The following is a 144,179-nucleotide window of genomic DNA, read 5'->3' as shown; positions in this document are numbered from 1 at the left end:
CAGTGAACAGTGCTATAAATATGCATTGATTACTGTATAAATGTGACTGGCAGGGAAGGGGTTAACCACTAGGGGGCGGGGAAGGGGTTAAATGTGTAGCCTAGTCAGTGTTCTAACTGTGGGGGGAGGGGGGTGACTGGGGGAGGTGACCGATCTGTGTCCCTATGTACAAGGGACACAGATCGGTCTCCTCTCTCCCTGACAGGACGTGGAGCTCTGTGTTTACACACAGAGCTCCACGTCCCTGCTCAGTTACTGGGCAATCGCGGGTGCCCAGCGGCCATCGCGGCCGCCGGGCACGCGCACTGTGTTCCCAGTAACGCGATGGGTGCGCGCGCGCGCCTTAGCAGCTTCTAATGACAGGACGTCATATGACGTCCTTTCAGAACAACAGGGGATTCCGCCCGCCGTCATTTGACGGCGTGCGGTTGTAAGGAGGTTAAAGGAGAAGTGTACATAAAAATAAGATTGGTTAAATCCCCAAGTGCTTTTTTACCACTACTATTCCTTTATATTGGTTTTTGGAATTTACAAATGCAGCGATTTAGAAACCAGATGAAAGGTTTAGCACTGGGAAATGCTTTTTGATAGATAAAAAGTGCATTTTATATACATCTATATAGATCAGACCAAAATGAGGGACAAAGGGACATTTCTCCAAATCAGGGACAGTCCCTTGAAATCAGGGACAGTTGGGAGCTATGCACAAGCAGATTGGACTGGCTGACTCCTCAACTTCTGGAGGCCTGAACTGCAACGGGTGGGGCGTCCATATGATGACAAGATCTGACAGATATAAATGTGGCACCCATGCCTGTATATACAGAGGACAAATTATTTCTTAAATCAGATGCCAAAGGATGCCTAATATCAGATACCTTATATTATTCTATGAAGAAAAGAGAAGACATGTGCACACTGAAATATTTTGTTTCGGAATTTTGTTTTCGTCTGAAAAATAAATGTATTTTGTTACTCCAGAAATTCGTTTTTATTTATTTTGTTTCGTTAGAAAATGCATTCGTTCGAAAATCCGAATTAATTAAAGGAGTTGTAATGGAAACATTATTTTTTTTGCTGAAATTACTGTTTACAGGGTATAGAGACATAGGGCTAGATCCACGAAGCAGTTACGCTGGCGTATCTATTGATACGCCGTGTAACTGCTAGGTTGCTCCGGCGTATCTTTGTTTTGTATCCACAAAACAAGATACACCTGAAGCTGGGCTAGATCCGACTGGCGTACGTCTTAGTACGCCGTCGGATCTTAGGTGCATATTTACGCTGGCCACTAGGTGGCGCTTCCGTCGATTTCCGTGTCAAGTATGCAAATTAGCTAGATACGCGAATCCACAAACGTACGTCCGGCCGGCGCATTTTTTTCCATAGTTTCCGTAAGGCTTTTTTCGGCGTAACGTTACCCCTGCTATATGAGGCGTAGCCAATGTTAAGTATGGACATCGGGCCAGCGTCGAATTTTCCGTTGTGTACGTCATTTGCGTAAAACGTTCGCGAATAGGGCTTTGCGTAAAATGACGTTCACGTCAAAAGCATTGGCTTGTTGCGGGTTAATTTGGAGCATGCGCACTGGGATATCCCCACGGACGGCCCCTTCCCCCCTACAGAAAAAACGTCATTTACGTTGGGTCAAGACGTATTAACATAAAACACGCCCCCATCTCATCCATTTGAATTGCGCGCCCTTACGCCGACACAGTTACACTTCGCCGCCGTAACTTACGGCGCAAATTCTTTGTGGATACGGGAAATACGCTGTAAGTTACGGCGGCGTAGTGTATCTCAGATACACTACGCCGGACGTAAAGAAGCGCCGAGGTACGTGGATCTGGCCCATAATAGTTAACTGATTCCTTTTAAAATGATTAAAAATAGATCAAAATCAATCATATAATGTACCTACAGTTTAGTTTCGTTTTTGCCTGTTGCTTCCTGTCTCTCTGATGTACAGAGCCAGAGAGCCAATAGAGGGCAGTGATGGTTTGTAAAACAAAACTGGATTGGTGCTGAGGGGTTTTAGACACACAGTAATCACACCTCCTTGATTAGTGACCACAGAGAGAAAGCTCCCAGTACTGTGGTTATCAGGAAACAGACAACCAGGAAGTGTCCAGAACAGAGAGGAATTACAGCAACATCAAAGCAAAAACGAACAATGGGGACATGAAACAAGTACTACAGTAAGGTAAAGGAAGCTATTTAGCTAAAAAAAAAAAATCCTTTAGTGACCCTTTAAGGTCGAATCTTTCATTGAAGGCTTATCTTGTCCATCAAATGTTCTAAGAAGATTTGATGAAGCAGCTAAACTGTACGAGGCCGCAATCATACATTTCCGGTCAAATGCTCCGCCCACAAGCTAGAGTAGAATTCTAATGTTGTATGACTAGTAATAGTTATATTTATTACGGTAATTATTATTACTAGTCAACCAACATTAGAATTCTTCTCTAGCCTATGGGCGGGCCATTTGACCATAAATGTCCATTTGTGGTGATCGTATGTTTTCAGCTGCTTCGTCGAATCTTCATGTCTCTATAATGTCGAATCTTTTCTCTCTGTCGAATAATCTTGGTCTAATAGAGTTAAGGTTGGGCACATTCGACCACAGATTCGATAGACACAAATTGCTGTTGTCACCGTTATGTCGAATCTTCTATCTATATCGAACTGTTGTCACAACGAAACGAAAATAAAGCATTTTTTATGTCGGATCTTTCGGATTTCGCATTCTGCACGTTCGTCATCGTTTGTTAAAACAAATGTGAAAATCCCAGAAATTCGGGCGAAAATGCATTTGGATGAAAACGAATGCACGTGTCTAGAAAAGAGTGAGGTCTCTCAACCATTGTAGATTTTACACAGTTCTGTAAGAAATAACTAACACTTGGGACAGACATACACTTGTCATTACATTCAAGCAGTGTTGGCAGCTCTGCACATGCTCAGTTTTCAGTGTATTTTCTACCCTGTGTATTTACCCCTTATCACATCTGAGCAGCCCATGTGACTGTAGAGTTACACAAATACATGTGCAAGGTGGTTGCAGGCTGGTCGGTAAGTTGAACTGGGAATTTCGTTGATTTTGTTTTGCATGCGTTGCCCTTCCATGTGCTCCTTGCTGCAAAGGCCACTTATAGGTGAGGGCAGGGGCCATTTGTTTGTACTGTTGAAATATTGATGAGTGGGCGCACTGGATAACTTTGCTGCCATGCTGCTATATGCTGGGTGTGCAGTGCGCCCCTGTGCCTTTAATACCACTTAAGCCCCGAGCCTGTTTTTCAGATTCGGTGTTTACGAGACTAAAACATTTTTTTTTGCTATAAAATTACTTAAAACCCCCAAACATTATATATTTATTTTTTTCTAACACCCTAGAGAATAAAATGGCAGTCATTGCAATACTTTTTGTCACACCGTATTTGCGCAGCGGTCTTACAAGCGCACTTTTTTTGGAAAAAAAAACACTTTTTTTAAAAAATAAGACAACAATAAATTTGGCCCAATTTTTTTACATATTGTGAAAGATAATGTTACGCCGAGTAAAATGATACCCAACATGTCACGCTTAAAAATTGCGCCCGCTCGTGGCATGGCGTCAAACTTTTACCCTTAAAAAATTCTACAGGTTGCATTTTTTGAGCTACAGAGTAGGCCTAGGGCTAGAATTATTGCTCTCACTCTAACGTAAACATCCCTTGTAATAGAAAAAAGCATGACAGGTCCTCTTAAATATGAGATCTGGGGTCAAAAAGACCTCAGATCTCATATTTAGGCTTAAATGCAAAAAAAAATTTAAACTGTCATTTTTTTAAATGACAAAAAAAAATATGTGCCTTTAAGACGCTGGGCGGGACTGACGTTTTGACGTCACTTCCGCCCAGCAGAGCTATGGGGACGGGTGAAGGAGATTTTTCCTTTACTCGCAACCCCACACAGCTGCCGAACAGTCCCGATCGCCTCCGCCGCTACCGACGGCTACGGTAAGCGGCGGAGGGCGCGGTAGAGCGGCGGGAGGGGGGGCCATCTCCCACCACCGATAACGGCGAATCCGCCGCAGAGACCGCCGTTATCGCTGACAGGACCGTCCACTGAAGAGATGAATATCTCGGTTGTGGCAGCAGCTGCTGCCGTTACCGAGATATCCATCTTCAAAGTGATGACGTATAACGACGGTGAGCGGTCGGTAACTAGTTAAAGTGGAGTTCCACCCATAAATATAACATTACATCAGTAGTTTAAAAAAAATGTCATTAGTCCTTTACGAATTATTTTTTTTTTTTTTACATGCCTTCAAAGTGTTGTTAATCTTCCCACTTCCTGCACCTAGGTGCTTAATGCTTCCTAACCTACACCGCACAGACTCCTGGGAATGTAGTAGGTGTAACTTTCCAGGAGTCTGTGCACTCCCCAGTCTCAAAGAATCATGTGACTTGGACAGCACAGGTGCTGAAACCTGATCTCACACTGCTTGTGCAGCACTGAGCATGTGCGAGATTTGCAAGGCTGAAATCCAGGAAGTCATACAGTCTGGCTTCATGATGCCCACACTTAAGATGGCCCCAGTCAATTTCTATTTTATAAAGTGTCTAAATGCTGTAACAACCTAACAAAACGGACCTTAGTTTACAGAATAACTTTACTAGAATACATTAAGCTTGTGTATTACAGGGGTATTTATATTTAAAAAGTGAAATTGTGGCCGGAACTCCGCTTTAAGGAGGAGTGGGCTGCCTCCAGGCTCACCTGCCCTCTGCCTATCCATTACAATGCATATGTTTCCACTGTGGAGGCTCTCAAAATGTAGAGTTAGGACTAGATAAAGTAATGAGGTGCCGTGACGGGGCTCTGCAGCTTACACATGTATTTGCAAATGTGTGCACACTTAACCCCTGTTTTAACACATTCTGTTAGACAGGTTAATTTGGTTGGTTGCAGGCTGATCGGTAAGTTGAGCTGGGAATTTCTTTGGTTTCGTTTTGCAGGCATAGGTCTATGATAATAAATAAAAAAGTGGAGGGGATTGGGGTTTGTAAAAAAAATGAAGAACATTTTTAGGAAGTAGTGGGTGAGGAAGTTGTGCAGCACTGGCTTCAGGATGTACTCTCCCACTGGATTACACAGAATTCAAATGAAAGGAAATTGAATTAACTTTCTGATAACTTTCGAGCAATAGTATTAGGAGTTCACTGATAGGATTGAGCCGAACACCAACCCTATTACATCGCAAAAGTTCAGACCCGAACCGCGAACCCTATTAAAGTCTATAGGACCCGAACATGAAAAATCAAAAGTGCCCATTTTAAGGCTTATATGTAAGTTATTGCCAATAATACAGGGTATGGGGGCCCGGGTACTGTCCCGGGGGACATGTATCAATGCAAATCTTTGTCCGATTATCTACTACTCTACTAGCTTTTAGACAAACTCTGAAAGCCCTCCTCTTCAGAAAAGCCTATCCTACCCATACCTAACAACTGTTTTTTATATTTTCTCCATCAGCTCATCCCCCCACAGTTATTACCTTTTGTATCACTTGACCCTCCTTCTTAAGCCTTGTACACACGATCGGATTTTCTGCAGACAAAGCGTAAGACTTTTGTCCGAAAGGCGTTGGCCATGAACTTGTATTGCATACAAACGGCAAAGAATTGTTGGCCAACAAACACAAAACAACATGTTTTTTCAGCTCTTTAGCGTCACCCTTCGGGCAACTTCTGCTAATGTTGTGTTATGGTTAGCATTGCTTCTCAGCATGCGTGTTTGTACTTTGGATTTTTTTCCGATGGACTTGTGTACACATGATCGGATAATCCAACATCACACATTTGTTGTCGGAAAATTTTAAAGCATGCTATACCACATTTGATGTCAGAAATTCCGACAACAATTGTCCGATGGAACATACAATCGGTCGGATAGTCCGACAACATCCTGTCATCACACAATTCCCGTTGGAAAATCCGAGGCTTTAGATTGTAAGCTCTAACGAGCAGGGCCCTCTGATTCCTCCTGTATTGAATTGTATTGTAACTGTACTGTCTGCCATCATGTTGTAAAGCACTGCACAAACTGTTGGCGCTATAGAAATCCTGTATAATAATAATAATAATAATAATTATACCCCCTGCTAGCAACAATAGACCCCCACACAAAAACAAATCCCCACCAGAGAAAATAGATAGATTTTTGCTTATATGCCATTACAGACTTTCACACTTTTCTTGCTATAGTTTCATTAAAAAAGTACCGTATTTATCGCGGTATAACGCGCTCCCGCGTATACCGCGCACCCCCAAAGTTGACCCGAATCCTGTGGAAAAAAGTTTTTTTGTACTTACAGTTTTGGTGTCTTGCGCGGCGTCCATCGGCGGCCTCGTCGGGTCCGGCGTTCGTCTGTGGCTTTGGGTGTCCTCTTCGGCGGGTCCGGCGTCCTTCTGCGGCTTCAGGTGTCCTTCTGCGGCTTCGGGTGTCCTTCTGCGGCGGGTCCGGTGTCCTCTTCGGCGGGTCCGGTGTCCTTCTGCGGCGTCTTCGCGTCCTCCCCGCTCGTTTCCCGCGCTGAGTTTGAATACTGCACCGACATATACAGAGCGCAGTACACTCGTGTATTGTCGGCAATGCTCGGCTACCCGCGCTGAAGTCCTGTACGTCCAGGACGTGAGCGCGGAAGGTGCCGAGACAGCCCGACTATACCCGAGTGTACTGCGCTCGGTATATGTCGGCGCAGTATTCAAAACTCAGCGCGGGAAAGCGGGGTATCGGCGTATACCGCGCACCCACGATTTTGCCCTGATTTTCAGGGCAAAAAAGTGCGCGGTATACGCTGATAAATACGGTAGTTCATGGAACACAGATCTGTATTTTTTTTTTGTAAGGAGAACTCCAGCTTTCTCCAACTCTTCTGCCGCGTACACACGGTCATTTTTCGGCATGAAAAAAAACGTTGTTTTTAAAAACGTCATTTAAAATTCGAACATGCTGCATTTTTTTCACATCGTTTTTTAAAATGACGTTTTTCGTGTTGTAAAAAATGATCGTGTGTGGGCAAAAACGACGTTTTAAACCCGCGCATGTCCAGAAGCAAGTTATGAGATGGCAGCGCTCGTTCTGGTATAATGGAGTAAGCACATTCATCACGCTGTAACAGACAAAAAAGCGCGAACCGTCTTTTACTAACACGGAATCAGCTAAAAGCAGCCCAAAGGCGAATAGAACTTCCCCTTTAGAGTGCCGTCGTACGTGGTGTACGTCACCGCGCTTTGTTCATCATTTTTCAAAAATGATGGTGTGTGGGCAACATCGTTTTTAATGTTGAAGTTGGAAAAACGTTGTTTTTTTTTTCATGTTGAAAAAACGATCGTGTGTACGCGGCATTCCTGTTTTATTTTTGTGTCAGTTTGTCTTAGTTGTCCATTATCAATATAGTACTTTATTGTATAGTATGCAACCATGCACAAACTATCTTCATAGTGTTTGCTATTATTATAGCTGTATTATTGGAAGATGCATACTTGTGTTTGCATACAATTTGCATGACGGGTAAATTATGGTTGGTTGGTAGAGAGATTATTGGTAAGTATACTATGACTTTGTCATTGTAAAGTCTCGTATCGCTTTTCCTATAGGACACAACACAGCATCCTCTTGTCCCCAAGTATGCAAACCATGCTGAGAGCTAGAGGCAGAAGAGAGGAAGGGGGAGGAGGGTAACATATGTTGGGCAACAATGGTGACTTTGTGCTATGGATAAAATGCTCAGGATTTCGTCATTACAAGAGGCAGTTTACCAAAGAAACCATCATCAAAGACACGCATTCAAATGTTCTTTTGTTTCTTGTTTCCAATTCTAAGCAACGGTTGCATACATTTGCACTAAGCTGTTTTTTTTTTTTCATCCTTTAAAGGAATACTCCAGTTTGACAAAAATAAATGCTACAATGACCTTTGTATAGCAAGCTGTCGCTGTCCGTGATTTTCCATAACAGACAAAAATTGAAAGTGTAATTTCTTGGCCAACATGGCAACTAGAGGAAATCTGTACAATTTGTGAATGGATAGCTATTTCACCTCCTTAGGTTTTTGGTTTATTACTGCAGAGCTTGAAGTCAAATTACAGACAGCTTCCGCAATGGGAATAGGAGCTAATTTTAAGTGCCAAGCCACATGTTTTAGTGATAAATAAGGCTTTCTTAATATTATGCTGACCCCTAATAATTATGGTTTCAATATCTTCAAAACAGTGAAAGCAAGAATCTGCTAAGTTCTCTGAGATCCATGTAATATTGAAGTAGAATTCCAGCCTAACTAGCCTTTACATTTTCACTTCCCTCTCCTGCTACCTATGCTCCCTAATCTATGTAAAAAAGACCTGTATACTCACCTATTTTAGGTCCGCTCCAGTCCGTTCATGTGATTCCCCTTTGTTAGTGAGCAGCAGCTGCAGGGGAGAGGAGGGAGAACTTACAATGGCTGGGAATTCCAGGAGCCATTATATCACAGGCCTAAATGTTCTCTCCAAGATAATGGAGAAAGTAGTGGTACAACAGCTGCAACAGCATCTAGATACCCACAATCTACTAGATCCATTACAATCAGGCTTCCGTCCCGGACACGGGACAGAAACGGCCTTACTTAAAATATGGGACGATGCCCTCGAGGCCGCAGACGAAGGAGAATCTTGTCTCCTGGTTCTGCTGGACCTAAGCGCAGCCTTTGACACGGTAGACCACAAACTGTTACTAATGCGACTAGCCAAGGTAGCAGAAGTCGCAGAAGGTGACTTACCATGGTTTTCTTCCTTTCTTGAAAACCGATCACAAACAGTTAAATTGGGTTGTTTCACGTCGGAAAAGCGCACGGTGTCATGTGGAGTCCCCCAAGGATCCCCCCTGTCACCGGTGCTTTTCAACATCTATCTTCGCCCTCTCTTTGATATTATCAGTAGCCAAGAACTACTCTATCACTCTTATGCAGACGATACGCAACTGTATTTTCGCATCTGCAACAAAAAGGATCATCATCTCAGTTTAGAGAAATGTCTCTCTGATAGAAAACTGGATGACTAAGAGTTATCTTAAACTCAACAGTTCAAAAACAGAACTCCTTATGTTTCACGCCAGCCGAAAGAGTCAACTGGCAACAACCTGGACACCCCCGCCCATTCTGGGCCAAATCATCACCCCTAGCTCCAAAGTCAAAAGTCTCGGGGTCATCTTCGACACCTTCATGACAATGGACGCACAAATAGGGTCAGTAGTCAGCGGAGCGCACCATCTGTTGCGCCTACTACGCAGACTTATTCCATTTATCCCCAAAGAAGACGTAGCAGTCGTGGTGGGAACAATCGTGAATTCCAGACTGGACTATGCTAACGCCCTGTACCTCGGACTCCCAAAGTACCAAATCTCCCGTCTGCAAGTCGTTCAGAATACGGCCGCCAGACTGGTGACTGGGAAAAAAAAATGGGAATCAATCTCACCTTCGTTGAGAACCCTTCACTGGCTGCCAGTAAAAGACAGAATTGCATTTAAAGCACTCTGCCTGACACATAAGTGCATCCATGGGAAGGCTCCGCAATATCTTTGCGACAAGATAGAACCTCACAATTCGAATCGCGTTCTGCGATCCACCGACCAAAATCTGGTCAGGGTACCAAAAACCAAATACAAGTCCAAAGGAGAAAGAAGGTTTGCTTTTCAGGGTCCTAGACTATGGAACGCTTTACCAACCAGCATTCGGTTGGAGGAAAACCACCTGACTTTCAGAAGACAGATCAAAACTCTGCTCTTTTGATGTCATGAGACACGAACAACTAGCGCCCAGAAGCGATTCAGTTCGCATGCGCCGCGCTTTATAAGTTTTTCATTCATTCATCACCTATAGGCTTCCATGTCTGAGCCATTGCTGCAGGGCTGGACTGGGACAAAAATTTGGCCCTGGACTTCGTCCAGACTGGCCCACTTTGACAGGTCTCTCCCATGGCTGCCGGACAACTCCCGCACCCCCCCCCCCCCTGCCCGGCCAGCCAAGCCCTCTCTCCCCCTTAACTAGCCGTTCTACTTTATAAGAGTAGAACGGCTGGTACTGGTACTCTTATAGGCAGTACCAGTGGGGAAGGTAGACATTATTTCACCCGAGGCAAAGAATCAGTTTGGTGCCCCCCCTTATGGGACAAGATTAGGCAGAAGTGAGAAACTCCCAGGCCATAGCTGTTGAGTCAGCTGTCTGTCCCCTCCCCCATGCTCCTCTGTCGTCGTCCCTGCTCCTCTGGTCCTCCCCCTGCTTCTTTGTTCCCCCCAGGTGAGCGCTGCGGAGAGGAAGGGGAGGTGAGCGCTGCGGGAAGGAAGAGACAGAGGGGCATCGGTCCACTGTCACTGAAGCCGGCAAATAGGATGTGCAGTTTGTTTTGCAGAATGGCACGATCCTCGTCTTCTGGGGTCCCTCGGCTTCTGTCTCGGCTCCTCCCTGCAAGAGCTAACCCCCCTCTGGGAAGCGATCTCCCAAGGGGGTTAGCTTGCGGGCGTGCTCCCGTGTGATACAGTCGGCGGCCAATTGTATCACTAGGCCCCGCCCCCCCAGTGCGCCGCGTCATTGATTTGATTGACAGCAGCGGGGGCCAATGGCTGCGCTGCTATCAATCATCCAACGAAGAGCTGAATAGAGCTTAGTGCGGGATCGAGTACAAGAAGATTCGGGTCTCAGGTAAGTAAAACGGGGGCTCGGGCGGTGACTGAAAGTTTTTTTTTTTACCTTAATGCGTAGGATGCAAAGCTTTACAACCACTTTAATAATATCATTCACTTAAAGCACCTGAAAGCAATCATTTGGATGTGTTCACATACTTTTGAACATATTTACACTTTGCAATGTGGTGAAAATTCACTTTGCAAAGAACACCTAATTATGCACAAAGGAAAATAATGCATTTTTGCTTGCATGTGATTGGATAATGGAAGTTAGCAGAGCTTGATCCCATTCACTAGGTTGAGGTAAAATTTGAACATCCTATTTGCCTTTATGTAATAAACATAAAAGTGCTTATACAGTGCCTTGCGAAAGTATTCGGCCCCCTTGAACTTTGCGACCTTTTGCCACATTTCAGGCTTCAAACATAAAGATATAAAACTTTTTATTTTTTTTGAAGAATCAACAAGTGGGACACAATCATGAAGTGGAACGAAATTTATTGGATATTTCAAACTTTTTTAACAAATAAAAAACTGGGCGTGCAAAATTATTCAGCCCCCTTAAGTTAATACTTTGTAACGCCACCTTTTGCTGCGATTACAGCTGTAAGTCGCTTGGGGTATGTCTCTATCAGTTTTGCACATCGAGAGACTGAAATTTTTGCACATTCCTCCTTGCAAAACAGCTCGAGCTCAGTGAGGTTGGATGGAGAGCATTTGTGAACAGCAGTTTTCAGTTCTTTCCACAGATTCTCGATTGGATTCAGGTCTGGACTTTGACTTGGCCATTCTAACACCTGGATATGTTTATTTATGAACCATTCCATTGTAGATTTTGCTTTATGTTTTGGATCATTGTCTTGTTGGAAGACAAATCTCCGTCCCAGTCTCGGGTCTTCTGCAGACTCCATCAGGTTTTCTTCCAGAATGGTCCTGTATTTGGCTCCATCCATCTTCCCATCAATTTTACCATCTTAAAGGGGCTGAATATATTTGCACGCCCAATTTTTCAGTTTTTTATTTGTTACAAAAGTTTGAAATATCCAATAAATTTCATTCCACTTCATGATTGTGTCCCACTTGTTGTTGATTCTTCAAAAAAAAAATACAGTTTTATATCTTTATGTTTGAAGCCTGAAATGTGGCAAAAGGGGGCCGAATACATTCGCAAGGCACTGTAGTTTTTTCTTTCGAGTGTTTACTTTTAAGGATTTATTCATGTTATAGTTTATAGCTTATTTCTCTTAGAATTCATTTTATGGTAAGTGGATTTAAAACAGCATATGTAGAAGTAGACACCAATATAGTTACGTCAATAAAAATGTTCACAAAGAGTTTTTGGCTAAAGACTGCTTGATTCTTATTATACTTTTTCCTATAAGAAAATAAACAAATACATGCTACATCGTCATAACTTTAAAATTGTGTTCCAATAAAATGGATCAAAATGGATGTGTTAAACTATAATTAGGCAATCCAGCATCAAAACAAATGTTCAAAGAAGATCATTTTATTGGTGTAATGTATGCACATGAGCCATTCTACTACTAAAATAAATAACAATTCTGCTGAATCAGTAAATGTCTGGATTAATGTTACAATGGAATCTTAGGTTCATCCTGGGGACAGACATTTTGAATGCTTAACTGCCGTTTCCAGGTTTGGAATGGTTTTGAGATTTCCCAACTCCAATGTTCTACCATACAGATGGAGATATAAAAATAGGTTGTTAAGCTGCATATTTTTCACTATCAGTGTGAATTTAAGAAGTAAAGTTAATTTTATGCCTTTCACCAGTCTCAGATTCTACAGGATTTCAGTACAATCCCGGGTCCCCTTGTCTAGCATATTCTGCTGCTGGAACACGTGTATATAAAGCAACCCACTGAACACCGATGTCCCCTCTATCCCCCGTTGAGCATTAGTGGCCCTTTTCTACTTTGTTTGAGTATTGTTTTTTTTAATTTCTGGTGTTAGCATAGAAAAAGGTATTAATTTTATTTTTTATGACACTAAAATTACATATCTGGTTCAAAGGAATTGCAAAGCTAGTTACAAATGAAAGCAAGACTTAATTTTATTATAGTTATTTTATTATCGTAGAAAGTACAGTCAACAAACACCACAAATAGCAGTAATACATGTAAAAAATCAGACAGCATAAACATACATGGTCATAAAGTAAAATTAGAGAGAAAAAGCAAGCAGTCCGGCCCTGTACAGCGAGAAGATAAATGAGCAAAGACTCAATGCCTAGGCAATAACAATGTGCACAGCCGTAGGGGCATCCTGACCATTTTTCAACAGACCTAGAGCTAACTGCAGCGCATGAAAACTATGCAAACGACAACATTTTACAGTTTTGTAGGTAATTGGGAAGCAAAGCGACCCAGCAGCCAAGTAGGCCCAAACATGGGACATGAAAAAGGAATGTGCAACAAGATATTCTCAGCATCTAACCAATTCGCCCATGTTCAGGCAGGGGTGTAGGGAAGGGAGGAGAGTGGCAGGGGGTAAGGATCGGGAGAAAGGAGAAGGGGAGGGGAGGAATAAAAAGAGAGCAAGAACATAGTGCAGAAGTAGGAAGGTGTGGAGAGTAGGGTAGTACACTCCGACCGGGAAATGGAATACGCCCATCAGATTCAGACGGACTGTGCCATTTCTTGGAGATAGGCGTCTGTGTATATAAAGTGAAGACTTAATTTTTTAATGCAACACATACAAATATTAATAAACAAAAGGATGACAATGGAAAAATATTAAAGGTTAAAAGAATTCCAAGGTAGAAAATGGTACTTTTTGGTGCTAAATATATCAGGAATATAAGGCATTGATGTATGCTGGGAGTAAATAACCAATTGGATATACAGTATCTCACAAAAGTGAGCACTGGGGTGCTACAGTTCATTGATGGAACCATGGATGCCAACATGTACTGTGACATACTGAAGCAGAACATGATCCCCCTCCCTTCAGAGACTGGGCCGCAGGGCAGTATTCCAACATAACGACCCCAAACGCACCTCCAAGATGGCCACTTACTTGCTAAAGAAGCTGAGGGTAAAGGTGATGGACTGGCCAAGCATGTCTCCAGACCTAAACCCTATTGAGCATCTGTGGGGCATCCTCAAATGGAAGGTGGAGGAGCGCAAGGTCTATAACATCCACCATCTCTGTGATGTCGTCATGGAGGAGTGGAAGAGGACTCCAGTGGCAACCTGTGAAGCTCTGGAGAACTCCATGCCAAAGAGGGTTAAGGCAGTGCTTGAAAATAAAGATGGTCACACAAAATATTGACACTTTGGGCCCAATTTGGACATTTTCACTTAGGGGAGTACTCACTTTTGTTGCTAGCGGTTTAGACATTAATGGCTGTGTGTTGAGTTATTTTGAGGGGACAGGAAATTTACACTGTTATACAATCTGTATACTTACTACTTTACATTGTAACAAAGTGTAATTTCTTCAGTGCTTTCACATGAAAAGATATCATAAAATATTTACAAAAATGTGAGGGGTGTACTCACTTTTGTGAGATACTGTATGTACTTTTATTGCATTTGATTTTTGGATGGTTCTATGATACATTTGTTTTGTAATACACTTTGCTGTGTAAAGTGGGTTTAGGGTGGTAATGTGTTTGGCATCTGATATTGTTTTTAGTCATGTTGGGCTACAACCATGTGCCCTGGTTTTATACTGTTATTTGTAATAATAAAAGATCTTTTTTAACCATTTACTACTGCTTTATGTTCATTCCTGAGATATTTATCACCTCAAAGTCCCATTTTCTGTCTTGGAATTATTTTATAGCTTTATAGGGATGTGGTGCTTTACTTGCCCATTAGCGCCCTCATTTCCATAATTAATGGTAAAAAAATAAATAAAAAATCTGCAGAAAATGTATAGCTAAACTAAGGAATAAGTTAACTACTTTAATTAACTTATTCCTTAGTTTAGCTATACATTTTCTGCAGATTTCTGCAGATGGTTGTAAAGCTTGTAAAGTTGTAAAGGTTTTTTACCTTAAAGGGGTTGTAAAGGAAAATGTTTTTTTTTTTCATAATAAGCATCCTTTACCTGCAGACATTCCTCTTTTCACTTCCTCATTGTTCGTTTTTGCTCAGAAGTTGCTCTATTTCTTCTCTGTTCTGTTCACTTTCTGCTTGTCTGATTGTAACTCACCATTGTGAAGGGAGGCCTTACTGCGGTGGTGAGTAACGTGCTCACCCCCTCCTGGGAACTACATCTGTGTGGCAGGACGCTCTCTACGTGTTAGAGACTTCAAGGAGGTGTGAATTACTGGGCGTGCCGCAATTCATACTGGAAAATGTAGTTCTTACATGAACAAGCGCCGCAAACCAGGAAGTGAATGAGAGAACAGAAACTCGAATGCCGGAGGTGATATAGATGAAGGAATTTAATAGGTATTTACTCGTTTTTTAACAGAATCATTACACTATTCTGTCTGTCTACCTTGCAGACATTAATTTTAGGCAAAAAATGTATTACCTGCATTAGGGTAAAAACTTCCACTAGATGTTCACCCATCCCTAACTAAACACTTTCCTGAGTCCTCGATCCAGCGCTCAGAGGTGGCTCCAGGCTTTGTGAGGCCTTAGGCAAAACTTTGACATGAGGCTCCACTCATGCCCATAATGGGAAAAATAGTTCAATCAATCCATTTGTCAGGTACGCAGCAGGTGTTCCCTTAACAACGGATGAGTCATCAGCTGTCAGCGAGGTTCCCTGCTGACAGCTGAACGTAAAGAAAAAACATTGGCAGCAATTTAAAAAAAAAATGGTGTGGGGTCCTGCGAATTAATATTAGACCCTTTCGGTCCAGTATGGATTTAAAGGGGCAATCCACTAAAAAAAAAAAAAATGGCATTGGTTCACCCCCAAAATCCATACCAGACCCTAATTTGGGGATGCAGCGTGGCAGGCCAGGAAACCCAGATGACAGCTAATGACTTATCCATTGTTAACCACTTAAGACCCGGACCAAGATGCAGGTAAAAGACCAGGCCCCTTTTTGCGATTCGGCACTGCGTCGCTTTAACTGACAATTGCGCGGTCGTGCGACGTGACTCCCAAACAAAATTGGCGTCCTTTTTTCCCACAAATAGAGCTTTCTTTTGGTGGTATTTGATCACCTCTGCGGTTTTTATTTTTTGCGCTATAAACAAAAATAGAGCGACAATTTTGAAAATAAAACAATATTTTTTACTTTTTGCCATAATAAATATCCCCCAAAAATATATAAAACATTATTTTTTTCCTCAGTTTAGGCCGATACGTATTCTTCTACCTATTTTTGGTAAAAAAAAATCGCAATAAGCGTTTAACGGTTGGTTTGCGCAAAATTTATAGCGTTTACAAAATAGGGGATAGTTGCATTTTTTTTTTTACTACTAATGGCGGCGATCAGCGATTTTTTTTTCGTGACATTATGGCGGACACTTCGGACAATTTTGACACATTTTTGGGACCATTGTCATTTTCACAGCAAAAAATGCATTTAAAATGCATTGTTTATTGTGAAAATGACAATTGCAGTTTGGGAGTTAACCACAGGGGGCGCTGATGGGGTTATGTGTGACCTGAAGTGTGTTTACAACTGTAGGGGGGTGTGGCTGTAGGTGTGACGTCATTGATTGTGTCCCCCTATAAAAGGGATCACACGATCGATGCTGCCGCTACAGTGAAGAACAGGGAAGCTGTGTTTACACACAGCTCTCCCCGTTCTTCAGCTCCGGGGACCGATCGCGGGACACCAGCGGCGATCGTGTCCGCTGGTCCCGCGGTCCCGGTCACGGAGCTTCGGACCGGGTGGCGGGCCCGCGACCCATGGCTGGGTACTAGTACAGGACGTACGTGGATGTGCCCAGCCGTGCCATTCTGCCGACGTATATGTGCAGGAGGCGGTCCTTAAGTGGTTAAGGACACCGCGGCCAGCTTCCTGGCCCTCTCCTTAACAACCAGCTATTGTTAAGGATGCCAGCGGCCCCGCTCCTGAGTATGACAAGGCTCTTAGCGTTGCCTGAGCACAGCAGCGTTAAGGTCCCCTGTCCCTCAAAACTGGGGTAATGTGTTCAGCCCTTTCTCATCCCTTTCCCCATCATCAACAGCAGACATGTTTTCCTCCCACTAATCAATGACAATGTGAGCGTTTCACAGTGTGCATTAGAAACTGCAGCAAGTCAGGTGGTGCCCTCTTCACTTCCTGGCTGGAGGGCATACAACATCATCTAAGTAATTTCCTCCCCAGCCTGACTGCTCTGTCTCACCCATTTGACTAATTGGAGTTCTTTCAATCATTGAGGTTCAGCACAGGCCTATGAATATCTGACCAGTGGGCAGGGTGATAATGCAGAAGTAGCAGAGTGATCTGTGACAAAGAGACAGAGATTGCCGCTCCAGGCAGGTCTTGTTGGGTGCAAATCTTCTTCTCAGGAACTGAGGGTGCTAGCAATGCACATGGCAATTAAGAACAAAAGATGATCAGGACAGCCGCACTCCAATCCAACGTGTCTTTAATGTAAAAAACTGGAAACGGGCACTACAAGTCACAGCAACGGAACCTAGGACAGCTGACGCGTTTCACACTAACTTTAGTGTTTACTCATAGCTTCACTTCCTAATAGACATGTGCAATTCGTTTAGTTTCTAATTAGTTTTTTACCGAAAATTCGGAAATACGTTAATTTCGAATTTTCGTTTTCACAAATTTTTTATTTTCGGATTTCCGAAATTTCGAATTTTTTAATTTCCGAATTTCGGAATTTTTAATTTCAGAATTTTCGTATTTCCGAATTTTTCAATTTACGAATTTTCGGAAATTTCGGAAATTCGGAAATACGAACATTTTTCGTTTTTTTTTTATTATAAAAATCCAAAATTTTTGAAATTTCGAATTTTTCATTTTTTTATTTTCGATTTTTTCAATTTTTGAAATTTCGAATTTTTCATTTTTTTTTAATTTTTGAATTTTTCATTTTCGATTTTCACAATTTCGTATTTTTCATTTTCAAATTTCGAATTTTTCAATTTTCGAAATTTCGAATATTCGAATTTTTCAATTTCAAATTATCGAATTTTTCAATTTCGAATTTTTTGAATTTTTCAATTTCGTATTTCAGAATTTTTCAACTTCCGAATTTTTTATTTTTAATTTTCGAATTTTTGAATTTTTAAATTTCGTATTTCCGAATATTTAAATTTCAGAATTTTCGTATTTCCGAATTTCGGAAATTCGGATTTTCGGAAATTTCTAATTTTGTAATTTTTCATTTTCGAAATTTCGAATTTTTCATTTTCGAATTTTTCATTTTCGAAATTTCGAATTTTGGCATTTTTCATTTTCGCATTTTCGAAAATGAAAAATTAGAAAATGAAAAAAATAAAAAATTGTAAAATTCGAAAATGAAAAAAATTTGAATTTTCGATTTTTCGACATTGTGGAATTTTCGATTTTTATCATTTTCGAATTTTAGAAATTCCGAAATCCCGAATTTTCGAATTAAAAAAATGTTCGTACTTCCGAATTTTTTCATTTCGTAATTTTCCGAAATTTTCCGATTTTTTTGAATTTCCGAAAAAAAAATTTTTTATTTTCGTTTCATTTTTTTTTTTCAAAGATTTAGTTTTTTCCGTTTTATTATTTTTTTGCTTTTTCGGAAATCCTAAAATTCGGAATTCTGAATTTTCGAATTTGCGAATTTTTGAATTTCCAGAATTTACGAAAAAAGCAAAAAAAACTAATAAAACGGAAAAAAATTTTTTTTTCGATTTTCCAGAATTTACGAAAAAAAAAAAAAAAAACGAATGAAACAAACGATTTTTTTTTCCGATTTTCCCGAAAAAAATAAAAAAAACGAAAATAACAAACGAAAAATTTTTTTTTTTGTCAGTGCTTCCTAATTCCCTCACCGAGGATGGCGGCGGGGGCAGTTGAGAGACGAGCGATTTCTAGGTCTCGGCTGCCGACATCGCTGTCGCGCTGGACTGGTAAGTGTCCATTTTTTTAAAAGTCAGCAGTATTTGCAGCTTGCTGGCTTTTAAAAAAAAAATAAAAAAACTTGGGTGGACCTCCGCTTTAACTTGTAAATGCGACAGTTCGTTCTGCATTCCACTTTACAGAAGGAGAGCGTGATAGGTGAAGACACTTTTAAGAGTTTGGCAGATGTTAACTGTATAAACATATAGCAGATTGTTATAAAACACGGGCACTTAGATAAAAAAAAATCTCTTCCTGCACAGAAAATGGGGTGAATCATATAAAAAAGACACCAATAAAAATAATTGGCGACATGCTCTGGATTGCTGTTTTATTATTTCGTTAAATCAAAAATATACACTGAGACATTTTCTGTAGCAAATACAATTTTTTACTATACACTGCAGAGTCAATCCCTCAGCCCTATCCCCCAGCCCTGAAGACAGTGGATTATGTTACCCCACAATGATTTGGATTTTCAAGCAAGACAATCATGCATGCCTAACCATCTCATCAATTCGTCCTTTTCTTCTATACCTCTACTCTTCACCCAACGGCCCTCTCCAAACTTTTTGGGTTAAATATCTTTTTATTTGAAGTTTTGAGAATTTTGTAAAAAGGCATAATGTAACAACTGAAAACAACAAACAGAAACATGCCTTGTTCTATGCCTGCTACTCCTCAACCTTTTTAATATTGAGGAAACCTTAACCACTTCAGCACCGGAAGATTGGGCTGCGGAATGACCAGGCCATTTTTTGCGATTTGGCACTGCGTCGCTTTAACTGAGAATTGCGACGTTGCACCCAAACAAAAAAAATTTCCCCCACAAATAGAGCTTTCTTTTGGTGGTATTTGATCACCTCTGAGGTTTTTATTTTTTGTACTATAAACAAAAATAGAGCGACAATTTTGAAAAAAAAAACACAATATTTTACGTTTTGCTATAAAAAATATCTAAAAATTTTTGTATTCTTCTACATATTTGTGGTTTGCGCAAAAGTTATAGCATCTAAAAAATAGGGGATAGGATTATGGCATTTTTATTATTGTTTTTTTTTACTAGTAATGGCGGTGATCTGTGATTTTTATCGGGACTGCGACATTATGGCGGACAGATCTGACACTTTTGACACATTTTTGGGACCATTGACAATTTTACAGCGAACAGTGCTATTAAAATGCACGGATTACTGAGTTTCTTTCTTTTCTAGCAGCCATCCGTCCTCCCCCCCCCCCATGCCTCCCTCCGGCTGGCTCTATCTTCCTCTGCTGCCAATCCACTCCTGAGGTGACAGGGTTAATAAAGAGAACCTGTCACCTCCAATTGCTATCACACAGGGAATTATTTTCTCCTGTGTGATAGCAATAAAGTTATGTGTAAAAAAAAAAATAAGAAATAATAATTAAATTAATAAAATAAGTAATTAAAAAGTAAAGAATAAGAAAAATATTAAAAATAAGAAAATTATACAAAAAAAAAAAAGTTAAAAGACAAGCTGCAAAAAAATAAGTGATAAAGTAATAATAAAAAAAAAGAAACAAAAGGCCGCAATTGGGGGCACAGTGAGGCGGCAATTGGGGGCACAGTGAGGCGGCAATTGGGGGCACAGTGAGGCGGCAATTGGGGGCACAGTGAGTGTATGTTTTAACATACAATTATAGAAAAAGAAAAAGAAAAGTCATTTTCGGTTTCGGCCTGATATTTTTTTTTTATTTCGGTTTCATTTCGGTTCTGAAATTTCCTTTTTCGGTGCACCTCTAATTTTCACGTATATATGTTTGGTGTTCCTCTGTTGCTAGCCACACAGTTCTGGTCACACCTGGTACATGACAGACAAGTGGGCCATTTTTTCAATAACTACCGTGTAATAAGACTTAGCGCTATTTTCCAGGAGGGTTGCAATATAAGCCCTACCCCGAAAATTAGCCCTAGTTTAAAATGCTTGTATAATCCTATAAGTACAGTACTCTAGTAGAGTAATATATCATGTACAATGTGTTTGTTTCAAAAGCGGGTCACAAAAGCGCAGAACAGCGCTATAACGAAGGTATTTGGCACAATTATATAACAGAAACACACATTGTATATTATATACTACTGTAATAGAGTGGATTATAGGATTTTACAAGCATTTTTACTTTGTTCACACTGGGGATTCCTGTCAGGCAGGGGGAGAGAAGACATCACATTACATGGTAAGACCTACCCTGAAAATAAGCCCTACTGTGTCTTTTGTTGCCAAAATTAATATAAGACCCAGGCTTATTTTCAGGGAAACACGGTAGACACTGAATGGTACAAAAAATTCTCAAAAAAAGTAAAACACTGATTAAAAAAATAGTAATTTATGGCCAGCTCTGCAATAATCTTATTCTATATGTAGTTCTTTTACCTAAATATTCATCATAATTGCTCGCCTGATTTGTAAAAAAAACGTATCTTATGTCTGCAATAGAAACATGTTTTGAAAGAAAAATAGATTTCACTAGATTACCTTCACCTCTGATGATGGTGAGTGCAAATAAGGAAATAAATCTCCCCAGAGTGCGATTTTCTGTTTCTAGTCCTTTGATCACCTGATTTTGTACAGAAAACAAGTAAAGTCCTTTCACTGCACACACAAAACAAGTTAGAAGTGATGTCACTCCCAGGAGTGGCAGATCTTGAAGTCCCCTTTGGGATTTGCCAGCCTTTGGGCATCCTAGGGGGCCCCTTGTTTATCTAGGACACCTGGGAGCTGAAATCTATGGTCTTTTTAATCCGGGTTCCATTTATAAGTCTAATGATGGGCTACAAGTTTTGGTTAGCTCAGGGCAAAAGCCTCCTGATTATAAGATCAGTGCACCTGCATACAGCTACCTGCACCAGCCCTTATAATTAGATATACTCTTATCATGTAAATGTGTAATTGCTTTTTTTCTCTTAAACAGTCATTTGTTACACGACTACGAGTGACTCATCACATGAGTAATAGCAGTTTTATCAGTGATCATTGATGTATCTGTGACATGCAACAAGATGATTAATGCAGCAAGTTACTTCCTACAGGGTTTGTCACTGACAGCTCTTACATAACGTCTGAGTTATTACGAATTCCAGCTACAGTAAAACCTTGGATTGCGAGCATTGTTCCAGAAACATGCTTGTAATCCAAAGCACTAGTATATCAAAGCACATTTTCCCATAAGAAATAATGGAAACTCAAATGATTTGTTCCACAACCATTTATTCATAAGTCTTTCAGTTTATAGTCCATATAAAAAGATTATAGCAATGTGATAGGTTGTGTAACCATAAAACGTCCATCCACAAATGGAAGCCTCCACAAGGGGATTAGAAGCAAAATCCAGCAGGAGCTACAGAGTATAAAAGAGAAGAGAAGCGCCTCTAAGTGTAGCAATATGTTGCTAAATGTTGTACCTTCATTAACTGCTTAACGACCGCCGCATGTACATAAAAGTCGGCAAAATGGCACGGACAGGCAGAACGACGTGCCCGCACGTCGCTGCTTTTCCGCGGATCGGGGGTCCAATCGGGACCCCCCCCCCCCGGTACATGCAGCGGTCGGTAAGCCTCGGGGAGCGATCTGGGATGAGGGCGCGGCTATTCGTTTCTAGCCGCCCCCTGGCGATCGCTCCCCGGAGCTGAAGAACAGGGAGAGCCGCATGTAAACACCGCTTCCCCGTGCTTCACTGTAGCGGCTGCATCGATCGTGTGATCCCTTTTATAGGGAGACACGATCGATGACGTCAGACCCTCAGCCACACCACCCTACAGTTGTAAACACACACTAGGTGAAACATAACTCCTTCAGCGCCCCCTGTGGTGAACTCCCAAACTGCAACTGTCATTTTCACAATAAACAATGCAATTTAAATGCATTTTTTGCTGTGAAAATTACAATGGTCCCAAAAATGTGTCAAAATTGTCCGAAGTGTCGGCCATAATGTCGCAGTCACAAAAAAAATCGATGATCGCCGCCATTAGTAGTAAATACGGCTTCCCCATGCTTCACTGTGGCGGCTGCATCGATCGAGTGATCCCTTTTATAGGGGGACACGATCGATGACGTCAGACCTACAGCCACACCCCCCTACAGTTGTAAACACACACTAGGTGAAACATAACTCCTTCAGCGCCCCCTGAGGTTAACTCCCAAACTGCAACTGTCATTTTCACAATAAACAATGCAATTTAAATGCATTTTTTGCTGTGAAAATTACAATGGTCCCAAAAATGTGTAAAAATTGTCCGAAGTGTCCGCCATAATGTCGCAGTCACGAAAAAAAATCGCTGATCGTCGCCATTAGTAGTAAAAAAAAAAAAAAATTAAAAATGCAATAAAACTATCCCCTATTTTGTAAATGCTATAACTTTTGCGCAAACCAACCGATAAACGCTTATTGCGATTTTTTTTACCAAAAATAGGTAGAAGAATACGTATCGGCCTAAACTGAGGAAAACATTTTTTTTATATATATTTTTGGGGGATATTTATTATAGCAAAAAGTAAAAAATATTGCATTTTTTTCAAAATTGTCGCTCTATTTTTGTTTATAGCGCAAAAAATAAAAACCGCAGAGGTGATCAAATACCACCAAAAGAAAGCTCTATTTGTGAAAAAAAAAGGATGGCAATTTTGTTTGGGAACCACGTCGCACGACCTCGCAATTGTCAGTTAAAGCGACGCAGTGCCGAATCGCAAAAACTGGCCTGGTCCTTAAGCTGCCTAAAGGTCCGGGTCTTAAGTGGTAAACTCCCTTCCACAAAAAAGTTTTATCCCTATTGTGGGGTCACCAGTACGGTATTTGTAAATTTAAATCATCTCCCCTCTCAAGCGTCTCTTTTTCAGAGAGAATAAGTTCAGTGCTCGCAACCTTTCCTCATAACTAATGTCCTCCAGACCCTTTATTAGCTTTTTTGCCCTTCTTTGTACTCTCTCCACTTCCAGTACATCGTTCCTAAGGACTGGTGCCCAGAACTGGACAGCATACTCCAGTGTGCGGCCGGACCAGAGTCTTGTAGAGTGGGAGAATTATCATTTTATCTCTGGAGTTGATTCCCTTTTTAATGCATGCCAATATTCTGTTTGCTTTGTTAGCAGAAGCTTGGCATTGCATGCCATTGCTGAGCCTATCATCTACTAGGACCCCCAAGTCCTTTTCCATCCTAGATCCAGCTGCACTACATCCTGGAACTCACTTGTGCCGGCTTCAGATGCCCACACCTAAGATGGCCACCGCCAGCATTTCATCAGGGGCAACTTACCCAGACATTTGGCAATTTATTTACAATACTGACAATATCCACATTTTAAAACGGTGTTTAAGGATCATGGGGATGTTTTATTTCATTTTGGAGTAGGAGACTGTAGCTCTTTTTTAATACTAGCAATGGAGAGACCTCCTACTGTTTTATGGCAGGAAACCATCTATTATAGGGTATGTCAGATAGCAGATCTTATCTATTCAATTTGCTAAATATTGTTAAGGGTTGAAATACTAAATTTAGCAGAATGGCTCGGTGCATGAGTGGTTGGTTGGGTGAATCATGTCAGCTGCATCATGCATCAGGCTTTGATGTATAGATCCCTCTTCTTACAGCATACATGCATGTCCACTTCTCATTCACAAGATTGGTACCAGTTTGTTGAGTAGTGGAAATTGAAAACATTAATACCAGGTGTGCTGTGCCCGCAGAACTCATGTGGATGAGCCTTAAAGCTCAAAATCCAAGAACTCTTAACATTTTTGATTAGAGTGATGGAGGGTAAAACCCCTTTAGGGCCCTTTCACACTGAGGCGGTAGCAGTAAAGCACCGCTAGTTTTAGTGGTGCTTTAGTACTGTTATAGCGCTGCTATTCGGGCAGGAGCGGGGTGCTTTTAACCCCCTAAAAGGGGTTAAAAGCACCCGTGTAGCAGTGCACATTCATTTCAATGGGCAGTGGTGTATGCACCCCTCCTAAACCGCTCAAAGAGATGCTGCTTGCAGGACTTTTTCTAACGTCCTGAAAGCGCACCACTCCGACTGCAGAGGAGGCGTTTTCAGGCGCTTTACAGGCACAATTTTAGCCCTTTAGCGCCTAAAAATGCCTCAGTGTGAAAGGGGTCTTAAAGAGGAGTTCCACCTAAAAATGGAACTTCCTCTTAACCCACTCCCTGACCCCTTACATGCCACATTTGGCATGTAATTTTTTTGGGGGGGGAGTGGGGGCTTCAGGAGAAGGAGACTTCCTGTTCCACTTCCTCCTTCCGACGAGGGGCTGGAAAGGCGATTAGCTTAATCGCCTTTTCACAGCCCCTGCCTGTAGGCGAGCGCCTGTCCAATCGGACGGCTCCGCACCGCTCGCGCATGCGCAGTGGGTGCCCAGCCATGAAGCTGAAAGCTGTCACTGCCGGGTGCCCACACCAAGAATGAAGACGCCAGCCGGCGAGGGGGGGCGAGGAGCGGAGCCCCGGCCGGCGCGTCGCTGGAGCCGTGGAGCAGGTAAGTGTCAGTTTATTAAAAGCCAGCAGCTACACTTTTTGTAGCTGCTGACTTTTAATAAACTTAAAAAAAAGGTGGAAAACCCCTTTAAGGTTTTTATTATTGTCCTTGAACACGCTAGAGAGATTCACCTTCTCTGCTTGTCTGGACAGGAAATGAGGAGAAACCCAAAATATTGAGGAAACAAATAGAGGGAACATCTCCCAAAGGGGACAGTTGTCCCCTTTAACAACTGTCTGGGAATGGATTTCCCTCACTTCAGGGAGATTCCTTATCACATCCTATGAAGTCATACACTGGACATACTCTAGAAAAATTTTGTTTGAAAACTTTCATTTCATACTGTAAAGCCTCGTACACAGGGTTCGATTGTTAGAAGGGGATTGTCTGTTGACAAAGAAAAGACAAGGATGCGCCAATCTAAGTGCAGTATGAAAAAGGATGCTTAATAAAATAGGAGAAAACAAACAGCCGAATGGCTACCCACAATTGGTATGAGATTACAGGCATATCAAATAGCTGATAGCTAGGGTCCGTTGTCACTTGGTGTCAGAAGAGTCCTGGTCCCCAGCGAGGTCTGTAAAACGGAGGAGCTGTAGGTATGGTGCCTGAGCAACCTTATTTAATTATTTATACCATTTCCTTATCAAGAATCATCCAATTTATATTCATGGGCCACTGTTGTCTGTACCCTGCCTAATCTTGCGCTATCTGACAATTCTTGCCGATTGTCTGTTGACAGACTGTTGTCTTAAATCCGTACCGTTAGTATGCTCCTTTTTTTTTTTAAGTGTATTTTGTGCGTGTACTCGAGAGAGGAGCCAGACTGCAGGAGTTGGGAGTCTGCCACCTTTCTCCATGCCCTGGGTGGCAATGGCGGGTGTGTGAGGGGGTCCTCCCACACAGCCCGCCCTACCTGCTCCGCTTTGAAGCCCAACGGGGCAGAGGGACTCCCTATAAGGGAGTGAGAGGATTTGCCCGCTCAACCAGCCCCGTTGGTCCTTCGTCTCTCTTTTTTAGAGACCGCGTGGTCAAAGTGCGTGCATGTTAACCCAATTTCGAGTGCGTGTAAGTGTGGTGGTTTTTGTGGGAGGGGGGTGGGTGTACTAAGCGCAGGCTTACCTCGCATAGCACACCCACCGGGAGCCGGGCTGAGACCACCAAACTCAATTCACATGTAGCCGAGACCGGGATCCGAACCCCTAGCTGCAGAGGTGAATGGCTTATCAGCGCAGTGCCAATCGCGTTGAGCCACCGCAGCTCCCTCCCTCCCTAGTATGCTCCTTTTTGACAACTGTTGTCCAATTTTCGGCCAACAAATGTTGGATGACATGCTAGGAAATTTTCGGTGAACAAGGGCTCCACGTCTCATTTTCTTATGGTCAGTACACAAATCCGTTATACAAAAGTTGAAAGTACAAACACGCATGCTTGGAATCAATGCTCACCAAACACGAAATTCGCAAAAGGTGCCCAAAGGGTGGCGCTCAAGAGCTGAAATGCCTCAAAGTCCGTCACTAAGTTTGTGTTGCAGGACAATTGTGTAGCATTGGTATGCAAGAAAAGATGCTGGCACACGCCCTTTTGATAAAAAAAAAATCAGACGCTCAGTTGGCCAACAATCGTACCGTGTGTACAAGGCTTATGTCTACAAACACATTTCTACCAGTGAATGTGGATTCATTCATGAAATTACATTCATTCCAAAATCGAATGTTAAAAGTCATTGAGTGTACCGAGGAGAATTTCTGTACGAATGCTTGAAAGAAAGTGCATTGCCAGCTTAAAGCGGAGTTCCGGCCACAATTTCACTTTTTAAATATAAATACCCCTGTAATTCACAAGCTTAATGTATTCTAGTAAAGTTAGTCTGTAAACTAAGGTCCGTTTTGTTAGGTTGTTACAGCATTTAGACACTTTATAAAATAGAAATTGACTGGGGCCATCTTAAGTGTGGGCATCATGAAGCTAGACTGTATGACTTCCTGGATTTTAGCCTTGCAGATCTCGCACAAGCAGTGTAATAGGTTTCAGATCAGGTTTCAGCCCCTGTACTGTCCAAGTCACATGATTCTTCGAGACTGGGGAGTGCACAGACTCCTGGAAAGTTACACCCACTACATTCCCAGGAGACTGTGCGGTGTAGGTTAGGAAGTGTAAAGATTAACTATTCTGCCTAGCAACAACACTTTAAAGGCATCTAAAAAAAAAAAATGTTTTCTTAAAGGACTAATGACATTTTTTTAAAACTACTCATGTAATGTTATATTTATGGGTGGAACTCCACTTTAAAGGACAGGAACAGAGGAATTTCTCTACTGGGACACAGACAAACAAAAGAAAATACCCGACAGGGGTTTGTTGATGACATCTTATAGGTGGACATTTTATAGGTGCTTGTAATCCATTAGTATTTTTTACAATTTTAATGGAAGGTAATTATTTGCTGTATCGATCCTGTTCTGTTTCCTTGGGCTAAATGTGCACAAGTTTATCCAGTCTGTCCAGACAAGAGATACTAATGATAATACAGATACCTCTAGGACAGCTCAGTGATACTATGTAAACTAAGAGTAGTAGGATAAGGCCCCTTTCAGACGGACGGATAGAATGGTGCTTTTAGCTGCGGATTTTCTATTTTTCTACCGCAGCTAAAAAGCACACAATGTTTTTCTATGGCCCCATTCACACACAGCGTTTACGTGCGATTTCGTTACATGGTGCGAATAGAAAAAATTTAATTGAATGCGTCCAGGTGCGATGTAGCAGTTGACAAAAAAGACTGCGATTACCTGCGGTTATGTGCATATAGCACATAACCGCAGGTAATCGCAGTCTTTTTTGTCAACTGCGGATAGCAGCGTTGAAAAAAAAAAAAAGAAAAAAAAAAAAAAAAAAGAACAGGAAGCACATCATAATCCCAAAAAATAAAAAGGGTTGCTATGGAAATGAATACCGCAGCTAAACGCGGCCGCAATTAAACGCACGTAAACGCATGTAATCGCAATGTGCAAATGCAGCTAATCGCACTGCCTGGAGCCTTGAATTTCACAAAACATTGGTAGTGCTTTTTACTTCGGCAAAACAGCCGTCCGTCTGAAAGGGGCCTAAGAGTAGCTCAGAGGTGCATGTAGACTGACACCTTTCATTTATATAAGGGACCAATATATCCAGAAGGTATAAGAATATTTGAAAATATAGCTAAAACTGCTTCAGCAGCATTTAAAAGAAAATTGAATTAAAATGGACACAAAGGCCAATTCCACCTTATGCAAAAAAAAAAGCCTGAAAAGTGTCCCAGTGTGAAAGGGGTCTTATTATTTTTTTGCATTGGAGTCTGCAAAGCAGTGCAGCTATGCTCAGACCCTTGCAGACTCTTCTTCTAGCTTTGTATTGATGTACAGGCCTTCAATTTCAGAGGTGGAGGAAACTTTTTTTTTTACTTTTTTTGATCTAAGATCAGGCCACCTTTTTCCATTGTTTCAGCCTCATACACAATAAATTGCAAAGCGCTGTCTTCCAACACCTTTCTATTGAAATCAGCATTACGTTTTTTTTAGCAATTTAACCACTTAAGGACTGAGCATCTTTTTCAGATATGTTGTTTACAAGTTAAAAACACATTGTTTTTTACTAGAAAATTACTTGGAACCCCCAAACATTATAATTTTTTTTCTAACACCTTAGAGCAGGGGTCTCCAAACTTTTTAAACAAAGGGCCAGTTTATTGTCCTTTAGACTTTAAGAGGGCCGGATTGTGAGCAGCAGGGGCAAAAAAAATGTCGGCATTAGTGAGAATAAACATGGCCTCAGGATTGGTGGTCAATAGGAGGGGTAGGGCACCTATTAGTAGGAGGAATAGTATCTCATCATTGGTATCAGTGAAAGAAAGAGTGCCCCATTGTTGGCGTCAGTAGAAGGAATAGTGCCCCAAGGGCCAGATAGAAGCTAGCAAAGGGCCACATCTGGCCCTCGGGCCGCAGTTTGGAGACCCCTGCCCTAGAGAATAAATGCCTTTTCAATACTTTGTCACTTTATGTCACACTGTATATGCGCAGCGGTCTTGTGTAGTGCCCTGCTCCTGTTGAGTAGAATTTTTGTAAATTTAGTTATTTGAGCTGTAGCTTGGCTCCGAATTGTATACCAAATTCTGTTTTTTTTTTTTTTATTTGAGAACCAGCTCTCAATCTTTTGTTGGCAGAAATTCCGACAGCAAAAGTCCAATGGAGCATACACACGGTCGGAATTTCCGTTCAAAATCTCACATCGGACTTTTTCCATCGGAATTTCCAATCGCGTGTACGGGGCATTACTGCTCACCCCCACATTCACAGGAGCAAGCTCTTTCTCTGATTCAGACTCCCTCACATGCTTTTTTCTCTCCCCTGATGCAGTAGCTCTAAGCTCAGCACATGAGAGCTCACTTCTGTGATGGTGGAGGTGAGCAGTAAGGCTCCATGCACACTGAAGCTGAAAAACTGCAGTTTATTGGCGTTTTGGCTTTTTTTTTTTTTAAAGCCCATAAACTGAACTCTATGTTAGCCTATGTGCCCATGCACACCTGGGCGTTTTTTAGTGTTAATGAGCTTTGGAGTTTATTGGCTTTTTTCTGAACGCCCAAAATTTGCGTTCAAAGTGCCGTTTTTTGGCGAAAAAAAAAACGCAAAACGCTGAAAAACGCTTAAAAACGCTCAAAAACGCAGGTGCCAGTGTTTTTAATCGTTTTTTAATCCATTGGAAAAGAAAAAAGTAAAAAAAAAAAAAAAGCTACACTGAAAAATGCTGATTAAAGCTATTGCAAAAACGCTAAAAAACGTTGAAAGGCTCCCTGCAAAGCTACTGGCGTTTTTTTAAAGCTTTTATCAGCTTCAGTGTGCATGGAGCCTAATAACTAGGCCTCACTTAGCAATGTCCTGGGCGTAGCCCACTCAGGTTTCAGGAGGTACATAATTGGCCTACACCTATAGCAAGGGCATTATTCAACTTTAGTCAAAGCTGCTCGGTTTGTTTATATCTACAGACACCTCTTATCTACACAGGCAGTTTTTTTTTTAGTAAAGATGAACTAAGCCTTTAATACTTTTGAACTCAATGACCTGTAACAAGTAATGAAGGAGGTGTAATTCACTTGCTGCAAACTTCTTGATCTCGAAGACACAACTGAAGCAATTGGATCCACATTTCAGATTCGTAAGTTGAACATAACTCACAACTGTCCCTGATTTCGAGGGACTGTCCCTGATTTGGAGCAATGTCCCTCACTTTGGTCTGATCTATATAAAATGCACCTTTTTATCTATCAAAAAGTGTTTTCCAGTGCCAAACCTTTCATCTGATTTCTAAATTGCTGCATTTGTAAATTCCAAAAGCCAATATAAAGGAATAGTAGTGTTAAAAAAAAAAAGCACTTATGGGTTTACCCAATTTTGTTTTTTATACATTTCTCCTTTAACCACTCAGCTACCAGCCGCCGTCAATTGACGGCGTCAAGGTAGCTCAATTGTTCTGACAGGACGTGAAACGTCCTCGTCTTTTAAAGCCGCTAGGGGGCACGCGCACCCGCATCGTTACTGGGAACACAATGCGCGTGCCCGGCGGCCGCGCACCCGCGATTGCCTAGTAACTGAGCAGGACCGTGGATCTCTGTGTGTAAACACAGAGATCCACATCCTGTCAGGGAGAGGAGACCGATGCTGTGTCCCTTGTACATAGGGACACAGATCGATCACCTCCCCCAGTCACCCCCCTACAGTAAGAACACTCATTAGGCTACATATTTAACCCTTTCCCCGCCCCCTAGTGGTTAACCCCTTTCCCTGCCAGTCACATTTATACAGTAATCAATGCATATTTATAGCACTGTTCACTGTATAAAATGTGAATGGTCCCAAAAATGTGTCAAAAGTGTCCGATGTGTCCGCTATAATGTCGCAGTCCCAATAAAAATTGCAGATTGCCGCCATTCCTAGAAAAAAAAACACAATAATAATTATGTCCCCTATTTTGTAGGCACTATAACTTTTGCGCAAACCAGTCACTATACGCTTATTGATTTTTATTTTATTTATTTTTTTAACAAGAATACGTCTAAACTGAGAAAAAAAATTGGATATTTATTATAGCAAAAAGTAAAAAATACTGTGTTTTTTTCAAAATTTACACACTTTTTTTGTTTATAGCACAAAAAATAAAAACCGATAAAAAAAAATAAAAAGGCGATCAAATACCACCAAAAGAAAGCTCTATTTGTGGGAAAGAAAGGACGTCAATTTTGTTTGGGAGCCACGTTGTACGACCGCTCAATTGTCAGTTAAAGGGATGCAGTGCCGGAAGTTGAAATTTCACCTGGGCAGGAAGGGGGTATATGTGCCCAGTAAGCAAGTGGTTAAGGAATGTGTGTCATATGCCTGCATACTTTTGCCGATAGGTGTCCCTCATTCCCATCTCAAAAAGTTGGGAGGTATGCAGTTGAAGGTTATGAATGGCAGTCTGTATTTCAGGCAGCACAAATGTCCTTTAAAGCTGATAAAAACGAATTGCCACATAAGCCATTTTGTAATTTGACATTATTAAACATAAATTCTACAATGTAATCTGCAGTTGCTATGATTTTCTAAAACTGACAAAAATGTTTTATTGAAACTACCTTACAACTATAGAGGCTGGTTTGCACATTGCGTACAGAGTAACCCCAAATATCTCCTCTCCTGCTCATGTGACTGACAAACTGCTTCTCCCCAACGTCTGTAAAGAGCTTGAAGTCAAATTACAGACACCAAGAGATTAATTTTTGGTGAGACACTTTAATCCTAGACTACTTTCTTCCTACTACTACCCTGGAATTGCTCCGTTTGTGCTAATGAAGGTAAATCCTTTGCACTTAGCAGTCATTTTAGGAAGGCCATGGTAAAACTAGGGCTACACTGCCGATTATAGAGCATCTCTAGGCATAACTTTTTTTATTTGGATAAAGTGGGGAAAGATTAGACCCTCTGTCAAGTTATTTTCTGTTTTTGGCCCCCATTGGAAAGATTCACCACTGACACCAAGAAAAAAAAACGAGGGGAAATTCAAAATTTTAGAGAACAAAAGGGTCAGAGGAACTCTTCCATTGAGAACACCTGTTTTCGGTCCCTTCTCTAATGGCCCCTTTCACACTGGGGGGGGAATCGGTCCAAGCTGATTCAACTTCTCAGCAGGGGATCTATCCGCTAATCCCCACTGAGCAGGCAGATGACAAGTCCATGTCTGATGACAGCCTGCCATCCTCTTTGAGGCGGTCGATTGACGAACTTATCCCCATCCCTCGGTTTTTAGCAGATCGGATCAGGTGACAGCAGACACATGCACGCTGACATTCGTCGCCCCATAGTAAGCAATGGTTGTTCGATCGGGTCCACCTTAAAAATGGACAGGTGGACCTGATTGGTCTGATGGTGTGAAAGGGGCCTTAAAGTGGAATACCCCTCATTTTGGGAAATTTCCACCAACTTCCTTGAGTCTGTGGGACAGGAAGAGAAGGGAAATTTCTCAAATAAAACAGACAGCAAAATATAAACCGGCAAGGCTTTTTAGCTTTTCCCCACCCTATCCTAAATTTTAAGAAAGTTTTGGCCATGCAAAATTTTTTAAATCTCAGTGTTATAGGGCCAGGGCCGCCATCAGGAATTATGGGGCCCCTTACACAGCTTCAGGCATGGGCCCCCTGGAGCAGAGAACCGGGGGGGGGGAGGGGTGCTGCCGCCTGAATCGGGGGGCTGCCACGAATAGAGAAGCGGGGGGGGGGGCTTTACAAAAAAGGGCCCTAGGGACCTCTAGGCCCTTTAAATGAAAAGAAAAAAATTAATAAAAAATATATATAAAAAAAAAAAAGCAAGTTAGGCTTACCGGTAACTTGTTTTCCAGAAGTCTTTCAGGACAGCACCTCGAGATAGTGGCTCCTCCCTCTCCAACAGGAAACACCTTCATTCCAAACTTTAAAGGGAGGCTCCTCCCAGCACACTTCAGTTGTTACCGAGAAACCTCCGGCCCCGGCTGGAACATATAAACACATAGGTTAGTCACAGCATGGCACATTTAACAAGTATCTCAAACGGGCGGGTTGCTGCTGTCCTGAAAGACTTCTGGAAAACAAGTTACCGGTAAGCCTAACTTGCTTTTTCCCAGAGCGTCTTTCAGGACAGCACCTCGAGAGGATACCAGAGACTTACCACCTTAGGGCGGGACAACAGCTTGTAGGACCTTTCTGCCAAATGCTTGGTCCTTGGCAGAAATCAGGTCCAATCTATAATGCCGTATAAACGTGTTAAAGCTTGACCACGTCGCCGCCCTGCAGATTTGTTCCGGGGTGGCACCAGCTCTCTCTGCCCATGAGGTCGCAAGCGCTCTTGTAGAGTGGGCACAGATCCCATCTGGTGGGACAATCTTTGCATGCAAATAGGCCTCCCTGACGGCTAGCTTTAACCATCTGGCTATCGTGCCCTTTGAGGCTGGATGGCCCCTTCTTTTGCCCCCAAACAAAACAAATAGTGAATCTGATTGTCTGAAGGACTCTGTTATTTTAAGGTAGCATAACAGAGCCCTTCTCACATCTAACATGTGAAAAAACGATTCTTTTTTCCCCCGAGGGGTTTGAACAAAACGTAGGTAGCACAATCTCTTGAGCTCGATTGGCTGCTGAGGCTACCTTTGGTAAGAATTTTGGGTCTGTTCTAAGCACAACCCTATCCGAAAATAAAGAAAAATACGGTTCCCTTATTGACAGGGCCTGTAGTTCGCTCACCCTACGGGCTGAGGTGATAGCGACCAAAAAAAGAACCTTTAAGGTAGCATCTCTAAGAGAAGCATCACCCAAAGGTTCAAAAGGCTTTCCCGCTAAAGCTTTCAAAACAATTGACAAATCCCACTTCGGGAAACCCCTGACCTGTGGCGGTCTAGCCCTCGAGAGGGCTCTAAAGAACCTTGAAACCAACGGTTCGGAGGCTATTGATCTTTCTAGGAAGACTGCTAAGGCGGATACTTGCACTTTCAGAGTGCTGACCGCTAACCCCATATCTGCTCCGTTCTGCAAAAATTCTAGAATGGCCCTCAAACTGCTAGGTTCCATGTTAGCAGTGTGACACCAGGACGTAAATACTCTCCAAACCTTAGCGTAGATGGCTCTTGTGACCTTCTTCCTGCTATTTAATAGGGTAGACGCTAACCGATCCGAAAACCCCTTATCCTCTAGGATCTTTCTTTCAGAAACCAAGCTGAAAGGGAGAGCCTGGATACGTCCGGATGACACACTGGACCCTGACTCAGAAGATCTGACCTGCAAGGTAGGTGCCAACATGGTCTTGTAGCCATGCTTAGGAGTGTCGAGAACCATGGTCTCTTGGGCCAAAACGGAGCAATCAGGATTACTGGGACTCCCTCCCTCTGAATCTTTCTCAGGACCAGTGGAATCAGTTGGAACGGGGGGAAAGCGAAGGAGAGGCGAAATCGCCAGGGATGCGCCAGGGCATCCACCCCTAAGGAGCCCTCCAGTCTGTTTAGAGAAAAAAACAGAGGTACCTGGGAGTTTTCTCTCGAAGCAAATAAGTCCACCTCTGGTTGACCCCACTTGCTGACTATTTCTGCGAAGACTTCGGGGTTTAGAGACCACTCCGACTCCTGAACCTGACGCCTGCTCAGAAAATCTGCCACCCCATTCAGGGATCCCTTCAGGTGTATTGCCGAGAGGGATCGCAGATTTTTTTCTGCCCATAATAGAGTGCTTTCGGCCAACATCAGCAGGGACTTGCTTCTGGTGCCCCCCTGCCTGTTCAAATACGCTACGGCCGTAGCGTTGTCCGTCAACACCTGGACATGTTGGTCTAGAAGATCCGGCACAAACCTCTCTAGAGCTAAAGAGACTGCTCTCAACTCCCTCCAGTTCGAGGATCGAGCTGATTCCTCCTTTGACCATCGGCCCTGAACAAAGTTCTTTCCCAAATGGGCTCCCCATCCCCAGGCACTGGCATCTGTCGTTATCCTTTCCCCCACCGGAAAGGACCAACTCAGACCTCTCGAGAGCACCCTTTGGTCCTTCCACCAATATAGGGATCTTTTTACCCGAGATGGAATCTTTACTAGACTGTCCAGGGAATTGAGATTGTGATCCCATGACTAACAGAAAACTTTGTAGGCACCGAAAATGCAGTCTTGCCCACTGGATTGCAGGCATGGTTGAGGTTAATAGTCCTAACGCCGCCATTATTTGCCTTATGGATATGGGTTGATAGGACTGAAGTCGAGAGATTGTCTCGTGGACCTTGATCTTTTTTTCTTGGGGCAGAAATATACTTTGGCTCAGAGAGTTCACCTGAAATCCTAGAAACAGAATATCCTGAGCAGGTACCAATGAGGATTTCTGAAGGTTCAGGATCCATCCCAGGGACTCCAGGTGAGTCTGAGCCGTGGCCACGTCTATCAGTAATTTTTCCCTTGACGGGGCAAAAAATAGCAGGTCGTCTAGATATGGGACCACTGCTACTCCCTGTAGCCGCAGCGGGGCCAAGGCTTCCGCCATCACCTTGGTAAACACCCGGGGTGAGGATGAGAGCCCGAAAGGCAGAGCCCCGTACTGCAGATGCTGAACTATCCCCCCTCTCCTTACCGCAAACCTGAGGTATCTTTGGGATTGCGGAGAGATCGGGATGTGCAGGTAGGCGTCCCTTAAATCTATCGACGCCATGAAGCAACCTGGCGTCAATAGATTCCGGACCGAGAAAATAGAGTCCATTTTGAACCTCCTGTACCTGACTGACCTGTTTAAGGGTTTCAGGTTTAAGATCATCCTGAATTTTCCTGTCGGTTTCCTTACCAGGAAAATATGGGAGTAGAAACCCAGGCCTTGTTCTGCCTGAGGTACCTCTATTATTACCCCCTGCTGCCTCAACTCCTTTAAAGAGGATTTCATGGCCAGGGACTTTGCTGGATCCTTCGGGAAATTTGTCACCAGAAATCTTTGGGGTGGAGTTTCTGAAAACTCTATCTCGTAACCCCCGGGACAGGGTGGTCAGAATGTACTGATTGGTGGTTATCTCTGACCATCGCGGAAGAAACCTTTGTAATCTTCCGCCAACCCGGGACGCCGAGTCATTGCGTTTTTTGGGGCTGTGCAGGAGGATTGAAAAGGATTCCCTTCTTTTCTTTGGCTTTCTGTGCCCAACCTCTCCTGTCCCCTTGGGGTTTGTTACCCTTATCTTGTGCCCTTTGCTGACGAAAAAAACGTCTAGGGGGCTGCCTTTTCCTTTTGACCGGGAAAGATTTCTTTCTATCTGCGGTCCTGTCCAGGATACTATCTAAGTCTGGACCAAATAAGAGATCTCCTGAGAAAGGGATACCGCAAAGTTTGTTCTTTGATGCAGCATCCCCTGGCCAGGTTTTTAGCCAAAGCGCCCTCCTGGCCGAATTAGCGAGGGCCGCTGACCTTGCTGACATTTTAATGGCCTCCACTGAGGCATCTGCAATGTAGGCTACTGCCGCGGTCAGAGTAGAAAACGATTCCAGAATCTCCTCCTTCGACGAATCAGCCGAAATATGATTCTTCAGCTGATTTGTCCAGAATTCTAGATTCCGGGCAACACAGGTTGTGGCCATGGCGGGCTTTAAACCATTCATGATTGACTGCCAAGATCTTTTGAGGAGGAGATCCATGCGCTTATCCATGGGGTCCCTTAGAACGCCCATGTCCTCAAAGGCTAGGTCCGTGGACCTAGATACTTGCGAAAAAGCCGCATCGAGTTTTGGAACTTTATTCCAAACTGCTGTTTGATCTTCCTCAAAGGGAAAGCGCCTCTTATGTGCTTTAGGGAAAAAGGGTTTTTTCTCTGGGTCCTGCCATTCTCTAACTATGGTCTCAGAAATCACTGAATGGACCGGAATGACCCGCCCCTTTGACTCACCCAGACCCGCATACATGCGGTCATGCAAGGTTAGATCCCTTTTTTCCTCACTCAGGCCTAGAGTTAAATGAATAGCCCTTATTAAGCCGTCCACTTCCTCCAGGGAGAGTTTAAATTTTGAGGGGTGCCCCACAGACTCCCCTTCTGACTCCTCTGAGTCCTCGCTGTCTGGTACCTGAGAGCCCCCTTCCCCGGGACCTGCGTCAACTGTTCCCAAAATCAGTTCCGGTACTGACACTGAATCCTGAGAGGATTGGGAAGTGGAGGCTAGAGGGGTGGTAGGCGGAACTAATGACTCACGTAAGGACTGAAATGTGGACAGTAGTTCTTTCTTTGCTGAGGAAATCAGTTCATCCCGCATAGCGGCTGACTCCTCCTGTATCAAAGAATCAATGCATGGTTTACAAAGTGCCTTCTTCCAGCTGTCACTCATCTTAGTTTTACATGATGGGCATCTCTTTTTAGAGTCAGACTTAGCCTGCAAGGAAAAAACAACAGGGAAGAGAAGACAGGGAGACCTTAGTGAGAAACCCTGTTCACACTTATGGACCCCCATAATAGGTGCACTAGGAAAGAATAAAGACCAACCAGTGCCCAGACAGGCCCCCAAACCACTGGGGGGGAGAAAAAAGGATTTTGAGACTGACCATCCACCTGACAGAAAAAGGAAAAAAACAGGCAGAACTCATAAGGAAGGAAAAAACACTCACTGTGCTGCTTCCCGCCGAGGTCTTGCTGGTGCCTGTGCCTGTCCCCACCGCTGGATTCTCTGCTGTCTCCATCGCAGAATACCAGCGCTTCACTCGTGGCTTCACTGACCGGCTTCCGGAGACCTATAGCGCCGTTGAGCCGGACCGGAAATCGGCACCAGCTCCCGCTCCGCCCCTTCCTGGCCGGCGCGCCGGAAATGACGCATCGGCCGGCGCCCGCGCTGTAAACAGAATGGCGTGAATCGCGCGCGCGGCCGCCGGACGCCATCCCCTGCTGTTTGTGGCTCCACTGAGCACACCTCGCCTGCCTGTAGCACCCGGACCCGGGTGCATGGAAGGGGAAAGCCCGGCTACTACCGTCGCCGAACGGGTAGCTCGGGGAGCGGAGTCTCCCAGGCTCTTAGCCTGTAAAAGGTATGAAAAAAAACGGGAGTAATCCAGGGCTTCCCTGGCCTCTAAGAACTCCCTTGAAGATGTTCCCTCCGGGTCGGAGGAAACACAAAAACTGAAGTGTGCTGGGAGGAGCCTCCCTTTAAAGTTTGGAATGAAGGTGTTTCCTGTTGGAGAGGGAGGAGCCACTATCTCGAGGTGCTGTCCTGAAAGACGCTCTGGGAAATATATATATATATATATATATATATATATATATATATATATTTTTTTTTAAAGGGGGGTTGCCAGCTGGGGCCCTTTAATATTTTTTTTTATATAAAAAGAAATTACAAAAAAAGGGGGGGTTGCCACCCGGGACCTCTGGGCCCTTTAATAAAAATAAAATAACAAAATATATAAAACAAAAATAAAAAAATAAATAAAAAAAAAGGGGGTTTGCTACATGGGGCCCTGGGGACCATTAATAACAAAAAATTATATATATATATATATATATATATATATATATATATATATATGAAAAAAATATATATTTTTTTTTTAAAAAAGGGGGGTTATCTGGGGCCCTGGGGATCTCCAGGCCCCTGGGGACCTCTAAAAAAATAAAAAATTGTCCTTTTAATAAAAATATATTAAAAATTATATATATTTTTTATTTAAAAATAAATAAAAAAAAGGGGGGTTGCAGTCTGGGGGCCTCTGGGCCCCTTACAGGTGTACTGACTGTACCCCCCTGATTGGGGCCCTGTATAGGGCTATCACTTCAGCCTATGATCTGATATTTTGTGTATTTGAAATGTTCCCCGTTTCCTACTCCTGTTTGTTAACCATCAGCACAGTCTGTAACTAGACATTTACAACCTCACTATGCTGCTTAGCTAGTATTATGTTCCCCCTCAGCAAAGTGAGGCTTGGAATGTCATTGGGGTTGATTTACTAAAGACAAGACGACTGATTTACTAAAGAAAGAAGCCGGACTGCGAGTTGGCTCTATACGGTGCCTGCGCACCGACGTTCAGCTTCTTTCAGCAACTCGTGATGCGCTGTATGCGCCGGTGGGAAGCAGGTCAATCAATTAGCATGTGAATAGGAACGCCCAGTCCGGCAGGATTACATACCCGGAAGCCACGGTGAAAATATAGATAAAACGGTATGTACGGCAAGGTGCTTAAAAAAGGTCAGCATAATGTCATTCTCACAACTCGGCTCAATGTAATGTTAGAATTTTTAGGGTGAACCACCGCTTTAAGTCATGGTTGCAAAGGAGTCAAATACTTAATTTCGCTCATTAAAATGCAAATCGATAACTTTTTTCAAATGAGTTTGTCTTGATTTTCTTTTTTTTATTCTGTTTCTCACTGTAAAATAAACCTACCATTCAAATTATAGACTAATTATTTCTGTCAGTGGGAAAACGTACAAAATCAGGAGGGGATCAAATACCTTTTTTCCCCTCACTGTAGGTCTACTTGGTGTTAAACTGCCTGTGCATTGTGTTAAACCAGCAAGTTGCCATACTATCTACATAGACTGGGTCTTAGGAGGTACCGTATTTTCCGGCGTATAAGACGACTTTCTGGATGCAAAAAAATGCATCCAAAGTCAGGGGTCGTCTTATACGCCGGTGACAGTCTCCTTGCTGCGAGCGTCAGTGATTTAAAAGCCGCTCCTTCTCCTCAGAGTGTCCTGTGATAGGCGGAACACAAATCTTCCCAGCAGCGCCTCTGTTCTGTGTTCCTCCTATCACAGATGCCTTCTCATCCTCGGACGAGATGAGAAGACGTCCGTGATAGGCAGAACACAGAACAGAGGCGCTGCTGGGAAAATTTGTGTTCCGCCTATCACAGGACACTCTGAGGAGAAGGAGCGGCTTTTAAATCATTGACGCTCGCAGCACGGAGACTGTCACGGCCTGGTAGTCGATTCAGAAAAACGTGAGTGATTGCACTGTTGGCACAGTGGGGGGCAAGTTCAGGCACAGTGGGGGGCAAGTGATGGCACAGTGAGGGGCAAGTGATGGCACAGTGAGGGGCAAGTGATGGCACAGTGAGGGCAAGTGATGGCACAGTGAGGGGAAAGTGATGGCACAATGGGGGCATGTAATGTAATGTAATTGCACAGTGAGATTTGAAAAAGCCCCTTTCTGTCAGCAGTTCTGGCTACCCCTCAGCTTCCATAAAGACTAGTAGGAAGGGGGTAGTCTTATATGGCGAGTATATCCCAAAACCAAAATTTTTCCTGGAAAATTAGGGGGTCGTCTTATACGCCGGAAAATACGGTATGTGTTTTACAGGTCCCTACATATCACAGCAATGCAATGTATATCATTTCAATATACTCCATATTTTTTATTGTTATTTTTACACTGAATTCCATAGTAATTGCTAGGGTTGTCCCGATACCACTTTTTTAGGACTGAGTACAAGTACCGATACTTTTTTTCATGTAGTCGCCGATACCGAATACCGATACTTTTTTTAAATGTCATGTGACAGTTTTCAAACCACAATACAGACTAAGGATATTTTCTTTAGAATTATGAAGAACTCTAACTCAAGACATTATAAAAGAATAAAAATGAGTAAAAATGAATAAAAATTTTTTATTTGCTTGTCACGCAGTAGTAAAAAACTCAAAGAATGTTCATAGAACATGTTGATAAATACAAAAAAAGTATTCTATTTAGGTATCGGGAGCATTTGCGCGAGTACGAGTACTCCCGCAAATACTCGGTATCGGTCCCGATACCGATACTAGTATCGGTATCTGGACAACCCTAGTAATTGCATTAAAATGTACTTAATAAAATGTAGAAGATTGCATAAAAAAAAAAAAAAAAGATAAAAAATTGTGAGAAGAAAGAGGAAAGGATAGCAGCAATAGCTGGCTGCATAAGGAATAATCCCAAAGCGATTGAGAGAACAGTAGGTCAGTTATGTAGGTACACACAGGAACTGCTCTTCAGTCGTCTGTTCCATCATTTGCATATGTTCATCAAGCTAACAGAAGAAAGATATTTGTGGTAGAGCCGGTCCTCTCCCAGAGAGCAGACTCGCACAGTAAAGGTTTGTGTTCCCGGCTATGAGTGCAGCATATGAATGTGCTTCCAGGAAACAGACTTCTTTCTTTCCCTTTTTTATTTAAACAAATTCTGTCAACTGCAGAACATTAAAGGAAACCCGTCATTAGGGAAACATTGAGGCTGCCATTGCTGTCTTTGTCAAATGCTGGTTTGACTGGCCTCATGCTGACCCTCCAGCTTTAGTACTGAGATACTGACCGTCGGCAAGTTTGCAAATGAGAACTTGTGACTTTCCTGATCTGCATACTTGTTTTGGGTAAGCAATGCACTACTATGGGGTTGATTTACTAAAGGCAAATAGACTGTACACTTTTCATAACGCTGTTGCAAGTGCAGGTGCTCCAGAGCTTAGTGAGTGAGGTAAATCTTCACTTTGCAAAAAAGACCCAATCACGTGCAAGAAGTCAGAAATAGTAGCCTTGTTCTGAGGAAGGAAAAAAAAAATGGGGCTTACAAATAAAATGCACCACATGACAGCAATACTGGACCACAAAACTGAGTTAAAGGTCCCCTGTGGCATAAGACAGATCAAAAGTCATGGTCTATCTGTGGATTTATCTTAGGCTCACAAGGCTTCTCAGGGAATACAACCAATCCAGAAGCAATACACATACAGTAAAACCTTGGTTTGCGAGTATAATTTGTTCCAGAAACATGCTTGTAATCCAAAGCACTTGTATATCAAAGCATTTTTTTTTACAGGAGTATAAAAGAGAAGAGTCACCTTTAAGTGTAGCAATAAGTTGCTAAATGTTGTACCTTCATTAAATATAACCATATTGCTACAATTAGAGGCTCCTCTTCTTTTTTATACTCAGTTGTGATATGATGCTACTCTTATAGCAAGACATCACTTGTATATCAAGGCACAATTAAAAGATTTTGCTAGTCTTGCAAAACGCTCTCAAACCAAGGTTTTACTGTAATCGAAAAACTCTACTCTCATGGATGCAGTGACTACTGAATTGCTTAAAGCGGAGGTTCACCGGTAAAATGCTGTTTTTACCCTTAGATGGATGCTCATTTAGTCTAGGGGAATCGGCTAGTTTTAAAATCCGAGCATTACTTACCGTTGTAGAGGGCGATCTTCTCCACCACTTCCGGGTATGGGCTGCGGGACTGGGCGTTCCTTCTTGATTGACAGTCTTCCGACAGGCTTCCGACGGTCACATCCATCGTGTCGCGATTTTCCGAAAGTAGCCGAACGTCGGTGCGCAGGCGCAGTATAGAGCCGCACCGATGTTCGGCTTCTTTTGGTTACTCGCGACGCGATGGATGCGACCGTCGGAAGCCTGTCGGAAGACTGTCAATCAAGAAGGAACGCCCGCTCCCGAAGACCCATACCCGGAAGCGGCGGAGAAGATCGCCCTCTACAACGATAAGTAATGCTCGGATTTTAAAACAACTAGCCGATTCCCCCTAGACTAAATGAGCATCCATCTAAGGGTAAAAACAGCATTTATGGGTGAACTCCCGCTTTAACTAAGCAAAGCCCAGCATGTCAACTGCTCCAGCCTCTTTCCAATTCGTACTTTGTGCTTACTTCCCTTCCAGACCAAGCAAGAGATCACTTACTGAGAGCAATATGGAGTCACAAATACCCTCCTCAATAGCCATGTGCAACACCAGTTCCCAAAAAGAAAAAAAAAAAAAAAAGGTTGCTCACCATGGTCAAAAAGCAGCAAATGGTGCGTGGGAATGCACATCTCCATTTTGTGATCATTATTGCCACATACAGGTACAGAAGTATTATACTGTATATACCTGCACTTTGTAGTTTTGAATACTTCCTATGGTGGCATACCTGTGAGCTCGATCCCGAGCAAGGTTGCATCCTCCAGCACTGTGCCTGACTTCAGTTCTTCTGTCCTTCTCCATCCTCTCATTTCATTTGATGGACAGCAGCACGAGCCAATGGCTCCAACTGCTCTCAACCAAGCTGGTGACAGCAGGGAGAGAAGAACTAAAGCCCTGAAGCCAGGCTCAGTGCTGGATCAATTACAGGACTCAAATTTTAGAGACGAGAGCACTGCTGTTGTACGTTTTTTAAACTTAATGCAAGAATGCATTAAGTTAATTAAATGTTTAGGCTTTACAACCACTATAAATTGTGCATTTTAGTCGAGACGGGGGTGTTTGTAAAAGGTTTTCGTTTAACTTGGTGAAGAGTTTATGGATTTGTAATTTGTTTTGTACTCCTGTAGAGCCAGGAATGTACTGGCCATTGGGACTATCGGGAGTTTCCCGGTGGGCAGATGGCTCAGTGGGCCGGTCAGGTGCATTCCTGGAGCCGCTCCTCTCTGACAGTGAATGATCATGATTTCACGCCGGTCAGGGGGAGCAGCTCCCGACTCTTGCTGGACAGAGGATTAGGCTTTCTGATCCCTTTAGGCTGCAGGGGGAGATAGACAGCCGCCAGACCTTCCCTCCTCTCTCCCCTTATCACTTATAACATGACTGGAGAGAGGAACGAGATGCTGGCTTCAGAACTGAGTACACGTGGGAGGGGAGAGGGGGGGGACACTCTGATGTAAGGTGGCTGCTGGAGATGGGGACACACTGATGTAAGGGGGTGCTGTTGGGGGACACAAAATTAAAGTGGGCCGGTCAGGATGAAGTCCAGGGCCAAATTTTTGTCCCAGTCCAGCCCTGTGTAGAGCAAATAGTAGCCCCCAACATCTGACTGAGAAACCTGGTGATCAGGCACATACTGAGAGAAAACACACACCACATTAGGGCTGCACGATTCTGGTCAAAATGAGAATCACGATTCTTTTGCTTAGACTAAAGATCACGATTCTCTCACGATTCTCAAAAACTGAATGCCAGAACACCCCCCCCATATAAATCTGGCGGCGTCATTTGCGTTCCACGCTGGTTACGTGGAACCAGTGCCGGTCCCCCCTTACACCCGGCGTTTCCAGCAGGACCCCCCCTTACACCAGGCATTCCCAGCGGGGACCCCCTTACACCAGGCGTTCCCAGCGGGGTCCTTCCTTACACCAGGCGTTCCCAGCGGGGTCCCCCCTTACACCAGGCGTTCCCAGCGGGGTCCCCCCCTTACACCAGGCGTTCCCAGCGGGGTCCCCCCTTACACCAGGCGTTCCCAGCGGGGTCCCCCCTTACACCAGGCGTTCCCAGCGGGGTCCCCCCCTTACACCAGGCGTTCCCAGCGGGGTCCCCCCCTTACACCAGGCGTTCCCAGCGGGGTCCCCCCTTACACCAGGCATTCCCAGCGGGGAAATTTACCAGAAGACAACAAAACAGTCCCATTCTCCATCCTCCATCCTATCCTTGTGATCAGGAGGGAAGAAGATTCATCATATTATTGATCATCAGGTATGATGCCCCAGCAGCATAGACTCAGTACAGAGTGGACAGGACAGAAGGAGCTGGCCGGGTGGCTTCTAATAGGAATTGAGCTGCAGCTCCGCCCACGTCATTACACTCACAGACAGACATCAGTGGGGCGGGAGGTGGGCGGTGCTGCAGCTCAATTCCTATTAGCAGCCACCCGGCTGGCTCCTCCCGTCCTGTCCACTCTGCACTGAGCAATTCCTATTGCTTGGTCTACAATAAAATGGCGGCCGTTTACAGACATTGTCTCCGCCCGGCCGCGGACCTCTAGCGGCGGCGTCAGCAGCGAATAATCGGGGGCCCTGAATAATGACTCTGCGTGGAACCAGCTGTGACAAAGCAGAATCGCGGGTCATCCTGCGGGGAGAATCGAAATTGCGATTCTCTCCACGATTAATCGTGCAGCTCTACACCACATACTGTCAAAAAAAGAAATGATGACATCATAGTAGTAGCAGCAGCACGTAGACCATTTGCAGGAGATAAATGTAGATTTAGTCTAGGACATTCAGCGCATTTGCAAAAGATTAAGGGAGATGAAGGGCAGCTCTCCTGTATCTACAGTACTTTACTCTTTTAGTATACTGGTGAGGTTCTGAGTTGTACACCTCTAGCAATTATGAAATACACAGACAAATGAAATTTAACATGGAGAGGATTTATTATACAAAACGTATAAAGGCAATCAGCCACCCCCTCCCATCCAATACATTAATTCTTCATTCAGATATTTTTAGACAATAAATAAGAAAAACAATAACAAAATAAAAAAATTCAGACACACTATAGAACATCAATATCACAGTTGCCAGATCCATCACACTAGGTTTCTAGATCTAGAAATGTCAATAGGTTCCAGATTTTCTACACAAGTAATCAGATCATTACATCATAGCACCATCACGGTACTGTACAGTGCTGGATATGGCTCGTTAGTCACGCTGTTGTAAAACCCACACAACAAACTGTGCACAGCAGTTCTTATTGGCACTCCAACAATAAAATTATTTGTATGACTTATCAGAATTTAGACAAATTTATCAGTTTATTATTCTGGGATAGTACAGGTTATTCTGAAAGCGAACTGTATGCTTGCCAAAAATTAGACAGCTCTAAAACTGCCTTTCTGGTAATAACAAAGTACCTACTGATCTGTGATTTGCAGTCTTCAGCGCTGCTGATCTCATTACTGGAAACAGGTAGTTTCTGCTAGCAGAGGACAAGCGATAGAAGCCTGTCTTTAAAGTGGCCAGTGATGTCAAGATTCAGATCCCGATGGACATAGTATGGTGCTAGTTATGGGATCAGTGGCGCTGGAGCCCATAAACAATGCATGCAGTCCAATAGTGTCCTTGCAGAGACCGGTAGGTACTTTGTTATCATTAGCATGGCAGCCCACAAGCCCAATGCTGCCTATCATCCTTTTTGCCCTGACATACAGTTAGGCATATTTTAATTAAATATAATTTTACAATTGAACAGACATGCAGCCCACCTTAATTTCACATTGGCCACCATGCTAACTAAAATCATATAGTAGAAGCAATACTCTGAATAGCCTTTAAATGGGGATTATGAGAAGGCAAGCCTGTGCGATCTCGGGTTCAGAAATCTCGGGTCCAGAAATTGCTGGCTCCCTTTGTCTGCATACACTGAAGCATGTCAGGGAGGTAGCAGCGTTGTACCCTTATGTGACAAAAGGTTGCAGTCCCCTGCAAAAAGCCGTAAAAAAAAAAAAAAAAAAAGGAGAAGTTTACCTCTGTAGGTAAAAAATTAGCATTTTTGAAGGACCCTTGAAAGCATTGCACCCGTAATCAGCAGATCGCGGGTTCAAGGCAGGGCTCCAGCAGACTGTTCGTGTATCTGTCTGCTCGTAGCTGGTATGGGCAGGCAGTTACACAAAGACAGCAAGAATTAATTGCCTACCTAGAGCACTCAACAGCATCCTAGTAATTCATTGAGAACAACAAGCCGTCAGTTACAAAAGGCTGTCCATACTTGTAGATCATTCATTCACAGACTTCCGTTAATGAATAACGTGGCGGTGTGGGTCACGCTCTTTTCAAATAGTGACAACAGGTGTGGGGAGAGGATCCCCGACCCGCTGTGGCAATTAGAAGGGGGATCGGGGGGGGGGGCGGCTGCAAGAGTGGGAACATGTCACATGTTCCATCTTGAAAACGGACTGAACATGTTTTATGTTCCCAAATGTGAACTTATCCTTTAATCTACCCAACTGGGCTTTTATGAAACTCAGACAAGGGAAAGCAGAAGTAGACTTTCTGATTTAAGCACAATGGGAGAGCACAGGTAGTTCACTGACTGACTTCACAACAGTAAAACTTGTCATAAGAGAAAAATGGAGGATGCCATTGCAGGCCTTCTTCTGAAAAGGCTACCTACCTGGCCTGAGCCTGCTTAGCTTTAATGGTTTTCTCATTAACCAGGAACATGTACCCAGGAAAAACAAAATTCTTTATCTGTATACTTGTTCTAGATCAGTGATAGAAAGCATTCAACCAAGATAGTTATCCCAGAAACTATCAATTTCAAAAGTGATAAGCAATGGCAGCATCCATTTTTCTACAGGTTTACTTAAACGTAATAAAATTTACATTTGAAGGGTAGTTGACTCATCTTGTTCAAAAAACAGTTGCAACACTTTCCAGTTGAACATAAATTGGCTTTAGGGGGCTGCCGAACCATGACAGTATCCCACAATAGGTGATCTTGGAGTATACGTTATCGAATTTATGTTTTAAATGTGATACAAAGCCAGATTGAGAACACGCCAATAACAGAGCCATGCATGTCTTTAATGGATTGATATGCTGGAAGTTTTTTCATTGAAATGTATAGATCAAATAGTGCTACAGCACTCCTATTAGACACATCACATCAGACAATAATTTCCTGTCATATGACTGATCAATAACAGAACACCAGGCTAAGAAATCATCAGAATCAAATCCCAAAGCTGTCCCGCACATTTAAATTATGAAACGGTCAATTACAAAAGGAGTAAAAAGGCTAAAAAATTTAGAGTAGAAAATCTTGCTGCCAATAGAGGCCACGTAAAATACAAACAACCCTGGCAGCCATCTAGAGGAAAAAAGGACCACAAGACATGGTCCCACTTTGTCACGCGGCATTTTGCATTTTGTTGAGAACTTCTTGGCTTTTACTTGTTTCTCTCTTAACATTGACCCTTTTGTAGCCAAAAGACTCATTCAAGTTACCAGTTAAATATTCATCCTTGTACAGGACTCCAGCATGGGTGTAGGAACCCTTACAAATCTGGGGGGGACAGCATTTTTACTCGCCAATACCCACCCCTCTCATGTACATACTACCCACCCCTCTCATGTACATACTACCCACCTATACCGTATAGGTGGGTAGTATGTATATGAGAGGGGTGGGTAGTATGTACATGAGAGGGGTGGGTAGTATGTCCACAAGAGGGGTGGGTAAAGGTGGGTAGTATGTACACAAGAGGGGTGGGTATTGGTGGGTAGTATGTACATGAGAGGGGTGGGTAGTATGTACACAAGAGGGGTGGGTATAGGTGGGTAGTATGTACACGAGAGGGGTGGGTATTGGTGGATAGTATGTACATGAGAGGGGTGGGTAGTATGTACACAAGAGGGGTGGGTATAGGTGGGTAGTATGTACACGAGAGGGGTGGGTATAGGTGGGTAGTATGTACATTAGAGGGGTGGGTATTGGTGGGTAGTATGTACATGAGAGGGGTGGGTAGTATGTACACAAGAGGGGTGGGTATAGGTGGGCAGTATGTACATGAGAGGGTGGGTATAGGTGGGTAGTATGTACATGAGAGGGGTGCGTATAGGTGGGTAGTATGTACATGAGAGGGGTGCGTATAGGTGGGTAGTATGTACATGAGAGGGGTGCGTATAGGTGGGTAGTATGTACATGAGAGGGGTGGGTAGTATGTACACGAGAGGGGTGGGTAGTATGTACATGAGAGGGGTGGGTATAGGTGGGTAGTATGTACATGAGAGGGGTGCGTATAGGTGGGTAGTATGTACATGAGAGGGGTGGGTAGTATGTACACGAGAGGGGTGGGTAGTATGTACATGAGAGGGGTGGGTATAGGTGGGTAGTATGTACATGAGAGGGGTGCGTATAGGTGGGTAGTATGTACATGAGAGGGGTGGGTAGTATGTACATGAGAGGGGTGCGTATAGGTGGGTAGTATGTACATGAGAGGGGTGGGTAGTATGTACACGAGAGGGGTGGGTAGTATGTACACGAGAGGGGTGGGTATAGGTGGGTAGTATGTACATGAGAGGGGTGCGTATAGGTGGGTAGTATGTACATGAGAGGGGTGGGTAGTATGTACAAGAGAGGGGTGGGTAGTATGTACAAGAGAGGGGTGGGTAGTATGTACAAGAGAGGGGTGGGTAGTATCGAATACACCACTGATGCATTAGTGACCAGTGCCAGTTATTTAACCCCTTTGTGCTGCATTAGTGGCACTGGTATATGAGTTTATGAACCCTTTGATGCTGCACCATAAATGCAGCACAAGGGGGTTAATTAACTGGTCACTAATGCAATAACCCCTTCCATGCTGCATATTTCAAATACCAATGTAAACCCCCCCCCAAAGAGTTAAACACTTCAGGCAGGTTGACACAGCTAAGCCACTGTGACAACAGTGATTTAGGTTACGTTTTTAGCTTGGAAAACTTACCTGCACTTTTGCAGGGGCTTCACTGGCTCCTCACAGCAGCACTCTCCTCGGCTCTTTCTTCCCGCCTCCCGGTCTGTGAATGACATCACGCCGGGCGGGACTAGGAAGCTCCTGTCGGGCGGAGAACACTCTGCCTGAGTCAGGCAGCCTGACAGGGAAGTGAATGGTCCGTGATTCACTCACAGCACACTCGCACCGCTCTGCTGCAGACAGTGTACCGGCGGCCGGCAAGGCTGTCTTCAGCAGTGCGGAACAAGCGGCATCCTTAGCCTCCCTTACCCCCCTCAGTCGGCTCCTGGCGGGTTCAGCAACTGTCGGCCTGGCCGCTCCGCCTCCACCTCCCCTACAGCGCAGCCCGCTCATGCTGCCAGCTTGTTGGACACTGACTGGACGAGGCTCGGCGGGTGGGGGGGATTTTACCATACCTGTCCCCCCCGCATTATTATCTGGGGGGGATCCGTCCCCCCCGTCCCCCCCGGTTCCTACGCCCATGGACTCCAGCACCACAAAATATTCCTGAGGTAGGCCCACATCTGCTCTATTGCATGGGGCACACCTCATGGTTCTCACTCTGATTGGACACTTTGGCTTCATCTTAACACCTGGTCTTTAGTACTGAGTGATGAGCTCTCAGGTAAAAACTGCTGTTGACCTCAACAACAACAAAAATGCCTAGCAGAGCCTTCCAGATCTCACAGTTAAACCAGTTATCCCTTGGTGCCAGATTTTTAGATATATTGCACCAACCATATGTAAAAATCCACTGTTGTGTGGTGCAAAAGGAATGTTATTCAGTATAGGCACCCGATGTGTTATTGTTAAATGCCACGCGGCAGTTTCAGACTATTGCAGCAGTTGGTACACTGTTCCCATATGAGAAGAACAAAGATGAACATTTTGGTCATATACACATTTTGCTGTTTATTCAGGGACATCATCCCCAAAAAAAAGCATTATTGGTGCAGTGAACCACTGTTTTTTTTCACAAGGCATCACAGTTGACTTGGTCATAACAACTCAAAATGATCTGTTCACTGGCTAGAGGACGAGAGATTTGCAGCTCTTCTGTAACCATCCTCCTTTGTGGAGCTAGAGCATCTTGAGTAGTGATCAAGAACAGAAAATAATGAACCAAAAACACTACTAATTTCTAATAGGAGTCCGTTTTCTCTTTACATGTTCAAGCTCTGTAATTATGCAATTATTTTCTGAGGGATATCTACAGATGCTCGAAGGAATACAGCATTGTCCCGTACATAGTTGCGTTTCCGTATATCCTCATGAGAGATAAATTTGGGGTATCCGAAACCAAGTGTACTTTCATCCAGGGAATTTCGGGAGCCACCTGGTTTTTGGAAGTTTTTCCAGTTAGGGTCAGGGTTGAAAGTTTCGGTAATGTGCTGGGGTTTGGACAGCGAAGGATCACTCTGGTCAAGAAGAGAAAATGTAACACGATAGGAGAAAGGCCATTCCAGTAGGTTGTCATACTCTCCAGGAAGCACCCTAATATAGACTGAAAGGTAGCTTCCTTCGCCACTACCATTCCCGTTCAAAAAGACAGAAACCTGGAGCTTGTAGCCATATCTGTGTGTGTAGAACGGTGGACTAAATGACTCAAAGTTGCCTCGGACTTTGGCTTCCTGCAGTTTGCGGGAGTAGTCGCTGATCTTCCAGATAAGAATCCCTTCGCTGCTCACAGACAACTCTTCCACCTGTTTCCTCAGGTCCTGGATCTCCTGTCTCTGACGGCTTACCAGAGAAGACATCATGCTGAGGTGGGCCCTCATATTCTCTTCCAGGTGTCTGCTCATGCCAAGCTTGGGGCACTAAAATGCAAGTTGAGACACAACAAAATTAACTTACTAAAACTTAAGTTGTCTTTCATACATACAATTATACTAGCAGTCCAGCTCAGTAAATAACATATAAGAATCATTACATATCCTAAATTAAAGTATATGTAAACCCTATACAATAAAACCTTGGTTTGAGTGCGTTTTGCAAGACAAGCAAAATGTTTTAATACATTTTGACTTGATGAACGTAATGCCATGTCCCAACTGAGTGTAAAAGAGAAGGGAGGTGCCTATATGGTTACATTTAATGAAGGTACAACATTTAGAAACTCACATGGTTGTTTGTTTAAAAAAGAGGCACATCTAAGTATGCAGGCATCCGGGGTAAAGCTGTCCACATAGACCAGGGATCTCCAAACTACGCCCCTCCAGCTGTTGCGAAACTACATGTCCCATGAGGCATTGTAAAACTCTGACATTCACATCAATGACTAGGCATGATGGGAATTGTAGTTCCTTAACAACTGGAGGGCCAAAGTTTGGAGACCCCTGACATAGACCATCCTCAGCACCACCATTGATGTCATCCCTTCCACGAGCGGTTCAAGCCTCGCTCTCAGATCGCTCTACTGCAAGGTAGTCTTCCCGGTCACGATTGCAGACTGACAGTGGTGAGAACGACGGTCTATGTGGATCACTTTACCCCGGATGCCTGCATACTTAGATGTGCCTTTTAATCATCAACCATGTGATTTGCTAAATGTTGTACCTTCATTAAATGGAACCATATTGCTGCACTTAGAGGCACCTCTCTTCTCTTTTATACTCTGTAGCTCCTGATAGATTTTGCTTCCAATCCCCTTGTGGAGACTTCCATTTGTGGATGAACATTTTATGGTTACACAACCTATCACATTGCTATAATCTTTTTATATAGACTATAAACTGAAGGACCTATGAATAAATGCTTGTGGAACGAATCATGAGTTTCCATTATTTCTTATGGGAAAATTTGCTTTGATATACAAGTGCTTTGGATTACAAGCATGCTTCCAAAACCAATTATGCTCGCAATCCAAGGTCTTGCTGTACATGGACTTTTGGCCTGTTAAATACACCACTGAAAGTATTTAGATACGTCTGACATGTGTAAAATATAACCTGTTAAGCCCGCCAGAAATCTTATCAATATTCTGTTTTCTCTGCTTATGCTGGATGTTATTAGTTAGTATTGTTCCCAGTTCTCTCTTTGGACTACAAAACACCTCCACCCTATGTTGACGAGAAGAGAGAGGTATTCTGTAGACCTTTCCAAGAGCTTATATGCTATATATTTAATGCAGCAAGTGAGCCTTGTCACACTAGTACAGGAAATATGTGTTGCTGGTTGGATAATCAGGTGACAATAAAAAAATGAAAAAAAAAATACACTTTAATGCAAACATGCAAATTCCTCTGAGAAATGACAGAGTTGGCAAATGTAAAAGATAAATACATAAAAAAAAAATCAGTTATATATTTGCAACGTCCCCCCCCCCCCCCTCGCTCAGTACCAGCAGCTGTAGCTGGCAACACTGATCATTGTATTCTGACAGCAGGAAACTCTCCACGCTGTCAGAATACAATAACTCCACAGGATGGATTCCCCCCCAACACCACCAAGTATGCTGATGGGAGAATCAAGTATTTTTTTTCCCCCCCCTTTTCATTCAACCAGCTGGTTGATCAAAAAAAATGCATCATCTATGGCCTGCCTTAGGCCCCTTTCACACTTGCGGACCGTATGTCCGCTTTTTTATCCATCCGTGTGCGGATGAAAAAGGGACATACATTGGTCCCTATAAGATTGCAGATGAACATCCGCTGGCACCCGATCTCGCCAGCCTCCATATTCCTCCGACTCTGCAGACGGAGGAAAACCCTATTTTTCCTTCTGTCTGCGGATCAGATCGGATGAACGCGGACAGACGGTCCATGTTCATCCGATCCCCCCATAGGGAAGAGCGGCGAAAAGACAGGGCGGTCCCTGCCAATGTGCAGGGACCGACCTGTCATCCGCCGGCTCAGCGGGGATCAACAGAGCGATCCCCGCTGAGCAAGCGGAGGTTCACGGGGTGGATCATTACCGATCCGCCCCGTGTGAAAGGGGCCTTAGTAGTAAATAATCTGAAAATAGCTTCAAATATTTGTGTTAAATTACCTAAATAGTGCCTTATATTAAGGAGTCAGTTCAAAACTGAACATATTTTTAGATATTACAGTATCGGCAACTCCGGCAAAAAGAAGTCCTCCTGCAGAGATCAAGGCTTTGCCCAACCCTTCCACATAATCTCACGCTTCCTTTTGTAGCAGACAAGTCAGCTCATTCCACATCTACACATTCCATATTGTAAAATTAATGTGAAAGAGTGATCATTTCTGTAGAAAGTAGGTAGACATGGAAACTTAGATTTAAAGATTCCTAGGGCTGGACTCACACCGAGATACAACAACCAGTGGGTGATTCAAGCAGCTAGGCAAATCTGCAATATTAGAGACTTCAAGCATTTGTCGAAAATGCATTTAATAACAGCACAAAGAGCGACAGTGAGCATCAAACCACAGAAACCATAAAATCCGTTCAGAAAAATTACTGATTACTCTGAGTTACTAAACACTAAGGGCACTTTTACACTGGGGCATCTGTAGTAAAGCTTTACCGTCGTTTTAGCTGTGCTTTTTGGACTCTAGCGGGGCACTTTTAACTCCCTATCGTCCGAAAAAGGGTTAAACGTGCCCGCAAAGCACCACTGCCAAAGCGCTTTGCAGGCGCTTCAGTGGCGCTACCGATTGATTGCAATGGGCAGGGGCGATTTAGTAGCGGTGTATAGCTTTAGTAGCGGTGACTGATACCGTGTTACTATGTATACCAATGTTCTTTGCCTTGTCTTTGTTTTACCACTACTTTTCAAGATACCTTTTTTCAAAAACAGGAGCCAATGGGCAGACATTCTGCAACTTCATCTCATTCTTAAAATGTGTATGTTGAATTGATCTCTCTTACCCTGTGTTTACATCCAGAATCTTTGAAAGGGCAGAGCACTAATGCAGAACTACAACTGTCCTTTAGGTGCCCACTCAGGTCTTCTCTGGCAACGTTGGCGATGCCACACTGGTTAGGACAGGAAACAGGGTACCGAGGACACTGGAACTGATGACTCTGCAAAAAACAAACATCAGTCATACACAAAGTCCTATTATGCATTGCCATCTGTTGTAGTCATCCTTGTACAAGATTCAATTGCAATGTGGTCCATCGTTTTGAAGGAGTATGAAGAAACATGTATACGACAGAACTACATCTACATTTATTATGATCATAGTGGTGGGTGGGGGGGATAAAGAAATCAAAAAAGAAAGAACAGCTACCAGTGTGCCGGCACTGAGGCCTAGAAGTAGGAGGGGGGCCTTTTTAGTCAACTGTAATGCTGTGTACAGACTATCAAAAATTCTGACAACAGAACCACACATTTTTTAGAACGTCAAGAACCGAGAAAATGAAGTTCAACGATTCCTGGCATGCGTAGGATTTTTGAGCGTTGGAACTGCATACAGACTTTCAGAATCTCCGACAAGAACTTTTGTCGTTGGAAAAATTGAGAGCCAGCTCTCAAAACATTTGTTGTCGGAAATTCCGACAGCAAATGTCCGATGGAGTCTACACGGTCGGAATATCCGACAAAAGGCTCACATCAAAACATTTGTTGTCAGAAATTCCGACCGTGTGTACGCGGCATTAGGCTGTAAAAGGAACAGGCCATTCTACAGTGGCAAGAAAAAGTATGTGAACCCTTTTGGAATTAACTGGCTTTCTGCAGTAAATTGCCATAAATTGTGATCTGATCCTCATCCAAGTAACAATAAGTGACAAACACAAAGGGCCAGATTCTCTACGATCCTGCGGAGGCGTCGCGTAAGCTATTTACACTACGCCGCCCCAACTTACAGGAGCAAGTGCTGTATTCCCCAAACACTTGCTCCGTAGTTTGCAGCGGCGTAGTGTAAAAGGCCCGGCGTATCCCTGCGTAATTCAAAGGGGGCGGCTTGTATTTAAATTAAGCGTGCCCCCGTGCCGAGCGAACTGCACCGGGCTTAAAATAGCCCAGTGCGCATGCTCCAGTTCTCGACGGAAAACGTCAATGACGCCGACGTGTGCGTCATTGACGTAAAGTCGTATTCAAGAACGACTTAGGAAAGCGACGTACCCGACGGAAAAAGACGACGCGGACCCGTCGCCATACTTAACATGGCATACGGCGGACTGGCGTAAGGTTACCCCTCATATAGCAGGGGTAACCTTACACAAACGACGGCTACGCGACGTGAATTCGTTCTGAAATCGGCGTATCAGGCTCATTTGCATAAACAAATGAGACCTGAACGTAAACGCCACCTAGCGGCCGGCGGAGAATTACATTTAAAATCTGACAGTGTAAGTGACTTACACCTGTCGGATCTACAGCGTATCTATGCGAAAAATGATTCTAGGAATCACTTGCATAGATACGCGGGTCAAAAAACAGAGATACGACGGTGTTTCCTGAGATACACCGTCGTAACTGTTCTGAGAATATGGCCCAAAGTGCTTAAGCTGATAACACACAAGCAATTCTAATTTCTTAGGTCTTCATTGAACACATCCATTAAACATTCACAGTGCTGGAGGAAAAAGTAATGGAACCCTTGGATGCAATAGCTGGTCAAACCTCCTTTGGCAGCATTGAGCTCTCTGGGTAGCTCTGGATCAGCTCTGCACAACCTTCAGGAGGAATTTTTGACCATTTCTCTTTATAGCTCAGACACGTTTGTAGGATGTCTGGTGTGAACAGCTCTCTTGAAATCATTTTCTAACAACTCTATGGGGTTAAGGCCTAGACTCCAAAAGTTCTCTAAAGCCAGTCTGTGGTGGATTTACTTCAATGCTTGGTTCATTGTCCTGCTATTGTTGTGACTTAGATGAGGATCACATTTTATGGCAAATTACTGCAGAAAACCAGAAAAAAAAAAAAAAGGCGTTCACATACTTTTACTTGCATATACATTGTATATTCTAGGCACTTGGGGCCTGGCCATCCCTGAAAGAAACCATTTGCTTACACAGTACAAAGCTGAACATCTTTTTTGCATTACTTCATTGATATAATTACTAGGTAACATCCATAAAGACATCGTCTACAGCTGCCCGTAATGACAAGCTGTCAATGTCAACATCTTCCTGTCATAATTAATGTTAGCAAATAGATGCAGCCGTGTAACCTCACATGATTTAGTGAAGAAGTGCATACCTGAAAAAAAATGTTTCTATATAGACAGAAAGATATGTAGCTTTTAAGCTGCCATTTACAAATAGGGCCACATCAAACATTTCATTTTAACAAAAACTTAAAAAAAAAAAAAAAAATCATTGTTAAAAAGGTTATTGGGTTTAGATGACAGATAGCTCGAGGCCTAGTCAGGGAGTTGGTATCCGAAACCCACAAATATTTATTATGACTCACACTACAAACATGTCAAAAGTTCAAAATTATTACAAAACGTAAAAAACGTAGACATTTTAGGCATACCATATGCATATACAAAGAGGAAGAACCAATTCATCCTTTCTAAATCATTGAAGGAGTTTAACATTCCAATCATGTACATATTCTAACATTTTCCTATGGATTTCCCAAAAACGGAGGCAGTGGATAATTTGATACCTATGAAGTCATTAGCATAGGTATGCGCACGTGGTGTGCCAGGTGTGCCCAGGCACACCCTAATCACTCTGTGCAGCACAGATTCGCCTTACTGCCTTGGCTCCCCCTTCCTTTCCCCCGCTGTGCTGCTGGCTTCCCTCCTCTCCCGCCAGCTGTTGCTGCGGGGATGTTTTAGGATGAATGTGGGAAGGGGCCATTAAATATGCAATTTACCAGTCCCTTCCCTTTCTGAATGAACATTGTGATGTGATCGGTAGGGTGTGTTTGAGCTTTTGGGGGCAGACCCTAATGCAGGGGGTCGGGAACCTACGGCTCGCAAGCCAGATGTGGCTCTTTTGATGGCTCTCGCCTCTCAATCCATGGATCGCGTTGTGTGCCGATCCACGGATTGAGCCCATAGGAAAGGCCGCAGATTTGGCCTAGCTCCGGAGTGGCTGCCATCTTGGTACACCCAGTGTCGGCCTAGGTGAGCGGCACGCTGACGTCATCATCGCCCGCCTCAACTGCTCTTGCATCTACCTGCTTGTGTAGTGGTAAGCAAGCAGACAATCGTATACAGTGGGGGAGATGTGGCTATTACAGTGGATATTATAGTTTTAAACATATTGTATGGCTCTCACGGAATTACATTTTAAAATATGTGGCATTCATGGCTCTCTCAGCCAAAAGGGTTCCCGACCCCTGCCCTAATGCAATAAGCCTATGGTCATTATGGATCAGAGATATCACCACCACAGGAAGCATGGTGCCCAATACCCAAATCATGTTGATAGCTGATAAAGAACTGCTAGGGTAGGTTTTGTTTCGCCCACAATATGGCTGTCTTCAGCCTTCTGACACCCTCACTCTTCATCATATTCACCTCCCCCATTATAGGCCTCCATACTATTTATTACCTGAATAGTGTCAAAAACAAACTCCTTGCTGCAGTACGGACATGGTTGAGTGCGCTTCGGGCACTCCGACAGGGAATGCTGGGACAAAACACGCCTCATCATACGAGCGCCACACTTGTTCTCGCAATAAACGCTCTCTTGAGGACAGCAGCCTTGGTGTTCCTACAGGACGAGAGGGTTGGAACGGGTTAAAGCACAGAACCATTTGAGGATTCTCTACTGAGACAAAAACGGGCACGATGTACTCAGCGTGAGAAAGATGAGAGCCATTTAAAGGTTTGACAGTGCTAATACATCAAAGATTATCGCTCCAAATTGTAAATGTGTAAGTCATTAGCTGGAAATGTGAAATATTAGGCCAGGGAAGGAGCTTGGAAAAAGTGGCCTGTATTACAAGGATTTTCTGAGGGAAAGTAAACTGCCTTATATGGTCTCAAACATAGGAAATTAAAGATTAAATAAAATCATTCAAGTGTAAATGTTTAGTGAAACATATGGATATAATCCGATTCTCACCAAGAAATGTACTGACATCTGTTTTTAATTGACAACAAACAATAACACATCTCAAAAGGGAGGGTGGGTACTAAATATAGTAAATAATATTCTAAATGTAAAGTGTTACTAAACCCAGGACCTGCATTCACTATATCTGGTCTCCCGCAGTACACAGAACATTGAAATGCAATAGTTCTAGTAAATATAAACTGCTAAATACCTTTTCTCATCAGCAGTTAGAGCAGTCTTGTGACTTCTATCAGTGTCTGGTTAAAGCTTGTAGGAGGAGTTTTCATTCTCCCCTGATTGGTCCTGTGCTGATTACATGCACTCTCCCAAGAAAAAAAAAAGCTCTCCAGCAATACACACCAAACTGAGCATGTGCAGCTTGTCCCCAAGGTTGTGTTCTACCGGGAGAGGATATGGGGACTATGGAGGAAGGGGAGAATCAGAAGACAGGATCAAACAGCCTTTTTACACAATGCAGAGGATTAACCCCTTAGGTTACACAGTAAGTATAACAAGCATGCTTTACTGCATATACAGACTGATTTTACTGTTGTGGGTTTAGTAGCACTTTAAAGACTGAACAAAGAATGGGCAAACATGATAGAGCATAAGAGCCCTCCTTGCTAGAATCATTTACAGCAAGTGATCAAGCAACAATTGTGCATTCGCCACCTGATCTCCAGAAATGTTACCCCCCTTCAGGACCAGGCCATACCCAAATAAAAATGGTGTCCTTTCTTTCCCACAAAATAGAACTTTCTTTTGGTGGCATTTGATCACCTCTGCGGTTTTTATTTGTTGTGCTTTCTGCTATAAAACATTGCCAATAAAAAATATATTATAATATATATATAATATATAAAAATTGTAGACAGGCGGCAATCTGCCTTGTTCACATAGCCCGCTTGCGCGCCCCCAACCCAGAAGTGCAGGACCACATACTAGGTACATGATCCAGTGCAGTAGAGCCACCTTGCTGGTGTGTGTGTGTGTGTGTGTGTGCGCGCACACGCACGCACGCACATGTGTGTGTGTATATAATCTATATATTTATTTATTTTTTACGGTCGGCAAGCAGTTACACTTTAATAATTGTATTTTTATATGCAACTAGCATCAGGTACTTAAATTATGCAACTTTGAGTCTCTTATAATTTCCTGCACAGAAAAAATCAGAATGGAAGAGGGAGGGGCAGCACTGGGAGCTCAATCAAGTATACTGCATGCAAACATGCACAGGACCAGCTGACAGGAGGAGAGAGCAGTGCAAGAAGGCGTTCAGTTTGTTGCTCTTTTATAGTCTTCTAGATGCACGCTGGAGGGAGGGAGGTGACCTAGCAGTATTGCTTAACTGCTGTACAGTAAATGAAGGTCACCATCCTGGCTGTGCAGTCAGCTGTGTAAACTCTTACGACTAGGCGGATAAAGAGAGGTACATTGTACCATGCCAGCCATATCATCTTATATACCAGACACACAAACAAATCAGTACAGGGGATGTTTGTAGACGTGTTCTCACCTCGTAGGCCTCGCCTGTGAAATCGCTGCCACAGAATTCACATCGGACTTTGCGCTTAGGACAGTCGTGCTGCATGTGCTCTGGCAGGTCTCTGCGGATGAGTTTGGTGCTACAGCGATTGGGGCAAGGGATCACATTAAAGGCACAAACACTGAGATGAGTCTGAGGAGACAACAATTAAGATTTAATGACATGGGATTCATTTTAAAAACAGAATCACAATGTTAATTTGCAACGTGAATCTTTTGGTCAAGATGTTTCTTACCAAAACGGGAAAGGTTCCTGTAATCAAGGGTTCTTAAAGCATTTTTTTTTTTTTTTTTTTTTTTTAACAAAACATGTTATACTTACAGTGCCTTGAAAAAGTATTCATACCCCTTAAATGTTCCACATTTTGTCAGGTTACAACCAAAAACGTAAATGTATTTTATTGGGATTTTATGTGATAGACCATCACAAAAGTGGCACATAATTGTGAAGTAGAAGAAAAAACGATTTTCAATTTTTTATTACAAATAAATATCTGAAAAGTGTGGCGTGCATTTGTATTCAGCCTCCTTTACTCTGATATCCCCAACTAAAATCTAGTGGAACCAATTGACTTCAGAAGTCCCCTAATTAGTAAATAGAGTCCACCTGTGTGTAATTTTAATCTCAGTAACAAATACAGCTGTTCTCTGAAGCCCTCAGGAGGTTTGTTAGAGAACCTTAGTGAACAAATGGCATAATGAAGGCCAAGGAACACGCCACACAGGTCAGGGATACAGTTGTGGAGAAGTTTAAAGAAGAGAGAGATATATATATATATATATATATATATATATATATATATATATATATATATATATATATATATATACACACAAAAATATCCAAGCCCAAAAGACTTGAGACTGGAGTGGAGGTTCACCTTCCAGCAGGACAACAACCCTAAACATACAGCCAGTACTACAATGTAATAGTTTAGATCAAAGCATATTCATGCGTTAGAGCGGTCCAGTCAAAGTCCAGACCTAAATCCAATTGAGAATCGGTGGTAAGACTTGAAAATTGCTGTTCACAGACACTCCCCATCCAATCTGATAGAGCTTGAGCTATTTTGCAAAGAAAAAATTCACTCTAGATGTGCAAAGCTGGTAGAGACATCCCCAAAAAGACTTGCAGCTGTAATTGCAGCAAAATGTGGTTCTACAAAGGGGGGCTGAATACAAATGCACATTTCAGATATTAATTTGCAAAAACATTTATCATTTTCCTTACACTTCACAAATATGCGCCACTTTGTGTTGGTCTATCACATAAACTCCCAATAAAATAAGTTTACATTTTTGGTTGCAACATGACACGATGTGGAAAATGTCAAGGGGTATGAATACTTTGTCATAGCACTGTATCTGCTCTGTGCAGTGGTTTTGCAGCTCTGGCCCTCTTTTCAGGTCCCCGGCTAGCGCTCCTCCCCCTCAAGCTATGCCCCCAGAGAAAGCGGCTTGCTCTAGGGGCACCGCTGCTCTACGAGTCCATAAGACACAGGCTAGGGCCTGCCTCCCGCTCTCTCCTTATTGGCTCACTGACTGTGATTGACAGCAACAGGAGCCAATGGGCTCCCACTGCTGTCTCAGCCGAAGTGGAGGGAGAGTTCCCATACAACCAAGGCTATTGTGAATATTGCTGGATTGGAGGGGGGCTCAGGTAAGGATTGGAGGTGGGGGCACAGACAGAAGGTTATTTACCTTCATGCATGAAGGTAAAAAAAACTTCAGTCTTTAGAACCACTTTAAGCCTCTTTTAATAACTCTTTTTAACATTATACAGTAAAGTCAAAAACAAGCAAAAAGTGTAACTTGTTTGCTGTATTTGTCCAATTTCTACTAATTGTGTACTAAATGAGTGTCATGTTTAAAACATGTGCAAGATATTACGCAGTGAAGAAAATATTCACCACCAACGGTAACTATCTGAATGAAGGTTACAATTTAAAAAGTGTACCCTAACACAAAAAGATGGGTGTAAGAGATGCTTAAAAATATAAAATCCCTTTCTGGAAAAAATAAATGCTAAAAATCAGAATACCCTAAAGCCGGCAATAGATGGGTTCGATCTCTACAGGTTGAGCTGGGGTAGTCAGAGATTCAATACACTTATGGGCAGGCTGGTTGCACCGAGGTCGATCTGTCAACTTTAGTACAACCAGCCGGTTTGATTTTTTTCCCCCCATGCTATTCCAGCTATATTAACACTGACTGTTGATTGGGGGAATCAAGCAAAATTTCTTTCCTTCAACCCATGGTGGAAGGAAGGAAAATTGCATAATCTATGAGCTGCTTAAAATGTTTACACCACAACTGGTCTTAAAGGGGTTGTAAAGGCAGAAGTGTTTTATATTAATGCATTCTAGGCATTAAGATAAAAAAAGGCTTCTGTGTGTAGCACCCCCCTACCCCCCCCACTCCCCCCCACAATATTTACCTGAGCCTCATCTCTATCCAGCGATTTTGCACGAGAGACTCGGCTGCCAGAGACTCTCCCTCATTGGCTCTGTGTCTAAATGGATACACGGAGCTGCAGCTCAGCTCGGGTGCCCCCATTGCAAGCTGCTTGCTTGTGGGGGTACTCAACGGTAGGGAGGGGCCAGGAGCACCTTTAATATCACCGTAAGTACATCATACAAATGGCAAACTACCACACTGCAGCCAGTGAACATCTTTTCAATAAGGTAGCTGGTTGTTCTGCATGCACCAGGTCTCATAGAATAACATTAATACAGAAATATGTGCTTCTTTAACAAGTCATACAGGCTTATCCAATCAGGCAGTACATGACAATGGGAACCTCTCGGTTTTGCTGAATAGACCCCCACAGTAATTACCTCTGGGGGTCTACATATAGCTGCCAATTGCCTCACCTGGAGCTGCTTTAGTTGCCCACTCCATCGACAACCCTCTTCACTATGTATACATCGAATAGACAGACTTAGGACTTGAGTTTCCAGCTCCCGATCTGGGTAGATCTGCAAAACATTCAGAAGAAAAAAAATAAAAATAAAATGCATTGAACTTTTAGAAATCTTTTCTCACCAATAAGGAGACAGAATATTCTGCCAAAAACAAAGACAGCATTATTATCAGGGTGCCACCTGCCATGTACCTAGTGAGTCCACAGCTAAATCCATGCCAACGGTCATTCTCCTAAGAAGTGTGTAGTAAAACGCATGCGACAGCTGCCAGTTCAGCTGTGTCTCAATCATTCAACAGAGCATTTGTCACAGACTGGCACAAGGGGGGGAAAGGTCTTTGTAATATTATGTCAGAACATTCCATCGATGTTCCAGAACACGTGCAGCAGGAAAGGGGTGCAGATATAGAAGGAGGAAGGGTAGAGATAATAGTAAACCATATTCAGACTTGCCATTCATAGCACAGCCCATTACACACCAGCACTGCCTCTCCTGTACGGCTGCGACCACAAAGCCTCTTTCTCTCGTGCATCTCAATACTGTACTGACGTTGCTTTATCTCCAGTCAGCGCTGGGTTTGGCTCGGACACAAGGCACAAAAGCATGGTTTATACTCCTCTAGGAGCTGCATTTAAAAAGGCGCCTGGAACAGAAGGGCATTGTTGTGGGTCAGGGTGTCGCCTGGGCTCAGCTTATAGTGGTTCTGGAGACATTTTCTTTGGCAAGGGCTCCACTGGCTGGGTCTACTTTTTTAGAAAACAGATCCTCAAGTAGAACAAAAAATATCTGTCACCGAACAGCAGAAAACTAATCTGCCGCATACTAACAAACTAATCCTTCCAATGTCTTGGAACACTTCTTCCAAGATGAAACAGTCCTTTTGTTCAGGTATGACATTCATGCATAAGACCATGTTTACCAAAGCTCTGTAAATAACAAGGGAAATATAAAGCGCCTTTCTTTAAGTCATCATTGGAAATCTCCTTCTTGAAAAAACATACTTTATACTTTCAGAGACCAGAGATGGGATTACAACTTCCTGTCATGGTTGGATGGCATTTGAAACAGACAGACTAGGATGTGTAGGAATGAAAGTGTGGTGCTTTACCCTTTTGTTAAAACCGAGCTCCACCCAAAAGGGGAAAGCTCCGCTTGTTTGCTTCCTCCCCCTCCTCTGTCACATTTGGCATTTTTCAGGGGGAAGTGGGCTGTTTTTGAGAGGTACCTGCTCCCACTTCTAGGGGGATTTTGCCATGCAAAGTCCCCCGGAAGTGCCAACCCTTCTCCTTCTTCCCCCGCCACCGGGCCAGTCACACAGCGCACTTCATGCATGCGCAGTAGAGAGATGGCTGTAAAGCCGCAAGGCCTCACTGCTGGTTTCCCTTACAAGAAGTGCCGGCAGCAGCACCCAAGAGCCGATTGAGGGTGAAGTCACTGCTGGATTCCAGGACAGGCAAGTGTCCGAATATTAAAAAAGTCTGCAGCTATAGTATTTGTAGTTGCTGACAATTTTTTTTCTGAAGGAGCCTGGAGCTCCGCTTTATGTGCAAAAACAAACTACCAGTTAATCCTGCCAGAAATCCAGTGAGCTCATAGCTTCCTGTGCAATGTAATTCTCTCTCAAATATAAATAAATATATATATCTCTCAATCACACACACACACACACACACACACACATCTCTCTATCCATCTATACACACACACACACCTATATCTCCCCCTCTCTATACACACACACACACCTATATCTCCGCCTCTCCCCCCCCCCCCATCTATACACACACATACACCTCAAAAAATGAAAAGCCCGTGCAAAAGGAGCCCTGACCAAGTATTGGTATAGTGCACATACTATACCATAGATTTTTTTATTGGTCTTATGCAATATTCTATTATTTTTCTAAAATACAGAATTTGGGGTTTTCACTAGCTGTAATCAATCATCAAAATAAAAAAAAGAATTACAAAAAAAAACATACATATATATACATACATACATACATACATACATACATACATACATACATACATACATACATACATACATACATACATACATACATACACATATACTCTCTCACACACACGCACACAGACTGTTTTCATCAGACGAACCGATCGTGTGTACGCGGCACAAGAAGCCCTACTTTTGTTGCAGATAAACCATGCTTTCTCTTCATATTTTCCTGTTAAATGCCAATTCTCCTGAATATGCATGAGCCATTTGTTCCATCCAGGGAGAATCAACAAATTTAAGAACACCAGCAATCTGTATTTGTGAATGGCTCAGTTCTATGTAGTGCAGTTCTGCTTAAACATATTCAGATAATTGCCCAACTGTGATTTACTTATGCGAATATATCTACAATATGTACAATTAGAGATTGATTAGGAGTGAGGGTCTAATGGCATTCTTTAATAAGCCAGTGCTTAGAGGAATGCCAAGTAAAATCATATTTCCGTTAATGCAGTCAGATCAGTTAAGACATACAGCATTTAAATTGTTGCCACTTCATAGCTCTCGGCACTGCCTTACTAGATACATTTGACTAGAGAGAACACAATCTGTAGCAATGGCTGTAGATTTCTTAGTTATTTGATAGGTCACGGATACTGTCATATTATTATCAGACATATTTAAGAAGATAAATGTGCAATGATGAAGAACAATCCATTAGGAGATCTTGTTATCACACAGGGAGATATTGAAACTTGCGAGCAGGCCTGACCCGCACTCTTCTGTAGAGTGACGGAGATTACGGTAAGTGTGCACTGCAGTCAGCACTGTGCGATGATTGGGTTGGCTCCTGTTGCTCAGGATTGTGCGAAGGCAGACCCATTGTTTAGGGCAGTGATGGTGAACCTTGGCACTAGGGGTGCAACGGATCACAGTTGATCCGTGATCCGAACAGGTCACCCCCTTTGGATCAGAACACACTGTGATCTGCGGATTGCCGCGGTTCTGGAGCTAGGCCGAAGCCGCGGCCTTTCCTAATGTTATGTCCGCGGCTCCGGAGCTAGGCCGAAGCTGCGGCCTTTCCCAATGTTATGTCCGCGGCTCCGGAGCTAGGCCGAAGCCGCGGCCTTTCCTAACCTTATGGCCGCGGCTTCGGCCTACCCCCGGAGCCGCGGCCATAACGCTAGGAAAGGCCACGGCCATCTTGGTACACCCGGCGGCGGCCCTCCTCTGTTTACACCCACAGAGGAGGAGCCCGCACTCGTGGGGAAGAAGCACGCGCTGGGACTTAAATTGCACATAAGCATTCATAACACAATTAAACAAAGGGCAATACCCATCTCTTTACCCTCCACCTCTGCAGTAATGCGCTACCAAATCTTACAGATTAAGCGAATCTATTAAACACAACATTCTTTTCCAACATAAAACAATCTATTCAGGGCCCTGCATGTCTTTACTATGGTTGTTTATTCATTGTTCCTCTGTAAAGCAATGTGGGGTTTTCTGGATTGCTTATGACAGCTTTCCCCTTGTGTGGTTAAAATGTTCCATGCGATTTACAGTATCAGATTCATGAACACTTTTAAAGCCAACCTGTTAGTTTTAAGCTTGTCGGCTCATAAAAATTCGAGAGGGGGGGGGGGTCTCTTGTACTGAGAGGAGGGGGGTGTTTGCACCTAGGGGGTACTATAGTTGGTGGGGGGGGTTAACAGTGGGGGGGGGGGGAGATGTGTATATTACAGTGGGGGGGGAGATGTGTATATTACAGTGGGGGGGGGGGGAGATGTGTATATTACAGTGGGGGGGGGATGTGTATATTACAGTGGGGGAGAATTTTTTTTTTATTTGCCGATCAGAAAAATGATCCGATCCGTGACTCCTGATCCGAGGAACGATCCGAACCGTGAGTTTTTTGATCCGTTGCCCCCCTACTTGGCACCCCAGATGTTTTGGAACTACATTTCCCATGATGCTTATGCACTCAGCAGTGGAGTTGAGCATCATGGGAAATGTAGTTTGAAAACATCTGGGGTGCCAAGGTTCGCCATCACTGGTTTAGGGTATGTAGAAATAGGTGCCCCTTTATAACCAAAGATTCTATTTGTTCAAAAGGACCTTGGGTTATCCACATCAAGAGTTGTCCAACAGTTTTTAGGTTAAAAAGGAAAACAAATGGGGTCTTACCTTTGCGTAGTCTAGTGGAAGTTGATCTTCTGGACATTTAAAAACGCCTTCACTGCAAAACAAAAAAACACAAAGTTTCAATATACTGAAACCTATTAGAAGCTACAATTACTATCAAGCAGAAAACAAAATAATTGCCATGTTCTCTAAACATATGTAACACAGAGTGGAAGATCTTCTAAGCCGCTGTTAATTCATTCAGGTCCGTGTCTAGCACAAACCTCCTGTGATTCAGTGTGTCAGTTTCATTAGTATCGCTTAGAATATGAAAACGTCACGTCGTTGCACTTGGAACTTCCAGAAAAAACTGAGAAAAACAAATGATCAGGGGAAAGAGAAACTGTGCTAGCTTTACTAGCCATGCGTGAGATAAAAACTGCATAACCAAATCACAGATTAGGTTATGTAAGAGACCAAATGTTACCATTGACATCATTTATAGGCAAATATTCATAAACTTAATTAGCAATAAAGATTATTGCGATAAAAAGGGCTAACTGTACTCTCCATCAGAATTACAGATCAGTTATTAATGATAAGGCGCTTCGCCTAAGATCACTCACAACACAGAGCAACTGGATGTAGCTGAAAGATCATTTTCAACATATTTGAATAGGCAAATATTAGGATCACCATCCAATCAATACCTACAGATAAGGTGATATATGCGATATTATAGGTTCACGTTTAAAAAATAAAAAGAAAGAGAAAGAAAAAATGAAAGAAGGAAAGAAGGAAAGAAGGCCTACAAGTCTGGTAAGGGATTCAAAAAGACTGCCACATTTTTTTATATTAATCATTCCACTGTAAGGACAGCAAAAAAGGACAAAAACTTGGTGTCCTAGATTTCAAATGAAAGTTGAACTGGCCAACGTATAAAATCCAGCCCAAGAGCTGACCCCGCTTCTAATGTTTGCTTGCCCAATATGTAAAAAATTAAATTGCACGGATATATGCGGTCATTGTGTAACTCCATAGAGTATAGTTATGTGGAAAAGTGTAAAAAAAAAAAAAAAAAAATGTGGAAAATGTATATATATAATACATTTTCCACAGTTTTTTTTTTTTTTTTTTTTTTACACTTTTTCACATAACTATAGTCTATGGAGTTACACAATGACCGCATATATCCGTGTATATGGTCATCATAACACATTGTCTTTATCACTTGCATGCTTTTGAAGATCAGTAGGTTATTGAAAGTTCAAATAGAGATTTTGCTTTACAATTATAGGCATTTTTTTTTTTTTAATTGGGCAGACCAAGATTAATTACAAGACCTTTAGATGAACAGGCAAAGCAGAAACAAAGATGGTCTCTGGACAGCCGCACTCTGAACAAATTGTAGCCTTTTATTAAAAGAAGGACAGCACTACAAGTCGCAGCAAAATAAAATAAAACCTGACTGCTGACACGTTTCTCACTGAAACTAGTGCTTAGTCATAGCCATTTTAGCTATGACTAAGCACTAGTTTCAGTGCGAAACGCGTCAGCAGTCAGGATTTATTTTATTTTGCTGTGACTTGTAGTGCTGTCCTTTTAATAAAAGGCTACAATTTGTTCAGAGTGCGGCTGTCCAGAGACAATCTTTGTTCCTGCTTTGCGAAGTGCATTGCCTGCACCTGAATTGTCTGCAACGGAGGATATTCATCTGGGTTCCCACCTGGAGCGGCTATTCCCTTTCCCCTAGATCAGTGGTTCTCAACCGTTCTAGTGCCGTGACCCCTTGATAAAGATTCCCAAGTTGTGGGGACACCTAACAGTAAAAATGTTCGTAACGTGGGTTGTCAGCACCCAAGGCAAAACAAGTAATTTGCACCCCTAACTCTTAGGCCCCGTACACACGACCGAGTTTCTCGGCAGAATTCAGCCAGAAACTCGGTTCAGAGCTGAATTCTGCCGAGAAACCCGGCCGTGTGTAAACTTTCGGCCGAGGAAGCCGACGAGGACCTCGGCGAGGAAATAGAGAACATGTTCTCTATTTCCTCGTTGTTCAATGGCAAATTTTGGCTCGCCGAGATCCTCGGCGGCTTCACAAGGAACTCGACGGGCAAAACGATGTGTTTTGCCCGTCGAGTTCCTCGGTCGTGTGTACGGGGCCTTATATTTGTAAGTATTAAAACCCCTTATGGTACATTTTAGTATGTACCACTCTTTGTTCTCCTTTCTTTCCCCTTTTGTCTCTCTATCCTAATTTCTTCTTCTTTCCCCCCCCCCATCCCTCAATCTAGCCGTCTTTCTTGCGCTTTCTCTTAATCTTTCTCTCCTTTTTTATCTGTTGTTGGGATGAGTGGCAGTGGGGGTGGGAGAGTTGGGGTGAGTGGCAATGCTGGTGGGAGAGTTGGGATGAGTGGCAGTGCTGGTGGGAGAGTTGGGATGAGTGGCAGTGCTAGTGGGAGAGTTCTGATCAGCCAACATAGGTGCTCTTGATCAAGGTCATTTGCTGATCTGAGAACTGTAGTGGAGACTTTTAATGGGAACTATAATCAAAGGTAGTGTTACTCACTATGTCTCCCACTTCACATTCCTCACCAGTCAGCTGACCTAAAGTCTCTGCCCCCCCCAGCCATGTTGTGAACTGAATGGGTGGCTGCAAAGAGGCTGAGTGGGCAGCTGTGGGCTCCAGGGACAGCCCTGCTGGGTGGCTGCAAAAAAAAGTGCGGGCTTCAGGAACAGCCCAGGATTTGGTGACCCCTGGCAAATCATCATTTGACCCCCGAGGGGGTCCCGACCCCCAGGTTGAGAACCACTGCCCTAGATGAATGGGCAGTTGTAAACATGCTTAATCCTGTTTAAATTAGAAGATTCAGTTACCAAACATCCTAATGTATAGGGACCCATGTCCATCAACAGTCATCTTATGCAAGAGTAATCTCTCAAGCATCATATCCTTTCATTTTATTGACTCTATAGAAGGATCTTGCGATAGTACTTTAGATTAGGTAACGTGAGCATATCCAACTTGTCACAAAAAAATAAAAGAATATATACTCAGTTGGTCCTCCATGTGTTTAAACAGAAAAAAGCAAAAAAAAAAACTATACATCTGTTAGAGCCTGCCACGTGGGTTAATTTTCCCTTTCATGTACTGATCTGAATCTAGGCTAACTTCCACTTTCAACTACTTCCAAAAAATGAACAAGAAAGACCAGAACTTATTTATAGGGCAGAAAATATTTAGCGTCCAAATAACAACTTTGAAATGGCCCACAGTCCTAACCTTAATAATATAAGAGAAATGTAAATTCTGCTTCCATTCAGCAAGCTGGTATGTTTTTCATCTTTTATATCAAAGACTTTAGCTTGTCACTAGGGTTAGCATTTGCTATATTTAATGAGCGTAAAGTACAGTAGTAACCAAACTGAACACGAGATGGCTGGCCCCAGGCCATGTTCTATAATATTACAAAAATATAATTATGTATATCAACCACAACAGTATTAAGAGAGTCTTTACTTTAAGATAATTAGGAGGAAATTATATTATTCCAAGTTTGCAAAATTAAATAGTGCATGAAAAGCAATTTGGTACAAAGTAACCCTGGACTGTAACTAAAAAGGCACTTACGACATAATGTGTACTCAAGTTTATAACATCTGAGCAAATATACCCACGCATATCAAATTGTGGTCACCTTCAGGCTTACTCAGTAACCCATAGCAACCAATTCAAATGCATCTTCAGTGATCTGGGTTTACCAATAGTTGACCAACATGTCAGATATGGTCACCCTGGCATCCATGTTTTAGCCTGTAGGAGGAGCAGAACGGAGGAAAAACAGCCAGATGCATTAAAGTGATAAAAAAATAAAATAAAATCCTTTACTAAGTAACATACACTTGCCTCACTGGCTGTGATTGACACTTCGTAGCGGGAGTCAATGGCTACCGCTACCATCTCAGCCAATGGAGGGAGTGACCTGGGAGAGCCGAGGCGCCGACTGGATCGGGATGGGGCTCAGGCTCAGGGCACTGCTGTGCCCACACTTTTTTTTTTACCCAAAACACATGAAGGTAAAAACCTTGAGCCTTTGCAACCACTTTAAATGCTGGAGCATCTTAGGGAAAAAAAAAAAAAAAAAAAAGGACGTACTGGATAATTTTTTTTTATAAATCTGTCCAATTGACTTTCCTCTCCCCAAGATCAGTAAGCCTGGCAGCCAGATTATTGACAGAGCCAGCTGAAAGCAACAAAATCTAATGATGCTTAAAGCGGAACTTCACCCAATAGGGGAAGTTCCATTATTCCACCATCTTCCCTCCTCCTCAGACACGTTTGGCACATATGGTTTTTGGAGGGGGAAGTGGGTACATGGTTTTGACGGGTACCCATTCCCACTTCCACCGATCCAAGTGGAAGTCCCCACCCCCCCCTACTCCCTGCGCTGCCTTCTGGGACACATCACCGGTCCCAGGAAGGTTGTAGAACTATTCAGCTAGCGCATGCACAGAAGGCAGAATACTGGCCACAGTTAAAATGCCAGTACCAAAGACTAGTGAGTAAACCAGTTTGGGTGAGCACAGCACTGAATCCTGGGACAGGTAAGCGTCTGATTTTTAAAGTCAGTAGCTAAAGTTTTAGTAGCTGCTAACTTAATTTCCCCCCAGGTAACTGAAGCTCCTCTTTAGGTCAACCATAGATGGATAGAATTTGAATCGAAAAGACTTTGGAAAGTTTTTATGAAAATGTAGTTTCCAAAGATTTAATTTGCTTTTAACATTTGATTTTGGAATTACTGCACTTTACCAAATGAAGACATGGTTTTCCCGACGGGATTCCGCTCAAGCTCGTCTTGCGTACATACGGTCACACCAAATTCCAACAGTCAAAAAAGCGGTGACGTAAAACACTACGAAGAGCTGAGAAAAATGTAAGTTCAATGCTTCCGAGCATGCGGCGACTTGATTCTGAGCTTGCACGTTTTTTTGCGTGTTGAAATTGCATACAGATGAATGGTTTTCCGGCTAGGATTCCCCCCCCCCCCCCGGACGAAAAAAGAAAGAAAGAAAAAGATCCTGCTCTTTTTTTCCCGGCAGTTTTCCTGTGGGAGAAAGTCATATGGAGCATACACACGGTCAGGATTGCCAGCCAAAAGCTCTCATCTGACTTTTTCCGACGGGAAAACCGGTCGTGTGTACGGACGGGGCATCACACTTCGAAATTTGTTCAAGAAAAAAAAAAAAATTCATCCTGCTCCTTCAAATTTTCTAGTCACTGTGGTTGAAAATGAACATCGATTTGACCCACTAAAAATGAACAAACTTTCCTAGAACCTTCTTTATTTTTTCATTTGAAATTCTACCCATATACTGTATGGCCAGCTTTACTGAATGTCTATAGTTGGCAGGATTAGCCAACAATAGGATATATTCAGCCGCCTGGAGTTGGGGTTTATTTAAGATTTTAACCTATAAAAGAAATAAATCAAACACCTTTGGCCAACTGATCTTTGGAGTACATAAAAGAGGTTTATCAGTTGGTTGGACTATCTAGCCAACAGACTGTTTCCCCCAAATAAGCATACATAGGGGTACATGAGGAGTATAAGAGACATGTATGCTCATTTATAACAAGAGTTGGCATCTACACTTAATGCAGAACAGATGCCTCTAAAAACAATTAGGGACTTTATGTTGGAAAAATTTGGTTCTTCAATTTTCAATAAGCCCTGCTCAGCACATGTAAAACCTCAGCATCAGCCCATGGATGCGACACGCGGTGCTGTGACGCAACAACCCGTTCTGCCAAGACCTTCTTTCTCCAAGCTGTTGTAACAGGTGCAAAAAAACAACATTTTATCATGACCTACATTTGGGTGAACTGCTTTTTCAGATAGAAAGTAGGAAAACAACAAAATACATTTTTTTCTAATGTTGCTCACTAATAAATATCGATTTGTTTACACAAATTTCGCTTTATAATAGTCTTCCAGAGGGTGCAAGATCTGTAGTTTACATACAGAGATAGAAGAAGGCACCTTACTGTACTGTAAACGACCTTATGACAGGACTGGTTACTTTTCGGAGTTAAAATATATTTTGACAAAAATTCTATTTTACGTCATCATGCATTAATTTTTTAGGATATCATCCAAATCAGTACCAAAATAAGCACTATAAAGTAAGCCGAAGCCCTGCGGGCTACATGTCAAACTTTACCCAGGGGAGCCTGGAGGTCCCGTTACATGAATACGCACTCTTCATAACCCAACGTACAATCTCCCGGAGGTACGGAGATCAGTTGAGAGAGATTTAGTAAACTAGTTTCAATATATCTGGCACTCCTCCTATGCTACAAATGATTCAATATAAGCCCAATTACTGAGCACATCTGGGCTAACATGCAGATGCTGCTACAATCTACTCTGCCAGCTGGCAACGAAAGGCTTTCATTCTCAACTCTCTCCCCTCTCATGTAACTTCCTCCCTCTGTATAACCTCAGCACTGCTACAAAATAAAATACTTGACACACTGGCTCATGTGTTTCACACAACATGCTGCGTGTTCCGTCCTCAAACAAACTCCAAGGTGTGATAAACCGACCCCAAGTGCTCTGGAGTAGTTCTGAACAAAAATTATTCAGTCTGTTCTGCTGGTCCGAATAGGACAACCAAGTTTTTTTTGCCAAAGTATCCAATGTTTTCTGCAGGGTACATAATTATATAAATACAGAGTAGAGATTAAAAAAAAAAAAAAAAGGCCCCGCAAGCTTCTTTAAGCTGAAATAAAAGCTCAAATGCCTGGAAAAGCAGCTTTTTTTTGAGCTGCAGTATGCATGGGCCCTTAGGGCCAGTTCACACCAAAACATGGTGCAGAAAAGGCGCAGTGGTTTTTCCTGTACAGTGTTCAATATGCACTGCCTTTGCAACTTAAAGTGTTACTAAACCCGGGACACTGCATTCACTATATCTGGTGTCTCAGTACACAGGAACATGGAAATGCAGTTATTTAAGTAAATATAAGCTGCTAAATACCTTTTCTTATCAGCAGTATATAAACAAACAGTCTTGTGACTTCTGTCAGTGTCCAGCCAAGCACTGGTTAAAGCTTGTAGGAGGAATTTTCATTCTGCTCTGACTGTCCTATGAGGCTGCATTACCCCTGACCCTCTGATCACATGCAGCCCCCCCCCCCCAAAAAAAAACCTCTAGCAATACACACCACACTGAGCATGTGCAGAGTGCCCCCAAGGCTCTGTTCTATCAGGAGATGGTTTGCCAACTGTAGAAGAGATGATCCAAGACGACAGGATCAAAAAGTCTTTTTACACAATGTGGCGTATTAACCCCTTAGTTTCCACAGTGAGTATAGCAAGCATGCTTTACTGCATATACAGACTGATTTTACCGTTGTGGGTTTAGTAACAAACAGAAAAACTGAGAAAAACTTCATGCAGACAGTGTCCTGGCCAAGATTCTTAGTGCTGCAAGGCAGCACTGCCAACTATAAAGCCACCAAGTTTATAAACTGTTCCCCACTTAATTTAGAAAAAGACAGTTCAAATCTTCAATGCCGAGTGCCAATGTTGGGTGGCTCCCCCCAGTGGACACCTTGAACCAGAGAACTTCACAAATACGAGCTCCAGACCATCTGTGCATCCACAGTTCATACGTTTCCACGACACGGATCTGACTGTTTATACCGGTAGCATGCTTTACCCCAAAAAGGGAAAAAATAAATAAAAGATGCACAATTTGCCACTGCCCACCATCAGTAATCTTAAACCCTGTGTGAGATAAGTGAGAAATTTGCATAATCTGAGCCAGGCCCAGTGTCTCTACCCTGCTGAGAAGAATACCCCCTCCGAGCTAATATTTAACTTCACCCCTTGCAGAGAAAATAAACAGCCATGTGAATGGTGAAATACAAGGACACAGAGGTTACTGTAACTTTAAAGCAAACATTCAGCTTTCTCCAGAACTGTAACAAAGTTCACATCATCCACCCACCTCAGATCAGAAGCCCGCAGCAGAAAACCACCAAAACCAGAAACACAGGACAGTACCAGGCCGAGACGGACGCACACTAAACTGTCTGGATTCCCACGATGGAGTTTTGCAACCAGCATATCAATTCAGCCCTTAGTTTGCAGCCCTGGGAATAGGGCCATCCCCGATTGTGTCAGTTTCAAGTTATGACACATACGACCGTAGCCATGTATTACCAGGTCCAAAAGGGCAAGATGAGAACAAACCCTGTTAGTAAATACTGTTTATTTCCACTTGGAAGATTCCAAGAAAGTTCCCTGGAGCACACAGAGCCGTTTATAGCATAGTATATACCATATTTCCATAGTGTTGGCAATTAAATACACAAACACTGGATGCACCAGTGTACTGAGCTATAGGTCACAAGAAGATTTATTATATAGCTACCGCTCATATTTTAAACCGATTTAGCCTCACACATATACGCTGTGGTTTGCCCACACCAGATCACATGGTACAAAAACGACCAAGTAATGCAGTGTGGCACCAAAAAAAAGGGGGTCTGCACTTTTATGGTGCAATTTGAGCCCATTCAAAATGAAGAGGTTTAAATCGCACCACAATGAATCGCATGTGAATTGTACCGGAATGCAGGTTTTCAATAGAAAAGCGGTTTTTATTTCAGGCGGCGATTATAAAAGAGAAAGACGTGAAAAGGAAATAAGCCAAGGAGATCCACTTCCTGAATGTATGCAATTACACGTACATTCTAATAGTTCTGGGCATAATAATAAAAACATAGTTTTATAGTTCAGCTTAGCTGGCAGTGGCTCTGTTTTTTCTTGATGATCCTGCCATTAACACTTCCTGCCATACAGCAACAATCGATTATTTGCTATACAATATTTATGCAGCATTGTTACCCAAGACCTCCACCTCTCATTTACATAACATGGAGGGTCCTGCAGTTCGAAGGGATCATAGCACGGCTTGAGAAATGACTGCAGAAAGCACAGGAACTTACAAGCTTACTGGATTTCTGGAAGGATCAACAGCCAGTATTTGCGCATATCCAACAAATATAACAAAACGCCTTCAAATGGTATATTTACCAGATCAAAAAGGGAGCAAATAAGGGAAGTTTATTGTTGGGGTTTACATACACTTTAAATCAGGGGTGCCCAACCGCTGGCCTGCGGGCTGCATGTAGCCCTTTGATGTGGCACGCCAATTCCTGCTCTAGGATGGTTGGTCGACAAGCCCAGAATGCAGGGACCCAAACCGCCATCCATGTAAAGAACGGAGCCGACACTAGAGGAAGCAGACCTGATGCTTCCTGTATAGCGCCAGCTCCTGTCACAGGCTGAGTGATACAGGAAGCATTGGCTATGCTCTATACTGCAGCCACGTGCTTTCTCCAGGGCTAGCTCCTGTCACGCTGATAGGATGGTGGGTGTGTTGAACACACAATCTGACACAGCAGCCACCAGGGATACACACCAGTAGTACCCACCAACAGTATTTGCCAATAGTACCCACCAGCCAGCCGTTGCCAGTAGTAGTCGCCAGCAATGACACCAGTACACACCAGCAGAAGCCACCAGCCATACACACACACACACACACACACACACACTTTTTTCTGTTTTTAAAATAAAATAAATATATGTATATTGTTATAAGCGTTTCTAATTTTTATTTTACGGATTTTAAGTGACATTACTAGATTAAAGAAAACCATTTACCATATATGACCAGAGCTGGTCTTGCCAGGCTCACTGCTGTGCACATGTATTGTAATAATTACAGACAAGTCTTTCTAGTAAGAAAACATATTGAAGCCAGCTTTAGATTCATGTGCACATCTGGAGCATATAATACATCTTTATTAGTCTTCTTATCCACACTACCAAAGAGCTGCATCCCGTTTCCAAGAATCCTTTTACTGTCAGACGGGGAATGAGCTGATCCGTGGCAAGGAGTCGTGAGTGTGAACAACAGGAGGCTCCGCAATACAAACAGCTGATGTAACACACAATAGTGTGTATCCCACAAAACCCAGAACCTCATCTCCTGTGCCAGGCAGCTGCTCCTCTCCACACCCAAGAATGCTGTGGGAATTCTCAGGAATTTCCACTTTTGCTGAAACGGGCCAAAGCCTTTCCCTGCCAATCACCTGCTGTGCGATTTGACATTGGAATCCCCAGTGGAAGCATTACAGTATCAAGTGTGTACGGGGCTCAGACACCTGTCCTACTGCAAGGCCATATACAATGCGTAGTTCTTGGACCAGGCTGTCAGCCATAAAAATGGATTTCCATTCACATCACTCTTAGTAGCTGTATAGAGGTTAGATGAAGTTCAGTGTAACTACAGGTTTTAACAAAGTACAGATGTAAGCTCCATTATGCGACTACGTTCTGCATTAATAAGTCAGACCATGCACAGGCTTCATTCTGACTATATCACACCACATTCTTACATTTCTTATCTGAATAATCCGTCTGATAGCACCAAATACAACAAGTCCGCTGTCTCCACCACAGTGGCTACCAGCAGAGTAACTATTATAATGATGAGTAGATGCCAATGTTGCCACTGACTGATGTACTGTATGCCTTGTCCATCTGCTTCACACCATGGTTGGCTCAAGGCATATGCATCCCACACCCGTGGCCAGCTTAAAGAGACCCTCTCACTAAATGCAAGTTAAAGCTTAGAAAAAAATAAATAAAAAATGCAACCATTTTAACATGCTTACTTACATAATTTCTCCCTGCATAAAACTTTTTTTTTTTTATTAAAGTTTTTATTGCAATGTGCCGCTAAACTTACATTCAAAATGTTACTACTTTAGGAAGAGTCAGTACTATAGGGGAAGCGAAGTCTACTGAGAAACGCGTTGACAGCTGGGATTTGGAAAAGCACACCTGTATTATATGACATCTTTGTGTACCCAGTTGACATGATAAATAGATTTTATATCAACTGGGTATATTCACATTGGGTATGAACTGTATGTTTCCCCTTAATGAGGGGTTTCTCTTTAAACAATATTGTGTGATTTTACTGGATGTAATAAAAACGTAAGAATTTATACATTAGTATTAGTCTCATGTTGTGTCGGTAAATTTCGCTATTTAACATGTTTTTTTTGCTTTCTTTCTGGAATTAATCAGGATATGGCACAGTGGAACTCCTTGGCTTCAATTCAATAGCCCCCCCTTGCATGTCACAGTCCTCTCCGCTTCTGGCAGTGTCCCTATACTGCCTGTGCTGGCACAGCTGCTCCATCTCTCCCTTTACCTCCCTACATTATTATGTAGAAGCTGCAGAAGGAGGGAATTAGAATGCTATAATAATGTCTCTTGGTGTGACAGATCTGAGTTTTTTTTGATCCATATACTTACCTAGATAGATACAGCATCAATCCGATGCTGTATCTGTCCCCCGGCGCCTCCAACATAGAGAACCAAGTGATCAAACACTTTTCTAACCGCTCATTTCTCACAGCTCCGTGAGCAGAGATCTGGTGACTGTCATTCACTGGCTCTCTGCTCTGCCCATCTGCGCTCACTGGAGCATGGGCTATGGAGGGGTTGGGAGCAGCCGGCTCAGGCTCCCAGTGGCTTGCTGAGAGGCTGAGCCTGGTGCCGGTCCAAGCATGCAATGTGCCATGCTGATCTGGTCCGATTCTGTGATGTCAGCCAACAGCGGCCTTTAGCTTGCTGTCTGCTGAAAACTGGTCACAGGAGTGCAGAATGAACTGCATTCTTGTGATCCACGTGAGAAGTACAGGCAAACAAGCTTTGGCTATACTTCTCCTTAAAAGACCCTCCCTTCACGACACTTATTTCCCAGTCTAAACAGTTTAGCCTAGGGCGAGACAATGAACAGATTTTTATTTCTTTGTCAGTTTTCTCCCACTCAGCAACATAAAAGCACTCAGTCAATAAAGCCACAGACTTATGTGTAGCATTTTCAGGCAGGTAACACATATTAATACCTTTACAGAGAGTAGATACTATCTAAGAACACGTTGACCTTCATACTAATAAAAGTCGTCTTGCAGTTGAAGTTTAACAGTCCCTAAAAAAAGGTTTAAGTATTAGTTCATCTAGAAAAATAAATCAGTTCTAGTTGTGGTCTGGTGTTCGGTTTCATACAATAAAATTCTTACATCTCTAAGGCTACTTTCATACTGGGGCAGGGGGGCGTTCGCAGCAAAGCGGCGCTTTTCAGACACTGATTTTAACCCCTGCTAGCAGCTGAAAGGGTTAATAGTGCCCATTTTGCGGCGGCGCCAAATCGCTTTGCAGGCACTTCGGCAGTGCATTCATTTCAATGGGCAGGGGCAGTAGAAGAGGGGTGTATACACCCCTCTTGCACCACCCCAAAAGATGCTACTTGCAGGACTTTTCCTGTCCTGCAAGAGCATCGCCCCAGTGTGAAAGCACTCAGACTTTCACACTGGGCCTGCATAAGAGGAAGGTTACAGGTGCTACTTTTAGCGCAAAAAACGCCTGTAAAACGCCTTAGTGTAAAAGGGGTGTAAGGAATTTCATCAGCAAGCTGAGAAAACCCACAATAGTTTCTTGCATTGCTGTCAACCACCTACTATGGTGTCTCTTTAGAATCCATCTGACCTTAGTGCAGGCATGCAAGCAGGAGGGTGTGCTTAGCCAAGATAACTCCTACTCCTCTCCTGAGGGTCCCTAGATGTATGACATTTGCCTAAGCTTGGAAACCAGGAAGTAACTGAAAAAAATATAAGGTGGTTGTAAATATGATATACTTTCCTATTGATTTACTTACGCTAGCAGCATAAGGATTACAAATTGTCAATGTTGATGGAGGGACGGGAGCTTTTTTTTGGCAGGCAGGAGATACAGGCATGCTGTGCTTTGGTCTACCACCATCAGAACACAATAGCACAGCAGGGAAAAAATAAATAAATAGCTGTACTAAAAATCAGAGTGTTAGTACCGTGGCTCCGACCAGAGTTGTGAGTATGATGTACTAAGTACCGTATCTCACTAGACACTCTGAAATATACTTTTTGGGGGTAACAGACTTTGAACAATGACATTTTACCACAGAAGACATTGATAGTTACAAAAATGTACACACCATGTGATCCAAAGGCCAGAATTATGCTGGGCCCATTTATAGGTAAACAGTGGCACAATAGGATCACTTCTGATGCCATTTTGGCCAGTCTTTGAGTGACCTGGCCACTTCAATGTTTTGGGAGGGTTACACAATATACAAAAGGAGGTCCTACGGCGATCAAGGGTGGTAGATATCAGGCCCATCTATAGCAAGCTTTCCTGCAGAGAACGTTCTCTGAATAGCAGTAACCGTCTACTCAATCAAGTGCAAACTTTCCAGTCAGGTTTATACCTCCAGGCCTCAACAACAGAAAACCGCCACTACTCTTTATTAAATCCCTTGGCAGTTGAAATAAACACAATAGTTCCCTTTAACAAAAACATTTTAGAAACAGGCATGTCTTGTATGTATGTGTGTGAGGCAGTTACTGGTTTCAATGTAATGATGCCCTACAGACAAACGCCATTTGGAGTAACCATTTACAGATCATTGTATCAACAACGCCAGCAGTGTGCCTGGTCTTTGAATTAATATAGAAATAAATTAGTGTTCCATTCAAAGGGTGCATTATATGTGCTATAACTGGGGAACCCACACCCTTTACTTTCTAGGAGTATAATGAGTCAAGTTAGTGGGCTTTAATGGTATGCAGAAAATAAGATTAAAAGAGGGATAACCTAACGAAAAAAAAAAAAAAAAAAGTGCATGTATGATTTTATATAGGATGAATGACCTTTGCTAAAACTCACTGCATCAGCTTAATAAAAAGGATCGACCAGACCTAGTGAAGCAACTACGATACCGCTAGGCGCGGTGTAAGACAAAACTGAAACTATATACATTGAACAGGCCCTGCAATGTGCCTCACCTGTAACCCAATATAAGTGCATTATCTGATGATCACAGAGACACTATATGTGACACAGAGCTACCTCTACAGGGCATGGAAGCCAGATACTGGTGTCATAGAGAGCGCCTGAGTGGTAGCCAGATCCTGGTGTCAGGAAAAACACCAAATGAATGACTTGTATCAGACTCAAAGTACATCCAGAGTGCAAAGAGGAACAGAGAGACCATTTACCACATTCGGAAAATAGAGATTTTTTTTTTAAACTCAAAACTAATCCAAATGATGACTTCAGCATTCTGGCAAGTAGTTCCCAAATCCCCAAATAACCTGCATTGTTTATGTATTAAAAAGTAACTCAAAATATCAAAAGTTAAATTTAATTTTTTTTAAAAAAAATTTAATTTCCCAGTAAACTAATGCAATCCAAGAAGGACTGCACCTTAAAGTGGTTGTAAACCTCAGGCATGAAATATGAACGAAGCATATCCTTCTATCGTGTGTATTTGTCTCAATTCTAAGCACCAAGTGATATTTCTGTCTGCTGCCTGTTCCTCTGCCATCAACATGGTTCACTTCTGACAAGTTTTTTCTGACACCAAGAGAAAGAAAAAAAGAAAAACAAAAAAAAGTTGACAGGGGAGGGAGCTCCAGCCAATTAAAAGTCTCAGCTCTGTTCCTGTGTGTTGTGTGAAGGGGGGGGGGGTCCCTTCCATCCAATCAGCTCTCAGAGCTCTCCTCACTAAGCTCTGCAATGTGCAATTTGAGCTCTCCACCCCCTTTTCTCCCACTGACAGTTCAGACAAGCTTTATAAAAAATTCTGGACTTTGAAACGAATGTAGAGAAGACTGCAGATAAGCAGATACAACTTATGTAGTAAGATTTGTGTCATCTCTTTGTATCAAAAGAAAAGTATACCGCTCTAAAAACAATCAATCCCCATTGTTTCCGTCCCAACAAACCAAGAGGGTGCTGGCTGTGCTCAATTACCATGATATGAAAGAAAAATCCTGGATTGCCGCACTCCTCAAAAAACGATGTCTTTATTCAAAACATGAAAAAACAACAAAAATTCAAAGGGAAAAAACAGCCAAAATTCATGCAGTCAACCAAGAAGTGGATTAGGAAAATTAGCTCTTTTTTCCTAATCCACTTCTTGGTTGACTGCATGAATTTTGGCTGTTTTTTCCATTTGAATTTTTGTTGTTTTTTCATGTTTTGAATAAAGACAGCGTTTTTTGAGGAGTGCGGCAATCCAGGATTTTTCTTTCATCTCATCTTTGTATCACCTGAGGCTAGTCACTTTAATGGGTATATATAAGGGTTTGCAACCACTTTAATTATTTTTTCCCTGAGCTTTTAGGCATATCTTTGCAGTCATATTCTATAAGCTCCCACATGTGCTTTTCAGCATTACTGTTGTCACATGCTTCTGTGCTATGCAACGTACTGCTCTGTCTTTCATAAGTACAGTGTATACAGAAGGTGGAACAGAGAATACTTGGCTTGTGCATCTCCGGACTCAGAAGCTACAGTTCCCACAATGTAACTTGACTGGCGAGAAGCAATGGGTTGGCATGGAATGTTATAGATGTGTGTAAATAAAAAAAAACACAAACCTTGGAAAGTATTCCCGGCATAAAGAGCAACATGCCACGTGGACTGTGGCACAAAAAATTGAATGTTAAACATTGCACTTCTGATCCACTTCAGTTTGTAATCATTAGACCTTTACTAGACGCTAGATAAGGAAGAGGTTTGACATCTGACAACTGTGCAGGTCCTCCTCAAGGTGACAACACCTTGAAGAAAGGACTTGTGGGTACTCAAAAAATTTCAGATAAAAAAAAAAAAAAATCGATTTTCATATAAGGCTTGAAAACTGATTGCATAGAAGGCTAGACAAATTTCCTTCATGTTCAGAATAGACAACGCTACTCTTGTGCACCCAAAGTAAATAAAGCATATAACAGATTATACTAGAATCTAATAGCATCAATTTCTGGAGGAATGACACAGCTACTTCCAGTCCGTAGAACTGACGATCATACTCAAACAGTACCCTTAATTAACAGGTATGGATCTCCGAGCTGCCCTTATGACCCTGTTGTCCTCCATACCAGCCATTTATTATACCAACATTATCATTATGAGATTCCTGTACTCATGTGTACGAGTTTAGTGAATACAGTTCACATAACTGCCACATGCACAGCTTGCTTCAAAAAAATTCTCAGGACTGAAGAACCATTTTTGCACTAGATAGATATTGCTCTGGGATCTTAGTCTTAAAACTCTTTAAAGAATAGTAAATGTGGCTGCATAGTAAGTACCATAAAAAAAAGGTCCAAGTGACAACCATAGTATTTCTGTAAACCTCAGCCACTAGCAGTTGGGAAGATCCCATGCAAATACCAACTTGGCACAGGATGGGGAACTTTCTCATCCTCATGTGACAGTGCTCAGGCCTGGCGATAGGTTGCTGAGGCACAAAGCACTGCATTATGGGATGATGAAGGAGCATGCTGTTTCTTCCGTAACCAGAAAGGTGGGTGGTTTGGGGGCTCTGTCAATGATCATAGGCTTCATAACACAAACTTAAAGTGGAAGTAAACCCTTCTATTTTATAGTTTAAAAAAAAAACAGTTAACATTCTCGGCATGCCGGAAATGCTAGCTGTCACATTGGTTGTGCTCTCAACCAAACTGTCAAACCATCCAATTACCGGTGTCATAATGGGTCACATGTGTAGCATTATGGCAGTTGCAGATTAAACAGAGGCCAAGATGGCAGCTTCCTTGGCTGAAAACAATAGGAGGGTTAACTTACACTTTAAGCAGGCCATAGACCAGGGATATGCAATTAGCGGACCTCCAGCTGTTGCAAAACTACAAGTCCCATCATGCCTCTGACTCTGGGTGTCATGCTTGTGGCTGCCAGAGTCTTGCTATGCCTCATGGGAATTGTAGTTCTGCAACAGCTGGAGGTCCGCTAATTGCATATCCCCGCCATAGACTGTTCCAATCTTGGACGGCTGGACCAGCTGGGATTGAAGTCATGTATGGGTAGGCTGAATGCATCCAAGTTGATCAATCAACTTGGGTACAACCGGCCTTTTGGATTTTACATGCGATTATTGCTAGTGGCTAGCCATCCCCGACAGGAAAACACAATGGCTGACTGTGTTGATGGGGGGGGGGGGGAATTGAGCAATTTTCTGTCTCTCAACCCATGGTTGCAGGAAAGAAAAATATAAAAAATTAAATTACTCTATGACTGGCTTTACTTTATCTGTATTTTTCTAAAAGTAGAGGCTTGCTTTACATAACCCATAGACACTAGAGCCAGCTTGTTTTTGTTCAGATTGGACACAAATCTCACATACAAAAGGTAGCAGGCAGATGTCAAAGGAGAGGAAAGCGTTGGAGTGGAAATTAAGTCAAACAGATTTGGAAAGAGAGATACGGTGTTGAATATATTTATTATATTACTAAGAGACAAAAATCGGTTTTCAAACTCTGCCCAGTCCATTGATTGGATGTTGTAGGTAAACAAATTCAAATACTGTTGTAAAGGCAAACTTTGAACTCCTCTGATTAACTGGTTAAACAATTATGGAACGTTGAAAGAACATATGCAGTCAGTTGTCTGAAGCAGTCACAACTGTCCGTCCTTTGTACCCGACCAACATTATTAGTCCTTTGCCACGTACACACAAGCGGTATTCCCTTCGGAAAAAAAAACAATGTTTTTTCAGACGGAATTCCTCTCAAGCCTGCCTTGCATACACACGGTCACACAAAAGTCTGGTGAACAGACTACGACGAGCCGACAAAATTAGGTTCTATGCTTCCGAGCATGCATGTTTTTTCCCGTCGGAAAAGCATACAGATGAACGGTCTTCCCTCTAGGATTTTTTTCCTGATGGGGGGGGAGGAGATCCTGCTCTCCTTTTTTCCCCCCAGAAGTTTTCCTGTGGGAAAAAGTCAGATGGAGCATACACAGTTGGGATTCCCGACAAATAGCTCTCATCGCAGGTTTTCAGACGGGAAAACCGGTCGTGTGTACGGGGCATTAATTCCCTTATCCTGTGTCAGAACGACATTGACAGATAAGATTTGTACACAATCATAACTTGCACAGGCTAGTCTCATCAATGCAACATAGCCTTCATAGCACAACCTTAGTCACAAGATAAGCAAGGGAGAAAGTGCTACATTGTAGTGTGTGGCGGATACAACATTCACATTTCCTTCCCGTTCACCTTGATGATTCCAGCAAGCGACATTTCCAGGCTGGGGTTATTCTGGGGCAGCATGACAATAAGGAGATTCTGTTCTCTTACAGCGGAGTTCGCCAATACCTGCCAGCGTCTGACAGCTCCTATCAGGGAGATTTGGCTAGGATGTTTGTGGTCAGGGAAAGCAGAAGCACTTTGCTTTGAAAACGAATTAGCCAGCATTAGGATAAAAGACATTTTATCTTAAAGCAAAAAAAACTATTGTTCGCAGAAAGCTGGAGAAGTGAAAAGAGCTTTTATTTAGCCGATAAGCCAGTCAGACTATTTGTAAAGGAAGGCAAGGAGGTTCATATAACCTACACGCTCCTCCTCAAACACCAATGGGGTGCTGCAGCCCTTATCAACCAATCAAAATTTCCCCTTTCATCTATTAGACCAGAAAAATCAGAGAACAGAGATTGCTTACCAAATACTGGACTTTGTTCTCTTGAAAGGCAAGTGCATTTTTATTCAATTTGATGCTAAAGTGGTTCTAAAGGCAGAAGGTTTTTTACCTTAATGCATTCTATGCTTTAAAAAAATCTTCTGGGTGCAGCTTCACACTCAGTCCCCCCTCATACTTACCTGAGCCCAATCTTGATCCAGAGATGTGCATGAGAGCAGTGGCTTTCCCAGGTCCCCATCTCCTCATTGGCTCACACAGCAGCAGGAACAATTGGCTCCTGCTGCCAGCAATTACAGCCAGGGATCCAATGAGGAGAAAGCAAGGGGCGGCGTGCCAAGTCGTGCTCTTTTTGTGAGTGGACAGTGTTCATTCACAGGAGTGTTGCTCTTAAGAAAGGCTGCTCAATTGCTGGGGGGGGGGGGCCCACTCAGAAGGGGGTAGAAGCCAGGACTACCAGCAGGGGACCCAAAAAAGAAGGGGGATTCGTGCTGCTCTGTGCAAAAAAAACAGGAGCAGATTAAGTGTAACATTTTTATTTATTTATTTTAATAATAATAAAAAACACCCTTTGGAATCACTTAGTTTGTTCGTTTTTGTGTGGCCCTTGAATCTTGGCAACCACATTAGGACCCATAAAAAACAAACAAAAAAAAACACAAAACAAACCTTACTGGGGTGGTAAGTGCACCACCTCCATTTTCTTCTGCATTAGTGAAAATGGCTTTTACAAATGAGACCAATTCACTGTGTACCTGCAAGACTGTCAGCTTGTGCTTCTGGTTTTATGATGTTCACCAGCAAAAAATTAAAATTAAGAGCACATCCAGTTCTCAATACTACCAATACACAGTAGAGTGTCTGCCCAAGATTCATTAAGCATACACCAATCAATACAACATATTAGGGTTGTCCCGATACCCATACCAGTATCGGGACCGATACTGAGCATTTGCAGGAGTACTTTTACTCCTGCAAATGCCAGATCTGATACTACCCCCCCACCACCATCACCGTAATGCCGCCGCATACCGCAACGCCCCCGCCGCCTATTTAATCAGCGTGCGGGGAACATTACAGCTTTCATTTGAATAGCTGTCTGTTCCCCGCCGCGCCGCGTATAGACACTCTCCCTTGCTTGTGATTGGACGGGTGGTCTATCAAAGTGCAGATCACCCGTCCAATCCCGAGCAAGGGGGGGTGTCTATACGCGGCGGGGAACAGACAGCTATTCAAATGAAAGCCGTAATGTTCCCCGCACGCTGATTAACTAGGTGGCGGCGGCATCTAGGTACGGGGGAGACATGGCTGCATATGTGGGGGGACATGGCTGCATATGTGGGGGGGGGACACATTTAAAAAAAAGTATCGGTATTGGCGAGTATTTGAAAAAAAAGTATCGGTACTTGTACTCGGTCCTAAAAAAGTGGTATCGGGACAACCCTACAACATATTCTAGTAGTAGTTGCAAAAATCTGGGAAGAAAAGAAAGAAAAGAAAAGAAAGAACTTGCAAGCACAACAAAGCTTTACAGCATGGTGCCAAAATATCTCAGCACCCAATGTGCTCACCCCACTGTACTCATACAAAGAAATTGAGGGTACCGCGTCAGGCTCTAGTATATATATGCCGACAATCACTGGGAGTGCAGGCAGGGAAAGAGCTCGTCCTAGCTCAATGGAAGTCACCGAAGAAGGAAAAGTCATCCCAGGACTTGCACAATCACACAAAACCCTTATTGGGGGAAAAAAAAACACACACACACACACACACACACACACACACATTTTTATTCCCTAAATAAAATCAACAATTTTTAAGAAAGAGCAATCCTTTTTTTTGCCTATGCAGGGCTAGCTTTGGGTTTCGATCAGCAAACCTACTCTAGCAGGATCGATCTGACCAATATGGCCATTTGACATATGTGCCATAAGAGAACAGCAGAATTACATTGCCGGCGCCCATGTGTCTAAATCCCTGCACAATATTAAAAAACACAACAGAACAATGATGCCTGGCCAAAGCCAGCTCTGCCACCAGTGTTAGTTTCAGGGATACTGGCCTTTGACCTCTGCCCAAACAGAATAGAAGAAAAAACATATTGCAGAAAGCATTGACACACCGACAACCATTAAGACCTCTCTAAGAAATTAACATGATATTGAGGATCGCTTTACACTTCCTGCACCTCCCCCCCCCCCCCCCCCCCCCCGATCTCTTCACTCTGGGGAGGCTGAACTTGAGCTGCACATTGATTTGTAATAGCATTTCATCCAGGAAATTATCATTTCTTTGCAGTCTTTGGTAGTGATTTTAAAAAGGGACAGCAGCCAGAGCATTGACAATACAATGCAAATGCTAGAAGAGCCGCTTTCCTTGGAAAGAACAATCCATAGCCATCTTTTGTTTGAAAGGCAGATCCAAGAACAAAAGCCTAGGTCTGCCTCTTCACACCTACTCTGAGTAAGCAGATGTCAACATGGCTTCACCATCTGTTGCTAGGCAGAATGTGATCACATGAGGGGAAGTGCAACCTATGCAAAACTTCCAAGCCGAGGCATTACATTACCTGCCATTTTTTTTTTACTCTGCAATTAACTTGCAGCACTAACATTATGGATTACAATGGGCCTCAAACAAATTGATTTCTGTCAACGTATACCCCAGTCTGCTATGCAAGTTTTGTTCTAGATTGAACAAGCAGCGGTCGCTCAGCTGGCTGTTGTGGAATGTTACAGCTTGCAGTTCCTTTAGGAAGCCAATCTCTGATCTTCAACTACTCATATGCCTTAGAACGTAAAGATGTAGAAGCACAAACCAACCATTGCAAATCTTACAATCTTGGCAAAAACCATCCATAAGCGCGATTCATTTCTACCGGGGGCAACAGAATCCACCATATGAGAAACCAGTAATGCAAAAGCATTATTCTTGTACCTGTATCTACAGTCAATTTGTTATCCAGGCATATATACACTTCTTAGAAGTTAGCAACAGCTCTTTAAACAATGTGGGTTATATGGTTGCACCCAAGAACCCACACATTATCATTCTGCCGTAATAAAAAAATAATAATAATAAAAAATAAAAAAAAAATAAAAAAAATGTATGGGACTGAAACAAAGACAATATTTCAGGGATTTCAATTGGGTTCTCAAGTGAAAAGTTTTCTCTTCTGATTAAGAATAGTCTACTATGTACCAAGGGTTTTGGTCTTTATTAATGGAACATCTAGGAAAATAAATGTGTAGCGCTCAAACTGACTGTCAATAATGAAAATCAATTGCCCAAGAATGTGAAACGCATAACAATTATAAACAGAATGTGCATCAACAGCATACAAGTCCCATATTGCAGGAAATAAATATGGTGCCGCTGGGCACGTGGTGCAGTTTGAACTGTTGCGCCTGTTGGTTGGTGCCAAAGCGCAAAAAGTGATCTAATCAACAATAGTTCGATGAAAATATTCACATAAACCAAAACAAAATCAATCTAGTGAAAACGTGAATGGATGAGATGAGTGACTTCTCCAATACGTGATAAAACCACCACCGAAAGCAATGCAGGCTTACCAGAGCGTGTTGACTTAAGATGACATATGCCACCGAAAGTCAAAGGAGGCTTATAATGACTGGTGTCATATACGATCCAAGGCAGAGTAGTACATCAACCGATCATCGTATCCTCTATGAGATAGGTGGATGGAAAGAGACTGGATACTATGCAGACGATAGAGTCCCCAGGCTGGTTATTCCTCACAGTGTGTTAATGGTATATGGAGATAGGAGAAAAGAGGCAACATAGCATAATCCAGTTTAAAATGGAATTATTTAATTACAGCTATAAAACTTACATTTAGCTGGAGTTAAAAGCACTTTGTATACAAATGGGGCATTTCGTGGTCATAGCACCACGTGCCCAGCGGCACCATATTTATTTCCTGCAATATGGGACTTGTATGTTGTTGATTCACATTCTGTTTATAATTGTTATGCGTTTCACATTCGTTGGCAATTGATTTTCATTATTGACAGTCAGTTTGAGCGCTACACATTTATTTTCCTTTTAATTTTTTTTTTGCATTTTATTCAAATGAGCCGTGTTAGCAGCTTCCATTCACTTATTATTGGCAGCGCAGGGTATCCACCTTTTTTTAATGGAACATCTAAATGCCTTTGGACTTGATGCTGCAGAACACAAATAGATGAATTACAAAACTGATACATGTTTTAGAATCAACATACAATGATTGGACCTGAAATAAAAGGAGATTAAATCAGTAAAATGTCAGATCATTTAGCTTTACTAATGAGGGGTGTGAGGACTTAGGGATTGTTTCGTTCGGGAATCTCAAAACTTTCTAAACAAAAAGTTTATCATCCTTCAGACGGGCCAGACAATGGTGGTAGAAATTTTCCTGCCATCCGTGAGAGTAAACATCACCACAATTGGTATTTGGGGGAGAAGCAATGACCCCATCATTGGTATCATTAGGAGGAAAAGTGCCCAATTATTGTTTCAGTGGGAGATGGAATGTACGTTCTAATAGAGCATGCCAAAAAATTAGTGTAATACGCACTTAGACCCCTTTCACACTGAAGCGCTTTTACAGCGTTTTAGCGTTAAAAATAGCGCTCATAAAATGTCCCTCCATGCATCTCAATGGACCCTGTCACACTGAGTCCTGCAAGCAGCATCTTTGGAGCAGATTTTGGGCGCTGAAAAAAAAAAAAAAAAAAAAAAAACCGCTCCAAAAACGCCCCTCTCCATTAAAATGAATTGAAAGCACTGTAAAAACGCCTTACCCTTTCACACTGAGACTCAACCCCAAAATAAGGCCACAGACAATACAACTAGCATTATCCCAAAAGGACATGGTTTACATTATCCCCTTTTTGGCACGAAGAACTAAACAAAAAATGTCAGTCTCTGAGCTAAACGCTTCAAGAAAGGTGCTCATACTAGCCGAGAAGATAAAGCTACTGCAAACTGGGATCAATAAACAGCAACAGACATGAACTCAGTTGCAGGAGTCGCAGCGTTGCCCAGTGTCACTGCTACTGTGATGACGTAAAAAAAGGGATGGGTCTTAATACATCAGCCTGGAAATCACAAAACCAACACTTGGTGTAAAAATAAAAAATAAAGTTATTTTTTAGAATCAAATATTTGAAAAATAATAGTCACACAGATAAAATGAAATTCCTTATCTTTGCGTTAAATCTTTGTGAATTAAGCCCATTACATTGTACAGCGAGTCTGAGACTATAGGAACCCCACAAAAACTCTGGGTTAATAGAGTAGTCATGAGCCTCAAGTTGAGCACCTCTAGGCTAGACACCCATTATATAACAATTATACGGAAAGTCGGAAACCAGTGATTCATTCTTCAGTAAAGCCCATTCTAGGAAAGCTGTCTGTTGCTCTCTTTACGTCAATGCCATTGTGCCTCCCTCGTGGTATTAGGGTGCTGAATGCACTCACAAAGACACATATATTCAATAAGTCGTATAGAAATGGAAGAGATTATACAGACTAAGTCAATAAAAGCAGGGCAAGTAGTAAGAAGATGAGACTTTAAACATGAAGTCATGTTAGTTGTTTATAATCATACGTGCGTCCATGTGTATCACTGTCAAGTTCTCTGCTGATAGCAGGACAGGTATGAGCAGGCCCCTTCCCTTCTCCTCATGCTTTCATCACTTGAGACTTACACAAGACTCAGCCTGCTCCCCACGCTTGTTGTACAGGCAGCGCGGAGTAGAGCTTCAGGTGTGATGTGATGATTAATGGTAGTCAAGATAAGGCACCCATCCCAACACTTTTAGGGCTTCTGGCAAACACTACAGGGATGTCTAAATGGACCAACAACCATTTCCTCAGTATAGATCTAAAGCAGTGTAGTAATTGAAAAGATAACATATGACTGCTTCTTATTGGCAACAGTGGTTCCCGCTTCCGCCTGGCAGCACTATTATCATTCCGAATCCCAACCACAGCACCACCTGCATGGAGTTTGCATGTTTTCCATGTGACTGTTTGGGTTATCTTCAGGTACTCTGGTTTCTTCCCACACTCCAAAAGACATGCTGGTAGGTTAATTGGCTTCTTAGTATGCATATGTATGAATGCAAATTAGATTGTAAGCTCTATAAAGGCTGGGGCTGATGTCAATGTATACATCGCTGTATAAGTACCTGTAATAAATAAATATTGCAGGTCAATGACCAGACCTGCGTGTAGCTCTACAACTGTCCGTTTGCCTTATATCGGCACCATAAACCCACTAAAACAGCCTCTCTCAACCAGGGTTCATCCAGAGGCTGCTATGGAATTCCATGAGCAATTTTCACCCGTCAGATAATTAACCACTGACGTAAATTATCTTTTTATCCACCTGTAAGGCCCCTTTCACACGGTCGAAAAAACAAGGAATACCCCCTCAAGGGTGGGACTTTTAAAGTGACACACACAAGTAAAGTGTAGAAAGAATATATATAATATTTGAGTATATGAAGAAAGGACACAATATGTCCTATAAGGGATAAAAAACACAATATGTCCTATAAGGGATAAAAAACACATACAAGTGGTGTACAGATCCTACTTATATATAACAGTAAACAGACATTAGACCACATATAGTCCAACCCTTTCACACAGTCGGGCCGTTCAGGTCCGCCCGTCAGTTTTGACGGCATACCTGAACGGCCGCTCCATGCATGCCCACGGAGCGTCGGATGTCAGCGGGGACATGTCCGCTGACATCCGACGCGATCAAATCAGACGGATGGCGATACGTCCCCATCCGTCCATGGCGGATCGGATGAGATCTGATGAAAACGGACATGATATCCGTTTTCATCAGATCTCTCCATAGGAGACAGCGGCGCTGCGCAAGCCCCTCCCCGCTCAGAGAGGGACTTGTCATCCACTAGCTCAGCGGAGAGATCTCCCGCCAAGTCGGCAGGAACTGGCGTACTCCGTAGCGACGGAGTCCGCCTCGTGTGGAAGGGGGCTTACAGTGAATCTCCACAAATTTAAGTAGCATTCTTCCACTGACCATAACAAAGATGGCCCTGACCAGGGAGAGATCACTTTGATGCAGTTGTCCAGTTTAAACATGTATGGCAAAATGTGGGAGCCATGACACTGACACTGTCCTAATCGGTGCGACGCCGCATCTGCGGCGCTGCACTGATTTCAAAAAGTAGTTCCTGTACTACTTTTTGCGATTTCGGGCCGCGATTTACATAGACATCTGTGCAGAAACCTGCACAGATGTCTCTTAAATCGCAGCCGAAATCGGGACTGCCAGCGGGAGTGAAATCGTGCGAGTTCAGCTGAACTCGCACGGCTTCACTCCCGCAGCCCAGTGTGAACCAGGGCGGAAGCCTAGAACGTGCTTATGAATTGCCAGATGACCTTAGCCAAGACCCACGTCAAAAATTAGATTTTAAAGTGCACCTGTCCTAGAAACCAGGGACATCAATAAGCCTCATAATTGCATTCTGCTGCACACAGTGCTGTGACCCCATCCAAGACCCATGCCAAATATGAGATTTTAAAAGTGCACCTGTCCTAGTAACCAGGGACATCAATGAGCTGCATTCTCAGGGAAAGTATTTTTGCCAGTAAAGTAGCAACAGTGTGAAGATGACAGGTGTAGATGATGATAACCCATTGCAGCCAATAAAAATAAATGCCATTTCAGTAATGCTCAGTCTACCGGGTGCTGTGGGATACTTCCATTTGCACATGAATATTCCTCTTTACAATTCCTTGTGGAATATTCCTGCTAATGAACAAACTGATGTAGTCATGTTTTCCAAAAACAGTTTAATTCCCATTTCATCTCCTGTCAGATCTTGTGGAGACCGTTTTCTTAGAACAGATCTTTTATCTAAAAAATCCTCTAGTGGTTGAATATTCCTAAAATTAACTGCCAGCACCAATATAAACATGAGGAATGCCTCAATTAAAAACACAATTTTTCCTCTGTATCTTGCCACAGCGACATGTATTACACGTGGTTGCAGTGCAGTCCGATTCACGAGAAGAGGGGGGGGGGGGGGCATTTGGCAGCGGTAAAGCCTGTAAAAAAAGTTTGCCACAATGCGACCAAAGAAATGTATACATGTCTGCTGGCAATATTAACTTGTTGGCGGGTGGAAAAATGTGAATCTTTACTGCCCCTCTGCGAGCGAGGCCCAACAGTATTATGTGCACATATTGCAACATGTACATGTGAGTCAGCCTAAATAATTTTTCGCCAAAAAACACATGTATGGCCATTTGGTTTTTAAGGCCTCATGCACACGGCTGCTCCCAAGCTGAACATTTTTGGGTCTTTTTCTTGCCAGAACCCCTGAATGTACCTCAATAAAAGTCTGTGTGACTATGCACACATAGGGGTTGATTTACTAAAGGCAAATCCACTTTGCACTACAAGTCGCTTTAGATTTGAGGGGGAAGCTCAGAAATGAGGGGAAAGGTCTGAAATGAGAGGGGAAAAAGCTCTGCTGATTTTATCATCCAATCATGTACAAGCAAACATTGTGTTTATTTCCCTTGCATGTCCCCCTCAGATCTACAGTGACTTCACTTCCAAGTGTACTTGTAGTGGAAAGTGAATTTGCCTTTTGTAAAATTACCCCCATAGACTTATAGAGGAGTGGAGCAGCAGCGTTTAGAGGTAACCTAAACTCCTTCTGAACACAAAAGAATCATGTTCAGGAGAGGAGCTTTTGGGCATAAAAAATAAATAAGCCAAATGTAGCCAAAAGGAGCCAAAGCGTGAGCCGCGTTTGGTGTTTAATAATTTCAATGGGCAGAATGAAATTAAAATTTTGAAAATAAAATGCCCAAAACACCAAACAGCTTGGCCTAGCTGCATTTTTAAAGCAGATTTTCTCCTGTCAGGAGAACTAGCATTTACAATAAACCAGTGTATGAGGCCTAAAGACTATAAAGTTCACATAAAATTTCAAGTCAAATTTTATTGTGTGTCAAACTGAATTTGTCATCCATTGTTAGCCCATATACACATCGTTCTCTATTTTCCCCACACAGGAAGCGTCCTTCATTGACCATTTAGATTGTTGGCAGGTTCGGCTGTTCACACATAAACATGAACGGTAGAGGTAGATTTGTGCTGAACGTGCAGAAAGTGATCCCCCATCGCCGTCTGCCTGATGCACAATCTCTGAATCCTGCACAGAAATGTATTAATCAGACTGACAAGTGTGTATAAAAGTGGCCCTGGGCAGGCAGGAAAGGGGCTGGGGGAGGTTTCCATCATACACGTGTGCAGGGAGCCATAGGAAAAAAAAACAGCTGCTGAATGAGCCCCCCTGCCTCCTCTCTCCTTATGATTATCCAACTCCTCCCTGTGTCAGTCACAGCGCAGCGACCATTGTGTGTCAGCCAAGTGGCACTTAATGAAGTCAGGGATTGAGAGGGGATGTTCATCAGACCCAAGATGAAGATGGGGGAGGGGCTGAATAAATGGCAATGGAGCTCTTATCTTCAACCCCATGCTTTTCCAATGAATTATGCAATCTACTTCACATACACACAGTATTATTAAGTACTGTGTAATGCCGAGATACCATCTCTCTACAGGTTTCATGTACACGGTGGACACATGGCTGAAAACATGAACATAACATTTCTGTAGAAGATCCTGCTCTATCTGCAGATACATTTATAATTTAAAAGGATACCAATAATAATAATAAAAAAAATAAAAAATAAAAACGCACAAGAGGAAGAGGCCAACCAAGCAGCTGGAGGAAGGTCGATCTGCAATAGCAATCTGTATACATTAGTTATCTGGGATGCATAAGAATTTTATAACCATGCCATTCTACAATCAATTATTCTATATCAGTTAATTCTATATCTATATGGATAGCCATCAATCAGCCTTTCAAGCAAAGGCTTTACAGTACAAATACAGAGCGGGCAGAGTAGGTCTACATCTACAAACATCAAGGACAGATTTTTTTTTTCCTCCCCTAGATGCCTTGGCTCCTGGCAAAAAAACAAAAAAACATGCCTAAAGCTTTCCTTTTGCATTTGGACCCATCAAGTATTTGGGTATTTATGCCAATGGGCAAATTATACATTTACTATGGCCACTGGAAGGAACACTCAAGCACTAAACACACCTAGGTGTATAGAAGCGTTTACATACGTTTAGGCACGTCAAGTGGTTTGTTTGTTTTGGCCAAAATCTCCTCTCCTGAACACAAATGTTTTTTTCCAGCCTGTAAATGCTCCTAATATGCATGTAAACGAGTAAAATGTGTATATGAATGCATAGGCTAACATAAAAGGCAAAAAAAAGGCTGCATCCCACAGGCACTGGCAAGACTGCATTGATCTCTTGTATCAAGTCTGCAGTCTCTGACCATCTCCTGTATCATGTCTGCTAGAGATGCACCAAATGGAAATTTTGCTGATAGTATTAGCAGTGTGTTCAAGTTTAAGTAGGAGATTGCAGTCTCTATCCAGATGTATTATATCTGCAGACTTCATTTTTCTTGAGCTTTTTTTTTTGTGCAAGAAAAGTGCCAATAATAAATTCATATTAATTTAAAATTGATGATACAAGTTGAATACAATACAATTATGTATAAAAATATAAAACATTTTTAAAAACTGTAAATTTCAGGAAAGTGCATCCTGAATTTTGGCACCAAAATTTTCATTTAGTGCATCCCTAGTGCTGATGGCTATAGCTGGCGCCAATGATCGTTCAGGCAAAACCCGACAGGCTGGTTGTATAGAAGTCGACTCGTAGATTGACTTCTTAACAACCAGTCTGCTCATGCATAGATCCAAATTAAGCCGGTCCCTGCTGATGCAGCCAAATTTCGATTTCATGTTTGGCCACCTTTACTTGTAGCTTGATGCCCTATGATCCAATAAGTACATGAGCGGTTTTTATAGGGTAATCATGCCTGATTTTTGGGGATATTTTGGTGTCCTGGAAGCCCACTAATTTCAATAGGATGCCTTAATGCAATGGTAGTTAATCGCATAACGCACGCTACTGCATTGCAGATGTGTACGCGGCCCCCCTATTAAATCATTTATACCTTTGCTTATACCTGCTACTGGCGAGTGGAAAATATCCAGGGATCAACAGAATTAAACAATGCCCCATCATTGTTAATAGTGGGAGGAATAGAGCCCCATTATTATTATCAGGGGGAGGAATAGAGCCCCATTATTAATATCAGGGGGAGGAATGGTACCCCTTTTTTGTTGTAGTGCTCCAAGGGCCTGATATAGCCAGGCAAAGGGCTGCAGTTTGGACATGCTCAATTTGTGTTTTTGGGCACAGCTTTCATTGTTCAGCCCCAAGCAGGGCCCTGGGCCTTCACTCTCCATAGTGAATAGAGATTATAAATAGATTGCGTAATAAGATTGAAACATGCGTAATCTAAATTGTGAGAGATGACGTGGAATTTGATCAAAAGGGGGCAATGCAAGACCCCCAGAACATGCTAGTGCAGTCAAGCTACTACACATCTTTCATTTGAAGGTCTGCCTCCAAAAATCCTCTTGCGACAAAATGGGGTTAATTAGGCATCAAAAGTCATCTGAAAGTTTCCAGCCTGCCCAGAAACAAGGGACGACAGGATCTGCTTACACAAAGCACACGGAGAAGGACGCTCTGGGATGAAAAAAAAAGGCTGTTAAAATGTGCAAATATTTGCTCAGGTTGAACTGTTTCGCATAACTTGAGCGGAACAAGCCGTAATAACAAGAACCTTCTGCAAGTACAGTAAGAGCCAAACTCAGAAAAACCACATATGAGCTGCACAATGCATTAAACATTCATAATCTCTCCGCTCAGCTTTATTAATAATCTCATGCAGAGTCAAGAATGTAAAGCTCCCCCCCTCCAGCAGAACTGGGATTTTAAAACACTCACGTGTGTTGTAATAAATGATATCACCACAACTACTGAACATTTCACATTACATTGGTAAAGGCTTAATGTTCATTTTGATGACCCATTAGAGGAATCCATACACGGTAGAGGATTGTTGTCTGAGCTAGCCAATTGTTCAGAGGAAACTTTGAAGTTTAACTTGAGGATCATGGAATATCCATTTCCGGCTGTTGTATTCAGAAGCTGCAGCACCTATGGCTGCCTGAATACAGGGGCCCAGATTCAGGTAGATCCGCGCAATATTTGCGTGGGCAAAGGGCAACGATTTTTGCTCTGCGCCCACGCAAATATTTCGATTTGCCCGCGATTCACGGAGCAGTAGCTCCGTAAATTGCGCGGGCGCTATGCTAATTAGCCCGGCGTAAGGGCGCCTAATGTAAATGATCCCGCCGGGGGCGGGAATCATTTAAATTAGGCGCGCTCCCGCGCCGAGCGAACAGCGCATGCTCCGTCGGGAAACTTTCCCGACGTGCATTGCGGCAAATGACGTCGCAAGGACGTCATTTGCTTCTAAGTGAACGTGAATGGCGTCCAGCGCCATTCACGAATCACTTACGTAAACGACGTGAAATTTAAATTTCACGAGCGGGAAGGGCGGCTATACTTTAGCATTGGCTGCCCCTGCTATTAGCAGGAGCAACCTTGCGCTAAAGTCGCCGTACGGAAACTCCGTACCTTGCGTGTGCAGGGCCCGCGCAACTTTTGTGAATCGGTGGTAGTATGCAATTTGCATACTATACGCCGATCACAATGGCCGCGCCCCCTAGCGGACAACGCAAGAATGCAGCCTGAGATATGAAGGCATAAGGAGGCTTATGTCTGTCATATCCTAGGCTGCAGTCCGCGTAGCGATGTTCCTGAATCAGGGGCATTCGCTACGCGGGAGCAAAACAGCTATTGCGCCGCGCAACCTATAGCTTCTTGAATCTGGGCCAGTGACTGCAAGATCAAATGCAATCGCTGTCTGGTCAATACGTTTCCACAAGGCTCAGTTAAAGGGGTTGTAAAGGTAAAATAGCTTTCTTTACCTTAGTGCAGTCCTCCTTCACTTACCTCATCCTTCCATTTTGCTTTTAAAATGTCCTTATTTCTTCTGAGAAATCCTCACTTCCTGTTCTTCTGTCTGTAACTCACCACCGTAATGCAAGGCTTTCTCCCTGGTGTGGAGTGTCGTGCTCGCCCCCTCCCTTGGACTACAGGACGTTCTATGTTGCAGATAGAGAAAGGAGCTGTGTTAGTGGGCGTCCTGACTCTCCTGTAGTCCAAGCGAGGGGGCGAGCACGACACTCCACACCAGGGAGAAAGCCTTGCATTACTGTGTGGAGTTACAGACAGAAGAACAGGAAGTGAGGATTTCTCAGAAGAAATAAGGACATTTAAAAGCAAAAATCGGAGGATGGAGGTAAGTGAAGGAGGACTGCACCAAGGTAAAGGAAGCTATTTAGGATTTGTTTACAACCCCTATAAGTCTTGAAATGACTTTGTTGAGCCAAGTTGTAATTGAAGGGCTAACCACAAATCGATTGCGAGTCATCTATGTCCAGCATTAAATTGTATTTGTGTTTCTTAGGGAAAGCTCCAATTGCTTTCTGTCCAGGCCAACTCCATCGCTGGGGTAGGAAACAATAGGAAATCTCACCAACAAGGACACAGAAAGCAATAAAAAAAAAAAAAAAAAACAAACACACACACACACACACACGACAGTATTTTTATAAATCTGACCAAAGACTGTACAATTATTCTTGACGTGCAAAATCTGGTGCAGCTCTGCACAGAAACCAATCCGCTTCCAGGTTTTATTGAACAAGCTCAAGTTAGAAGCCGATTGGCTACCATGCACAGCTGCACCAGATTCTGCGTGCTCCAGTTTTAGTAGATCTCCCCCCTTGTATTCTGACAGCCGGAATCCTACTACTATGGGATACTTCACTTTTCCTTAAAGGGTTTGATGCAGCCACTGTTTAGCTGACAGTTTTATGTCCAGTTACTTCAGATTAAAAAATGTTGGGCAGGAAGGCACCGACAGGGCCACCCTCAGCTTTAGGTTATTGATGAACCGAAATTTGCTTTGAGTATGGCCCGATTATCTGCGCACTGTTTGGAGAGATTTTCCTCACCTCCTGCCCTGGTGACCACCATCACAAGGACAGAAAGGAGGTCAGTTCTCTCCAACGAGGACTAATAATAGTTTCCACTAAACAGCTGGTTCATTCCGAACAACAGCCAATGCCTTGTTCACACGATCTGTTTTCCCGGCGGTAAAAAGTCTGCCGGGAAAACCTGAGAACCTGCTCTGTAACTTTTTCCCCCCCTACACACGACTGGGTTTCCCTACAGGAAAACTGCGGTGAGAGCTTTGGTCAGGAAACCTGGCCATGTGTATGCTCCACCGCAGTCTTTTCCCATAGGAAAACTGCCGGGAAAAAAGAGCCAGGTTCCCCCCGGCAGTTTTCCTGTCGGAAAAACTGCAATGGAGCATACGCACGGCCGGGATTCCCGGCCAAAAGCTCTCACGGCAGTTTTCCCAACAGGAAAACGGTCATGTGTACGAGGCATAAGGGGCATCTGTAGATACAAACAAGCTGTGCAGCTGTGACCAAAGTTAAACAATTCCCTTACTATAGGTGTAGACCATTTACATACCTCATGAAGCCTGACTAAAAAACTTCTAGGATGCTGCTAAGAGAAGTCTAGCTTTACTCTTCACTTTCACCATAGCAGGAGCAAACTCTCAACTGTGTTTGCTCAGAGCTACTGCCTGCATCAGGGGAGAGAGTTTACTACCTACACTTGAGTAGTTTTATGTTATTTTACCATTTTCAATAAATCTATGTTGGATAATGCACTAGGCCAATGCGCTTTCTGTTTTTATCCATTTTCCACAGAGTTCTGAAGACAACCCCAGTCCTAGAGGGCAGCAAGGCTGTGCAGCATTATCCACCTGCGATTATAAAGTCCTCTTCCGATCCGCACCAGCACACCGGTGCACAGCAGAATATCGTTGTTGCTGTTCATGAGGTATGTAAATTCCCTACACCTATAGTAAGATTATTCAACTTTGGTGAACAGGCATCATATCTACAGACATCCCTCATCTACATAGTTCATCTTTACCAAAAAAAAAAATGCCTAACCCTTTAATGAGACTAAAATGCAGGTTTTAAGTCCGATAAACCTTTCCTATGGCTGGCCATACATTATACAGTCTTCTTGTGCAACTAGTCTTCAGATTTACTAAAACCATATTAATACGAGGTCAAACCTAAACACAAACACAAGGTAAAGCTAAAGGAAATTTAATAAAATAAATAAAATGTATCATGTATGGTCAGTTTAAAGCGGGAGTTCACCCGAAAAAAATTTTTTAACATTAGATTTAGGCTAATTAAGGGGAGCAGAAACGGGTATTTTTTTTAAAATCAATGCCGTACTTACCGTTGTAGAGATAGATGTTCTCCCGCCGCTTACAGGTATGATCTTCGGGACTGGGCGTTCCTATTTGATTGACAGCCTTCCGACGGTCGCATACAGCGCGTCACCAGTTGCCGAAAGAAGCCGAACGTCGGTGCGGCTCTATACAGCGCCTGCGCATCGACGTTCGGCTACTTTCGGAAACTCGTGACGCGCTGTATGCGACGGTCTGAAGGCTGTCAATCAAATAGGAACGCCCAGTCCTGCAGCCCATACCCGGAAGCGGCGGGAGAACATCTATCTCTACAACGGTAAGTACGGCATTGATTTTAAAAAAAAATACCCGTTTCTGCTCCCCTTAATTAGCCTAAATCTAATGTTAATTTTTTTTGGTGAACCTCCACTTTAAGAAAACGTATGGAAGCTGTCATCGCTGACCTCCTTCCGAAGGGGGATAAAATCTAGCTATTAGGCAAACCCTGTGCTATGAATGCTTCCTGGGTCTCTGACACAATAGTATGCAGATCAGGCAAGTCAGACTTCTTTTCTGCCTACACGTTCCAGGTCAGCATAACGGCTAGCATATGCAGAATAGGAAGTCATGGAAAAGCGATCGGTATTATGTTGTAGGTGGATTGGCCGCCTGGTTCATTTGTCCAGTCCTGGATTAGGGTCACATAAAGCATTACAAAAGATACAAAGGAAAGCAGCTGCAACTTCCTCTTTCATTTACATTCAGGTGTTTTTATAGAATAGGCTGAACCTGCAGGACTGGTCTGCTGGAGCCTTATTAGGTTACTTTGTAATGCAGTTCTAAAAACATTCCCAGTGAGGGATATTTAAAAAGCCTGTTCAAAAACTGCAGGCGACAGCTGATCATGCTGACCACTTGACACGAGAGCCACTGTACTGCACAGCAGAGTCCTATCTCCAACCTCTCAGACGAGTACATGGCTCCTATGACTCCCTTCTAGTTGAAGTAGTCTTTGCACCAAACAAGTATTTTCCGTCAAATCTCAACACACAATTGACAGCCTGTAAGAATTATCGCTGTGTGAGATCACCTTGAATGCTGACAAGTTCCCTCTGGTGGCTGCAATGAGTGTTCAGCAAGGACAACGATAATAGAACAGACTGGCACAGCGCATGGAGGAAACTGAACTGTTCCCAGCTACTGCAGAGCATTTCCTCAATAGAAATGTTTATTATATTTCCACACACTTAAGGCTACAATCACACACGCCTCCTGCGTTGGGTTTTAAATAAATGCCGAAGTATAAAAACACACTTCACACTTCCCAGAGCAAAGTTCTCCTGTGATCAGATTTCTCTTTCCTCTAAACATGGCTACACTGAGTGTGCCCAAATGTAGGTAAAGGCACAGTGAAAAGTAGGCCTCTCAGTTACCCAGACATTGTAAATCCCAGCGCATTTCCCCCTCCCGGAGAGCCCAGGTGCTGCATACAGCCCCCCACAGACATAAGTGTCTGGTTAAGCCTAGGTTCACATTGGAGCGATTTCTCATTCAATTTGAGAGATCAAAATCGCATGACAAGTCTCAGCCTATTGGAGGTAATGGCACAATTTCCGGTGGGACAACGATTTTGCAGCGCCACACTGATTTGCAAAAGTAGTTACTGTACTACTTTTGTTGATTTCAGGTGCAATTTCAATAATCATCTGTGGCTGTGCATGAAGTCACACAGATGTCTATCAAGTAGCAGCTGAAATCGCGCCGACCTTGCTACTTTGAAATTGTGCTACTTCAAGTGAAGTAGCATCAATGTGACGCAGAGCATACAGTAGGTCAGGGACATGGTGCAAATGTAAACACAAAGATAGAATTTTGTATCTTAAAATATGCCCATTTGCTATACTCGCGTTTGCCCATGGACTGGCATATACTTACAGTAAATGTATGAAAACCTTGCGCTATAGACTAAATGTGCAAAAGAATTAAATAATTACAGCTGCTCCCCTTGAAGTATAGACAATGCTATCTTGAGTGATTGTAAACAGTGGAAGGGGGTGCCAGTGATAAAGTGCTATAAACATAATCTGTAAACAAACACATGTGAAAAGTATAAATGTTAGAATAATAAGAACAGTCCTTCAAAAGTCCATAAACGCTTCAGTGATATATTGCCAAATCATAACACCATCACCATAAAGGCAGTAGTCTCTGCAGATTACACCCAATGTGTCCGATTAATATTTTCTACTCACCAGAAGGATATGACCTCTATAGTTAAAAAGGTCAGACAAGCTTGGTTTGTCGGTCTTTGGACTTGCTTGGCTATCAGTAGAGATGGAACAGAAAATCTTTAGGCATAGAACCTCCACTCTACCATGGTAACCCATAAAAGCCAAAATATATAAAAAAGGTACCATAGCGTAAAATTGTTTATTAAAATGCCATAAAAAACAAAGTTACAAAGCGTCTTTTCCCGGCACTGAGGATAACCGCATATGACACTAGGCAGGAACCATCAGCCGCCCAGCCTGCGCTCATGGGTCAGCGTGCGTTCCATTGCCGTATGGAGAAAAACTGGAAGATCGGGAACCGGAAGTGACGTGACCAAAATCTGCCTCAACGTATGCTTCGTTTTGCAACGTCATCAGGAAGCCCTTCCGTACATCGAGGCGCATTCCGGTCACGTGACTTTCGGATCTCGAACTCCAGTTTATCTCCATACGGCAGTGGAATGAACGCAGGCCAGGCGGCTGATGGTTCCTGCCCAGTGTCATATGCGATTTATCCTCAGAGCCAGAAGAAGGCACTTTTGAATGGCAGCAGGCACTTTGTAACTTTTTTTTTGGCATTTTAACAATTTTACGCTATGGTACTTTTTTTTTTTTTTTTTTTGTATTTTAGCTTTTAATATCGTGCAAGTTCAGCTGAAATCTGTGCGGGGTCCTGCACAGATGTCTATACAAATCGCACACCGAAGTACAGGAACTACTTTTGGGAATCGATGCAGCGCCGCAAAGTCGGATTCGGACAGTGCCATTTCCGGCAACAGCTACCGATTTGGCATGTCAAATCACCCAATGTGATCCAAGGCTTCAGGGCTTGTGGCTTTGCACCTTCTCCTTGATTAATTTACTCCGTGGGGACAGTTTGTACAGTGGCTCAAATACCATTAACAAAACGACTGCATGTCGCTTTAAATCTTATAACCATTTATTACAACAAAGATATAAATCAAACTCACATTTGTTTGTGCACAAGTCTGGTGCACTACAGTAGAATTTCTGCATCCAAAACTCTCTCCTGTTGCTTCCTGTGCCTACGTCCTGGCTCCACCCTATGCGTGTTGTCAGTGTCACACGACTTCCTCAGGGGTACCCCAGAGAAATGATGCAGCTGGATACTGTTATGAGCGGTACTCACATTTAGAGCTATATACATTCAGGTACATATGCTCCAAACATGGAACTCCTGCAATTGGGGCATTCTTCACCGAACGCACATGGCCATAAATGTTAGACCACTTGGAGCAGAGTCCAGCTGCCACATTCAGCGATTGTAAAAGCAACCATGCAGGTGAAAACAAGTGCACTCCTCCCCAATTTCCATGAGGAAATTGTGTAAGGGTGGTTCCACTATATGACAAAATGAGAAATAACATTAAACAACCCACAATACAGCAACAACTTCAGAAGCTCTGTGATGTGAGGAATCATCAGCCCTCACTATACACACACCTTTAAATCCAACCATACAACTCCAAAGAAAAGCAAGGCCTCCCATCCCCCAGGCACTACTTCCTGCTCAGGCAACAATTCTACTAATTGCCTATTGTGTGTATTTAGCTGTTTACTTTCAGTGGCAAATAAACTTGTAAATCAAAGTGACCCTTCACCTGTACACGCTGGATGTAGCGGCTACTTCGCAAATCCATTCACAGGGAGCTACGAGATCTGCTACTTTTTGACCTGCAAATGACAGACTCCTTTACTGATAATAAACAGGTAGGCTTTTTTTTTTTTAAGAGAATAAACACAAACCCGCACAGGTATGTGACTGCACATGGCCTTCTAAAAATAGAAAGATCATACGTCGCTGGAAGGCGTTTCGATAACATCTCAATAAAACAAAGGTGCGTCAAGGTGTGGAAAACACCCAACGACAGTGATATAAACTGCAATCATGATATTGAACGTACAACCACATACATCCAATAAAAAGGGGACATCTGACTGGCTACTTCACTTTTCCATGAAGGGTTTGATGTTGTAGAACAGGGGTCTCCAAACTTTCTAAAACAAAATGGGCCTTGCTGTTTTTCAGAATTTAGGGGGGGGCCAGACTGTGGCCATTGGAAATAGAAAATGTCGCAGCATCGGTGGGAATAAACAATGCCCCATTGCTGGTGTCACTGGGAGGAACAGTGTCCCTTCACTGGGAGTAGCCATGCCCCATTGCTGGTGTCACTGAGAGGAACTGTGCTGGTGTCACTGGGAGGAACCGTGCCCCATTTCTGGTGTCACTGGGAGGAACAGTTTCCCTTCACTGGGAGTAGCCATGCCCCATTGCTGGTATCACTGGGAGGAACTGTGCCCTATTTCTGGTGTCACTGGGAGGAACAGTGTCCCTTCACTGGGAGTAGCCATGCCCCATTGCTGGTGTCACTGAGAGGAACTGTGCTGGTGTCAGAGAATGAAATATTTCCCTAAGGGCTGGAACAAAGCAAGCATAAGGCTACATCCGGTCCCTGGGCTGCAGTTTGGTAATACTGTTGTAGAAGGACCTTTTGCCAAACTGGTGCCAGAGGATAAAATATTGCCCCGAGGTATAAAAGCAAGCCAAGAGCCACATCCTGTGCCCAGGCCGCAGTTTGGAGGCCACTGTTGTAGAAGGACCTTTTGGCAAACATACTAATATGCCACTTGATGGCTATTCAGATAACAAACCTTTTTTTTTTTTACAGCAATCGTGATGCAAAACCCATGTGATAGACCATGCAGTATTCACAGGATACATTGTTGTCATTTAATGACATTTCATTTCAGTGTCCTTGCATAACGCTTCATGCTGGAGTTGGCATTTCCCATCTCAGAGCACGTTACTGGGTTCATTTAAGGTACAGAGCAGCCAAACATTTTACTAAAATGTGATGCCAGTCACCACTACCTGTAGCACCTACATTCACACTGTACTCCCTGCGTTTAGGTTAAGTTAAGAAATGATCTGGGAAGTATGAACAAACTTAGCATGTACTCGTCCGTAATGAAAGTACCGGTCATATGGCAGAAAGATCCAGAGTAAAGACACACTAAATGGTAAATAAAGTGCTTGTGTGTACTTGCGTATGGATGCACGAATGTCCTTATAGCGTGCATGTTCATGGGTTTAAGGGATTACTCACACAGGTGTCTAAAACACAGTGTATAGGTTTTGTACAGTTCTAAACTCAGCACTATAGGAATCAATAGGGCCACACAGACAAGCTGCATCTACAAATGAAAATGTGCACAGCATTTAGAAAGTGTGAAAAAAATAAAGTAGGACACCGCTGTGCCTGGAGCCGTACATATCTGCAGATATTCCACGTGGAAAGACGTATATGCATACATGCGTAAAGCCACTTAAAGAATTGTATGTCTTCAATCGAGATGAATAAAAAAAATAATTATAATAAAAACGCACTGGATTGCATCACAAAACCCACATGCTGAAGATACTGTATGCATTTGCCCATGTGAATGAGCCCTACACGTGGAAACTACTGACCACATCTGAATGCAGCACAAGTTTATGCATCTTTACATATAGAAAACAGAACTGCGCTCAGATCTGTAAAGAAAAACACACACACACACACACACACACACACACACACACACAAAAAATAAAAAAAAATAAAACGCAACATTAAGAAGGTCTGCGTTTTCATGGCTGTGTGCATGACTCCTAATGCTTCCTAGATCAGGTTCTCCTGTGTTGATATGAAGTTACTCACACATGCGTTTAGACATGCACAGAGTATCTAATCTGACCCTGGATGCATAGAATGGATGCACCTAAAAGACCTCACATGGTGAGCTATACCAGTTCAATTCATCACAAGCATATATGTGCATTTAGAAAAAAACGCAGGTTTGTCAATGCCAGGGTGTATGAGGCCTTACTGGGTTCACTTAAGGCACAGGGCACCAGCAAGTTACCGACACCAATGGACATTGCATCATTTGGTATACTGGAATCTGATGGCAAAGCACTTTTTGCACAACACAATCATTGTCGCTACATTTAGCACCTTCCACATAAAGAAACATTTCTTCCCGTTTCCCAAATGAAAGGATCATGAACAACGTTTCCATGGAATACACAAGAGCTTCACACAGCCAAGCAGAGCAAATCCCCGCAGACTGGCATCTAGGCTGGCGTGTTGATGTCAGACGGAGCCGGTATACGTTGGGGAATCAGTCTAGCAACCCAGATGAGGTTTTTGGCAGTTTTACAAGCTGAGGACACTGCAAATCCTCCAGACTGGAAGAGGCAGAAGGGATCTGAACAAAGGATTAAGTTGAAGGACATGCACAGCCCCTTGCTGTAGACATGATTCCTCCAACAGCTTCATCACACCTATCTCCCCCCCAATGTACAGTCCCCTCCGCTTCACATTCACTTTTCTGTCTTCTGTTTGTTGACAACCAGCAACAACAACACAAAACAATGAGAGCTGCCCCTCCATTCACATCTCTTCCTTGTACTGGAGGTGACATTCAACCACAACCAGTAGAGCAGCTTCAGGAGCCGAGAGAGAGAGAGAGCACAGAAAGGCCATTCTCTATACACACTATTTACATCCAATAGATGCTACATTTGCATTCACTGTACACAATATTTACATTTACTGTACACAATATTTACATTCACTATACACAACATTTACAGTCAGGAGCAGCATTGAGGAAACCCTCCAACAGGTTTGTTTTGAGTCCATAAATTAATTGCAAAAGACATTCTGATTAAACAATATCTACATCCAATAAGAAGAAAAGAAAAACGCAGTTTACTGGTCCTTAGAAATGGCGGCTGCATTATTTTTCTTTTTTTTTTACGCTCAATACATTTTCTGCAAGCACATTTAGATCCTGCCAGAACTCATCACCCTTCCCATACATTCAACATTCTCTCTGGTTTTGTATTGGTAGCGATAGAACAACTCCCCTCTAAGTCCTGGAAATAAGTAGACAGGGAGGTCAAGGTAGAAGCCTAGGGTGACAACGCTTCTTAGGTTCAGTGTGGTGGAGTTAGCGTTGTCACCCGAGGACAGGAAGTGTGTAAGACAGGGAGGTCAAGGTAGAAGCCTAGGGTGACAACGCTTCTTAGGTTCAGTGTGGTGGAGTTAGCGTTGTCACCCGAGGACAGGAAGTGTGTAACTGGCAGGATCAGCAGGTGAAAAATAAAAAGAACAAAGTCTGAGGCTGGATTCACACAGATGTGCAGGTACGTGCCTGGGGTCTGCTGCGTCCCTGTTCACTGGTTTAGGTGCAAATCAGGTCTGAATTTTTGCCTGAATTTGGACCTCCCGACCACGACATCATCTGCCTGGAGTTTGCATGTTCTCCCTGTGCCTGCGTGGGTTTCCTCCGGGTACTCCGATTTCCCCCTACACTCTAAACACATGCTGGTAGGTTAACCTGATCCTGTCTAAATTGGCCCATGCACGTCGGCACCCTTCGGGGTAAGACCGCGCTATATCAAGATACCTCTCAACTCAACCTAAATCGGACGCACAGGACAGTTTTTGAATGCGGACCACGGCCGCCCTGGAGCTGTGTGAACTGGCTCCATTTAGAGCTGGTCACACTCGCCTGTTATGTGAATTGGATACGGGGAAACCTTGGGTTTCAGGGGTCTCAAATTGGTGACCCTCCAGCTGTTGCAAAACTACAAGTCCCATCATGGCTCTGCCTGTGGGAGTCATGCTTGTAACGGTCAGCCTTGCAATGCCTCATGGGACTTGTAGTTTTGCAACAGCTGGAGGGCCACCAGTTTGAGACCCCTGGGATATATTTTAAAGTGGACCTCCACCCACTGGAAGAACTTTTCCTTCCCGTTCTTCATTTTCAGACCCCCCTGTTCCTGCAGCCCAATTACCTAGGCGAGAATGATGCAAGGACCAATGCCTTATCTGGGATGTTTATATCAGACCTCCTAGGCGCATGCGTGGACGTGGCACTGGCCAAGAATTAGGGACCTGTGGCATGTCTGGACACTTGATTCCACGCAAATGATGGTCTCTATAGGATCCTAAATGCCCCAAACCAGCGGAATACCCCCACACATGGGCAGACATGACTCCAAACCTGCGGCACATCTGCGCACACGCAGGATAGTTAAAGATGGTGGCATGGTAGTGGTCGGGTGCCTCTTTAAGAAAATCTGGTGAGATGGCAGTGTGCAGCCAGGTCGGGCAGTGCAGGTCAGCCAGTGTGCAGCCAGCTCAGACAATGTGCAGCCAGCTCAGACAGTGTGCAGCCAGCTCAGACAGTGTGCAGCCAGCTCAGACAGTGTGCAGCCAGTGTCCAGCCAGCTCAGACAGTGTGCAGCCAGCTCAGACAGTGTGCAGCCAGCTCCCAGCCAGCTCAGACAGTGTGCAGCCAGCTCAGACAGTGTGCAGCCAGCTCAGACAGTGTGCAGCCAGCTCCCAGCCAGCTCAGACAGTGTGCAGCCAGCTCCCAGCCAGCTCAGACAGTGTGCAGCCAGCTCAGACAGTGTGCAGCCAGCTCAGACAGTGTGCAGCCAGCTCCCAGCCAGCTCAGACAGTGTGCAGCCAGCTCAGACAGTGTGCAGCCAGCTCAGACAGTGTGCAGCCAGTGTCCAGCCAGCTCAGACAGTGTGCAGCCAGTGTCCAGCCAGCTCAGACAGTGTGCAGCCAGCTCAGACAGTGTGCAGCCAGCTCAGACAGTGTGCAGCCAGTGTCCAGCCAGCTCAGACAGTGTGCAGCCAGCTCAGCCAGTGTGCAGCCAGCTCAGCCAGTGTGCAGCCAGTGTCCAGCCAGCTCAGACAGTGTGCAGCCAGCTCAGCCAGTGTACAGTCAGCTCAGCCAGTGTCCAGCCAGCTCAGACAGTGTGCAGCCAGCTCAGCCAGTGTACAGTCAGCTCAGCCAGTGTCCAGCCAGCTCAGCGTACAGTCAGCTCAGCCAGTGTCCAGCCAGCTCAGCCAGTGTCCAGCCAGCTCAGCGTACAGTCAGCTCAGCCAGTGTCCAGCCAGCTCAGCCAGTGTCCAGCCAGCTCAGCGTACAGTCAGCTCAGCCAGTGTCCAGCCAGCTCAGCCAGTGTACAGTCAGCTCAGCCAGTGTACAGCCAGCTCAGCCAGTGTACAGTCAGCTCAGCCAGTGTACAGTCAGCTCAGCCAGTGTCCAGCCAGCTCAGCCAGTGTCCAGCCAGCTCAGCCAGTGTGCAGCCAGCTCAGCCAGTGTGCAGCCAGCTCAGCCAGTGCAGTCAGTGTACAGGGGGTCCAATGAAGAGGACCTGTCACCCCTATGCTGGTCTTACCTGAGGAACTCCTGCAGACAGGTGTCACAGAAGCGGTGGCCACAGGTGGAGACCTGGACCGGCTCCCTCATCGCCTTCCCGCACAGCGGACACTGGAACTTGCGGCGGAGCTTCTCCAGGAACTTGTAGTCATAGCCCGGCATGGTGTCTGGGAGCACAGCGGAGGAGGGGGATCCGGGATCGTACGGCCAAGGTCGCCTGTGTCACCGCAATCCAGGGACATGTAAGGGGAGGAGGCCGGCTCCCCGGAGCATAGAGAGGACACAGCGGGGACAGATCACTCCGCTCACCGCCGCTTGTCTGTGCGGTGACTGGATCTGTCTGCTCCGGCAAGGTAGATGAGACTGCCTGAGCCCCTCCTATGTACAGCCGGGGAGGAGAGAACAGCAACAGCGCCGCCCTCCTCCGACATGTGCAGCTGCAACATAGACAGGAGACGGCACAATGGAGGGGACTGACACCAGGGGGAGAATGTCACTATAGGAGCAGAATTATGTCACTATAAGAGGAGAATGTCACCATAGGAGCAGAATTATGTCACTATAAGAGGAGAATGTCACTAAAGGAGCAGAATTATGTCACTATAAGAGGAGAATGTCACCATAGGAGCAGAATTATGTCACTATAAGAGGAGAATGTCACCATAGGAGGAGAATTATGTCACTATAAGAGGAGAATGTCACCATAGGAGCAGAATTATGTCACTATAAGAGGAGAATGTCACCATAGGAGGAGAATTATGTCACTATAGGAGGAGAATGTCACCATAGGAGGAGAATTATGTCACTATAAGAGGAGAATGTCACTAAAGGAGGAGAATGTCACTATAAGAGGAGAATGTCACTATAGGAGGAGAATGTCACTATAGGAGGAGAATGTCACTATAAGAGGAGAATGTCACTAAAGGAGGAGAATGTCACTATAAGAGGAGAATGTCACTATAGGAGGAGAATGTCACTATAAGAGGAGAATGTCACCATAGGAGGAGAATGTCACTAAAGGAGGAGAATGTCACCATAGGAGGAGAATTATGTCACTATAAGAGGAGAATGTCACCATAGGAGGAGAATTATGTCACTATAAGAGGAGAATGTCACCATAGGAGGAGAATGTCACTAAAGGAGGAGAATGTCACTAAAGGAGGAGAATTATGTCACTATAAGAGGAGAATGTCACTAAAGGAGGAGAATGTCACCATAGGAGGAGAATTATGTCACTATAAGAGGAGAATGTCACTAAAGGAGGAGAATGTCACCATAGGAGGAGAATGTCACCATAGGAGGAGAATGTCACCATAGGAGAATTATGTCACTATAAGAAAGAGAATGTCACTAAAAGAGGAGAATGTCACCATAGGAGGAGAATCATGTCACTATAAGAGGAGAATGTCACTAAAGGAGGAGAATTATGTCACTATAGGAGGAGAATGTCACCATAGGAGGAGAATTATGTCACTATAAGAGGAGAATGTCACTATAAGAGGAGAATTATGTCACTATAAGAGGAGAATGTCACTAAAGGAGGAGAATGTCACCATAGGAGGAGAATTATGTCACTATAAGAGGAGAATGTCACTAAAGGAGGAGAATGTCACTATAAGAGGAGAATGTCACCATAGGAGGAGAATGTAACCCGGATCTATAGGAGGAGAATGTGACTAGAGTAGAATGTCACTATAAGAGAATGTCACCCGGATCTATAGGAGGAGAATGTCACTATAAGAGAATGTCACCCGGATCTATAAGAGGAGAATGTCACTATAGGAGGAGAATGTCACTATAAGAGAATGTCACCCGGATCTATAGGAGGAGAATGTCACCCGGATCTATAGAGGAGAATGTCACTATAAGAGAATGTCACCCGGATCTATAGGAGGAGAATGTCACCCGGATCTATAGAGGAGAATGTCAAGCTGATCTATGAAGGAGAATGTCACCCCCGATCTATGAGGAGAATGTCACCCCAATCTATAAGAGGAGAATGTCACCCCCGATCTTTAGAGAAGAATGTCACCCAGATCTATAAGAGGAGAATGTCACCCAGATCTATAGAGGAAAATGTCACCCCGATCTATAAGAGGAGAATGTCACCCTGATCTATAGAGGAGAATGTCACCCCGATCCATAAGAGGAGAATGTCACCCTGATATATAGAGGAGAATGTCACCCCGATCTATAGGAGGACAATGTCACCCTGATCTATAGAGGAGAATGTCACCCCGATCTATAAGAGGAGAATGTCACCCCGATCTATAAGAGGAGAATGTCACCCTGATCTATAGAGGAGAATGTCACCCCGATCCATAAGAGGAGAATGTCACCCTGATATATAGAGGAGAATGTCACCCCGATCTATAGGAGGACAATGTCACCCTGATCTATAGAGGAGAATGTCACCCCGATCTATAAGATGAGAATGTCACCTGGATCTATAAGAGGAGAATGTCACCCCGATCTATAAGAGGAGAATGTCACCTGATCTATAAGAGGAGAATGTCACCATGATCTATAGAGGAGAATGTCACCCCAATCTATAAGAGGAGAATGTCCCCCGATCTATAAGAGGAGAATGTCACCCCGATCTATAAGAGGAGAATGTCACCCCGATCTATAAGAGGAGAATGTCACCCTGATCTATAGAGGAGAATGTCACCCTGATCTATAGAGGAGAATGTCACCCCGATCTATAAGATGAGAATGTCACCTGGATCTATAAGAGGAGAATGTCACCCCGATCTATAAGAGGAGAATGTCACCTGATCTATAAGAGGAGAATGTCACCCCGATCTATAAGAGGAGAATGTCACCCTGATCTATAGAGGAGAATGTCACCCCGATCTATAAGATGAGAATGTCACCTGGATCTATAAGAGGAGAATGTCACCCCGATCTATAAGAGGAGAATGTCACCCCGATCTATAAGATGAGAATGTCACCCTGATCTATAGAGGAGAATGTCACCTGATCTATAGGAGGAGAATGTCACCTGATCTATAAGAGGAGAATGTCACTCCGATCTATAAGAGGAGAATGTCACCCCGATCTATAAGATGAGAATGTCACCCCGATCTATAAGAGGAGAATGTCCCCCCGATCTATAAGAGGAGAATGTCACTCCGATCTATAAGAGGAGAATGTCACCCCGATCTATAAGATGAGAATGTCACCCTGATCTATAAGATGAGAATGTCACCCTGATCTATAGAGGAGAATGTCACCCCGATCTATAAGAGGAGAATGTCACCAGGATCCATAAGATCATCACAGACAATATAGCAAATTAGTAATTTTTTATTTTAGCCAATATTTATACTGCTACGTATCTTTGGTAAAAAAATACCCCAAATCAGTGGATATTATTTGGTCTGTGTGAAAGTTATAGAGTCTATAAGCTATGGTGCCAATCATTGAAAATTGATCACACCTGAAGTACTGAAGTCCCAACTCATTTCTTGAGACCCCAACAAGCCAGAAAAGTACAAATACCCCCCAAATGACACTTTTTTGTAAAGTAGACATTCCAAAGTATTTTGTAAGAGGCGTAGTGATTTTTTTTAAGTTGTAATTTTTTCCTACAATTCTTTGCAAAATGAAGATTATTTTGTTTTTCACAAAATTGTCATATTAACAGGTTTTTCTCACAAACAGCATTTGCATACCACACATTACACACCAAAACACATTCTACTACTCCCACATGTGTGAGACTTTTACACAGCCTGGTCACACATACCTCCCAACTGTCCCTGATTTCGAGGGACTGTCCCTGATTTGGAGCAATGTCCCTCTTTCCCTCATTCTCCTCATTTGTCCCTCATTTTGGTCTGATCTATATAGATGTATATAAAATTTACTTTTTATCCATCAAAAAGTGTTTCCCAGTGCTAAATGTTTCATCTGATTTCTAAATTGCTGCATTTGTAAATTCCAAAAGCCAATATAAAGAAATCTTAGTGGTAAAAAAAGCACTTGTGGCTTTAACCAATCTTATTTTTTTGTACAATTCTCCTTTAAGGGGGCGTGGCAAGGGGTGTGTCCTATGCCTGCAAACTTTTGCTGATAGGTGTCCCTCATTTCCATCTCAGAAAGTTGGGAGGTATGTGGCCACATGCAGAGGTCCAACATGCAGGGAGCACCATCACGTGTTAGGCCTCGTACACACGGGCAAACATGTCCGATGAAAAGGGTCCGCTCTGTTTTCATCGGACATGTCCGCTCTGAGATTTTGGTCTGATGGTTGTACACACCATCAAACCAAAATCCCCACGGACAGACAGCACGGTGACGTGGCGGCGACGATGACGCGGCGACGTGCGCGAACCCGGAAGTTCAATGCTTCCACGCATGTGTCGAATCACTTCGATGCCATGCGCGGGTTCTCGGGCCAGCGGACATGTCCGATGAGTCGTACTGACCATCGGACATGTCCGACGGACAGGTTTCCAGCGGACATGTTTCTTAGCATGCTAAGAAACATTTGTCCGCTGGAAACCTGTCCGCTCGGCCGGAAAATTGTCCGGTCGGCCCTACACACGACTGAACATGTCCGCGGAAACTGGTCCGCGGACCAGTTTCAGCGGACATGTTCGGTCGTGTGTACAAGGCCTTATAGGGACATACAGGTAAATTACACATATCATTTCTTGACTACTGCTTGCAATTTTGAGGGCCCTGGAGCACCAGGACAAAGGAAACACACAAAAAATTACCCCATTTTGGAAAGCAAACACCCCAACGTATTTTCTATGAGACATAATGAGTCTTTTGAACATGTAGTTTTTCCCCACAAGTTTTTGGAAAATGCGGAACGAAAATGAAAATGCATTTTTTTTATTTACACAAAGTTGTCCATTTATTCAATATTTCTAATACATGGCATGTACATAGCCAGAATTACACCCCAAAATACATTCTGCTACTCCTGAGTATAACAATACCACATGGGGGAGACTTTTACACAGCCTGGCCACATACAGAGGCCCAACATGCAGGGAGCACCATCAGGTGTTCTAGGGGCATACATTTTTGTAATGACAACCCATTGCATTTTTGTGAGGTACTGTAGTGGCACTGATGGGCACTGTAGTGGCATGGATGTGGCGCAGATGAGAACTGATGTGGCATGGATGAGGCATGGATGAGCCGTGGATGGGGATGGCTGAGCTATGAATGTGGATGGATGAGCCGTGGGTGTGGATGGCTGAACATGGATGGGGATGGCTGAGTATGGATGGGATGGCTGAGCATGGATGGGGATGGCTGAGTATGGATGGCATGGCATAGCTGAGTATGGATGGCATGGCTGAGTATGAATGGCATGGCTAAGTATGGATGGGTATGGCTGAGTATAGATGGCATTGCTAAGTATGGATGGGATGGCTGAGCATGGATGGGTGGATGAGCCTGGCTGGCATGGCTGAGTATAGATGGAATGGCTGAGCATGGATGGATGGATGAGTATGGATGGCATGGCTGAGTATTGATGGCATGGTTGAGCATGAATGGATGAGGTAGGAATGGGCACAGAGCAGCGCTGTGGGCACTACAGATCCAGCCCACAGTGCTGCTGCAACCTATCTCTCCCCTTCTCCTCTCACACTGTGCCAATCGGTATATAGAAGGGAGAGATGAATCGGGCATGCGCTGGCTTGTTTACAATTGATCGCTCCGTCATTTGAGGGAGCGATCACGTGGTAAAGGGCCATCGCCCCTTTACCGTGCTCCATGATGCACCGTGTCCCCCGGACCCGGCGGTCACAGATATTCCGGGTGCATGCCTGATTCTGGGGGGACATTATAGTAAGCCCTCCCAGAGTTATCCAACTGCTCTGCAGGCGGTTTTCGGCAATGAGCGGTCGGCAAGTGGTAAACTGACAATTGCGCGGTCGTGCGACACTGTACCCAAATTAAATATTTGTCCTTTTTTTTCCCACAAACAGCTTTATAGATTGTAAGCTCTATGGAGCACTGATTCCTCCTATATTGAATTGTATTGCAACTGTACTATCTGTCCTAATGTTGTAAAGCGCTGTGCAAACTGTTTGCGCTATAAAAAAACTTTATAATAATAATAATAATAATAATAATCATCATTGCCTGTCAGGGCTCATTTACACTTGCTTAGACACACATTAACTACTTCCCCCCGGAAGGTTTTACCCCCTTAATGACCAGGCCATTTTTTGCAATACGACACTGCGTCGTTATAACTGACAACTGCGCCGTCGTGCGACACTGTACCCAAACAAAATGAATGTCCTTTTTTCCCCACAAATAGAGCTTTCATTTGTTGGTATTTGATCTCCTTTGCATTTTTTCTGTTTGTTTTTTAGCGCTATAAACAAATAAAGAACAACAATTTCGAAAAAAAAAAGAAACCAATATTTTTTACTTTCTGCTATAAAACATATCTAATAAATAAATACAAAAAAAAATCGAATTTCTTCCTTAATTTAGGCCAATATGTATTCTTCTACATATTAATGTTAAAAAACAATCCCAATATTGATTGGTTTGCGGAAAAATTATAGCTTCTAGAAAATAGAGGATATACTGCTTTTATGGCATTTTTCTTTATTTATTTATTTTTTACTTGTAATGGCGGTAATCAGTGATTTTTAGCGGGACTGAAACATTGCGGCAGACAGATCGGACACCTAGCTGAATCTTTTGACACTTTTTTGGGAACCAGTGACATTATTACAGTGATCAGTGCTAAAAATATGCATTGACACTGTATAAATGACACTGGCAGGGAAGGGGTTAACTTCAGGGGGAATCAAAGGGTTAACAGTATTCCCTCAGTTTGTTTCCAACTGTGTGGGGGATGGGCTCACTGCATGGACACTCTAATGCGTGTTCCTGATTAGCAGGAACGCTAGATCAGAGTGTAAATGCCTGACAGCACAGCGGTCTCCTTGTTTACATCGACAGACCGCTGTTCTGTCTCTCATCCGACGGGCCTGCTGATTGGCTCCCCATATGGCCAATCAACGCATGATCGTGGGTCTAACAGTGTGCGCCCCCCAGTGGCTATTAGCAAAATGACATACAGGTACATGATTTTCGCATAACAGAGCCGCCTTGTCGCAGTATATGTACGGGAGGCGGTCGGGAAGTGGTTAAAGCGCCCACTGCTTCAACATGTTTTTTTATGTGTTTTTCATGCTTCTGTTAGAGTGTTAAGACAAGCCATTTACTACTGAAAGGGGTGCTTACAATGGTCAGCTTTTATTTATTATTGTAAAGTTTTTATCCCAAAGGGAAAAAACTACTGTTGTTTTAACTGCCTATGAAGTATGAGCTGGAGCTTGGCTTCCATTTGTGAGTGTATCTAAAGCCGGCCATACATGGAACAAAATTCAGCCAGTTCACCAGGGACCAGTCAAATTTTTTATCTATTTATGGGCACCCTGGTTGTACAGAAGTCGATCCACCAGTCTGATTTTTCCTGCTCGATCAGCGCCGCCAGCTATAGCCAGCACCACTTATCAATGTATTCTGATGTCGGGGATTCACAAATCAAACAAATGGTCACTGTCCGTGGTTGATGCTTCCCTGGGGGGTATACTGAATCCTACTCTATCCATGCCTGTCCTACAGACTGTTTGTCTATATACAGCTTCACCTTTCTGTGACAGACGGGACTGGCTGTCACCAATACTAATGAGACCTATATTTGTCTAAATGGGTGAATTTTCAAGTCTCTGATACTACGGACCAAACACAGTTTTGAAAGGCCTTGGATATAACACCCCCCCCCTCCCCCTTTTCCTATTTCTTTCTTTTTATTCATCCGGGTGTTTATCATGTAATTTTGATATACGTTACTTTGCAATAAACCCTATAGAAAGAAATATTTTCGTTCCTTTGCTACACAATATTTGGTCGCTAGCAACGGAAGAAAAACTTTTCTCTTTCCTCTTCATATGATGAGCCTTGAGGTCCAATCTGGAGTCTCCCATACAGGTTAATTGTGTGCTGATAAGCTAGTGAGACCTGTTCTTTTCGATCATCCCCAAGTGTGTCCTGACAAAGCGAAATAGTGAAACGTGTTGACTCACAGGGGCCCCCTGCTGTCCATTTGGAGTCAACCTTCTGTTCACATCACAGATTTATGTATCTTTCTGTGTTTAATGTATGTTTTTTTTAACTCTTTCTATACTTGATCTGTTTGTGAGCGATTCGTTATTAATAAAATAATTTTTTTATTATAATCTCGCCCATCTTGCATACAAAGTCCGACCCAGAGTCTTTGACTCTTCATTTTTTCACAAACTCAATCCTATACGGGATTACATGAATAAGCACTAAGTCAGTGCGAAACGTCGGTTATCCTCCTGTTTCTGTTGCTGTGATCTGGTATGTTTTTGCTGTTCGTTTAAATAAAGACAACCTGTTTGGTTTGGAGTGCGGCCATCCATCCTTCATTTTACGCCAATGCTTGCCTAGTGCACTGCCAGCACCCTTGGAATCCTACACCTGTGTATGACCCTATAGCAGACCCACCTTGAGCGGTGATTTTCCTTCTTCAATCCTATACGGATGTGGCTTTAGGAGCTTTGTTCTATTTTTTGCAAATGGTCACTGTCAAAAATAACCCATTTGTTCGGACAGGGGGGGTTATGGTGACGTCAGCACATCGCTCCTCCCTATGCGTTTCGTCACAAATTAAGTTGGCCTGTGGCACTGGCATTTGTGACAAAACGCGTAGGATGGAGCAACGCACTGATGTCACCACCACCCCCGTGTCCGAACGGACGAGTTATTTTTGGTTGTGTACGCCCGACACACCAGATTTTAGGTGTTGCACTTTACATGTTGTGAGTACTATGGATTACCGGTCACAGCTCATTAGTTCCATTTTAAATCAACATTCGGCAAACAAAAAAGATTTAAAAAAAAAATAGGATTTTTGGAGACGTTGCCTCCTGAATGCCTGGAAGCCACTTCTTAGCCACCCTCCGAAAAGTGATAAACCACTTTTTAGAGATGGTCACAGTCTAAACGTTGCCTAACTCTTCCCCCACCATTCCCAAACCAAAGGGGGGGGGGGGAATAACCATAATTATTCTTTCCAGTAATCATATTTACAAGAATTTACAACGATGAGTATCTTGAAGCAAAGATGTGGTTATTGCTGAGCGTTCATCACCCCCATTTCAGTTGAATTATGTGATAGTTTAGCAATATTGAAAAGCTAAATAATCAATTGCAATATAAATATTGTGATTATTAAGTGCCATTTGTACAATTTCACATACAGCTGATCCATAATTTATTTACTGGTCATACAGGAGCAGCTTTACAATAGACATTCTTGCTGACATAGTAAGGCCTCATGCACACTGCATTTGTCTTTTTTTTCTCAGCCAGTAAAATCAGCTCTATGTTATCCTATGTGTCCATTCAGGAGAGGAGCTTAAGAGCAGAAAAAATGCTAAACACGCCTAAAAGCGTGAAAACACATCTAAACGCACCTAAATGCTAGACTCGTTTAGGCACATTTGAGCATTAATGCATTCCAGTGGCTGGAATAAATATTTATGAAATCCATTAACGCTCAAATGCTTGATGCGCCTAAATGTGCGTGCAATACATGGCTTTACAGGTATTTTTTTACCAGCTTTTCTTCTGCCAGGAATTCTGTCAGGAAGTCTGCATCAGTCCCTGTCCTGAAGGAGATCATAGTCCACTGTCCCTGTTACACTCATACACACTGTAGGCCACTTTGCTACCAATTAACCTACCAGTGGAATATCAGAAATTACCACATCAAAACAGGGTGCTAATACTTTTGTCCTGTAACTAATATTTTTAGATAGTTGCAGGTGACTTTTTTTGGTATTGTGAATGTTTTGACAGGCATTTGCATTCATAAAACAAAAAATAATAAATGTAGCGAGTGCCACTAAGCCTGCCTGCAGCCCTGCATCTCCCGCCAGCCGACACAGAGAGACCCACTAACACTGACAGGCTCTGAGGGACACAGAGCCTGTCAACAGCTGCAGAGGAATTCTCCCCCCTTCCTCTCCTCTTCACTATACAACATGCGAGCGGCGCTCGCACAGGCAGCGGACCATCCTGCTCACTCTTCTGCTTCCTCATTGGCAGAAAGAGGAGAGCCAAACATCTGGAGAAATTACAGGGGCAAAGAATTTTAAGACATGTAGTCCACAACACCAGCAGTCCCATTATAATCTCCTGGGGGCAGACTACACACCCCAGCATGCCCACACAGGAGAGGAGGAATCTCTCACCACAAGGCTGCCTGGGAGCAAGGGGAGAGACCACAAGGCAAGGAGAAGACCGGATGCCAGAGAAGGGTTGGTCATTGACATGTTGCCAGAGGGGGACCCCAAGTGCATCTCCTGATGGTCAGGTAGCCAGTCAGGCAACCTGAAATGCCTGTTCCAGGACATTTCCCTTGGGCCTTGTTTGCAGGTTTAGTGAGTGGGCACTTGCCCAACATACAGATACAGAGAGACACTGTATGCAGACAACGTTGCCTATCTTTTTCCTACATCAGTAGAACGCTGTGTTGCACTCACCCTCTGCCATGGACCCAGAGAGCTCAATTTAAGTATAGTTGTTGATAATTTTTGTGAAGTATTCTCATCTTATTTTCCTCTTCTTTCAGGGTTATTAGTCTTATGGAGTCCCTGTAAATAGACAGATTACAGTGTTGAATTTCCTTAAACTTAATCTTTCAGTCAGTAAGACTCAGTTATTTGCATATACAATATCTGCTAATCATTTGATGATATTGTTACTGTTTGCTTTGTTGTTAAAGAAAAACTTCCAGTAAAGATAATTTATGAGTTCACTACAATTTGTGTGTATGTACTGTGGTGTTTTTGCAATAACATTACTGCCAGGCATGCCAGAGGGCAGTGTTGCCAACCGTCCATATTTTTACAGACAGTTCGTAAAAACGGGCACTTTTCCCCCCCGTTCGTAAATGTCCATGGTTGCGGGAATGTGCCAGTAAAAGTAGCCGAGATCGGTTTGGCTTGGAACTGTGCTTGGAGATTGGAGGCAGGGGGTGATTGGAGGCAGGGGTTGATTTTGGCTGCGGTGGCACCACAGAGGGGGATGGAGACAGGGGGGAAATGGAGGCAGGGGAGATTGAAGGCAGGGGGTGTTAGTGGCAGGGGGTGATTGGAGGCAGGGGGTTTTGGTGGCACAGCAGAGGGGGATGGTGGCACTGCAGAGGGTGGGGGATGGAGACGTTGTTGGCACCGCAGAGGGGGATGGAAGCAGGGAACAATAGAGGCCGGGGGTGATTGGAGGCAGGAGGCATGGGGGAGAATGGAGGCAGGGGGAGATTGTGGCACCGCAGAGGGGGGTGAAGGCAGGGGGTGTTGGTGGCAGAGGGGGATGGAGGCAGGGGGTGATGTGACTAAATAATTTGCCCTTATTATATCGAAAATAACAAAATATGTTTTTTTACCTTAATATCTACCTTAAATCACGTTGTTATTTGCCTAGTGTACTTACTTACTTTGTAGCCTAAATACTGAAATTTGCATCGGGTGTCGTGGCCAGTAAATTTCAATCTGGTAGGTTGGCAACACTGCCAGAGGGGCTGAGACTGTGCCTGGGGGAGAGGCACATTACAGAACCAAATATACTCAAGCGGCACCTTTTGTGGTGGCGCTACATAAATAAAATAAAAAAACAGCTCATCTGCAGTTACACTCAGTGGCCCAGATTCAGGTAGATTTGCCCATTACTTACACCTGAGCCGCTCAGCTGAATTTCTCTGCGCTGGAGCAAATTTGCCAAATTGCCACCTGATTCAGGGATCGTTTGTTCATTTAATTTGCTCCTGTTTAAGGCAAAGCTGAGGGCGCAAGGCCGTGCAAGTCAAAGTGGGTGTGCCCCTATGTAAATGAGGAATTTTCGGCTCAGCAGAGGTTTGCGCCGGGCGCGCGCATGCGCAGTTAGAGCGCTGCCGTCTGCGCATGCGTCAAACTGCGCCTAGCATAATTTCAGGGCAAATCCTGCTCAGCTGCTTGCACTGAGCAAATAAATAGGAGCAGACTTGCGCAGGTTCTTTGCTGAATTTCATCCTGCTTTTTCCTACCCCCCCTGAGCAAGGAAATTCAGCCCTTTTGCAAGACATGGCACCTCCCAAAGGGACCAAAAAAAGGAAGGCCAACTTTGTGGCTGCAGAGATGGACATCCTGATTGCTGCACTCCAGCAGCATAAGGAAGTCCTATATGGTGCCCAGCGGGCAAACACCACCATTGCCCAAAGGAGGGCTATATATGAAGCCATTGCCCTGGACATCAATGCCCTGGGTAATGAAGTGCGTACCTGGGATGACATCCAGAAAAAGCTCAACGACATGAGGCGCAGGGTCCGGGATAAGCTGGCCCTTATCAGGAAGCATACCGGTGGCACGGGAGGTGGGCCGCGATGTATGATCCGGCTCAATCAGGAGGAGCAGCTTATTGCACAAACGTTTGTGCAGGAGCAGGTGGAGGGACTTGAAGGGTTCGACTCCACTGTTGGGAACTTGGGGACTGGTAAGTTATTTTCCTTTCATATCTGCTGTGCATCATGGGAGGGGGTACAAGTGAACATATTTGTGGGTAGAAGTGAAGATGTAAGTATTATTTTCCTTTCATATCTGCTGTGCATCATGGGAGGGGGTACAAGTGAACATATTTGTGGGTAGAAGTGAAGATGTAAGTATTATTTTCCTTTCATATCTGCTGTGCATCATGGGAGGGGGTACAAGTGAACATATTTGTGGGTAGAAGTGAAGATGTAAGTATTATTTTCCTTTCATATCTGCTGTTCATCATGGGAGGGGGTACAAGTGAACATGTGAGAAGTGTGTTGCACCAGCAAAATATTTCGTTTTGGTGTCATCCACAGGTGGTGATGATGATGATGATGATGAAGCTGGGCCGTCTTCGGCTGCGGCTCGACCCAGCCCATCCAGACCAGAGCCAGGGGTCCAGTCAGGCCCCATGGACATTCTGGCTATGCTGGTCCAGGAGGACATCATACCGGGGCCAAGTATGGAGGAGGAAGTGGTATTGGAGGAGGATACCTTTTTCCTTATCCAGGAGGACTCTGGCTCCCTCCAGGAGGAGACCACCATCCCTGACCAACCCACCACCCCCCCGCCCAGCACGTCATCCCCCTCCAGGGCAAGCCCCTCCAGGGCAAGCCCCTCCCTTGTGGACCCCTCCCCTTCTCCCTCTGTCCGTGGCCGAGCCTCTCCTCCCAGGAAGGCTCTCTCAAAAACGAGGCATATACCCTCCAGCCTCCGTGACGGTCTGCTGGAGGAGCAGGCCCTACAGACCCGCCATATAGGGGCCATGGTGGGAGAGGTGCGTCGTCTGGCAGACAGCATGGCATCCACCTCCACCTCTATGCAGCATGCCCTCACCCTGCATGCGGACCGGGACAAACATGTCGCACAGAGCCTGGGGGAAATTAGTGGCAACTCTAAGGCCATAGTCACCTGCTTGGTGGCTCAGGAGACCACACCAGCTTTGTTAAGCAGGATGACAGCTGCGGTGGAGGCCAATACCGCTGCTGTGCAGGCCAACACCGCTGCAGTGCAGGAGGAGGTGAGAGTTACCCGCCGGCATCAGCGGGATACCACCACCCGCCAAATGAGGATGTTGGCCCAGACCAACACAATCCTCGCCCGCCTGGCCAACGCCATGGAGGGCATGCAGCCACCACCTGCACGGAGTATGGAAGTAGGGGTTGATGCTCCTCCCCCCCCTCCTCCCCCCCCTCCATCCCCACCCCATGCCTCCTCTGCACCACGGAGATTGAGGAGCCGGGGCACCCTTGGCCCAAAGAAAAAAAACAAAAAATAATTTTATGTCTACATTTTTTTCCCCCACAGAATATGATTTTTTTATTATTTTTATATATGCTCAGGATATGAGTTTATATTTTTTTTATATGCTCAGGATATGAGTTTTTATATTTATTTGTAGTCCCTACACACGGTGAGGAGTGTATACTACAGTGTGACTGGTGTGTGAATGGGGGGGGGTGGCACTCCTGCTGGAAAAGGGGTGTCACCCTCTGCCATGTGAAAGGTGTATGAATGGACAGCAACATAATTGGAGCCTTGACGCGGCGTTGCTGCTCCCTAATACCATGGGGTATTGTTGGGTCTAATCCAATTTGGGGTGCATGTGTCGTGTGTGTGCTAGGGACTACAGTGGTGTACATACATGCATTATACTTGTGACAAGATCAGGGTGTGTTTAATGTGCAAAGAGACGTTCCACAAGACCATTCCGGATTGCTCTTCCCTCAGAAGATCCGGTAGTGTTTCTTGGGGGGGGGGGGGTTGCGTGGTTCGGGGGTAAGGTCATTGCGTAGCTCAATGTGCATGCCCCTTCTTAGAGCTAAATTGTGGAGAATACTACATGCCCCGACGATTTGGCACACAAAGTTGGGTGAATACAATAGGGTCCCCCCTGATTTATCCAGACATCTGAATCGAGATTTAAGGATGCCAAATGTGCGCTCCACCACCGCACGGGTACGTGCATGGGCTTCGTTATATCTTTCCTCTCCTGGTGTTTGAGGGTTACGAAATGGGGTCATCATGTGAGGTCCCAGGGCATATGCAGAGTCACCTGGAAGGGAAAAGACAGGAGAATGTTAGTCGTGCATGTGCCCCTTGTGATGTGTGCATCATGGGGGGGGGGGGCAGTCATACCTGACACCCATGTCACTCACCAATCAGCCAGCTGTCTCCATACATGTTCTGGTCAAACTCGGTTGGGATGGGGCTGTGTCGGTAAATAAAACTGTCATGGCTTGACCCTGGGTGTTTGGCACGGACATGCCATATGAGGCCATGTGCATCCACAATCATCTGCACATTTATCGAATGCCAATGTTTCCTGTTGCAGTAGATATGCTCGAGGAGCCGGGGGGGGGGGGCGTAGTGCCACATGGGTACAACCTATTGCACCCACAGTGCGTGGAAATCTGGCTAATGCATAAAAATCACTGATTGCCTTCTGCCGCAGGTCAGCCGTGGTTGGTTTGATAAATTGTGTGCCCATTCGTCTGAGTATTGCAGGGATCACTTGGTGCACACACCTGCTCATGCTGGATTGGGACATCCCCGCCACCACTCCACCTGTGCGCTGAAATGAGCCACTTGCCAAAAAATGAAGGGTTGCCACTACCTTCACCAGTGGCTGCACTGCCTGTCCCCGATGGGTCGGGCTGCTGATGTCATCCTGCAGGATTGTTACCAACTCAAGGATGACCTCAGGGCTAAAGCGAAACATGCGATACACCTCAGTATCAGTCATCTGAAAAAGGTTGTAGCGCCCTCTGTAAATCCTCTCCCGTGCCCTCCTACGAGTCGGCTCAGTCAATAGAATATCAAGAACCATAGCTGCCCCTGGTATGTTGGTGCACAGATGTGAGGTCCCGAAAATGTGGGTGCTCTGCTTGTTCAGCTCGTCTGTCTAGGTGCTGCTGAAGTTGCGCGCTCCTTCAGATGACATTTGGCCATCTTTTGCTAACTTGCCCCTGCTTTTAACAGGAGCAAGTTTGCCCAGGGAAAAAAGCTTGCGCGCTTCCAGCGCAAGATGCGCATCACACGCGCATGTTGCTGAATCATCGGCAGTACCTAATTTGCATATTCGCTGAGGGAATTCCATGAAGGCGCAACTTGCACCCCGCGCAAAATTGTGCGAAAATTGCGCCGGAGCAGCTAGGCTGCGTGCGCGGGAAAATGGCCGCATTTCTGGCTTAACTGGTTTACAGAATCAGCGGCAAATTTGCATGGGAGCAAATCAGTACTTGCGCGGCGCAAATCACACTTGCTCCCGCGCAAGTGCTTCTTGAATCTGGGCCAGTGGCAATTACCAAATAGGCAGAGTAGGTGCCAGCCTATGGGCCCCACGCTGTGTAAGGGCCCCAGGACAACAGATCAAAAAATTATTGATTTGACCTTGACAGAAAATTAAAGAGAAGCTTTCTTAAATTGTTTAGAAAAGCTAGCACAAATGTATTAACCTAAAGAAATAGAAGCTAGACTTTATAGAGAAATACTGTATGAATGTAATGTACCCAATAACAACTTAAAGTACATAAACCATAGACACCAGGTTCACAGTACAGTTTGTCTCTTAAAAGCTCATCTTCTTTCAACTGTCAATTTGTAAAAAAAAGAAAAAAAATTGGTGCAGCCTCTGTACATGTAATATACAATAGTGATGGTCATCTCTATTTAGATTAGAATCTGAGGTGTAGACTACTTAGTCTGATGTTATCCCACTAGACTCGCAAGGGTGTCAAACTCAATTTCATTGTGGGCCATATCAGCATTATGATTACCCTCAAAAGGGCCGGTTGTATCTGTAAGATTAGATGTCCAGCACATCCCCTCCCCTTACATTAGATGTCAAGAGCCATCCCACCATCAGAAGTTGAGTCCCCCTCTCTCCCTTACATCACAGAACACCCCCCTTTCCTTATGCTGCTGCTGGGAAGAAGCTGGATGCATTGCTTGAAAACAAAAAGTATGGAGGAGGACCAGAGGAGGCCTGGAGCTCTCCTGCAGCTACAGGAGAGGTTTGAGGGTCACATGAAATTGCCTGAAGGGCAAGATTCGGCCTGCAGGCCTTGTGTTTGACACCTGTGCACTAGAGCGTGTGCACAAGAAACCTCCAGAATTTCCAGAAACCTGCAAGGAGGGCTCAGAGGTTTTGAGTGCCTAGAGGCCTTCATAGAGTTTATTCCGACATCCACTACACTTGTATATGAGTTAAAGGACCTGTCCATCCAAAAGATGTATTTTAATTATAGGTGAAGCCTGCTAGTTTAGGTTTGAACTCTTATATGTCTTAGAAGTAGAATTAGTGGGGCACTGGGCATGGATTTTCATAGGTTATTAAAATGTGGACAAAGTAATTACTTGAGTCCAATTGGCCTATATTCAGCAGCTCACCACAAAGACGGGGATCCCCCAGGAGAAGATATTCACCTGAGAAATCCATTCCCTTGCTACTTTCCTGTGAACACCAGCACTGACTGTCTTTTATAGCATCTGCCTGTAGATCAGTCTACCTTGGAGTCCATTTTCCATTCTGCCATTTTACTCAGCCCTGATAAAGAGGGATTGTGTGGCTGTCCTTTGCCCTGCTTGTTGAAACCAGTTGAACAATAAGGACTTTGGACTTGGATTTGTGTGTCCCCACATTTTGGCAAGTGAGTCTATTGCTGCTGTGCTGGGGGGCCCCCACCTGTGACCCCAACATTTTAATTGCAAAAGAGTGTTCTTTTTGTGAAAAACTATGTATTTCTGTATGTTCCTATTCAAATAGATTGTTAAAGCTCCTGAAAAAGCGAACATTTTGCAAAATATGTAGAGCTGAACTCATGAGGTCTATCAAGGACAAGTAAAACCCCAATATCTGGAGGATATGTGAATTTTGGTGTATATTTTCTATGCACAAGGTTTCTTATATGCTACATTATTCTCTAGGCGATTTACATTTAGTCCACGACCAACTATAGTTTTAATAAGAAAGAATCTCTTTTTTCAATTGTTATATTGTATACAAATTTATTTTAATGTAGATCAATAAATTGGTTAATTTTATACATATGTACATAGCCGTCTTTACCGCAGGGCAAAAGGGCCCAGGGCCCAGGGCCCTGTCAATCTTTAGGGGCCCAATTTAAGCAGAGCTGCCCCTTAAGCCGCGGTCTGCCCGTCGCCTGACTGCACTTTCTGCACACAGAAGCCTGGCATCGGCGCACTGTGCAGTCTCTGCTGCTGAATATTTTCTCTAGCAAGGAGAGAGGAGTGGGCGGGGCCTTGAGCTCCACTGACGCTCTGACCCGCCCCTTGCCGTGAATGGTGTGTGCGCTACACGGCGGGAGGCCTCGGGGAGGTAGGAGTCGGACTGCGCAGTGGAGCCGAAGCAGAGTGCTCCTGTGAGTGAGGCAGCTCAGGCAGCCACTGATCAGAGCGAGCTGAGCTGGCCAGGACTGGACAAGGTAGGTCAGTGCATTTGCGTTAAATGTGCAAACGCACTGTGTTTTTAAATGCATGGCCCACATACCTAAAAACGCAGCAAGCTTGCCAGTGCAGGACCTGCAGTTAAGTCGCATGGTGCAAAAGCAGGGTGGATTTCAAGGCCACTGAAATTTTAAAATGCTGCATGCAGTGGCGTAGCGTGGGGGGGGGGGCGCTTCCCCGGGCGCAATATTCAGGGGGGCACAGTTTTGTCTTTGCAGCCTGTCAACTTCCTTTTTTTTTGATAATTCTATGTGTGTGTTTGTTTTTTGAGATGTTGGGGTGGAGAGTTAAATTTCATGGGCGGGGGGGGTTGGGTGCCCCAAGAAAATGTTTGCCCAGGGTCCAATCCATATTAAAGACGGCCCTTCATATGTACCTATAAAGTCCATGATTTTTTTTTGAGTTTTCAATTATGGACTGTCCATGATCTAAAAAAAAAAAAAAAGAAGATTTAGGAAATTATTACCATCCACCAAAAATGCAAATATCAGTTTTGGGTAGGCTGTCCCTGTAATAGTTTTGCTGGGGTTTCTCTTTAATACCAGCTTTGTATTTTCATCAGTAAAACAAAATAACAGCCGAATGCCGCATTTCCTCTAAAGGAAAGAATGTTTTCCCATCGTCACACAGTCTCATACATATGAAATGTGATAGGCTGCCCGAGGACGTATTTTGTTTCTGTTCTACTCGCTTCCAGAATATAACATGAGAACATTTGGTAACACTTTTAGGGCTTGTTTGTACATGAACTTATTTATTTATTTTATAAATACATTGTGTACATGCTTTGTGAATATAGCATATAGCAGTGCATGTATACATGGATTACACAAAAGCCAGCCTGCCACCCATGAAATGCAGCTCTAAATCCAAAACTCCATCCCAAAGCTTGAATCTAGAAGATAGAGACCCTTTACTAAAAACCTTTAGGCCAGTTATATGTCATAGTGTTGTACTAACCCCTTTTGGATACAGATAATTGAAGGAAAAGCTTCTTTTAGAGTACATGCATATGAATGGTAAAAGGCGCAAGAGGGCTCCGGCATAAAACTACTGGCAGTTTTATATGCCCTGGAAGCTGCAGGGAGTGCCTACAGCTGTAGTTGTATAAACACCAATGCACTTTTGTATTATGGTTTACCTGTGCCACCTGCGGCTCCCCAGCAGTGGAAGGGGCTTGTAAAATGTCTAAGCCGGCCGCCATTTTACTGAAGATCAGCTATCGTAAGGTTTTTCTCTTCGGCCTCCACGAGCTGGTCTTCTGTAATAGTGCAGAGGCAAAATCACCTGTGGCTCGCGGCCCCCAGGGGGCCCCTGATGTAAGGAGGGACTCTGCTGGGGGCACCTGATGTAAGGAGGGACTCCGCTGGGGCACCTGATGTAAGGAGCCACTCCGCTGGGGGCACCTGATGTAAGGAGGGACTCCGCTGGGGCACCTGATGTAAGGAGCGACTCCACTGGGGGCACCTGATGTAAGGAGGGACTCCGCTGGGGGCACCTGATGTAAGGAGGGACTCCCCTGGGTGCACCTGATGTAAGGAGGGACTCCGCAGGGGGCACCTGATGTAAGGAGCGACTCCGCTGGGGGCACCTGATGTAAGGAGGGACTCCGCTGGGGGCACCTGATGTAAGGAGGGACTCCGCTGGGGGCACCTGATGTAAGGAGGGACTCTACTGGGAGTCAGGAGTACAAAACAAAAACAGTGCAATAGTCAGGGGTGTGTAACGTACAGTGTAGGGTTAAAGAGAATGCAAAATTCCCTCCACAAGCAATATTCTCCCCCACTTTTACCCTTTCAGCAAAAAATAATCCTACTCCCTCTCCTCCAAAAAAAAAAACCAGCACTATTTGCATGCTTTGCAAAGGAGATATGCCTGAATTTCGCCTCCATCCGACCGACGTATGTCTCCTACGCCGTCGTATCTTGGGCGCATATTTACGCTGGCCGTTAGGGGCACTTCCATTCGATTTACGCGTCCAATATGTAAATGACCTAGATACACCGATTCACGAACGTACTTGTGCCTGTCGCAGTAATCTACGCCGGTTACGTAAGGCGTACGTCCGGCATAAAGATAAACCACCAAATAGCAGGTGTAAGTCATGTTAGGGTATGGACGTCGGAACATCCGTTGGATTTTACGTCATTTGCGTAAGTCGTACGTGAATGGGGCTGGGCGTAGGTTACGTTCACGTCGAAGGCATTGAGCCGTCGTATCTTAGGGAGTATATGCGACGTGATTCTGAGCATGCGTGCGCATGCACCGTTCGTTCGGCCCTTCATTTACATGGGGTCACGCTTCATTTTAATACATCACGCCCACTACCTTCCTACTTACGCCGGCCCATTTACGCTACGCCGCCGTAACTTAGGGAGCAAGTGCTTTGTGAATACTGTTCTTGCCTCTTTATGTTATGTCGGCGTAGCGCATATGAGATGCGCTACACCCGCTCAAAGATACGCCACTCTACGTGAATCCGGCTATATATGTTTTAGAGCAGCATATAGGTAAAAATGGGACCACGTTCCTCTCCCAAAACTCCTCTAAGTTTCCAGACCTTCACAGAGTGTTGTTAAAAGAGGAGAAGATGTTACAAAGTAGTAAACATGGGCTTGTCCCAAATTTTTGGAATTGGAGCTTTTTGTTTCCCTTCCCCAACTTTTTTGAGACGTGTTGCTGCCTTCAATTTCAAAATGACCTATATTTGTATTTATTTTTTAAATAGTTAATTTTCTCAGTTTCAACATTTGATATGTTTTTTATTTTCTAATGTGAATACAATATGGGGTTATGAGATTTGCAAGTCATTGCATTCTGTTTTTATAAATATTTTACACAACGTCCCAAATTTTTTCGAATTCGGATTATAAAATACAGTAAAGTATTCCTAGAATAGAAGGACTCATTCTCATGTCTCATTCCACATATCCCAAAAATAAGTTGACTATTCCAAATTTTAAAACAGTGGGCAGAGCTATGCAAATCATTTTTTTATGGCCCATCAGTCAGATAAACGTCTAGAACAGTGGTTCTCAACCTGGGGGTCGGGACCCCCTCGGGGGTCGAATGACAATTTGCCAGGGGTCACTGAATGCTGGGCTGTTCCCGAAGCCCGCTCTGCTCTCCCAGTCTTTTCAGGGGGGGGGGGGAATCAAGAAATTAGGATAGAAAGAGATAAAAGAAGTGCAAAGAGAAAGAGTGGCACATCCTAAAATGTACCATAAGGGGTTTTAATACTGTAAGAGTGGAAGGGACGCGAGGAGCGCCAAATGTCCCTGGGTTAGGGGTGCAAATTACTTATCTTGCCTAGGGTGCTGACAACCCACGCTACGAAAATAATTTTACTGTTAGGGATCCCCACAACTTGGGAAATTTCAACAGCAAGGGATCACAGCACTAGAAGGCTGAGAACCACTGGTGTATAGTGCAAACATAGCCTAATATTATAGGGCTATTTATTCCAAACTAATTTAATAAAAACTGCCTCTACGTGGTCAGAAGTTCCATCCAGAGCAATACCAGTGTAGACATCAGCCTTGCAAAACAAAAACAGAAAGGGTGCACCAGGCTACTGCATTATCCAAAGCACCCTTTTTTTTTATTTTTTGCTCTGAGCTTGGAGGAAGAGGGAACACATCAGAGTCTGTGATTTGTATCTTGCCAACAGCAGAGCCGGCATAGGGCTTGTGATAGCTTTTCCGGTTGGAGCCTCTCCTGGTTTATATGATGAGCCTTTTGCATGTTTGTGAGTATAAACAGTGCTTTGGGTAATGAACTAGGCTGGTGCGCCCTTTCTGTCTTTTAAAAATAGTGTCTTGGATTTCCCCAATCTGAAGAGGGCTGCGTGGCATAGTGAGCATTGGATATCCTGGGAAAAAATCAGAGACTAGGAACACGTAGGTATATGGGCACTGTCCCTGATTTCAAGGGTATGTCGCTGTTTTGGAACAAAGACCCTCTGTCCCTTGTTCCTCCTCATTTGTCCCTCATTTTGGTCTGATTTATATACAGTAGTTGTGTATAAAAAAATAAAATAAATTTCCTTTGCTAAACCTTTCATCCGATTTCTAAATTGCTGTATTTGTAAATTTAAAAAGCCAGTAAAAAGGAATAGTAATGGTAAAAAAAAAGCACTTTTAGGTTTAACTTATAATTTTTTTGTATTAGTCTCCTTAAAGGGGGTGTGGCAGGGTGTTTTTCATATGTCTTCATACTATAGGTGTGCCTCATTCCCAACTCCCAACTTAGAAAGTTGGGGTAGCACCCATAGTGTAACAATCAGCACATCCAGTTGGCAGAGCTAGGGTTGTCGGTTTGAAGCCCATTCATGGTGAAGCCCAACAGCTGCCAATCTGTACGGCCATTGACAAGAATTCAAAGATATAACCAGAGAAGATAGACTATTTGGATTTGCTTCATGAACAAATGTCCAATATTGTGAATGATTCACATGCCAAATTTCTCAAGGTCTGTGAACCATGGATCTCTTATGAGTTCCCTTCACTCCAACCAGCCTGTTCAGGCCTTGTCTGACCGCTCTGAGTCCGAACCACCCTCTTCCGTAACCCTTTGCCCTTGTCTTTGCTCTTTCCCCCCCCCCCTATTTAATCTTTCAAATTTTACTTGGTTTTGCTCACGCAATCGCCACCTGGCGGGGTTGGTTGGTAGACTTTGGGCACATGCTACTTTTGCATTATGTCCACCACATGTCCCTCACTTGAGCGCTGTAGAGTGGTTTAGTTGTGCTTTGGGACATCACATATCCCTGAGTATCTCTTCAACTCAGGGGTGCATGAATGCTAAAATGCTTGTTCCCGATCCTCAACAGTAAAAGAAGTGAGCAGTGCCCACTCACACAAAGAAAGTTTCTTTTTGTAAGAAACTGTCAATCGTTGTATGCCATAACGATTACTTCCAAAGACTAGTTAATATACATTGTCATCTACGAGGGAAGCAACAATCACACTGTTGGTTGTGCCAAAAGCTTCACAGAAGCTGTAAAAGCTTATAGCAGTCAGCCCATAAGATCCGTGACATTCATTTACTTATGAAGTATTTAAGATTTATTATTCACCCTATTATCAGATAAATGTTCATGTTTATGTATATTAGTCAGAAGATAGTGGGGAGATAATAATGGGAAACAATTAAAAGAAAGCACTAGATGTAGGTGGGTTATACCCCCACTCAGTATAGTAGGATGAAGTTGCAGTGATACGTTTAATGCTGTTAGTCACTCATAACTGTGACTGAATGTGGGCTTCAAACTGAACTATGAATACAGATTGTTCTGTACTATACCACAAGCTTTCCGATTTCATAGTATGGGCTGGAGATGCCACTTTTTTTATTTTAAATTGACTCATTTTTAAAGTTTATTTTAACAATTAAAATTAATAAAAAAAAAAAACACTATTAGAACTTTTAGAAAGTCAAGTCACCCGTGCATAAGGTAGCTGGGCTGTTTACTTTAGACCTAATCTGGGAATAATCCCTCATGCATGTTTGAAAGTGCAGATTATATTGTGACTCGCTTAAAAAAAGTTTTGTTTGCAATCAGAACTTGAACTTTGGAAGATGAATAAGTACTGTGTGAACCCCATGTCCTTTGCAGCGCAGTGTACATAAGAACTTCAGTTTTTATATTGAAAGAGGGGTGGCCTGCTGTGTATAGTTAAATTGTACTTGATTATTCCTTAATTTAGCTATAGGGAATGCATAGTTTTTCCCCAAATATTTTCCTTTATTTATATATTATGGTACAGACTAAAAACGGCATCTAAAAAAAACATTTTTTTAATTCATTTTTTAGTCTGGTAAATATTTTATATTTTGCAGGAAGGTCTGGTACTTCTGAATTTCTGGTTTACTGCAGTGCTGTGAAGACTGGCCTGGTACAAACATTAGTGCACCACACCAAGTTGTCTAGAAGTTCCCTTTCATCTTTTCTATTTCGCTCCGCCTTCTTTTCCCCCATCTCTTCACCCTCTCACATGTTCATACTTTAAGGTGCCCAGACTTTTAAAATGAAACCCGGGGACATATTTTTCTTTTACTAGTAATGGCGGCAATCAGCGACTCTCTGCCCCCCTGCCTCACAGCCTGTCAAGTCTTACTCTCCCCACCCAGTAGTAGCTGTTAAAGGGGTCTTCCAGATTCTGATAAGTCCCCCGCCCACAGACCCCCACAACCATCGGGCAAGGGTTGTGGGGATGAGGCCCTTGTTGAGGGCATGTGGCCTGGTACGGTTCAGGAGAGGGGGGGGGCGCACTCTGTCCCCCTCTCTTTTCTGCGGCTGGCCAGGTTAACGTGCTCGGATAAGGGGTCTGGTGTGGATTTTCGGGGAACTCCACACCATTTAAAAAAAAAATTGGGGTGGAGTTCCCCTTAAAATCCACACCAGACCTGAAGGGTCTGGAATGGATATTTTGGGGGAACCCCACGTCATTTTTTTTTAAATTGACGGCGGGGTTCCCCTTAATATCCATACCAGACCTGAAGGGCCTGGTAATTGAATTTGGGGGGGGCCCCCACGCTTTTTTTTAGGAATGAATTCTGTATGAATTGCCGGAGCCGACAATTCATTATAGCCGCAAGTCCGGTTTTAAATTCCTTTTTTTCCTTTCAGAAATGACACTTTGTGCAGAGACAGTTCTAAGTGCTGGAAACATGCGATATTTAACATGCTAACACCCCCCCTAGGTACGAAATTTAAAGGAATATTTCACTTTTATTGTTTCACTCTAAGCATTATTAAATTAAGAAATTGAATACCTCAATTTTGCTTTAGTACGCAAATTGCATACTAAAGCAGATTCACAACCCTACGCGAGCCCTGCGTACGCAGTTTACGTACGTCGGTTTTTGCGTAAGGCTTCCCCTGCTATGAGCAGGGGCAGCCAATGCTATGTATACCCGTCGTTCCCGCGTCGCGAATTTAAAATTTAACATAGTTTGCGTAAGTGAATCGTGAATGGCGCTGGACGGCATTCACGTTCACTTTGAAGCAAATGACGTCCTTGCGACGTCATTTGCCGCAATGCACGTCGGGAAAGTTTCCCGACGGAGCATGCGCACTACGTTCGGCGCGGGAACGCGCCTAATTTAAATGATCCACGCCCACTACGGGATCATTTAAATTACGCGCCCTTACGCCGGGCATTTTTGAGGAGCGCCAACGCAAATTACGTGGCTACTGCTTCGTGAATGAAGCGTAGTGCAGATAATTTGTGGGGGCGCAGGGCAAAAACGGGACGCTGCGCCTCCGTAAGAAGTGCGCAGCGGTACCTGAATCTGGCCCATTATATGGGGGATTTACTATAACTGGTGCGCTTAGAATCTGGTGCAGCTGTGCATGGTAGCCAATCAGCTTCTAACTTCAGCTTGTTAAGTTACGTTTTGGCAAAAAACCTGGAAGCTGATTGGTTTCTATGCAGAACTGCGCAAGATTTTGCACCCTCCAGCTTTAGTAAATCAACCCCTATGTGTCTGTTTTGCTTTTTATTTGAACAGCATGAAGAGCATGTTTGGATTTTTTTTTTTTTTTTTTTCGTTTTTCAGAACCCGAAAAATGCTTTGAAGCCCACACATGATCATTCTAAATTACATTTTTTAAAAATTACGTTTTTTACAACCCGAAAAATTATCGTGTGTACGCGGCATTAGGTTAGGTTAATGTTGAGGTCAGAAAATGTGGAAAATGTATATTATGTTCTTACAAATACCTCTGTAACTTGCACACTCATTCTTAATCATAAAAAAATTATCTGATCTATTCAAAAAATATATGGAAGGATTTTCTTTTGAATAACTTATGGAAATTACTGTACCTGGTGAACAAGAAGCAGAAATCCATTTTCCTGTAAATTCACCCTTATTTGTTATATTACAACATTTCAGTACCTGTGCAAATATGGAAGAGTGAATGATGATTCAATAGAATTATTTGTGTGTCTGAATTGCTTTAGGTCACTTTAACTAATGTCTACAAAATACACAATGCGGTACTACAAAAACAAACAAAATGGTTGAAAAAAAAATCAAAGTTTGTTGCTACAGAAAGCAATAGAGTATCAACCTGACTTTGCTATTTCTTCCCGGCTGCCCATAGCTATGGGAACGTTTTTGCCATCACTGAGTGTGAGGACAAGAAGCAGGAGCTCAGGGCAAGGTGAGCATATGCTGCCTAAGTGGTGGTTTAGAATTCGAGATTAAGAGTTATGTCGCGTACACACGATCATTTTTCGGGTTGTAAAAAACAACGTTTTTCAGCCTCTAGAAAAAATTATGTTTTTTTTCAACTTCATAATTAAAACGACGTTGCCTACACACGATAGTGAAAAAAAAATGCTCTAGCAAAGCGCAGTGACGTACAACACGTACAACGGCACTATAAAGGGGAAGTTCCATGCGGATGACGCCACCCTTGAGGCTGCTTTTGCTGATTTTGTGTTTGTAAAAGACAATTTGCGCTTTTCAGTCTGTTACAGTGTGATGAATGTGCTTACTCCATTACGAACGGTAGTTTTACCAGAACAAGCGCTCCCGTCTCATAACTTGCTTCTAAGCATGCGCGTTTTTTTCACGTCGTTAAAGCCCACACACGATCATTTTTTACAACCCGAAAAACAACATAGTTTAAAATGTCGTTAAAAAATAGAGCATGTTTGAATTTTCTTTTTTTGTCGTTTTTCAGAACCCGAAAAATGCACCGAAGCCCACACACGATCATTTTAAATTAGATTTTTTTAAAACAACGTTTTTTACAAACCGAAAAATGATCATGTGCACGCGGCATTAGGTTAGGTTAATGTTGAGGTCAGAGGCAGGGACATTGCTAAGATTGTGAAACCTTGGGCAAACAAAAGAGAGGAAAGTTGAGCACGTAGCATGACACTGTGATTTCTGCACTTGCCCACAATGAGCCAAACAGTGATGATATGACCCCCTTACCATTGTGGTCAGTTTAGCTAAATAGATCATTGGTGTCAGTAGAAAGAAACTTACATACGGCAGGAGAGGATCTACTTCTTTTATGTGAAGACACTGTTGGGCAAAAGATCACTCTACCTAGTATTGCCTGCAAGCCAGCTGGGTGTCGTTAGACCCAGGACACCGAGCAAGATACCTATGTGCCCCAGGTCTTGGGGTCTCTAAGTGCCCATGTTTAGAGATTAAGGGCCAGATTCTCGTATCTGGGCGTAAAATTATGCGGGCGTAACGTATCTCGTTTACGTTACGCCGCCGCAAGTTTTACGGGCAAGTGCTTGATTCACAAAGCACTTGCCTGTAAAGTTGCGGCGGCGTAGCGTAAATCCTCCGGCGCAAGCCCGCCTAATTCAAATGATCCGGGTAGGGGGCGTGGATCATTTAAATTAGGCGCGTTCCCGCGCCGATCGTACTGCGCATGCGCCGTCCCTAAAATTTCCCGACGTGCATTGCGCTAAATGTCGTCGCAAGGACGTCATTGGTTTCGACGTTAATGTAAATGGCGTCCAGCGCCATTCACGGACGACTTACGCAAACAATGTAAATTTAAAAATTTCGATGCAGGAATGACGGCCATACTTAACATTGGTTGCCCCTCATATAGCAGGGGCAACTTTACACGTCGCAAAAGCTACGGAAACATCGTAACTTCACTGCGTCGACCACGCGTACGTTCGGGAATCTCGCGTAAATAGCTAATTTGCATAGACGACGGGGAAAACGACAGAGGCGACACCTAGCGGCGGAAAAAAAATTGCATTCAAGATCTGACAGCGTAAGAGCCTTACGCCTGTCAGATCTAATGGATATCTATGCGTAACTGATTCTAAGAATCAGTCGCATTGATACGACGGCCCAGATTAGGATTTACAACAGCGCAAATGGCGTTGCGCCGTCGTAAGCCCTTTAAGAATCTGGGCCAAGGTGCTTTAGTTTAACTTTTAGGGTAAAGGTTAGGTTTTAGTGAAGTGGTTAAGTATCAAAGATTAGCTTGCTTTCAGGCTTTAAGTGTTAAGGGTTCAGGTATTGTAAGGTTATGTGTTGGGGGTGCTTTAGTACAAGTGATAGTTTGTAATCTTCAGTTGTAACTGAAAATTAGCTAATAAATAATTTATGTGGGTTCCTCAATTATAGCTAGTGACACACAGAGACAAATTAGGGCATTTTGTTGGATTTAGCAAAATTAACCCGGTGAGCATATTGAATGTCATACATTATTCAACCTGCTTTTCGTGTATACCATATGGTGAAATATGATTTGTTAGTAGTAATACTTTTGAGTGTCTTATTGTGGGTGCCAAGCTGTGACTCATTTACTACGTATGTACTGTTACAACTTCTACATCGACTGTACATCAACTGCGTAATCCCACATATTTCTATATATTACCACAGCTTAGTGCTGGTTAAAAAAAAAATTCTATCCCTCTCATCATTTAACCTTAAAGCGGAGTTCCACCTAAAAATGGAACTTCCGCTTAACCCACTCCTCGCCCCCTTACATGCCACATTTGGCTTTTTTCCCCTCCCTGTAGGCGAGCGCCTGTCCATTTGGATGGCGCAGTGCCGCTCGCGCATGCGCAGTGGGTGCCCGGCCGTGAACCCGAAAGCTGTCACTGCCGGGTGCCCACACTAGGAATGAAGACGCCGGCCAGCGAGGGGGAGCGAGGAGCGGATCCCCGGCTGGCCCGTCGCTGGAGACGTGGAGCAGGTAAGTGTCTGTTTATTAAAAGCCAGCAGCTACACTTTTTGTAGCTGCTGACTTTTAATAAACTTAAAAAAAGGCTGGAACTCCCCTTTAAAGTGGTGCTAAAAGGTAAAATGTTTTATTTTATTTAAATAACAAACATGCTATACATACCTACTATGTGCCGTGGTTTTGCACAGAGCAGCCCCAATCCTCCTTTTCTTGGGTGCTGCTCCTGGCTCCTCCCCCCACCGCATGCTCCCACGTGTGTGTGCTCACTCCCAAACCCCACTCTATGTGTCCATAAGACACACAGAATGGAGCTCAGCCCTGCCCCCTACTCTCCTTCCTCATTGGCTGATTGACAGCAGTGGGAGCCAATAAGGAGGCAGAGAGCTGGGAGAGCAATGGCTGTCGCGGATATTGCTGGATTGAAATTGGGCTCAGGTAAGTATTGGTGGGAGCTGGGGGAGAAGAGAATGCATGAAGGTAAAAAAAACGTCTTCCTTTAGAAACCCTTTAATCTTAATTGGATCCTAACCCCATCCTAAACCTGACCTCCAAATTGAGTCTTACACCTAGCTTCTCTTATACTAAACTCTCACCTCAATCTGCTCCAGGCCCTTCTGGCAATATGACAAAGAGCAGCATTATGTGTTGGTGGCTGTGTGCCACTCCTGGCATTTCTTCTACCCTAGAGAAAGGTTATGGTTGGCTGCACAGAAATCCAGCCCTGCATATAATAGATACCAGGGGTAGGCAACCTTTGACAGGTGATCTACCTGAATAACATGAAATAGATCAAACATCACCAGAGTTTGGCGCTTTTTTTGTTTTAAAAAAAAAAAGGAACTAGCAAAGTAAGGAAAAATATAATAAAACAAATGTCACTGTAAAAATATAAACTTAGCCTACCTTTAAATTGAACAGTATCAGTAGAGCAGTGTACAGTGTAAATAGGGCAGTGGTCATTGTGTGGACAGTGTCAGAGCAGTGGACGGTGTCAGTAGAGCACTAGATGGTGCCAGTGGATGGTATCAGTAGCAAATATACAACAACTGGATCAAGGGCGCTAAACCATAAAGTGGGCTGGTATTAATATAGCTGTATAAGTCTTGTTAGCCCAGCGCCATGCTGTAAACAGTGCACTGGAAAAATGGAAATGATGAGAACAAAAACTACTACAGGTGGTCCCCGGGTTACAAACAAGATAGGGTCTGTAGGTTTGTTCTTAAGACGAATTTGTTTGTAACTCGAAACAGATACATTTTTTAAGTGTAGCCCTCGACCAAAACAATCGTTTTTAACTTTTTTGGATAGCGTAGGGAAGGATTACCACCCCTGTAACATTTGTTTTGCTGTCTGTGTCACTTTTCAGAAGATTTCACCTCACTTTCTGTCACTATGACAATTGGCTTTTGAAAAATGTGGGTTGTTGTGGAAACAAGGATTGGTGATAAAGCTTCAGTGGAGACACCTTTTTCCCATGAATTTCTCTTCCAAGAGGTAGATTTCCCCTCACTTCCTGTTGTCTCCCTCCGATTGTAAGTAGGAGTCACTTGTAAGTCGGATATTTGTAACCCGGGGACCGCCTGTACTACACACTGGTATCAGTAGGGCAGTGGACGTGTCAGTAGGGCAGAGGTTGGTGTTGGTAGGACCGCAGACAGTGTCAGTAGGGTTGTGGATTTTGTCAGTAGGACAGAGGACAGTCAATAGAGCATTGGATGGTGTCAGTAGGGCAGAGGTTGGTGTCAGTAGAGCAGTGGACTGTGTCAGTAGTTTTTATTTTTATTATTTTATCATTTAATTAATTATTACCATTTTTTTTAGCAGCCCTGTTGGACGGCTTTGGTAAAATATCAGGGGTCTAAACAGACCCCTGATATCTCACTTTTAGGACAGAAAAGGAAGATTTTGCAGTGCATTTTTAAACCCTTGTTTTTTTAATGCGTTTGTTCATGCAGTTTTCATGCATTTTGCGTGATGGCACAAGGGACAGGGTCTCCAGGTGACGTCACCGGATGGCCATGCCTTTTGGCTATATAAAAAAAGGAAGACTGTGCTTTTTATTTTTAGCGGGAAGCAGCGGCAGCGGACGTATAAGACATCACCAGAGAGAGAGAAGAGGGAGAAGAAACCAGTGAAGAGAGAACAGGGAGAAGAAACACTGGAGGAAGAAGAAGAAACCACCGGAGAGGGAAGAGGGAGAAGAAACACTGGAGGAAGAAGAAACCACCGGAGAAATAAGAGGGAGAAGAAACACCGGAGGAAGAAGAAACCACCGGAGAGAGAACAGGGAGAAGAAACACTGGAGGAAGAAGAATAAACCACCGGAGAGGGAAGAGGGAAGAGGGAGAAGAAACACTGGAGGAAGAAGAAGAAACCACCGGAGAGGGAAGAGGGAGAAGAAACACTGGAGGAAGAAGAAACCACTGGAGAGGGAAGAGGGAGAAGAAACACTGGACAAAGAAGAAGAAGAAACCACTGGAGAGGGAAGAGGGAGAAGAAACACTGGAGGAAGAAGAAACCACTGGAGAGGGAAGAGGGAGAAGAAACACTGGAGAAAGAAGAAGAAGAAACCACTGGAGAGGGAAGAGGGAGAAGAAACACTGGAGGAAGAAGAAGAAGAAGAAACCACCGGAGAGGGAAGAGGGAGAAGAAACACTGGAGGAAGAAGAAACCACTGGAGAAATAAGAGGGAGAAGAAACACCGGAGGAAGAAGAAACCACTGGAGAAATAAGAGGGAGAAGAAACACCGGAGGAAGAAGAAACCATCGGAGAGAGAAAAGGGAGAAGGAACTTCCGGAGGGAGAAGAAACATCGGAGGAAGAAGACAATATTTGTTATAAATGATTTGTCAAAAAACCTTTCCTGGGTTTTGGATCACAACACTTCTTTTTTTTTTTTTGGTGAATTGGTAGGTGTACTATGTTCCCCATACTCATTTACATAGGGGGGCCCTAGGGGGCTTCCAGATTCCGATAAGTCCTCTGCCCACAACCACCGGATGGGGGGGCACAGCCACCACCCCAAAGCCCCTCCCCATGTTAAGGGCATGCCACCTGGTATGGTTCAGGAGGGGGGGCACTCACTCATACCCTCCCTTTACTGACCTGCCGGGCTGCATGCTTGGATAAGGGTTAGTTATGGATTTTGGGGGGAACCCCCCGCCGTTTCTTTTTAAAAATTTTCCTTGGTCGTGTCCCCTCCAAATCCATACCAGACACGAAGGGGGGCCCCACTGAGCTTTTTTTTAACATTTTACATTTAGCTGTTAGCGGGGAACCCCACTGACAGCCGATGACAGTCGGGTTCAAGGACGCAACATCGGTTGTCAAGGACGCAACAGTGTTGAAGGCTGGGTTCACACTGGTACGACACGACTGTTGTACGACTGCCATCCTACTTTGCCCTACTACATCTGTCCTACTTCCATCTGACTTGATTGAACAAGATAAGATTTTGCTCCAACTTTGATATAGTACGACATGTCCTTTGACCAATCAAAACAATCCCAGAGGGACATAAATTCCTTTTACTGCTGCTGTAATAACCATGCCAGATGTCACAAGTCAGATGGTTAGGACAAGGATCCTACTTAAATGATATTCAATGGGCTGAAGTAGGACCAAAGTCAGACCAAAGTAGTGCAGGGAGCATTTTCAAAGTAAGACTAGTTAAGACAACTCTCATAGGGAACCATTGATTTTCACCCGTAATGCGACATGAGCTCCAAAATTCGGAGTGTTTGTCTACAAGTGTGAACCCAGCCTAAAGTGAAAAATGTGAAACTGCAAAACACAAAACACGTCAAAAATTGCATCACAAACGCAACACTTGCGTTTTTGGTGCAATTTCATTGAAGTCTATTACGCAGGGGAAAAAAATCTCTGACCCTTTCCAAAACGCACCAACTGCAAAACCCATAGATGTGAATGTGCACCATAAATTAAATGGACTGTAGTGTGTTTATGCAAACTGCAAAACGCATACATCCCAACTTTTTGAGATGGGAATGAGGGACACCTATCAGCAAAAGTATGCAGGCATAGGACACACCCCCCTGTCACGCCCCCTTAAAGGAGAATTGTAAAAAAAAAAAAACAAGATTGGTCAAACCCACAAGTGCTTTTTTACCACTACTATTCCTTTATATTGGCTTTTGGAATTTACAAATACAGCAATTTAGGAATCAGACGAAAGGTTTAGCGCTGGAAAACACTTTTTGATAGATAAAAAGTGCATTTTATATACATCTATATAGACCAGACCAAAATGAGAGACAAATGAGGAGGAATGAGGGACATTGCTCCAAATCAGGGACAGTCCCTCGAAATCAGGGGCAGTTGGGAGCTATGCAAAACACACTAAAAAACGCATAGGTGTGATCCTAGACCTAACCTGTCAGTGGTCAAAAAAATGATGGCTAATCGGTGTATAAGAATACAATGACCAGCTGATTAGTAATGATGAGCTTCCTTTTCAGGGTAGTTCAAGGTTTTAAAAGAAATTTGTGCTTGTCAGATGGCCATACGAGAATAGCTCCAAACACCTGGGTTATGAAACAGAGGCTAAAATAAGTACAACTTTAGGTTTTAAAAAGCCATTTCCTGTCTGTTGTACAAAAATATATGTCAGAGCCGGGCCCGGTTACGGCTTAAACACAAAGTCCCAGACAGTTAATCCTGCCTGTTTTGTAGTCTTAGAAAGGATAACAGCTTAATGGATATGTAGCTTCATAAGGGATTACAATTAGGTCTTTTTCTTTACATTCAGTATTTGTTGTCTTATTGCATGCATGAGCACCTTCATTCTTGGTTTAAAATGACCTTACTTCTAACTGTACTGATTACAGATGTCGGGAACTGGGGATTGTTCTGTCTGTTTCCTCGCCTTCCTCCGAAGGGTTAAGCGGAGCTTCCAGATCAATGTTTAATTAGAGCTGTATGGACAAGTTATTAACAGAGGTCTCAGCTGTGATGTGTCTCAGTCCGCATCTGTTTTTAAATGAAAGGAAAATAACGCGAGCACTAATGGAATTAGTGGAAATCTA

At 43.6% G+C, this 144,179-nt stretch overlaps 1 protein-coding gene across 2 annotated transcripts; it reads right to left on the bottom strand.

Moving 5' to 3' along the window:
• Positions 1 to 50,253: 50,253 nt before the first annotated feature.
• Positions 50,254 to 110,766, bottom strand: TRAF4 (TNF receptor associated factor 4). 2 transcript variants are annotated; one of them, XM_040338527.1, is made up of 7 exons: positions 110,405 to 110,766; positions 66,939 to 66,990; positions 62,741 to 62,845; positions 59,839 to 60,000; positions 57,813 to 57,974; positions 54,222 to 54,377; positions 50,254 to 51,208 (listed from the first exon to the last, which is right to left on the bottom strand). In XM_040338527.1, the coding sequence occupies exons 1-7, from the start codon at positions 110,545 to 110,547 to the stop codon at positions 50,576 to 50,578; spliced, it is 1,413 nt and encodes a 470-aa protein (XP_040194461.1). In that variant the 5' UTR covers positions 110,548 to 110,766; the 3' UTR covers positions 50,254 to 50,575. The 2 variants fall into 2 exon arrangements, with proteins under 2 accessions (XP_040194461.1, XP_040194462.1); XM_040338528.1 differs by lacking the exon at positions 110,405 to 110,766 and adding an exon at positions 74,889 to 75,084.
• Positions 110,767 to 144,179: the final 33,413 nt, after the last annotated feature.

This window comes from Rana temporaria, chromosome 2, assembly GCF_905171775.1.
Source record: "Rana temporaria chromosome 2, aRanTem1.1, whole genome shotgun sequence".
In the NCBI taxonomy this organism is placed as follows: domain Eukaryota; kingdom Metazoa; phylum Chordata; class Amphibia; order Anura; family Ranidae; genus Rana; species Rana temporaria.
This window is presented reverse-complemented; position numbering and strand designations above follow the sequence as displayed.

Coding starts and splice junctions, on each gene's coding strand:
- TRAF4 (XM_040338527.1), bottom strand. CDS start 110,547: ATGCCGGGCTATGACTACAAGTTCCTGGAGAAGCTCCGCCGCAAGTTC. Junction 60,001..62,740: donor GGCAACTAAAGCAGCTCCAG/GTGAGGCAATTG, acceptor TTGTCTCCTCAG/ACTCATCTCAGTGTTTGTGC. Junction 51,209..54,221: donor ATTCTGGATGTAAACACAGG/GTAAGAGAGATC, acceptor CTTGCATTTTAG/TGCCCCAAGCTTGGCATGAG.